This window comes from Bufo bufo, chromosome 1 (genome assembly GCF_905171765.1).
Source record: "Bufo bufo chromosome 1, aBufBuf1.1, whole genome shotgun sequence".
NCBI lineage: Eukaryota > Metazoa > Chordata > Amphibia > Anura > Bufonidae > Bufo > Bufo bufo.
In genome coordinates this window covers 114,420,482-114,564,660 of record NC_053389.1, presented here as the reverse complement: position 1 = coordinate 114,564,660, position 144,179 = coordinate 114,420,482, and the positions used below count along the sequence as shown (strand labels likewise).

Here is a 144,179-nt window from a genome sequence, read left to right as displayed (position 1 = left end):
ATTTATGTTGCCCTTAGTTAGGACACCATAAAACTGGTGACAGGTTCCCTAGACAATGTCATAGAGCAGCAGGAAATGCTAGCAGAATGCTTGGGTGTATAGGGAGAGGCATTACCAGTAGAAAGAGGGAGGTGCTCATGCCACTCTACAGAGCACTAGTGAGACCTCATTTGGAGTATTGTGCTCAGTACTGGAGACCATATCTCCAGAAGGATATTGATACTTTGGAGAGAGTTCAGAGAAGAGCTACTAAACTAGTACATGGATTGCAGGATAAAACTTAGCAGGAAAGATTAAAGGACCTTAACATGTATAGCTTGGAAGAAAGACGAGACAGAGGGGATATGATAGAAACTTTAAAATACATAAAGGGAATCAACACGGTAAAAGAGGAGAAAATATTTAAAAGAAGAAAAACTGCTACAAGAGGACATAGTTTTAAATTAGAGGGGCAAAGGTTTAAAAGTAATATCAGGAGAGGAAGAGACGTGTGGTGAGGGAGCTCTGTCCACTTGACCCTGCATCCACCACCATCCTGTCAGGAAACTGCCCTATACTGCCACAAATCCCTCATTTTGGAAGGCTTTAACCTGCCAGCTGCGATTTGACCCTACCTGGAGCTCTCTAGGTGCCGGTGAACCGGAGATGTGATCGGGGCCTAGTTAACAGGCGGCACCCGGATCTAACACACAGGCCGGGACATAGATTTTACATACCTCCCAGCGAATAACTATAGGGAGAGGTGAAGACCAGAGCTTCCCTGGATGGGATCCCGCTGCAAATAAGAAGCCTGCACAGTGTGGAGTGAGAGTCCCGTTGCGCCGAACGTTAGCAGCGCGTGGCAGAGCCGCCTGAAGTACGGCGCCATCTTAACAGGGAGCATCTCCGGTGGAGGATTAGAGACCTACTCTGCATTGATCGGAGCTGAGGCCCTCTGAGGTGAAAGGAGGCCTGCTGTTCATTGCCCCTCAGGCTTTGCATATTGAAGGTACTGTGTCTTTTCAATTCATACTAGAGGACCCAGCGCCATTAAAGGTGAAGTGCCACTAGCACATAAAGCATCTGGTCTCCCCAGTTATCTCTGGATCGATTTACTGTGAGGACTGAGTCCTAATGTTTTCAAATGTCCCTCCTTTTACCTGTTGAGAGGGGGTCTATCTATCCTACGTATTAGAGCCATAGGCTCAATGTTTTCAGATCATTAATTATGATCTATCCTGTCTGGACACCTTTATAGCTTATGTGAGGAAATGCAGCACGCAAAGGCATAGCATCTTTAAGTGATTTCTCCAGCTTCTAAAGGACTTAAACCACCTATCTTGCAATGGTTAAATACGGCCAACCTGTTTCTAGGGATCCTAACATGCCTCAGAAAACTCCGCATGGCAAAGGCAATATAGAGAAATTTATTACAAAAGCGTCTGCAAATGCTGAAACATCTGCTCATGTGAATCAACCTTTATCCTTAAGTGACACACTGCAGGATGAACCACAAGCTGCAGCACAGACGGATCTCCCTTTATCAAGGGACTTTTTTCAGCAAACCCTTACCAATGCTCTGTCGCCTCTAGCACAGAATTTACAAGAAATTAAACAAGACCTACGCCATATTGGTCACCGTGTGGATAGTTTAGAGGACACCACAGCAGAACTCTGCAATCATTCCAGAGAAGTTGCCACTCATTTTCAAACATGTCAAGATCATCTGAACCAGATATACATCCAAATGGAGGACCAAGATAACCGTAATAGGCGCAATAATTTAAGAATCCGTGGCCTTCCTGAAACGTATACTGCAGAATCTCTACTTTCAACGGTGAAACAGATTGCCATATCTTTATTAGGAGACCACTACCCCCTCTCCATTGTAATTGAGAGAGCACACAGAGCACTAAGACCAAGACCTAACCCTAATGATCCCCCCAGGGACATTATTTGTAGATTTCTGGACTTCAGAGTCAAGGAAGATATGCTGGGGAAGGCTAGGGTATCCCCCTCTTGGTCTTTTGAAGATCACCAACTTGTGCTATTCCAAGACCTTGCCCCTATAACTCTGCACAAAAGGAAACAACTGAAACCTCTCACAGATTTGCTGCGAAATAGGAAAATACTATACCGCTGGATGTTCCCGTTTGGACTCTCTACCACGGTGGCGGGGAAAAGATTCTCTATCCGTCGATATGAGGACCTTACGGAACTTTTATCAGCACTGGGAGACCCCATGATCTCCATTGAAGATTGGTGCAGTGTCCAAAATCTACAGGCTTTTCCAGTAATACCAGCCCCGATCCCGTGGTCCACTGCACAAGCTGGCAGGCATGGGAAAAGTAATAAAAGAAAGAATGATCGGTTGTCCCCTAAACAACCCGATGAGGAGATAACATGAATATTTTCTAATATAAAAATTTTCTTATGATGTGGGAACTCTCATGTATCCTAAACTGGGACATCTACGTCCTTCTATTCTATATTCGATCTTTCATTAACCCTTACATAAACTGCCTAATATTCCTTCTTTTCTGTCTATAAAGTGGGCTGGAATGGGTAACACTTCTACTGTTGTAGTTGCTATGCCAAATCTATTATCTTTTCTGAATACTCTAACCTCAAAATCACTTATGGTTCTTATAAACTAAGGTGATCCTGTCAGGATCTTTCTGTTTAATTTGGAAACCTTTGCGCTCCTGAAAACTCATGGGCGCTTACCTTTGGTTTTTGTACCAATATAGGCATGTTTGCCTAGTTTCACTTTGTGATCTCGTTAACTTCTGTTGTTTCTTCCAGAATCAATGTGATCCCGAATCTGCTGTGTCCGTCTCGCCGTCTGAAATCCGCCGTTCTCTCCAGTTTAACGCTAAGTACTCACTTGTCCCCACAAACCCACAATGGTACTACACCTAATGTCTATAAATGTAAAGGGGCTAAATTCCCCCTACAAGCGCTCTGCACTGTGGAATGATGCGAATAAGACTAAGTGTGATATAGTGCTAGCTCAAGAAACTCATTTGCTGACCAAAGATGTTGGTAAGTGTTCAAATAGGCACTACCCGCATCTTTATTTTGCATCAGCAGAAGCTAAAAAAAGCTGGGGTTCTTATAGGAGTTAGGCGTTCGGTCCAATTTAAAGCACATCAAACTATTATTGATCAGGCGGGACGATATATTATTCTCCTTTGCTCTATCAATCATGCTGAATACGCCATACCTAATTCTCACCAAATTTCTTTCCTTACGAGGTTCTTTAAGAAGTTGCTGAATTTTGCCAGGGGTTCCATCATTCTAGGAGGGGATTTTAACCTGCCCATTGATCCTTTGATGGATTGTTCCAAGAAAACGGGGGGTCATCGGCCTGCGTTGGGTAAGCTTCTCAAAACTACTCCCCTACATGATATATGGAGGTACCAACATGCGACAGAAAGGGATTATACCTTTATGTCCCAGGTTCATATCTCCCAATCTAGAATCGACTATTTCCTTATTTCCAAAGACCTTCTTCATAAAACCTCTCACACAGCAATAGGTAATATTACATGGTCTGATCATGCTCCAATCTACCTACACATCTCAGATAATTATCCTAATCCTAACCCACCGCTTTGGCGCCTTAACTCATTTTTGCTGAGGGATGAGAATCGGCACCAAATATTCTCTAAAGCTTTGGACGAATATTTTGTTCTTAATGACACGCCAGATATTAGTGTCTCCACATTATGGTGCGCCCATAAAAGTTTCATGAGAGGCCTTTTCATTCAGACTGCGTCCAAACTTAAAAAGCAAAGAGATAAACGGATGCAAGATATTTTAGCTCAAATAGTGGAGGCAGAAATGCGATTTAAGGAGACACCTACAGATACACTATCAGCCCAAATCACAGACTTGCGCTTTCAACTACGCTCTCTCTTGCTTTGCAAATTTGAAAAGGCCCTAACCAGGTCAAAGGCAAAATGGTATCACTTAGGAGATAGAGCCGGAGCTATGCTAGCCCGCAGGCTGAAAAAAAGGGAAGTAGCCTCCCGTATAGACTCAATGAAGCAAAATAATGGAAAGATGACTACACACCCGATTGATATTGCGGATGCGTTTGCGGATTACTATAGTTCCCTTTATAATTTGAAAAATGACGATGGCACCCCACAACCTACCTCACATACCATACAGAATTTCTTAAAATCAGTATCTCTCCCAAGTATTGCCTCCCAAGATTTGGAATTACTCAATGCCCCCTTTTCAGAACGAGAAGTAGATATAGCTATTAAATCACTAAAACTGCACAAAGCTCCAGGCCCAGATGGCTTTTCGGGGGACTATTATAAATCCTTTAAAGTAAACTTGTTACCATACATTACGCGGCTTTTTAATACATTTCTGCTTCCGGGTGCTATACCCAAAGAGATGTTATGTGCTATTATCACAACAATCCCTAAACCAGGGAAACCTCATGATACTCCAGCAAATTTCCGACCCATATCTTTATTAAATAATGACTTAAAATTATTCTCTAAACTACTGGCCCTAAGGTTACAGCCCCTTCTTCCTAAATTAGTGTCCACTGACCAAGTTGGTTTCATCCCTGGCCGCCAATGTAGGGATGGAACTCGTAGAGTAATTGATCTGCTCCAAATAGCGGATTCCTCCAGTGCACCCACAATATTTATATCGCTTGACGCTGAAAAAGCTTTCGATAGGGTGCACTGGGGGTTTCTGACGGAGGTGTTAAATCATTTTGGGTTCCGGGGACCTATTCTATCGGCTATCTTAAATCTATATTCTCTGCCATCAGCTCGAGTTTTAGCATCTGGCTTTTATTCCAAAAGCTTTGATATAACGAACGGTACCAGACAAGGCTGCCCGTTGTCACCGTTGGTTTTTGCGCTAGTGATGGAGCCCCTGGCAGAAAGAATCCGCTTGGACCCAGGTATTTTAGGTATACATGTGGGTAATGCATCACACAAAATAGGATTGTACGCAGATGATGTCCTGTTATCACTTACGAACCCAGAGATATCTCTCCCAAACGTTATGAAAGTCTTAAATGAATGTGCTCTAGCCTCCTTCTATAAACTTAATGTTACAAAATCGCATATTCTCCCATTTGCGATCCAAGAACCCCCTCAAAAGGGAAATTCTGGCGAGGGCTCCATTTCAGTGGGCAGAGGATGGCATAGTTTACCTGGGCATACTATTAACACCTCGTATACAAAATTTGGTGAGAAGCAATCTCGACTCCCTGAGAAAAGAATTACTAACAGACTATGCCGAGTATTCTAAACTGTTTATGTCATGGCTGGCCAGAATTAATGCGGTCAAAATGATGATTCTTCCTAAGATCCTCTATAAACTTAGATGTATTCCTCTTATCATTCCACAAAAAATATTAAAACTATTGCAGTCGGACCTTATAAAATTTATATGGGGTAACAAAGCACCTAGGGTGGACCGTCGAGCCCTATACCCAAAACTGAGAGAAGGGGGCCTTGGAGTCCCGGACCTCATTCGTTATTATAAGGCGAACCTAATTGAGCAGACTAAAGAGTGGTGGGCGCCTTCCTCGCTACAGAGATGGCATGAATTAGAATCCACCTACACAAAACTGGGTTCTCTCCCAGGCTTTCTTGCCGCCCTTTCCCTAGAAGCGCCTAAATCTACACCCCCTCTCTTGACTATGCAAGCGGCAGTTTGGACCTGGTCCAATTATATAGAGAAAGGGTTGCTTTTCACACCTAAGAGATCTGAGATCCCACTGGTTGCGCTTACATATGGGGTCCCTGATCTCTCCTTAGATAAATGGGAGAAGGCAGGTATCACACGTCTGGATCAGTTGTATGAAGGTGATACTATGAAAACATTTGAGACCTTACATCAGAATTATGGTATACCTAACACTTGTTTCTATCAGTACCTACAAGTTAGGCATATGCTGCACAGAACGAGACTTCCCATTATTTCATTGAATAAAACGAACCCTTTTGGTAAATACTTTACTGGTACGACAGGTCAGGGGAAAGGCCTTGCTACTGCATATCATGCACTGGACCCTACTTTAGAAACAAAGCTTAACTTTATGGTGAAATGGGAAGAAGAATTTGAAAGCTCTTGGTCGGTCGGGGAGTGGAGGGATGCTTTCCACTGGACGATAGCTACTGCCAAATGTATTAATCACATTGAACAAAATAGGAAAATACAACTTAGATGGTACTTGACGCCGGCCCGCATAGCACACATGGATCCTGAATATAGTTCGAACTGCTGGAGGAATTGTGGGGAAAAGGGAAGCTTATCACATATGTGGTGGTCATGCCCTATTATTCTCCCTTTTTGGAGGAAGATTTTTGACCTTATCTCGACAGTGGCGGGCTTCCAGATCCCCCTCGACCCTCCATTAGCTGTGCTATCCATCGGAATAGGAGACTTACCTCACTCCCATAGACCGGTTATGATGGGCATTCTCTCAGCTGCAAGGAAGCTTATTGCAACCTCATGGAAGCTGCCCATTACTCCTCAGGTGCCTGATGTGATCTCACTAGTTAACCAGTATATGCAACATGAATATATATCTGCAGATTCTTACTCTGAACGCTTAAGGGCTCACAAAAGATGGGAATTGTGGAGCTCATGCCCGTTTGCAGTTAAGATTCACTCTGTAGCTCTGTAGGGACTAATACTGTGGTATACATACATGGCGGGAGAGAGCGGTGGATGGAGGACGGTGGATGGATTACGGTATAGGGTAAGCATATATAGCGGTACACTAAAGTATAGAATAAAATATATCTTAGAAATGGATCACAAGTTCTGGATTCAATCTATTAGTCTTGTTCTTGAATTGACTATGTTACAATTTGTTGTATATGTCATCAATATGCTTAACATATATTAAGTGATAGTTGCTGGATTATACAAGTGACATTTATTAGCTGGTATTCTTTTGTTGGCTTAAATATGTAACATCACAATATAAATGTCAAAGTTGTACTTGCAAATTTTAACGTTGTTCTGGCTTATGCAAATGACATATTTACTGTCTGATTTTCTTATGTTGAAAAATCAATAAAAATTGAAAGTTTTTAAAAAAAAAGTAATATCAGGAAGTATTACTTTACTGAGAGAGTAGTGGATGCATGGAATAGCCTTCCTGCAGAAGTGGTAGCTGCAAATACAGTGAAGGAGTTTAAGCATGCATGGGATAGGCATAAGGCCATCCTTCATATAAGATAGGGCCAGGGGCTATCCATAGTATTTAATATATTGGGCAGACTAGATGGGCCAAATGGTTCTTATCTGCCGACACATTCTATGTTTCTATGACATGAGAGGTATAGAGGAGAAGAAAGAGTACAAGTTATGGGTTCAGTGTTTCCTCTCCTACAAAGTCAAGGGTTTTCTGGTAGTTATAGTTCTCTCCTTTTATAGCCTACAGTGACAGTCTGTACATGCTGGGAGTTGTTGTAAAGGGGGAATATTAATCACCAATATTTATGCAAATATCAATAATTAATATTCATAAATAGGAGGAGCTGTCTATTGATGACCCCGCCTATTTATACCTTTATATAACAATACAATACTTTCACTATACTTTACGCTAATCACTAAACTAGCTGCATGCGCCTTACTGACCTAACTATCGCCAATAACCACACGTTACACAGATAGTTACAAGTAAAACAGGATATTTATTAATATCTAGTACACGACGCACGCAATACACTAACAATACAGCACTAAATATACAGTACTAAACTACAGGGTGGGCCATTTATATGGTTACACCTTAATAAAATGGGAATGGTTGGTGATATTGACTTCCTGTTTGTGGCACATTAGTATATGTGAGGGGGGAAACTTTTCAAGATGGGTGGTGACCATGGCAGCCATTTTGAAGTCGGCTATTTTGAATCAAACTTTTGTTTTTCAATAGGAAGAGGGTCATGTGACACATCAAACTTATTGGGAATTTCACAAGAAAAACAATGGTGTTGACGTAACTTTATTCTTTCATGAGTTATTTACAAGTTTCTGACCACTTATAAAATGTGTTTAATGTGCTGCCCATTGTGTTGGATTGACAATGCAACCCTCTTCTCCCACTCTTCACACACTGATAGCAACACCGCAGGAGAAATGCTAGCACAGGCTTCCAGTATCCGTAGTTTCAGGTGCTGCACATCTCGTATCATCTGAAGGCAATCGTCTATGCTGTGAAGATACGAGATGTGCAGCACCTGAAACTACGGATACTGGAAGCCTGTGCTAGCATTCTTCCTATTGAAAAAACGAAAGTTGGATTCAAAATGTCCGACTTCAAAATGGCCGCCATGGTCACCACCCATCTTGAAAAGTTTCCCCCTCACATATACTAATGTGCCACAAACAGGAAGTTAATATCACCAACCATTCCCATTTTATTAAGGTGTATCCATATAAATGGCCCACCCTAACTATACAATACACTCACACAAATATTAGCAGCCCACCCACCTGGTTCTACTTACTGTCCCTATGGGGTACAACGAGGGTAAACGGTGACACTGCAGGGGTGAATGCAGGCCACAGACACAAATACAGTGAAGCAAGGGTTAATACTCTGCAAGTGATAGTATAGGGAACAGGGATGCTCCTGTTAGGATTCAGCAATGCAAGGGTTAATACCTTGCAAGTGATAGTATAGGGAACAGGGATGCTCCTGTTAGGAAGGTTAGGGATTCAGCAATGCAAGGGTTAATACCTTGCAAGTGAATGCTGGGGTACAGGGAATGGTAGGGGTGAATAACAGGGAGAGGGATAGTAGGGTGGTGAGGGTTATGGGCAAGGGGTTATAGGGGGTATGGGTATCGGTGGGACAGGGTAGGTAAGGGTTAAATCGTTGGTGGGGTAGCGGTAGATAAGGGTTAATAAGGGGGGATGCGGTAGGGGGAATCGTTGGTGGTGTAGCGGTAAGGGGGGATACTCAGAGTTGCTCGTTCGTCTAGGGGGATCCTCTTCGGGGGGGGGGGGGGCTACTCGGCTCGGCTCCCGTTCTTTGAGCGCCGGCTACGCTCTCCTTCAGGGGGAGGGGGCCGTAGGGGACTCCTTCCCAGTGCAGGGCTGCCGGAATTTATATCCCGCAGGCCGCACTCCCAGGCCGCGGCGCATGCTCTGTGCGCGCGCGCCACAGGCAAAGACACGTGGGCCGGCACGGTGATATGAAGTCACTGCGCCAGCCCGCGCATCCCTGCACGCGCACAGCAGGGCCGCGCCGCTTGCAGACAGGCGGGAGAAGCCTTTGATCTCCCGCCTGCAGCATCTTGCATTCCAGACAGCGCGATAGTAATCGCGCTGCCTGAATGTGCATAATAGAAGGAGGAGGGTTTCTCCCTCCCTTCTATCATTCATAATTATCTCCAGCAGCGCTGGAGATAATTAGAACAAAGGACTCAGAATCTGTTGAATCTGAGTTCTTTGTATCCCTCAGGATGACCGGACCCTTGTCCGGTCATTCTGATGCAATCAGCCAGATTGCATCAGTGTGAATGCTTGGGGCACATTCACACCGATGCACCTGGTTTCAGGTGTCTATGGAGGGGGATACATGTATAATATACATGTGTATGGATGCTTGGGGAACATCTATACACTGATACTGGGGTATATAGGGGACATATATATTTATATATACTATACATCTATCAGGGGGCATATATATATTATAAGGGGGCACAGCTTCCAGGGACCACATATTTCCCACAGGGGCCACCAAGGGCAGATGTGCGCAAATCCTATAAAGTGTCCATTAATGCATGCATATATATCATACATGCATGCACGTGTTTGCATGCATATATGTATATAAGCATGCGTCTCAACCCTTCCTCAACAGTTGTCTAGCTTCCTGTCCTGTTATTTTAGGATATCAGAGAATTACATCTGTCACAGTCACAGGTTCTAGGATGTGCCAGTACAAAAAATACTCCTTTATAAAGTGCACCTGTCACGACTGCTATCCCAGCAGCAGTCGTGTCGCACCAGACGGAGGGGAAGGGGGACCCTTATCTACGGATGGGAATAGTTTGGCCACCCCTGACTAACCCTAAGCTGGCACCTGTCTGCCCTGATACCCTAGACGGGGTGTGAACCCGTGCGGCGAGCAGGATGCCTAAACCCTCAGTCACCCTAACAAGCCTAGAGTGGGGAAAGGCCGATGGGAGCACTAGTCACCATCACTCATGTCTAGGAGAACAGCAGGGGAAGACAGCAACAAACAAACTATAGCAGAGATAGACTTATCCAGTCACGAGCAGAGAAGGCGATCCCAATCACGACAGTCCACGCCGGACAAGAGCTCCACAGCAACACCATCAAACGATCTCCTTCAAAGGTCAGAATAGAACTGGAAGTAAGGACTATATCTGGCAATGACTGCAAGTGAAACTGAAACTAATATAGTAGCTGGGAGTGGCAGACAGGACTCACCTGAGAAGGATGCCTACAAACTCCCAGTCAGGACAAAAAGGTTCACAAGGCAAAACCCGGATGACATACCCTGAACCATGGAGATAACTCACAAGCTATCGCGAGTAGCAAGTCGCTGCGACCTTCTCCTCCCAGACCTGTCTGGATCAGTCACAGTCGTGACAGTACCCCCCTTTCTACGAGGGGCCCCCGGACCCTCAAGACCAGTCCTCTCCGGATGGGAGCTATGAAAAGCCTGAATGAGTCTGTCCGCTTTTATCTCTGAAGCTGGAACCCACATTCTCTCTTCGGAACCATAACCTCTCCAGTGCACCAGGTACTGAAGAGAGCGGCGAACATATCGTGAGTCAACAATCTTTTCTACCTGAAACTCAAGACTGCCATCAACAACCACCGGTGGAGGCGGTAGTGGCAATGGTTCAGGAGGTTCTACATATCTCTTAAGCAGAGATCTGTGGAAGACATTATGGATCCTTAGAGTCTGAGGTAGCTCCAGACGAAAAGCCACCGGGTTAATGATCTTAATTACCCTATAAGGACCAATAAATCTCGGACCTAATTTCCACGAGGGAACCTTCAACTTGATATTTCTGGTAGACAACCACACCAAGTCATTCACCCCAAGGTCCGGACCTTCAGAGCGCCTCCTATCAGCCACACGTTTGTATCTACCACCAATTCTCTTCAAACTTTCTTGCACACTCTGCCACACTGAAGAAAGTGAAGACGCAAATCGTTCCTCCTCGGGAATCCCAGACGGCCCCCCCCCCCACTAAACGTACAAAACTGAGGAAGGAAACCATACGCACCAAAAAATGGTGACTTATCGGTGGATTCTTGACGACGATTATTAATGGCAAACTCGGCTAACGGTAAATAAGATGACCATTCCTCCTGATTTTCGGAAATAAAGCATCTCAAATATGTCTCTAGGTTTTGATTGGTACGTTCAGTCTGACCGTTGGACTGTGGATGGAAAGATGAAGAAAACGACAGATGAACCCCTAAACGAGAACAAAAAGCTTTCCAAAATTTAGAAACGAATTGGGTACCACGATCCGAAACAATATCGGAAGGGACCCCGTGAAGCTTCACGATGTGGTCAATAAAAACCTGAGCCAGTGTGTTAGCATTAGGCAATGCGGCAAGAGCAATAAAGTGCACCATTTTACTGAATCTGTCAGCCACTACAAGAATAACAGTTTTCCCCGCTGATACTGGTAGATCCGTAATGAAATCCATTGATAGGTGCGTCCAAGGCCTGTTGGGGATGGCTAGAGGTAAAAGACGCCCTGCCAGACGAGTATGATCTACCTTAGAACGAGCACAGGTAGCACATGCAGACACAAAATTCAACACCTCCTGGCGCCACTTAGGCCACCAGAACCGACGAGACACTAATTCAGAGGTTGCCCTACTACCTGGGTGTCCTGCCAGTGTGGAGTTATGGTGTTCTTTTAGTATCTCCAGGCGTAAATTTTCTGGCACAAACAGTTTACCCGAGGGGCAGGAGGCCGGGGCGTCCCCCTGAGCCTCCAACATCCTCCCCTCTAAACCTGAGTGTAATGCAGAGACCACCACCCCCTTTTGCAAAATGGGCTCTGGTACCTCAACATCACCCCCTCCAGGAAAACTTCGAGACAATGCATCCGCCTTAGTATTTTTTCCCCCCGGGCGATAGGTTATTACAAAATTAAACCTAGTAAAAAATAACGACCACCGAGCCTGTCTAGGGGTGAGACATTTAGCAGACTCCAGATATAATACGTTTTTGTGATCAGTAATCACCGTGACGGGATGAACCGCCCCCTCCAAAAAATGATGCCACTCCTCAAAAGCCAACTTAATAGCCAAAAGTTCCCTGTTGCCAATATCATAGTTCCTTTCTGCAGTAGACAATTTCTTCGAAAAGAAAGCACACGGACGCCATTCCCCAGGGGACGGGCCCTGAGATAGTACCGCTCCAACCCCCACCTCTGATGCGTCAACCTCTACAATAAAAGGAAGCGAGACATCTGGCTGTACGAGAATAGGGGCCGAGGTGAATCTCTCCTTCAGAGATGCAAAGGCAGTTTTGGCTGCATGTGACCATTTGGAAAAATCGGATCCCTTTCAGGTCATGTCCGTCAGTGGTTTGACCACCAAGGAATAGTTCTTTATAAACTTTCTATAAAAATTGGCAAACCCCAGGAAGCGTTGCAATGCCTTCAGGTTCTCAGGCAGATCCCAGTCTATAATCGCCCGGACTTTCTCTGGATCCATGCGGAAACCTGAATCTGACAACACATACCCCAGAAATGGCAGTTCTTTTACGGCGAACACACATTTTTCTAACTTAGCAAACAATTTGTTGGCCCTTAATATCTGCAGCACTTGTCTCACATGGATCTTATGTGTATCCAGTTCCGGGGAATAGACCAGGATGTCATCAAGATATATCACAACAAATCTCCCGATAAGGTGACTAAAAATATCGTTGACAAAATGTTGGAATACCACAGGCGCATTAGTAAGACCAAATGGCATGACCAGATTTTCATAATGCCCTTCCGGAGTATTAAAAGCCGTCTTCCACTCATCCCCCTCTTTGATGCGAACCAGGTTATAGGCTCCTCTGAGATCCATTTTGGAGAACCATTTAGCACCAGCAACCTGATTAAAGAGGTCGGGAATGAGAGGAAGAGGATAGGGATCTCGGATAGTTATCCGGTTTAATTCCTGGAAATCCAGGCAAGGACGTAGGCCCCCATCTTTCTTTTTAACGAAAAAGAACCCTGCAGCCACAGGTGAAGAAGAGGGTCTGATGTGTCCCTTAGCCAAACTCTCCGAAATATAATCTTTCATAGCCTTCCTCTCCGGGCCGGAAAGATTGTATAACCGGGTTTTAGGTAGTTTTGCCCCAGGTAATAGATTAATCGGGCAATCATATGGACGATGAGGTGGTAACCCCTGACAACCCTTCTCAGAGAACACATCCATAAAATCTGACAGAAAGGCAGGTAAAGATGTTACAGAGAGTGTAGAGCACCTACTACTCAAGCAGTTGTCCTTACAATGTTCACTCCACTCCACAATCTCCCCGGCCTGCCAATCCACCACTGGATTGTGAGTCACCAGCCAGGGAAGCCCCAATACCATAGGAGCCGGAAGACCGTCCAGGACATAACAAGAGATATGCTCTTTATGGAAGTCCCCTACCTGCAGATGGATATTATGGATGATCTGAGTTAACTCTCTCTGAGTAAGAGGGGAGGAGTCGATGGCAAAAACAGGAATGGTTCAGCGTATCGGTTCCGGAGTAAAACCCAGAGCCTGAGCAAACCGTGCATCCACCAAGTTGACCCCCGCCCCACTGTCCAAAAAGACGGAACAGATCTCAGTCTTATTGCCCGCCTCAACGGTAGCGGACAACAAAAACTGAGACATGCGTATGGAGGAAACGAATACGCCCAGACTGTTATCCTCCGCACAATCTGGGGAATCTAGTTTTCCGGCGGCTCCTTTGTTTGTGGTCTCTTGGGTTCTGAGGGACAAACCTTTACAAAATGACCCCTCCCCCCACAACGAAAACAAACCTCTGACCTACGGCGGAACTTAGGAGGATTCACCCGTCTAGTGGCGCCCCCTATTTGCATTGGTTCGACTGGATCATAACAAACCGATCCCTGCCCTATAGAGGCCTCCGTAAAATTTTATAGTCTCTCCCTGAGTCGTCTGTCGATTCTTATGGACAGAGACATAGCAGCCTCCAGAGACCCAGGGACCTCGTATACCGCCAGCGCGTCTTTTAATTTTTCAGACAACCCCTGGCAGAACTGACTCCTAAGGGCCGAGTCGTTCCATAACGTATCAGTAGCCCACCTACGGAATTCGGAACAATATAGTTCAGCAGACCGGTTCTCTTGCTGAAGTCTACGTAGCTTAGACTCAGCCAGTGAGACCCTGTCCGGGTCATCATATACGAGACCCAGGGCTTCAAAAAACTCCTCCACTGATCGTAAGGCCAGAGAGTCTGATGGTAGGGAGAAAGCCCAAAACTGCGGATCTCCTTGCATGAGAGAAATTACAATGCCCACCCGTTGTTCCTCACCGCCGGAGGATCTAGGGCGTAACCTGAAGAACAATTTGCAAGCTTCTCTGAAGGTTACAAATTGGTCTCTCCCTCCTGAGAACCTATCAGGTAAAGCCACTTTTGGCTCAGGAGTACCTTGGTTTCCCGTAGCAACGGTGGAACCCAAGGATTGCTGCTGCAGCACTGTTGCTTTTAATCCTGCCACTTCAAGGGATAATCCCTGTAATTGTTTCGCCAAAACCGTAACCGGATCCATAGTGGAACAGAAAAATACAAAGCAAAACAGCAAGCAAAAAAAAAAAAGAAATGTCACTTTTTTTTTTTTTTTTTTTTAAGGGCCAGATATACTGTCACGACTGCTATCCCAGCAGCAGTCGTGTCGCACCAGACGGAGGGGAAGGGGGACCCTTATCTACGGATGGGAATAGTTTGGCCACCCCTGACTAACCCTAAGCTGGCACCTGTCTGCCCTGATACCCTAGACACCCCGTGCGGCGAGCAGGATGCCTAAACCCTCAGTCACCCTAACAAGCCTAGAGTGGGGAAAGGCCGATGGGAGCACTAGTCACCATCACTCATGTCTAGGAGAACAGCAGGGGAAGACAGCAACAAACAAACTATATCAGAGATAGACTTATCCAGTCACAAGCAGAGAAGGCGATCCCAATCACGACAGTCCACGCCGGACAAGAGCTCCACAGCAACACCATCAAACGATCTCCTTCAAAGGTCAGAATAGAACTGGAAGTAAGGACTATATCTGGCAATGACTGCAAGTGAAACTGAAACTAATATAGTAGCTGGGAGTGGCAGACAGGACTCACCTGAGAAGGATGCCTACAAACTCCCAGTCAGGACAAAAAGGTTCACAAGGCAAAACCCAGATGACATACCCTGAACCACGGAGCAAACTCACAAGCTATCGCGAGTAGCAAGTCGCTGCGACCTTCTCCTCCCAGACCTGTCTGGATCAGTCACAGTCGTGACAGCACCAGTATAAAAAAATGCCCCCTTACAATGTGTGCCAGTAAAAAAAAAATACCCCCTTATAACGTGTCAGTACACAAAATGCCACCTTAAAATGTGTGCCATTACAAAAATAAATGGCACTTAGGGAGAATTCACATCACCGTTATTTTATTAAAATAAACAGATCCTCTAACGTATCCTCTGCATCAGTTATGCAAATTTGGTATCCTTTTTTTAGATGAAAAGAAAGTATGAATGCAGGACTTTTTTTCCATTAAAAAAAAAAACGGAAATAGCTCAAACGGATGCTGAATGTGCACAACTGATGCATATGACCCCCTTTTTACAGGATCAGTTTTTTTCTGCTCTTCGGATCAGAAGAACGGAAAAATATAGGCGATGTGAAGTTTCCCTTATGGGAGCCAGTACAAAAATACTCCGTTAGTGTGTCAATACAAAAAATACCCCTTATAACATCTTCTAGTACAAAAAACTGGATTACACTTACCAGTAATTTCCTTTCCATGAATCCTTCACGACAGCATACTATGAGAGATGACCCTAATCCAACCAGGTAGTGACAGGAAGCTTAAAAGTAGGCCCATACATCATATACCTATCCTTAATTTTATGTTTTGTTTTATTGTTTTTTGTTTTTTTTGGGGGGGAGGGGGGTAAATCCCCTGTGGCTGTGTACAGTACCGCACACACATATACAGTGGCAGTGTACAGAACCGCACACACATATACAGCGGCAGTGTACAGTACCGCACACACATATACAGTGGCAGTGTACAGTACCGCACACACATATACAGCGGCAGTGTACAGTACCGCACACACATATACAGCGGCAGTGTACAGAATCGCACACACATATACAGCGTCAGTGTACAGAATCGCACACACATATACAGTGGTAGTGTACAGAGTAGAGTTGTTGCGATACCAAATTTTTTATTAGATTTCGATACCATAAAAAAGTATTGTGATACTCGATACCAAACTGTTTCCCAGGGAGCTTTGCACTTTGGATTGCTGTGTCGAGACTCTTAAATGAGGCTCCACAGTGTTTTCTGTAGCTGGTCTCCCTAAGATCAGCTATTGTTTTGTTTGAGTAGTCTCCAAGGCATTGCTCCCGGTTAGCCAGAATCCTACTCCACACTGATGAGGGACAACACCCTGAAACAGCTGTCTGTGGATGGATAACTGGCTTAGGTCTTCCCCGACACATCCTTAAAGCTTGTAAAAGAGTGAGATCTTGACATAGGGGCCACTTAATATGGTGGATTTGGTGATCTCTGTAATGGGGACACCCCTTTGCTCGGTTTTCCTTCCTTTGAGGGATATCTGGCTTTCACTGTGTTGAAGACCCATAACTGGGGCTCCACAATTATTTTGCACATATGGAAGAAAGACTGGACCCTGGTTCAGAAGATCGTTCCTCCAAGGAAAAACCCAGGGGCTGCTCTCCGACATGATTTTCAGTAATGGAAGCCAGGCCTTTTTTGGCCACATGGGAGCAATCAAGATCACTCAAGCTTTTCCTCCTGAATTTTTCTCAACACTCTTGGATTTAGCAGAAGTAGAGGAAGCGCATAGTTTAGGGAGAAGTCCCACGTCTGCGAGAGGGCATCCACTCCCACATTCCCGTCTATTGGGTTTAGGGGGAAAAATCTCTGAAGTTTTGCGTTTAGATGGTTCGCAAACAGATCTATCTGAGGAAATCCCCATTTCATGCAGATCTGATGAAACACTTTCTGGTGTAAGCCCCATTCCCCCGATAGCAACTGAATGCTGAGAAATTCCGCTTTTGAGTTCAAATGCCCGTTTAGATGAACCGCTGACAAGGACCTCAGATGTGTTTCCGCCCAGGTAAAGATCTTTTCCGATATCTGACTTTGAACAGAGAATTGCAGCCAGTGAGCACCCCACTCCCTAAGACTTGCATCCGTAGTTACAACTACTAGGTCTTTGGAGATCCAAGGAACTCCCCTCCGCAGGTGGACAGGATTCAGCCACCAAAGTAGGGAATCCTTTACACAACTAGGAATGGAGATATTTGTCTCCAGGGAGTTCTGATCCCTGTCCCAACTTTTCAGCAACCAATCCTGGGTTATGCGGGAGTAGAATTGAGCTCACCTGATGACAGAAATGCATGCTGTCAGTTACCCCAGTAAGGACATGGCCTCTCTGACTTGACAGTGCGGGAGTTTCTGGAAACGTGACACCTTGGAAATTAAGGATTCTATTTTTTGGGGAGGCAAAAAAGTTTTCTGTTTGGTAGAATTAAGCAACACCCCCAGAAACTTTATCTGCTGAGAGGGAACTGGATTGGATTTTTCCCAGTTTATTAGGCATTCCAGCTGATAAAGTAGTTGACAGGACAGAAACAGGTTTTGTTCCAATAGTGCTGCAGAGCTTCCGATTATCAGCAAATCGTCCAAATACGGAATGATTATAATATTCCACCTTCTTAAATGGGCGACAACCTCTATCATTACTTTTGTGACCACTTGGGGTGCTGATGTTATTCCAAAGTGGAGGACTTGAAATTGAAAATGATGGAGCACCCCATCCTCCCCAGGAATACCACCATTCTTAGGAATTTCTGATCTGCATAACAGACTGGAATGTGGTAATAGGCATCTCTCAGGCCTAGAGATGCCATAAAGTCCCCTTTTTTTTCTTCTTTTTTTTTTTTAAGATTCAATGTGGAAGAAATAGTTTCCATCTTGAATTTCTGATATTTGATGAATTTGTTTACCCTTTTTAGATTTATTATGAGGTAGTATTTTCCACTGGGTTTTATTTTACAAGAAAGACTATGGAATAGTAGCCAGTTTCCCATAGATCTTGAGGGACCTGGGCAATTGGGCCTAAACTTAAAAGTTCCTTTATGCCTTTTTCTAACTCATTTTGGAGAAAAATGTAATTTTGGACTGGAGTTACTTAAAATACATTTAGTGGAGTGGGATGGCTGAAGGTAATCCTGTAACCTGATTTTGATGTCTAAGGCCCCTTTCACACGAGCGAGCGTGAACGCATAGCACCCGCACAGAATCCTGACCCATTCATTTCAATGGGTCTGTGTACATGAGCTTTTTTTTCACGCATCAGTTCTGTGTTGCGTGAAAAACGCAGCATGTTCTATATTCTGCGTTTTTCATGCAGCCCTGGCCTCAGAAGTGAATGGGACTTCAGTGAAAAACGCATTGCATCCGGAAGCAAGTGCGGGTGCAATGTGTTTTTCACTGATGGTTGCTAATAGATGTTGTTTGTAAACCTTCAGTTTTTTTATCATGTGTGTAAAAACCCATCAAAACGCATTGCACCCGCACAGAAAAAACTGAACGCAATCGCAGACAAAACTGACTGAACTTGCTTGCAAAATGGTGCGAGTTTCACTGAACGCATCCGGAGCCAATCCGTCATGCTTGTGTAAAGGACGCCTAAAACTCATGGGTTTGATGTTAGGCCCCCTTCACACGGGCGTCGCAGGTGAGGGCCGGATGCTATGCAGGTGCGTTCAGGGAAAATCGTGCGAGTAGGCACGCAATTTCAGTCAGTTTTGACTGCGATTGCGTTCCGTTGTTCAGTTTTTTCCGCGCGAGTGCAATGTATTTTGCACGCACGTGAGAAAAAATAAAATCTGGTACCCAGACCCGAACCCGCACTTCTTCACTGTAGATTTTATTATTTTCCATTATAACATGGTTATACTGGAAAATAATAGCATTCTTTAATACAGAATGCTAAGTATAATGTCACTTGAGGGTTAAAAAATAATAAAAACATAACTCACCTCATCCACCTCAGCTTGCCTTGCGTGATAAACGCAGAATATAGAACATGCTGCGATTTTCACGCAATGCACAAGTGATGGGTGAAAAACATTGCTCATATACACAGCCCCATTGAAATGAATGGGTCAGGATTCAGTGCGGGTGCAATGCGTTCACGTCACGCATTGCACCCGCGCGGAATACCCGCCTGCCCCTTTCACACGAGCGAGTTTTCCGTACGGGTGCAATGCGTGACTTGAACGCATTGAACCCGCACTGAATCCTGACCCATTCATTTCAATGGGTCTGTGTACATGAGCGTTGTTTTTCACATATCACTTTTGCATTGCGTGAAAATTGCAGCATGTTCTATATTCTGCATTTTTTACGCAGCCCTGGCCCCATAGAATTGAATGGGGCTGCGTTAAAAACACATTGCATCCGCAAGCAAGTGCGGGTGCGATGCGTTTTTCACTGATGGTTGCTAAGAGATGTTGTTTGTAAACCGTCAGTTTCTTATCACGCGCGTGAAAAACGCATCTAAACGCACTGCACCTGCACGGAAAAAAAATGAACTGAACGCAATCGCAGACAAAACTGACTGAACTTGCTTGCAAATTGGTGCGAGTTTCACTGAACTCATCCCGACCTAATCCGTCACGCTCGTGTGAAAGGGGCCTTAATCTTCTCCCCACTGAATATCTGGCGTCATTGTTTGGAAGACTGAGTGGTTTTGGTGTTAAACAAAAACCCTCTACTCTTTCCAGACTTCTGGTTCTTATTTTTGTCAGTTTGTTTTTTTGGTTGAAAGAAACTTCCTCTTCTATATTTGCGAAAAGGAAATTTCCTCTTGCCCAAGGGAAAAAAATGTTGGTATCTGAAGATTTTAAGATCCTGACCAAACAAAATCTTGCCATGGAAGAGAATACTACATAATTTATTTTTAGATGATAGATCTCCTGCCCATGATTTCAGCCAGAGGGCTCTCCTAGCTGAAACTGTAAGTGCTGTAGATCTAGTGGTCATCCTGACCGACTCAGCAATGGCGTCCGAAAGAAAATCAACAGCTTTAATAAGTAATGGAAAAGAGTCTTTGAGAGTGTCAAATGGGGTATTATCTTTCAAATGGGTTTCTAATTGGCACAACCATTTTTTAACGACCTAGCAGACAGATTTGGTTTAAACAAGGCCGTCGCAGCATCCCAGGATCTTTCAAGGCATGCGTCCACCTTCTTATCCATGGGATCCTTCAGTGAACCCATATTCTCAAAGGGAAGCACATTAGAGCTTTTGACTAATTTTGTTAAGGAAACATCCACTTTAGGGCATTGGGTTAATAACGTCTCGTCCTCATCACTAAAGGGGAGTCTACGTCTAATAGTTTTTGGAATAAAAAGTTTCCTATCTGGAACTTTCCATTCACGTTTTATCAAGGCATGCAGGTTTTTGTGAACAGGAAAAAACCTTCCTTTTCTTTTGTTCTAAACCACTTTTTTCATCTTAAAGATTCATAGTTGTTCTGACTGCTTTAATATACTCTCTGGTATCCTCAGAAGAAAACAGATAACGTTTAAACTCAGAGTCACATCCGGATTAATCTTCTGAATCTACAGACTCTACCTCTGAATCCTAGGATGAGGAGTCAGAAATCACTATTTTGGTCTCCTTCTTTTTAGTCGAACAAGAGGGAGAGGGCTCAGAAACTGAAAAACCTTCCAGAGCAGACCACATTTCTTGTTTAATAACTTCCATGAGTTCGGGAAGGAACCAAATCTTTAGCGATGTTACTAGTACACCTAGAACATAATCTGCTTAAAGAAGATTCTGATAATTTGGAAGAACATACTGCACATTTCCTTATTTTAGCAGTTGTCTTAGACTTATGAGCACTATATCTTTCTACACACACACACACACACACACACACACACACACACACGGAGAGAGAGAGAAAATGGTAGATATGCTGTAAACCACATCCTGCAAAAAATGGGTAGAGCATATCCACTTAATAAGACCCACAGGGGTCTGCATGGCTTTGGCTCTCAGATTAGTCATTCTAACGTTTGCAGGGAGCTGAAGTATTGCCAGAATATATACCTCTCTACTTACAGACCTCAGATCAGCTGGGCTTCCTTGTAACACTGGTGCGCTTATGCAAACTTTTAGCTCCACCCCCACGCTAGGCATGCACGGTGCGGCCGCACGCCGGGGACCGCTGCAGGCCGGATTCACATGGCTTGATCCCCTGTGCTTTTCCCGTGGATCCCTGCCAGAGCCAACGTAATGGATGGCAGAGAGAGCTTTGTATCGCTACCAGAGGGACCACCTTAGTGTCCGGCGCTGCATAGGCCTTCCTGCCGCGCCTGCAGAAAAGAGAGGACAGATGCTGTCCCAGATTTTCTTCTTGCTTCGCCTCCACCCAGTACTGCCTCCCCTAAGTGGTCCCATAGCAAATACCATGAGAGATGGTCTCTCCCCACCTGGAGAGACAGGAAGACACTGAAGGTGAGATGGAGTAGGGCCTACTTTTAAGCTTCCTGTCCCTACCTGGTTGGAGGAGAATCATCTCTCATGGTATGCCGTCGTGGGGGATGAAATGGAAAATACCCCCTTATAAAGTGTGCCATTACAAAAATACTAATACAAATATTTTAGTGCCCCAAGTAGAACCAATGTACCCCCCCCCCCCTTTAATGTGTACCAGTACAAAATGTCCCTTTTTAATACCTCCAGCAGAATCAATGTCCCCATAGTGCTCCCTCAAGTTTTAATAATGACATAGTGGCCCAACAGCATGTTGAAATACTTACCTCCACAGCACTGTCAAGATGCAGTGCAGGACACAGGCCTCTTCAGGTATGTGTCTGGAGCTATATGCAGCCTGGTTCAGGCAGTGCGATGATGAAGTCATCGCACCGCCCTCTAATAGGCACTAGACCCGAGGATGGCAATACAGTTGAATATAGAGAAATGAGCACATTGGAAGTGCTCATTGTCCAAGGCCTTTCTGCCACCCCCACTTATGCCTAGGTGGTGCCGCCTGAGGCAATGGTCTCACCTCATTGTTTCTTGGGCCCTGTAACCAGCACTATATGGGGTTCTTGTAGCCAGGACAGTATGGAGGTCCTATAACCAGTAATGTATGTAATTCTTGGCCAATAGCAATCTCTTGGAGGCAGCAAGGTTAAATATCACACGTAGGTGCTAAATTTGGTGAATAAAACAATCTTTCATCTTATAGATTTCTGTTATTTTTATGACATAGTAACATAGTTTATAAGGCTGAAAAAAGACATCTGTCCATCCAGTTCGGCCTGTTATCCTGCAAGTTGATCCAGAGGAAGGCAAAAAAAAACTGTGAGGTAGAAGCCAATTTTCCTCACTTTAGGGGGAAAAAAATTCCTTCCCGACTCCAATCCGGCAATCAGAATAACTCCCTGGATCAACGACCCCTCTCTAGTAGCTATAGCCTGTAATATTAGTACACTCCAGAAATACATCCAGGCCCCTCTTGGACTCTTTTAGTGAACTCACCATCACCACCTCCTCAGGCAGAGAGTTCCATAGTCTCACTGCTCTTACCATAAAGAATCCTCTTCTATGTTTGTGTACAAACCTTCTTTCCTCCAGACGCAGAGGATGTTCCCCCGTCACAGTCACAGTCCTGACGCTGTGAAATAGATTATGGTTTCCATACTGTGTGTTGTAGTGTCATGTCCCTCTGACCCAAAATTTCATAGCTCAAGCAATAAACTGCCAGAAGGTACGGTCAACACTAGTGGTATGGAGAACAATAATGTAACCGAGCGCTAGTGCGACATAGGCTTTCTCTGCCGGTATTCCATGGGTTACTTCTGGATCAAGTAGTTAGCACAGGAAGAACAGCATCAGTAGTAAATAAAACCCTCCACGAATATCCCATCACTCTTCCCAATAACTGGACGACACACAGTATCAGGAGGAGAACCCTGTTTAATGCCACATACCCTGCTTTTATGCAACTCTCCCATGCAAGGCAGACACTCACAGAAAATTAGAAGGAGTAAATGAGAAGATTGAGCAGCTCTCACCTGCTGCACCTGTGGTGAGCATGGTACCAGCCTGGACACGGCCGTAACAGCAAATCAACAAAAAGAGAAAATCCGGTTCTTGAACAACAGGAGATACTTTATTTAGCGGTAAAACAGGTAAAACCCACAGAAAATTATACACTCTTCAATCACAAACTGGTTACAGCCCACACATCCCCTCCCCTCAGCCTGAGAAGTAATCCAATCAACAGTACAGTGGAAACATCTATTGTAGCCATTGTGTTTCTACCGAACAACCAGACGAATGCTTAGCAGGTCACTGATTACTTTTTGTCTTACAAGTAACGAACCATAGGGAATTAAACATAATATTGCAACAATAAACGTTATGGACAGCCGAAATTAAGGACGGTGGATAGTAGCCAAACGCAATCCTCTACACTGCTCCCGCTTGCCCACAAGCCGGCAAACACAGTCTGATCCATCACGGTTCGGCTTGGGGATGTCCAGGGTTGCTCACGGATCATTTTTCTAAGTCAGTTTGTCTAAAAAACCCGGCAGCGTTTCCGTTTTGTTTTTCCGGGCGGTACTGGATGTTGAAGTCAAATGGCTGCAGCGCCAAACTCCAGCGCAGCAGCCGGGCATTGTCCCCATCCACCTGGTTTAGCCAGACCAGCGGTTTGTGATCCGTGAGCAAAGAAAAGGGCTGTCCCCTCATTAAATGTCGTCGATCCAGATAGGGGAAGCACACATCTGATACATCACAATAGGCAACAGCATCAAACTGTCCTTAATGGGGCTCACAATCTAAGTTCCCTATCAGTATGTCTTTGGAGTGTAGGAGGAAACCCACACAAGCACAGGGAGAACATACAAACTCCATGCAGATGTTGTTATTGGTCAGATTCGAACCTAGGACCCCAGCACTGCAAGGCACTAGTGCCAACCAGTGAGCCACCGTGCTGCCCACTCATGGCATAGCTTTAATAAAAATAAATGATGCCATCTATCTCTATGAACATATCTATGCTTCAAGAGGGACAACTGATTAATTCCTTAAGATATGGAAGCTCAAAAACTCTCAGAAGAATCTTGTTACCCACACTTTTAAAAATATGAGGTTCTTAGCACACAATCTGATGACATTGTGTGAGCCCATCTGCCACGTCAAGGCAACCTCATTCAGATAGGTCCCTACACTAAGACTCTTTTTTTTTTTAATAACATGATTTACACTGATTTGCACTATTAATTTGAAAAGCCAAACTGATAAGCAGTATATTGGTGTTTCTCTATAACAACTGGCTACTGTATATAAAATAATGTAAAAGCACACTGCAAGTGATAACACCAGTTACACTCAATATATCCTGTTATATGTATAACGTGTTAGTGTAGGGACCCACCTAAACAAGGAGGGATTAAGCACTGCAAAAGGGCTAACAAAACAGATGTGAATTTAATATATGAAATAGAATTCAACCCATGTAATGTTATAACAATATTGATTGCAACTGGTACACCATGCAATGTTTGTACAGTCAGTCACTGCAGAAGAAAAGCTTTTTTGTTTTTGGTGCATTATGTGGCGGAGGCCAAGCTTTGATTTTTCTAAAATGTAAAATTTAGAACAGACCTTTTCTCCTATTACTGTGTAACATTTTATGGATATCACGCAGAAAGTGATATCATACACTATATACACTACACTTAACCTATATACAGACACTATTTAAATTACACAATAAAAGTTTGAGAGACGCACAGGACCAAAGAAAAATAGGGAGGAGGTGCTGCCAGTAAAGAGGATCCGCCCTTCCTCAAAAGTGAATAAATAATAGTAAAAAGTATACTGGGCACACTCACTTATGCAGAAACATACACTTTATTAATAGACATATAATATATAATATAATAAAATACAATCAATTAATCTAAAAACGCAATCACACAATATATATAATAATACAATAAAACCCTTAATCGGTGTGTGGAATAAATAACTAATAAATTGCTGGTAATAAATACAATGGATTAAATAATTGTAGCCAGCCTTGGTAAGGCTGAAGATGGAAATATGTTCAGTCCATATAATGAAAAAACAGAAATAACCCAACTGATAGCTTGCGTTAGTTGTATGACTAGCCTCACCAAGTCATATAGTTCACAGTCCTGACTCTTTGGAGGAGAGTAATCTTGCTGTAATCAGAGCAATTCACTTAGGTGAGTATACTTGCGGCGTCCCGCTTATACTCACTGTGTAGTGTGGTTCTTTGTGCTGGTAAATTTGGAAATCGATATCGTTCTCGGCTACTCCTGCAGCCGCTGGATGATGCTGTACCTTTTTGCGTGTCCTTGCAGTCCTCTGACTGCCGCTCCGTAATGACAAGGAGCCGGTCAGTACTGGGACTTACACTTGCTCTTTCCCCACGTCGGCTAGTATACGACACACTCCTGTATAACCTCGTGTGTTTGCGTTTGTAGCCGCCGGCGTGTCAGGGTCTGGTAAGACACGGAAATTCTCAAGGAGTTTAAATTGCCGCACGATTTTGAATAGTTCCAGCATATACTTCTTAGGATTGTCCTGGGGGTCTCTTCACCAAACGCGTTTCGGGGTCCTTGCCCCTCCTTGTCATTACGGAGCGTCAGTCAGAGGACCGCAAGGACACGCAAAAAGGTACAGCATCATCCAGCGGCTGCAGGAGTAGCCGAGAACGATATCGATTTCCAAATTTACCAGCACAAAGAACCACACTACACAGTGAGTATAAGCGGGACGCCGCAAGTATACTCACCTAAGTGAATTGCTCTGATTACAGCAAGATTACTCTCCTCCAAAGAGTCAGGACTGTGAACTATATGACTTGGTGAGGCTAGTCATACAACTAACGCAAGCTATCAGTTGGGTTATTTCTGTTTTTTCATTATATGGACTGAACATATTTCCATCTTCAGCCTTACCAAGGCTGGCTACAAATATTTAATCCATTGTATTTATTACCAGCAATTTATTAGTTATTTATTCCACACACCGATTAAGGGTTTTATTGTATTATTATATATATTGTGTGATTGCGTTTTTAGATTAATTGATTGTATTTTATTATATTATATATTATATGTCTATTAATAAAGTGTATGTTTCTGCATAAGTGAGTGTGCCCAGTATACTTTTTACTACTATTTAAATTACACTGATCCTATATACACACTGCATACATTTACCCTATACATAGACTACAATTACCTTTCACATACACTATATACACCACATTTACCCTGTGTATGCACAGTATATATATACTACATTACACTTACCTGATATACATACTATATAGACTACACTTCCTGTAAATGTACACTAGACTATTCTTACTCTATATATACATTACATAGAGTACATGTACACTAAATATACACTATATACATTATACTTGCCTTATACATACACTATATACTGTACACATACCTTATACACTAAATATTGACGACACTCACCCTATACAAGCACTATATACACGATATATACACTATATACTCTACATATACTCAATATACAGACTAAGTATAAAGATTACACCTATATACACACTACAGAGACTACACTATACATATACTATATGCACTACATTAATCCTATATGCTGACACTATATAGATTACTTATCCTATATACACACTATATACACTACACTTCCCTTTTTTTACAGACATTAAATAGATTACACTTATCATATAAGCACACTATATAGATTACACCTATCCTATGTAAACACTATGTAGACTACACTTACCTTACACATAAACTGTATACACCACATTTACCCTGTGTATGCACAGTATATATATACTACATTACACTTACCTGATATACATACTATATAGACTACACTTACTGTAAATGTACACTAGACTATTCTTACTCTATATATACATTACATAGAGTACATGTACACTAAATATACACTATATACATTATACTTGCCTTATACATACACTATATACTGTACACATACCTTATACACTAAATATTGACGACACTCACCCTATACAAGCACTATATACACGATATATACACTATATACTCTACATATACTCAATATACAGACTAAGTATAAAGATTACACCTATATACACACTACAGAGACTACACTATACATATACTATATGCACTACATTAATCCTATATGCTGACACTATATAGATTACTTATCCTATAGGACTGACGTTTCTCGGTGCATGTGCAGTCGGAATCTGCTCAGGAAGCAGAAGATCAGGTCCACAAGAACGGAGTCACAGCACAGGCACGAAAATCCTGGGCTAGGCAAGATGTCAGGCCCTGTCAATCAGAGAGGAGATGGACATTTCAAAAGCGGAGCACCAAGGCTTCTGGCCATCCCCTTCTGCTCGAAAGAGCGAACTTGCATAATAATAAAAAAAACTGATATTTCAGGAATGCTGCTATATACAAAGATACTAAGGTATCATTTTAATGGCATGATCAACCCTACCAGGCAACATGCCTGGTTTAATAGGGTTGATCATGCTGACAGACGCTCTTTAAGAATATACTATACACTGAGAATATATGTAATGCCTGTTGATGTTTTCTCCTGTGGTCCGTGAGAAGGTTCTCTGTGAAGACTGCGGAGACTGAAGATTGTGTCTGAATTAAAAAGAAAACATGACATAAATATTCCAGCAGTTGTTGGACTCTTTAACATATACTGTCTATCAGGATGGACCCCGTGTCTCAATATTGTATCAAACAACGAGTGACCCCGATGTCCATTCTAACTTGTCACACCTCACCTTTCATTTGCTAAGTGAACTGGACAACTGCAACTTCTGATACTCAATAATTTCCAATATTCTGTCATTTTCTGTGATTTTGTTGATGTCGTCACATAAAAAATGTACATGTAGTCTCAGCCCAATGGAGATTCTTAAAGGGTTGCAAAAAGAAGTATAAAAAGTATTCCCAAATCGTGCACTGAGACCCTATTTAGCATAAAACAGCAATTTGGGTAATAAAAGAATCAAGCATATTTTTATTTTTTATTCACATAGCCGTATCAGGGCTTGTCTTTTGCAGTACAAGATGTACTTTCTAATGGTGCCATTTATAGTTGCTTACAATGTCAATGGGAAGCGGAAACAAATTTCAAATGGGGTGGAATTATAAAAAAATAAACAATTCTGCAACAGTTTTATATTAGTTTTTTTTTAACACCGTTTCCTATGCATTAAAACTAACCTATTATTTTTATTCTTGTCATTACGATTAATATTGTCCCAGGTGCCTGCAGTTTAAAACAGAAGGCACCTGGCGGATATCGCTCATGCGGTTTTTGTTACAGAAGCGCACAGAAATCCGTACAGAAATTTGTGCTGATTTTCTGCACCTTACCCTACACCTGTGTACAGGCACCCTAAGGCTTGGAGGGAAGTATGCAAATTAACTCATACCAGCCCACCCAACTATCTGAATAAAAAATTACCCTTTTTGGGAGGGTTTTTCCGATATTTATATTACTGTGCCTGTAGTAATAGAGCAAGATTTGCATTTATGGGTTCAATCCAAAAAAGCTGGTTTCACAAGCTAAGGCCTCATGCACACGACCGTGCCGTTTTTTTGCGGTCCGCAAACCGCGGATCCGCAAAAAACGGAAGCCGCCTGTGTTGCCTTCCGCAATTTGCGCCGGCAATATAAATGCCTATTCTTGTCCGCAAAGCGCGGACAAGAATAGGACATGTTATATTTTTTTTAGCGAGGCCGCGGAACGGAGCCACGGATGCGGACAGCCCACGGAGTGCTGTCTGCATCTTTTGCGGCCCCATTGAAGTGAATGCATGAGGCCTAAAGCCGCAATGCATATGAAGAACCTCACTTACAGGCAACTACATGAGATGAGTTTAATGACGCCAAGAATTTTCACATTTTAAGGCTTCATTCACACAGTCAGTGTTTGATCAGTGATTTCCATCAGTGATTGTGAGCCAAAACCAGGAGTGGATCCTACACAGACATAAGGTAGAAGGGAAAGATCTGCACCTGTTCTGGGTTTTGGACCCGCACTTGGTTTTGGCTCAAAATCACTGATGGAAATCACTGACCAAACACTGACTGTGCGAATAAGGCCCTAATGCAATCATCTGCAGTGTCTGCCATTCTTTATACTTCACCTTTCTTTAGGTAACTTAACCACAAGTGTTGTAGACCTGACCAAAAGTCCTATTTTCCCTAGACACATAATAAACCGTTCAAATTTAGGGAAAACGCTAAACATCTTTTGCTGTTTTATTGTATTTATTGTAGCTTACTAAAAACACACCAGTTTTATACGGAGATATCCCGCACCTGAATATAACAGTTAGATATATCTCAGTATCTTACCCCAGAAATCCCACCGTGAGCAGTGGACGTAAAAGCAGCTCCTCCGGGTGTCTCCAGAATTCATCACTAACCATAAAATCAGTTTCATCTCCCAAGGAGCCAACTGATGATTTTTAGATTCAAGCCGACCAATAGCTGTCTGTTTACTGCAGTTGCCATGCTGATGTCAACATCAGAGTTAAAGGGGACATTACCTTCCTGATCACTTTTTCTTTTCAAATACTAATCTTGATTAATTCCTGCACTTATGTCAAGTGTGAATGAAATCCAAATAATCTTTACATTTTATGCCATGGAGAGGTAGAAATTAAAGGGGGTTTGTCACCTATTTGTGCTGCCTTATCTGAGGGCAGTATATAAAGGTGACAGAAATCCAGATTTTTTTTTTAAGTAGTGGCAATCTCCAACAGGATCTTAGTGCTGGAGTGCCTGTTAGGCCAGGTTAACATCACCGTTTAGCTTTCCGTTCTTCTGAATTTTAATCATCCGTTATGCTCAGTTATGCACGTGTTGCATCCGTTTTAGCCATTTCCGTCTGGGATCCGTTATTTTAGAGGGAAAAAATTCCTAAATACATTTTTTTTTGCAGTCTAAAATAACGGATCGTAGACAGAAATGGCTAAAACGAAGGCAACATGTGCATAACAGATGCTTAAAATACATGTGAACTCAGCCTTAGGCCTCATGCACACGGCCGTTGTGTGGTCGTTCCGTGCATTGGGGACTGCAATTTGCGGTCCCTAATGCACGGGCAATGTCCGTGCGGCGGCCATGCCGAATCGAGACCTATTTAACTTGAATGAATCTGTGATTTGTCTGCACCGCAAAAAAACAGAACATGTATGAACCCGTAGCTCTGGATTGCGGGCCGCAATATGGCCACAGCCGGGCAACGGCTGTGTGCCTGAGGCCTTAAAGGGATTGTGTCACTTCAGTAAATAGTATTTATCATGTAGAGAAAGTTAATACAAGGCACTTACTAATGTATTGTGATTGTCCATATTGCCTCCTTTGCTGGCTGGATTCATTTTTCCATCACATTATACACTGCTCGTTTCCATGGCTACGACCACCCTGCAATCCATCAGCGTTGGCTGTGCTTGCACTCTATAGGAAAAAGCACCAGCCTTTCCCATTTCGTCCTACGGCAGCACAGCATGGGTTAAGCTTGTCTTTATACCCTTGGCTAGGACCGCCCACCTAGATTAAAATAATTAATTAAAGCATTAGTTAGACACCATAAAACTGGGTTCCCATAATGCTCCACTGTGTTTTTTTATTGTCCTCATACCTTGAGGATGAAGCCCACCTATATGGCCGCATACCGTGGTTTTTCCAGGTTCAATGGTCTGAAAGAGTCTGCGTTTGCCATGTGTGGTTCCCTGTCAGCCGTTCTTAGCCGCTATGGAGCTGAATCGGAGAGTGATTCCCTCTCCTGGAAGGAATTCAAATCGCAAGATCCGGAACTTCCGGTCGCTCTGTGAAACGCACTGTGGAACGCAGGAAGTGCGTCTGACAAGCGCACCAGGTGCCTCCCGTCCATGCGGCCTAATGAGGAATTAGTTAAGTATATAAAGCGGCTCAGTGCAGAGCTCGGTGCCCTTTTGTGCCTGGCAGCCGAGCTCTAGCGAAATCAAGGTAGATAAGCCTGTCTTGGTCAGGCAAAACCTCTCTATCCATGTTATATATGTGTTCTCATGCTCCCCTTTCTCTCACCACAGATGACCTTCTCTTCTGATTAGGGTCCATTCACACGTCCGTTGTTTCTTTCCTGATCTGTTCCGTTTTTTGCTGAACAGATCTGGACCAGATCTGGACCCATTCATTTTCAATGGGTCCTGAAAAAAAACGGACAGCTCAATGTCTGATTTTTTTTCAGGACCCATTGAAAATGGTCCAGATCTGTTCAGCAAAAAATGGAACAGATCAGGAAAGAAACAACGGACGTGTGAATAAGGCCTAAAGGGGGAAAAAGATCCCGCAAAGGCAGGCATAGGCTATGTCAGTCCTGCGAACAGCCATTGCCTGATGAATGTGTAGAGGATCTTTGTACAAGTTGTAATGTGGACTCTCTAAGGTCCTCACCACCCAAATCTAATAAGAGACAGAAGACTAAGCAGGCTCTATGTATTTCATGTATTCAGTCCTTACCACTGAATTGGTCATCTAATATATGTGAAAACTGTCCGCATCCAGAAGAAATATCGGACGTAGAAACCAAAAAATTTATGACAATGTTTAAAGCCTTTCTGTCGCAAGCCAAAAGGAAAAAACATTTAACAAAAAAGAAACATTATGTCTCCCTATCCTCATCCGAAGAGTCTTCTAGATCCGAGGGGAAAGTGTCTTCAGACTCAGAGTTTGATCTGCCTACCCTGAAAGACAATTTTTTGTTTAACAAGAGTAATGCTAATCACTTGATTAGGGAGGTAAAAAACATCATGGAATCAAAAAAAGAGGAGACGGCTGATAAAGAGGAAGATAACCTTTTCTATTTTCCCAAGAAAAAGGCATCTGTATTCCCTAGCCATCCAGTGCTCAACACGATTATGCGTAAAGAATGGCAGCAGCCAGTAGGGAAAATAAACTTAGGATCCAGATCTAAGTCTATATATAAAATAGACCCTGCTGAGTCTACAGGTTGGGAAAATCCTGCTCGGGTTGATCCTGCTGTCGCCAGATTAGCCAAAAGATCCATGTTTCCCAGTGATGATTCTTCACTACTCAAGGATCCAATGGAAAAGAATGCGGATGGTCTCCTAAAAAGGTTACATTCTTACCTGTCCCTTATGAATAAAGCTGCAATGGCTTCGGTTCCAGTAGCCCGCGCTCTGAGGGTCTGGCTTAGTCACCTGGGCAGAGACATAGATAAATGGTGTGCCTAGAGAAGAACTGCTCCAACAGTTACCTACATTGAAACTAGCAGCAGAGTTCCTCTGTGACTTCTCCGTAGATTCTTTTAGATTGGTAGCCAAGAATATGGCACTTTCCAACTCCGTCAGAAGATCTGTCTGGCTCAAATTATGGTCTGGAGACTCAGCATCAAAGAATAACTTACGCTCACTCACTTTTGAGCCCAGGAAGTTATTTGGATCCCATCTAGATAAACTTCTGGAATCCAGTAACGAAGAAAAATCGTTGAATTTTCCCCAATTCAAGAGAAGAGATAAGACGCAATTTTTTCATCCCTAAAGAGAACAAAATTACAGAAGATATGGATCTAGAGGACGCTTCAGCAGAAGTAGAGCTGACAGAAGATCCTGGATGGCTTCAGAAAGATCAAAAAAGAAATCAGAGGATGGAAAACCCATCTAAAAAAGAATTCTGACGCCAGAAGCCAAGAAGTAGGAGGTCGGCTGACACATCACTACTCGGAGTAGCAAAGGATTACTTCAGACGCTTGGGCCCTAAAGATCATAAAAGAAGGATACACTTTGGAATTAGATCAATATCCAAGGGACAGATTTCTCCTGAACAAAAGAGAAGATCCCAACATTTTTTGTCTTCTAGAAGAATTTATAGAGAAAGGAGCACTAGAACCAGTACCTATGCACCAAAGAAGTACCAGAGTATATTCCAGGATATTTCAGGTCCCCAAGCCAGGGAAAAAGTATCGACTTATCATAGATCTTCGATACCTGAACCAATTTTTGAAGAAAATCCATTTCAATATGGAAACATTAAGATCTATCACAGCTATGCTCACAGAAAACCAGTTCATGGTCTCTCTGGATCTAAGAGACGCCTACCTGCACACTTCCAGTTCAAAGCACTACCGTTTGGCCTATGTTCCGCTCCCAGAATCTTTACCAAGGTGGCAGTTCTGGTTGCAGTTCATCTCCGTCTCCAGAGAATACAAGTCTTCCCATATCTCGACGACTGGTTACTGGTAGCTCAATCAGAAGACCTGCTACAGTTACATCTCAGACAAGCTATCGAAACTCTTCAAAAACTGGGGTTTTTAATAAACTGGGAAAAATCCGATGTGATCCCTACTACCTCAAAGATTTTTCTGGGCCTGCAGATAAATACAGTATCTATGGCTCTGTTTCTTCCCCCACCAAAGATCAGAGCCCTGAAAAAAGAAATAAAGATTCTCATATCTTCGCGTTTTCCCACAGTCCGCAGAGTGATGAAGACCCTGGGTCACCTAACAGCAGTAACGGATGCAGTTCCATGGGGAAGAATCCATACCAGGGATCTACAGCAAAACATGCTTCAAGTCTGGCATCACACTTTTCACAATCTAGAAGCAAGAGTAAGACTAAGACCTTCAACAGTTCAGAGCCTCAGGTGGTGGTTACAGTCCAAAAATCTGTCCAAGGGGAAGACCTTCAAGTATCTACCCCCAGTAGTAATTACTACGGATGCGTCTGGTCGAGGCTGGGGAGCCCATCTTCAAGACAAGTGGATCCAGGGGCTGTGGTCCTCAGAAGAAAGGAAGAAGTCTTCAAACTTCAAGGAGCTGAAAGTAATACAACTTGCACTTCTCCAGTTCAAGAAACAGATAATAGGAAAACCGGTGCTGATTAGTTCGGACAATCTTGCAACTGTATTCTACCTCAACAAACAAGGTGGAAAGAGGAACAGTTCTCTCCTGAAATTGTGCAAAGAGATCTTCAGTTGGGCAGAAGCAAATATCTTAGAGCTGAAAGCCATGCATATAAGAGGCTGCTTGAATATTCAAGCGGATCATCTGAGCCGGAGAAAAATCGATCCAGCAAATTGGGAACTGAACCAGACTATATTTTAACAGATTGTGACCAGATGGGGATGTCCAGATTGGGACTTGATGGCATCAGCAAGGAACAAGAAAGTTCCCAAATTCTGCTCTCTGAACAGACTGGACAAACCCACAATAGTGGAAGCTTTTTACTTCAGCTGGAAACGCCTATTTGTCTACATTTTTCCTCCTGTACCTCTCATCCTAAGGCCTCATGCACACGACCGTATTTTTTCACGGTCCGCAAAACAGGGTTCTGTTGGTTCATGTATGAAAGTAGTGATGTGTCAGCCGACCTCCTACTTCTTGGCTTCTGGCGTCAGAATTCTTTTTTAGATGGGTTTTCCATCCTCTGATTTCTTTTTTGATCTTTCTGAAGCCATCCAGGATCTTCTGTCAGCTCTACTTCTGCTGAAGCGTCCTTTTTTCGTCCGTGGGTCTTCCTTGATTTTTGGAGGATCCACGGACATGAAAAAACGGATCCGTCCTGAATTACAATGCAAGTCAATGGGGACGGATTCTTTTGACGTTGACACAATATGGTGCAATTTTAAACGGATCCGTCCCGCATTGACTTTCAATGTAAAGTCAGGAGTTAATATACCATAGGATCTGAGTTTTCTCCAATCCGATGGTATATTTTAACTTGAAGCGTCCCCATCACCATGGGAACGCCTCTATGTTAGAATATACCATCGGATTTGAGTTACATCGTGAAACTCAAATCCGACAGTATATTCTAACACAGAGGCGTTCCCATAGTGATGTGGACACTTCTAGTTAGAATATACTACGAACTGTGTACATGACTGCCCCCTGCTGCCTGGCAGCACCCGATCTTTTACAGGGGGCTGTGATCAGCACAATTAACCCTTTAGGTGCCGCACCTGAAGGGGTTAATTGTGCATATCATAGCCCCCTGTAAGAGATCAGGGGCTACCAGGCAGCAGGGGGCAGACCCCCCTCCCTCCCCAGTTTGAATATCATTGGTGGCCAGTGTGTGCCCCCCCCGGCCCCCCCTCTATTGTAATATCATTGGTGGCCAGTGTGCGGCCTCCGTCGGCCCCCCTCCCTCCCTTTATTGTAATATCATTGGTGGCCAGTGTGCGGCCTCCGTCGGCCCCCCTTTATTGTAATATCATTGGTGGCCAGCGTGCGGCCCCCCCTCCCTCTATTGTAATATCATTGGTGGTCAGTGTGCGGCCCCCCAGCCCCCCCTCTATTGTATTAATATCATTGGTGGCCAGTGTGCGGCCTCCCCTTTCCCCCCCCCCCGATCATTGGTGGCAGCGGAGAGTTCCGATCGGAGTCCCAGTTTAATCGCTGGGGCTCCGATCGGTAACCATGGCAACCAGGACGCTACTGCAGGCCTGTTTGCCATGGTTACTTAGCAATATTACAATATTAGAAGCATCATACTTACCTGCTGCGCTGTCTGTGACCGTCCGGGAGCTCCTCCTACTGGTAAGTGACAGGTCTGTGCGGCGCATTGCTTAATGATCTGTCACTTACCAGTAGGAGGAGCTCCCGGCCGGTCACAGACAGCGCAGCAGGTAAGTATGATGCTTCTAATATTGTAATATTGCTAAGTAACCATGGCAACCAGGCCTGCAGTAGCGTCCTGGTTGCCATGGTTACCGATCGGAGCCCCAGCGATTAAACTGGGACTCCGATCGGAACTCTCCGCTGCCACCAATGATAGGGGAGAGGGGAGGCCGCACACTGGCCACCAATGATATTACAATAGAGGGAGGGGGGGCGCACGCTGGCCACCAATGATATTACAATAAAGGGAGGGAGGGGGGCCGACGGAGGCCGCACACTGGCCACCAATGATATTACAATAGAGTGAGGGAGGGGGGGGCGGGGGAGGCCGCACACTGGCCACCAATGATATTACAATAGAGGGAGGGAGGGGGGGGCCGCCCACTGGCCACCAATGATATTCAAACTGGGGAGGGAGGAGGGTCTGCCCCCTGCTGCCTGGCAGCCCCTGATCTCTTATAGGGGGCTATGATATGCACAATTAACCCCTCAGGTGCAGCACCTGAGGGGTTAATTGTGTGGATCACAGCCCCCTGTAGGAGATTGGGTGCTGCCAGGCAGCAGGGGGCAGTCATGTACACAGTTCGTAGTATATTCTAACTAGAAGCGTCCCCATCACTATGGGAACGCCTCTGTGTTAGAATATACTGTCGGATATGAGTTTTCACAAAGTGAAAACTCATCTCTGAAAAAGCTTTTATGCAGACGGATCTTCGGATCCGTCTGTATGAAAGTAACCTACGGCCACGGATCACGGACGCGGATGCCAATCTTGTGTGCATCCGTGTTCTTTCACGGACCCATTGACTTTAATGGGTCCGTGAACCGTTGTCCGTCAAAAAAATAGGACAGGTCATATTTTTTTGACGGACAGGAAACACGGGACACGGATGCGGCTGCAAAACAGTGCATTTTCCGATTTTTCCACGGAGTCATTGAAAGTCAATGGGTCCGCGAAAAAAAACGGAAAACGGCACAACGGCCACGGATGCACACAATGGTCGTGTGCATGAGGCCTAAGAGTCCTGAGGAAGATAGTAATGGAGAAACCTCAGACAATATTAATAGCCCCATTCTGGCCAAGATGGTCGTGGTTCCCTCTATTACTCCAGCTATCCAAGGGGGAATTCTGGAAGCTTCCCCTAGTTCCAGATCTACTGTTGCAAGACGGTCTCTATCACCAGAGCTTGAACCATTTACACCTGACAGCCTGGAGGTTGAGAGATCTAAGTTAGTGGAGATGGGCCTCTCCGAATCTGTAGTTAAGACCTTGTTGTGTTCTCGCAAGGTTTCAACTAATAAGAAATACGCTAGAATATGTAAGAAGTTTACAGCTTGGATGGCTGAAGCGAATCATGTGAAGATTGATGTTGGATCCATTCTTCAATTTCTTCAGGAAGGTTTCCAGAAGGGATTAAAACTTAACACAGGAGCGGGTCGGGAACAGGAGGAACATCGTCATTAGCCAACATATGTCAAGAAATGGCGCTAATAGATATTTGGCGACATCTGTATGGTGATGCAAGAGTATACTCCTGTTTCAGTCGTTCCTGCACTGCCCTATCCAGGATAGACCTGGCCTTTACAACGGCTAACTTTATTAAGAGGATTGTTCGTATGAAATATGAGCCACATATGATTTCAGACCACTCCCGAATTCTCATAGTAATAAAAAAAGTGGGAGGCTGTGGGGATGCCTCGCACTTTCAGACTTAACCCTCATTGGCTCAACATACTTCAGGAACAGGGAGAAATAGGGAGTGAGTTGGAAGAATTTTGGAATCTTAACGCTAGCACTGCTCATAAACATTATGTCTGGGACGCCCTAAAAGCCTTTACCCGAGGCATTTTTTATTCTAGAATTCAAAAAGCCAAAGCTTCCTATACTAAAAAGGAGATTGCTCTGGAACAGCGAGTATACGCTTTACAAGGGATAATAGCCATGGATCAAAGCGCAGATATACAGCAGTGTTTACTTAAGGCAAGGGAGGAATATAACCACCATCTTCAAGATAAATGTCAACAAAAGATCTTTTTCTCAGGGCAAAAACAGTTCTGTGAGGCAGGCAAGCCAGGGAGATTACTAGCCTCCCTGATTAAAAATCAGCAAACTACCACTGTAATCAAAAGTATCAGATCGTGCAAGGGAAAGATATGTACAGATAGGGCGGATATCGAACAAGAATTTGCCAGTTATTTTGCTACTTTATATAGATCGGAGTTAAAGGGACGACATGTGGACCACAAGATATTCCTGGATAGGATTAATCTCCCCTCCCTCTCCCAGGAGGACCGACTGATGCTGGAGACTCCCCTCCAACTCTTGGAGTTGGAAGAGGCATTGAAAGCAACTAGAGGTAATTCCTCTCCAGGGGCAGACGGCCTTCCTTTTGAATTATACCGGCGTTATAGTGATGTGTTGTTACCTCACTTGCTGCAGTTATTAAATGTGTCTTGGAATGAGGGCCGTCTACCCGCATCAATGTCTGAAGCTATTATCACACTGGTTTTAAAAAAAGGGAAAAACGAACTGGAGATGGGGTCATATAGACCCATCTCCTTACTTAATACTGATTATAAAATTGGCACCAAGACGGTAATAGCTAAGATAATTCATACTGATCAAACAGGTTTTATACCAAGGCGCTCAGCTCAGACTAATATCCGAAAAACTTTAATGAATATCCACCTGGGAGAGGGAGAGGACCGCTCCATCCTGTCCCTAGATGCCGCCAAGGCGTTTGACAGGGTGGAGTGGAATTTTTTGTGGGAAATAATGCACAGGATGAATTTTGGCCCTAATTTTTGTCCAGTGGGTTAAGTTGTATGACTCGCCCAGGGCAAGGATAAATGTGAACGGCTCTTTGTCGGACCCCTTTGAATTACAACGGGGTACTAGACAGGGCTGCCCCTTATCCCCTCTTTTATTTGCTATTTTTTTGGAGCCCCTGGCATGTCGAATCAGACAGGATACGCATATTTTTGGTTTTGGGAGCCAGGATCTGCAGGACAAAATTAGCTTGTATGCTGACGATGTCCTTATATATTTAAGGGATGGATATTTAGCCTTGCCCTATGTGATGAAGATAATAAACGAATTTGGCCTCTTTTCTGGATATGAAGTGAACTGGCAGAAATCCGCTTTGCTTCCGCTAAATAAAATGCCCCCAGTTAATGTTATGGATGTCAGATGTCTAATGTTAACAGACTCACTGGAATATCTGGGGGTTCGGATCAGCTCCATGGTGAAAGACTATACCAAATTGAATATTATCCCATTGATAGATAAAAAAATAATTAAAATACACGTGTGGCAAAAGTTGACGCTGGGACAGGCAGATAGGATTACTTTAATTAAAATGGTTCTTCTCCCACAGATATTATATCAACTGACGCCTTGTCCGATATGGATTGAAGACGCACATTTTAAAGCTCTGGAGAGATTGTTCAATGAACTAATCTGGGGCAGGAAAAGAGTGCGTATTAAACAGAATTATCTATGGCTAGCAGAGGAGAATGGTGGTTTGTCCCTCCCTTGCCTACCGGGCTATTATTTAGCCTCCCAAATACAGTGGTATATCTCTGCACCTTTTTATATATTTTCCAAACTCATCAGAAATTATAGAGGACCCCAGCATGATATATTTAGCATCTTAGAAACTGGTTTTTATGGAGAGGGGGGGGGGGGGGGGGGGGGGATGTATCATATCGCACTTTATGCAACTTGTCTGGAACTCACTTAAAGTTATTTTGGGAATTCACGCATATATTTAAATTCACCCCCTTATGGTATAATGTGCACCTTAATGAATTTAATAAGATGGAGGATATTGAATTTTGGGAAAGGAAGGGAATAATTAGGGTTGAGCAAATGATACATAATGGTAATATTAGGACCTTAGTGGATATATTTGGGCACAGAGACATCAAAACATTAGATAAGTATAAATACTTTCAGGCCAAACACGCGTTTATGTGCACCAAAGATAAAGAGGTGTTTACGGTTAAGTCACATGATTTTATGGATTGGTGTTTCAACTCATATCAGAATAGTATGTCCATCTCACTAATCTACAGTAAATGGAGAGTGGAAATAGGCAAAATGAATAAGTTTAGAAGTGAAGCAAAATGGGGTCAAGATATTGGAAATAATAAAACACTAAAATGGGAACTAACTTAAAGGAATATTCAGAAAATCTCTATATCTGGGAATCACAGGTTAATTCAGTTTAGGATACACGCCCACCTCTCTCTCTCTGTATTATAAGGATGTTTCAGATAGATGCCATAGGTGCCAGGCCCAACGCGCAGATTTTATACATCTGGTCTGGTTTTGCCCTGTGATTCAGGATTTTTGGATCAATGTTTCTTCTGAGCTCCGGAGATGCTCCTCATATAACTATGAGGTAGATATAATTACTGCGGTTCTAGGTGCCTCCTTATTTGATGAGCAGGGACGGGAAAATTTGTTCTGGATGAAGTCACTTATGTTGGCCAGGGTAATAATTGCTAGGAACTGGGGCTCAAATAACCCTTTGTCGGTATCTGAATGGCATCAACTTGTTGATAAAGTGAGGAAATATGAAAAACTTGCTATTTGTAAAGAGCCAGAAAATTAGATGGGATAGAACTTGGTCGACATGGTCATAAGGTCTTGTTCGTCGCGGATGTGCTCCCAGACAACGACAACGATGGGGCAACGGGACTAAATAGGTTCTTGTTTTTTCTTTCTTTCTTTTGGACATTAGTTTGGCATTCACGATAGAAAAGTTTACCAAATTTGTGTATATTTATTGTACCTGTGTAATATCATGTATGTTAAATTTTTATGCTTTGGATATCAAATAAAAATGTATTAATTAAAAAAAAAAAAAAAAAGATTTTAGTATAACCAGTTTCTTATACATTGTCTTTGATATGTGACCAATACCTCATCTAAAAAAAATTGCATGGAAGCTTCCACAAAGAGTACACATTCCAAACGAATAGGAATCAGGATTGGTACAGATAAGAATTAAGGGGGTCATTTATCAAACTGGTGTAAAGTAGAACTGGCTTAGTTGCCCATAGCAACCAATCGGATTCCTCATTTCATTTTCCAAAGGAGCTGTCCAAAATAAAAGATAGAATCTGATTGGTTTAATTTATGCTACAGATTTCCACTGTATATTTCACCGTTTGCAATGCGTAGGGTTAGATCTTTGGTAAATCTCCACCGAAATCCACTGTGGAATGTCAGCAAAATCTGCAGTAAAATTTCCAAAATTTCCAAGAAAGGGACCCTGTCACACACAGCCAGAAAAGGAGGAAGTGGCCGACGTTGTGCTGCTCTCTCCTTTCACTTTAGTGGGGCTTAGGTAGAATCGGACCTGCTATAGATAGACGGCCAATCTTGTAGCGTGTATTATATATCTTATTGTGTGAGTTGTATCCCATATTGTTCTGATCCTTTTGTATTTGATAAAGGATGACTTTCGGCTCCGCTGAATCTGGGAGGCTGTATGGTGATAGGAACATAAATGTTTTGATTCAATTCGATTATGCTAATACCAGATGTTGGGTCAACTGGGCCATTGTGGTATTGTTTAATAAGATGAGCACCAATCTTCACACAAGCAAATCACTTAATCCCATGGAAATGTATGAAGGTCTAGAGATAAAGTCTCTACTCACAGCATGAGGTGGACAGGCTGTAGGACTACATAGGAATATGAGTAAATATACATATTAGGGCTCATGTACACGGTCGTAAGTGTTTTATTGTCTGTAAATGGTGGATACGCTAAAAGTCGGATCCCAGCCGAGTGCATGCCACCATTTATTTTTTAACTTCTGTAGAAATTTCCAATCCTTGTCCACAAAACGGACAAGAATAGGACATGTTCTACCATGGCAATACATGGCACATGCTTCCAAACACACAATAATAAAAAAAAAATCATTTTGTATTTTATTTTATAGAACCTTAATGCAATAAAAACACGAGACTAGAGAGTGGAGATAAGCCGAGGCCTGTTTATTTAAACTCAAACCAACTTTAATATACTCAAAATATTAACCATATAAACACCATGAGCCTAGTCATAAACTCAGACTCTTTTAAACCATCAATACATCAGAGTCCATCCCATCCCGGGAGGACTATATCAACCACCCTGCACAGACCTCGACTTTACAAACAAAATTGGGGCGGTGGGGGGGGGGGGAGGCAAACAGGCAAACCAGCCCCTGGAGCCTGGACACTTATAGCCCCCCAACCCCACTAATCCACCAATGATTCACTGTCACCAGGGCTCGGGCAAACTTTTCCCGATCCCAGCGACATCATAGGTCATTAAGATGACCAATTAAGAACATTAATTAAAATTCTGCCCAGCGATCCTCAGAGGAGAGACGGAAATTTTTTTCCTACAAAACCTCTTGACTAAAAATAACCTCTAATCACTGGGCAGAGAACTGACCTCTCAGTGACCAGAGCCCATAGACAGGCAATGCAAGTATTGCCATGTGTACCCCTCCATAATGTCCGGGTACCTTCATTCTACAGTTATCGGAGTGACTGTAAACACATTTGTGTGATCCTCTGAGGTGGAAGCAGGTAGACACTGACCCTGTTTTATCCTTAAAGGGGTTATCCCATGACTAATGTAAAAAAATCAAATCACACATCATATAGTACATGACAACATCTTTCTAACAAAGCTAGAACCAGCCCTGTACCTCACATGGATCCAGAGATCTCCCCATTCATTGCTCTGCTAGATTTATATCAAGCTGACAGCTCAAGGGGAGGGTCTTTTCTGCTGTAGCTAAGGGGGCGTGTCCATGCTCTCCCTATCACAGCTCAGGAGTCAGGTGAAGGATGAAACTGAGCATGTGCGGCCATCTCAGTGAGCAGGTCAAAGAAATAAGAAAAAAAGCAAACAGCAGGGGACTCTACACACACACATTTTATTGAATAACTCTGGGGATATGCTAACTTTTTAATTACATATAAATACAAAAGTATTCAGACCCAGGTGCTGGTTTGAAAACTGTAGAATATTTTCTGTGGGACAACCCCTTTAAATGCTGTGGGGAGAAAAAATGTTTCCCTCTGTAATGGAGATCACAAATTCGAATAATACATCTGGTATGTCACTGTCCATGTTGTGGGACTATTTGTGAGGTATTCCAGTGTCACGGCTGAGGATGGGGAAAACCCTCAGCCGTGCGGTATCAGCAGATGGAGTCGCTGCAAGGCCAGGACAGAGAATTAGGGAGCTGGTCACCTCCTACACATCCCTAACTCTGACCCTGTCTCCTATCCGTATGAGCCAACCCTGAAGGTAGGAGGGCTCATACTCCGGAACCTGCTCGCCCTCAGGGTGGCCCTGGACTAGGAGCAGGGTAAGACGACCCGTTCCTCCTAGACACGGAGGAACAGGAGTCTCACTGGCCAAGATACATAGAAAGGGGGAACATAAACAGACATATGGCAATGACAGGTAAGTGAGACTAGTTCCACACTTACCTGCCACAGACACACAACCTGGAACCCATGTGCAAGTGCTGCTATCCACAACCAACATAAAGGACACAGCACACAACAGACATCACACGGGAAGCCAGTAAACCATATGCTGCAATAACAGATAAACCATAAACTAACACCAGTCATTACGTTTATGACAACCAGGGTGGCCCTCACTGGCAGATTGTAAATAAGCAGGAGGATGTCTCCAGCAAGCATGGCTGAAGCACCCTCTCTGACTACTGCCTTCCACTGAGGCTTTATAGGGCCAAGTAGCCACACCCACAGTCAGACACACCCAGTGCACACACACACACTAGGAAGGAAGTTAACCCTTCCAACACCAGGGAAGGGAAAACAACAACTTAAAGGGGAAGTGCACACAACACATATAACACCCCGTGCACACCGATAAAAGGCACACCTATAAAGAGAGGTTGCCAGGTGCAACCGCATGCCTACTGCAGCAAGCTGCCTAGCACCGCTGAGGCTGCTCTGCTGCCACATACACAATGTTGCCAGCGGCAACCACAGGTGAGGCAACATACTATAGCCCTCAACTGTGATTGACAACAACACCAAGACCACAGGCAACTGCGTGCGGTGACAGGAGTCACAACCATGACTATGGCCGTGACATCCAGCTTCGCCTACCTTTAAAGTGAATGGGGCCTGCCGCGAACTTGCGGTTCGCGAACATTTGATCGCCTTCGCGAACCGTCCCGGCCTATGTTCGTCCATCACTACACCCGGGACCCCCGCCAATCAGCTGTTTGAGAAGGCAGCTTTCTCTCAGCTTTCCCTAGGCCATGTGACATCACATTCATTGGTCACATGGCCTCGGCGCAGCTCTATACAATGTACAGCGCTCTGATTGGTAAACTGTGAGAAGGTCTGTTGTATTCTCAAACAGCTGATCAGCGAGGGTCCCGGATGTCAGACCACCACTGATCCAGAGGATAGGACATCAGTATAAAACTCTCAGAAAACCACTTTAATGTGTGAAGGCTGACTCAAGGCGGAAGATGTTGAGCCAGACTGGAATTATCAGATATACAACTACATTAGGCATATTAATCCTAACACAGTGATGTCACTAGTAGGAGAATATACACAAATAGGTCATTGCATAGGAATGACACACATAGAAAGGTCATCATGTATCCCTTCTCTATGTTGAGAAGGGGTAATACAGGGTGGCCCACGAAAAAGTAGACAGTCTCCAGCAATAGTAGGACAAAATGAATGAGCAAGTGGATTGTTGTTTTAATAACCCACATGCCACACGATGCAGAAAGTGGTCCCCATTCATATCTATGCATTTTTGGGCACGTCGGATTATGTCGGCTGATACTACTTGTAATGTTGCGGATAGTGTTTGTGATATTTTCCTTCAGTTCATCCAGGGATGTGGATTGTTAGCGGACATTTTCTGTTTTGAATTTCCCAACAGATAAAAATTGCATGAGGACAAGTCTGAGGAACGTGGTGGCCATGACCCCTTGCTCACAGTTTGCTCCTACATCAACAGTTCATGAATCTGTGCCAGTGAGGTGTGGCCAGTGCAGTTTCTAGGTAAAATTTCTCTCAGGGCGAGTGTCAAAAAACTCCCCCCCACCTAAAACTGCTCGATAAAATCATTTTAGAAGAGTACTTGCAACTGTCTAACCATATATATATATATATATTTTTTTTATGCAAATTGCGGATCCACAACACACCCGCCCGGCACCCCTATAGAAATGCCTATTCTTGTCCGCAGCTGCGGACAAGAATAGGACATGTTCTATCTTTTGCGGAGCTGCGGACCCGAAGATCGGGGCCGCGCTCCGCAATTGTGGATGCAGACAGCACACTGTGTGCTGTCCGCATCCATTTCGTCCCCATAGAGAATGAATGGGTCCGCACCCATTCCGCAAAATTGCGGAACGGATGCGGACCCATTTTGCGGACGTGTGAATGGAGGCTAACCCCTACAGAGTGTAGAGGTATACTGTATATTGTGTGGCACGGTGTATGCTATGTGTGTATAACATAAACATATTTCACATGAAAACTTACAGTTACTTGGCTTGGCCCTTGGGGATTTCGGACATCACTTCAACAATTGGCTGGGGGCTCGGCGGAGCTGATGTTGTGTTTTATCCTAATGAGAAAGATTTCATAATAAGGATTAAGGGGCAGAGGGATAGCAGAGCAGAGAGACGCTGGTGCTGCTACTAGGGGGTAATACCATGGGGGAGTAATAAAGCTTACCATAATGCCCCCCCAGTAGTAACAATTCTCCTTATAATGTGCAAAACATACCCCCTTGTAATGCCCCCAGTTGAGCTAATGTTCCCATAATGTGCCAATATAAAATACCCCTTCTCAGTGCCCCCGTAGATGACCCCATAGTGCTCCTCTCCCCCCCTTCCCCATAGTACCCACCATAATGTGTCCCAGTATAAAATGCCCCTATACAGAGCCCCCATATAAAATACCCCTTCTTTTTAGCCTCTGTAGATGTCCCTATAGTGCCACCCAATAATGTGCCAGTAATAAGTGCCCCAATAGATGCCCCCCAATCATGTACCAGTAAGATGTGCCCCCATATCATGTGCCAGTAAGATGTGCCCCCATAGATGCCCCTGTTGTGCATTTTCATACGTATACAATATTATCTAATGACATTATAATCAAAATGAATGCTCATCTCATTGCCTTTAAGAATAAGATCAGCCTGAACCAAAGTTATGTTATATGGCTGAGGAAGCCAAGATGAGTTCATGGCAAGTTCAGTTTATATTTTAAAAAAAATAATTGTGAACATAAACGGACATTGTATTTAAAAGTTATTGCTAAAGATATGAGACCATCTGTTAAGGAGTAAGTCAACTCCCCAAGACATGTATGTCTGGAGGGAACAAGGTTACTTGATAAGGACTCATGTCCTTATCACACACCTGCTGTATGAGGTTCAATTTATATATTCATAATTATATTATATATATATATATATCTGCATGGTATATTTAGTTTACAACATATGTTAATCAATAATTCATATAATGTGTTATCTATGTGTATCAATGTATCGATTTATATATATGTTATACCGTGTATTTACCATTTAGAAGGTATTGTAGAAGGTACAGAAACAAGTAAGTTTAAGTTAATTGGATTTCAAAATAATAGTTATTCATGGACATAGATAAGTGAAATGTACAAGTTCCGATGCCAAGCATCAAAGCCGCTATATAAAATTTTCATCAAGTCAACCTATATTTCAAAAAGATAGGAGAAGACAGTCAACTCCAACAAGTCCAGGATATAGGTAATTAAAAGTGTCAGGAAAAGACCTCCCTCAATGATTTATGGTAAGAAAGGTCAACGAAGTCATGAAAGCGTAGTATTAGATATTTAATTTTATGCTTAAAAGTTGGGATGTTCACCTACAGTACCGCAGTGCCATCTGGAGGCAGATGGACAACATTATATTATTTCATTATTTGTTCTATACCATATTAGGAGTTGAGATAACGTCATGGTGTTATTAGCATGCGAATACACCCACCCTACCTGATTGGGAATCCCTAATCTAAAGGGGATGATTCTTAGATAAGGGGGGGAATAATTACTCATGTGCGGAGTAGCATGAAAAAGCTAGCAAGAGAAAAAAAGCGAGAGCTGGAGATTAAGGGAGGAAGAGAGAGAAGTGGAGCTCTCTAGAGGGGTTTATCAAGATGAAAGCCATAATGAGATGCGCTATGATGGACCACCCAGCTTTCCTAGGAGCAGAAGTGAGATTCCTACTAGGACTTGGTAAGAGATACAGAAAATGATATTTCATTTCATTAAGACTAATTTGATAGTGTGGGTGAAATTATACCATCTAGATTGGCGAATAAATAAATGATTAAATAAATTGATCATCTCCATATTGAGATGTAGTCTTAGGATATCGTGAGGATTCATTCTACCTGCAGAAGAATCTAGACTCATATATATATATATATATATATATATATATATATATATATATATATTGATAGAACATTCTTCGCCCAGCTAAGTGATGGATTCCCACAGGAAAGATTTATTTCAAATCCTTTCCATTTAAGATCCTAGATCCCTGTTTTTTGTCTAAATAGTCTTACCAAAGTTATATATGTGAAAATAGTCCAGGATGGGGCGGAAGGATACAGTTGTCTCTTCTAAGTATGGATTTGCCCATGCCTGAAGTCATGTGGTGTGTAGTTGGTTAGAGGGGGGCAGAATGTATTTAGCATTCTATAATGATGTCTAGGATTAGACATGCCCATCTTGATATCATGAGGTTTTCTCTGATCAGAAGTAATGTATATAACTTATGTTCATATTTTGATATCCTAACCTAATAATAGCTTGTGTATAATGTGACAAGTTATTTCCACTCACATGTATTGTTAAGCTTGTAATGCTTTATATTAACGCTATATATATTCATTTGCATGTATCATTGTGTTTATTTACTTATATATGTTTAGAATCTTGTAACCAATAAATCTGCATATTTTTATAATACCTGTGTATTATTGTATAATGCAGAACTACATTTTATCATTAACGTCATCTCACGTCAAAAAGAACTTATTTATCTGAGGAAATAGTCGGCCTCAGATGTGAATTGTATCAGTTAGGTTGTCTACAATTCACCAGGTCATGATTTTAAGAATTTATGACAAATGTTATAAAAAAATTTTTTATGGTTAATTATTTTTATGAGCATAATTAATAATTCTTAATTCAATTATTACCACCCGACACCCCCCAATCATGTGCCAGTAATAAGAGCCCCCCACCATCATGTGCCAGTAGCCTGAGTGCCCCCCTATCATGTGCCAGTTGCCCCCCTTATGTGCCAGTAGCCCCCCTTATCCCTTATGTGCCAGTAGCCCCCCTTATGTGCCAGTAGCCAGTAGCCCCTCTTATGTGCCAGCAGCCCCCCTTATGTCTGTGCCAGCAGCCCCCCTGTCTGTGCCAGAAGCCCCCCTTATGTGCCAGCAGCCCCCCTTATGTCTGTTCCAGCCCAGCAGCCCCCCTTATGTCTGTGCCAGCAGCCCCCTTTATGTCTGTGCCAGCAGCCCCCCTTATGTGCCAGTAGCCCCCCTTATGTGCCAGCAGCCCCCTTATGTCTGTGCCAGCAGCCCACCTTATGTCTTTGCAGAAGCCCCCCTTATGTGCCAGCAGCCCCCCTTATGTGCCAGTAGCCAGTAGCCCCCCTTATGTGCCAGCAGCCCCCCTTATGTGCCAGTAGCCAGTATCCCCCCTTATGTGCCAGCAGCCCCCCTTATGTCTGTGCCAGCCCAGCAGCCCCCCTTATGTGCCAGGATTGTCTTTTTTACATATAAAAAAATAATAATAAACTTATACTTACCTCCTACAGGATGCAATGCAGGCCTCTTCCGGCCTGTGTCGCTCGCTGGCTCGGGCGGCGCGATGACGTCATCGCGCCGCCTGCACCGGCCTCTGATAGGCTGCCAGCACTAGGCCGCCCCAAGAAACGGCCCTGGGTGTGGCATGTTGTCCCATCTTGTTGGAAAGAGCAGGACATTTTTGTTTCTGCAGCATCACTGCTGTAGAGCTGCAAGCAGTATCAGCCAACATAATCCGATGTGCCCAAAGATGCATAGACCGGAACAGGGACCACTTTCAGCATCTTTTGTGACTTGTGGGTAATTAAAAAAATAACAATCCACTTGCTCATTCATCTTGTCATACTATCGCTGGAGGTGGGCTACTTTTTCGTGGGCCACTCTGTACATAAGATAGGGGTAAACGTGGAGCTGTCACGGCCACGGTTTTGGCCGTGACTCCTTGGGAGCCGCATACTGTTGCCCGCAGTTTTGGGTTGTAGTGTCACCCGCAGCTTGAGGCATAATGTAGTTGGCCTCAGGTGCGGTTGCCGCGGACAACAGCTATGTGTGCGGTTCCCTTGGAGTTATGTGCACGTTTGTAGCACTTTTGTATGTCTGTGTGCACTTTGTTTATGTTTGGTGTGCACTGACATTTTCCCTGCACTGTGGCTGTCCGTGGCAACGTTTGGTTGTATGATGTACATGTGGTGGCAGTGTCCCGGCCTTCGGGCTGACTCCCAGGACACGCTTGCCACCCATGTCGTTGCCTGCGGCAACAGCCACAGTGTGTTTATTGTTTGGACACTTCCCCTTTAAGTTATGTTTTCCCTTCTGTGGTTTTGGAAGGGTTAACTCCCTTTCAGTGTGTGTGAGTCACGGGGTGTGTCTGATTGTTGGGTGTGGCCTCTTGGCCCTATATAGCCTCAGTTGTAGGCAGTAGCCAGAGAGGGTGTTTCAGCCATGCTGGCTGTAGACATCCTCCTGGTTACTTACCAACTGCCAGTGGGGGCCAACCTTCTGGTCATAAGCAATTATATATGTCCTTTGGTGTCTGGAAGATGTTGTTTGCTTTTATGTTTCTTTATTGCACCTGTGGTCCTGGGTTCCTGTGTGTTGTGTGTTTGTGTGCTGAGTCCTGCTGTCTGTGGGCAGTACACCCACATGGGTTCCAGGCTTAGTTGTCTGTGGCAGGTCAGTGTGATGTTTGTGGCAAGTACCTGCCACTGCCATAGGTTGCACTTGTTCTCCCTTCCTTGCAGCTTGGCCAGTGAGACTCCTGTTCCTTCGTATCCAGAAGGAACAGGATGTCTTAGGGCTCTTTCACACCTGCGTTATTGTCTTCCGGCATAGAGTTCCGTCGTCGGGGCTCTATGCCGGAAGAATCCTGATCAGGATTATCCTAATGCATTCTGAATGGAGAGTAATCCGTTCAGGATGCATCAGGATGTCTTCAGTTCCGGTACGGAACGTTTGTTGGCCGGAGAAAATACCGCAGCATGCTGCGCTTTTTGCTCCGGCCAAAAATCCGGAACACTTGCCGCAAGGCCGGATCCGGAATTAATGCCCATTGGAAGGCATTGATCCGGATCCGGCCTTAAGCTAAACGTCGTTTCGGCGCATTGCCGGAGCCGACATTTAGCTTTTTCAGAGTGGTTACCATGGCTGCCGGGACGCTAAAGTCCTGACAGCCATGGTAAGTGTAGCGGGGAGCGGGGAAGCAGTGTACTTACCGTCCATGCGGCTCCCCGGGCGCTCCAGAGTGACGTCAGGGCGCCCCAAGCGCATGGATCACGTGATCGCATGGATCACGTCATCCATGCGCATGGGGCGCTCTGACGTCATTCTGGAGCGCCCCGGGAGCCGCACGGACTGTAAGTATACCGCTCCCCCGCTCCCCACTCCTACTATGGCAACCAGGACTTTAATAGCGTCCTGGGTGCCATAGTAACACTGAAAGCATTTGGAAGACGGTTCTGTCTTCAAATGCTTTCAGTACACTTGCGTTTTTCCGGATCCGGAGTGTAATTCCGGCAAGTGGAGTACACGCCGGATCCGGACAACGCAAGTGTGAAAGAGGCCTTACTCTGACTCCTAGCCTAGGGATCCGAGGTTCCTGCGCATGGGTCCTCCTACCTTCAAGGTCGGCCCATGCAGGTAGGAGTTAGGGTCAGGTTAGGGACGCTGTAGGAGGTGACCTGCTCCCTAATCCTGTTTGTCCTGGTCAAGCAGCGACCATCTTCCTTCCTGCACACGGCTGAGGGTTTCCCCCATCCTCAGCCGTGACAGGAGCCCAACAGTCATTATTTGCTGCACCTTATGTCTGAATGAAAATGCATTTCTGGTATTTTACAGTAGAAACCCATACTCTTCAAAAAGTCTCCCAAGGTGTCCAGACTAGGGTTGTCCCGATACCGATACTAGTATCGGTATCGGGACCGATTCCGAGTTTTCTCGGCGGTACTCAGCCGCCGATACCCCGCCCCGATACATAAATAGAATACTTTTTTTTTTTCCCGCAATGAATATTTTTGCGGCCCGGCAAAGATGCAGCATCGGGAGAGAGGAGGGGCTGGAGTCCGTAACTATGGGCGGGGCCCGGTGCAGTCACTGTACTCTTACACCGGGCCCCGCCGCTCACCAAAGTATTTATAAACGTGAATCCTTATCCTGTTATTAAGTTGAACTAACGCTGCCCTCTCCCATGTTCCCATGTTCCCCTGTATCCCCCTGTAAGCTTCAATAGCAGGCAGAGCAGACGGCAGCAGTAACGTCACTCACTGACGTAGAGCGCCTGCTCCGCCCACTTTATGAATGAAGCAGGCGGAGCAGACGCGCGACGTCAGTGAGTGACGTTACTGGTGCCGTCCGCTCTGCCTGCTATGGAAGCTTAAGTAAGTGCTGTGGGGATACAGGGGGATACAGGGGAACATGGGAGAGGGCAGCGTTAGTTCAACTTAATAACAGGATAAGGATTCACGTTTATAAATACTTCGGTGAGCGGCGGGGCCCGGTGTATTGGGGGACACTGTTATGAGGGGGATCTGTGGATGACATATAGCAGTGTCATCCACAGATCCTCCCCATAACAGTTCCATCCACAGATCCCCTATAACAGCACCATCCACAGATCCCCCACCAAATAACAATGCCATCCTCAGATCCCCCCACCCCATAACAATGCCATCCACAGATATCCCACCCCATAGCAGTACCATCCACAGATCCCCATAACAGTGCCATCCACAAATCCCCATAACAGTGCCATCCACAGATCCCCCATAACAGTGCCATCCACAGATCCCCCATAACAGTGCCATCCACAGATCCCCCATAACAGCGCCATCCACAGATCCCCCATAACAGTGCCATCCACAGATCCCCCATAACAGTGCCATCCACAGATCCCCCATAACAGTGCCATCCACAGATCCCCCATAACAGTGCCATCCACAGGTCCCCCATAACAGTGCCATCCACAGATCCCCCACATGACAGTGCGTCATCCACAGATCCACAGATCCCCCAAAACGGTCACATGACATTTAAAAAAAGTATCGGTATTCGGTATCGGTGACTACTTGAAAAAAAGTATCGGTACTTGTACTCGGTCCTAAAAAAGTGGTATCGGGACAACCCTAGTCCAGACCTAATTTATTTATTTATTTTATGCATTTATATAGCGCTGCTATATACCGCAGCTCTTTACAGACATTAGCATCCAACTGTCCTTTTTTATTTAATTTAAATATTTATTTTTATTTTAAAAAACCACGATATAGATACACAATACATTATAGTGATCAAGACGGTCTACAGAATATAGCTATTATCAACATCCATCACCTGCCCTATAAAAGAAGGCAGACCCTTGCCTAGATTATACAGATCACTATAAATTCAAAATTAATATACAAAAGAATAGAATTATACAGAGGGGTGAAGGCAAAAGGAGAAGCAACTTTCAGAATCTCCTTAAGCTTGTTCCAAACCCTCTGTAGTGACCAAGGGATCAGCAAAGCCTTTCTCATTCCCATATACCCAGTCTCCAAACATGAAACAATATTCTCTATTGGTTTATCCATAACTTTTGTCAAATATCGTAGAAGTAAACTCTCTTTCAAGTGACAACAACGCTGAATCTGTGCACATAAATAATATCCTTGAAAAAAAGGAAATGATAACCCGCCATCTGACTCCGACAACCATAGATATCTCTGCTTTATACGCACCCTCTTCCTTCCCCAAATTAGGTCATTAATAAGAGTCTCCAATCTATGAAAGAAAATGTCGTCGATCCAGATAGGGGAAGCACACATTGGATACATCACAATAGGCAAAATAATCATCTTAATCAGTGCTATTCGATCTGTCTGTGCCAATATCAATTTCTGCCAAGCACTTATCTTGGACTTGACTTTATTCAAAACCGGGACCAAATTGAGCTCATAAAACCTATTTATGGGAACCCCAATCTTAACCCCCAAATAACCCAAGGTATCGTTAGGGGCGAGAACACGGACTCCACTCCTTTCATCTACGGCTTTACGGTTCAGCGGGAGGAGCGATGACTTTGTCCAGTTGATCAGATAGTCAAAAAATTTACCATAATCCTCTATTGCTTCTATGACATAGGGAAGGATTTTCCATCCCTGATCCAGGAACAGAATCACATCATCGGCATATAGGCTTATTTTATCGCTCACTCCCGCCACCCCGAAGCCGTCTATACGATTATCTAAGAGGATCTTACAGGCCAGCGGTTCAATGAATAGGGCAAAGAGAAGGGGAGACAGGGGGCATCCCTGTCTCATCCCTCGCCGCATCATAACATGAGGAGAACTAATACCATTGACTTAGTGGTACCATTATTATTTTCCCAGACTCTTGAATTTTACGGTTTGATAAGAAATACAATGGGCCTTACACTTGCACCGTGGGTTTGTATATCTAACTGTCCAAGCTATTGAGTAACAACGCCTGGAATAACATTAGCTTTTCTGAGAAACTTCCATTAGCAGAAAACCTTAGTATTTTCTACACCTCCTAAGACTATATCCACTCACTGAGATATACACGGCATAAAGTATACATTAATATTTGGTTATACTATATATAAATATTGCATATTATACATGAATTATTGATATGTTCATACATAAAAAGCAAAATAAATGCACACATGAATATGTATAATACTTGTGAATATATGAATAGACACCACACACCAGATGTGTCTTAAGGATATAAATTCTTAACTTGTCATGGGGTAGCCATGAAACAAACATTGTTCCCTTCAGACAGACATGTCTGGAGAAGCCAGTATACTCCCTATAGATAAACCCATATCTTTTAGCAATAACTTTTAAAATACAATGTCCTTTATATTCACTATGACTCTTATATAAACTGAATTTGCCATGAACTCATCTTGGCCTCTTCAGCCACATAACAGGGTTCAAGCTGATGTCACTCTTAAAGGCAATGAGCATTCATTTTGGCTATAATATCATCAGATAATACTGTACAGTACACTTATGAAAATGCACTACACAGCGTAGCTTACTTCTCTGGGTAATAGCTTCCGACTTATGTAAGCCACAGGATGATCTCCGCCATGGGCCACGACTTGGCTTAGTACTGCCCCCAATCCAAACATAGAAGTGTCTGTGTGAACAAGAAATGTTTGGTTGGATCGGGAGCTGCCAAGATCGGGGCATTCATAAGTGCATTTTTCAATTGTTGCAATGCCTGCTCACACTCCGGGGTCCAGGTTACTTGGCGATGAAGGTTTTTCCGGGTAAGATCAGTAAGGGGTTTTGCCAGGGCGCTATAGTTGGGAACAAACTTCCTATAATACCCGGCTGTCCCTAGGAAAGCTAACACCTGTGTCTTGGTTCTGGGGTTTGGCCACTGGGCTACAGCCTCTACTTTAATGGGCTCAGGCTTCTGCTTCCCACAGCCTACTCGATGCCTGAGGTACTGGACCTCGGCCATTCCTATGTTGCATTTGGCAGGCTTCAGCATTAAGACTGCTTCCCTAATCCTGTCTAGATCCGCTCCTATATGGGCCAGGTGCTCCTGCAAGGTATTGCTAAATATGGCCATATCGTCTAAGTAGGCGCAGGTGTAGCCCTGGAACCCATCTAGGAGCCAGTCCACCATCCTTTGGAAGGTAGCCAGAGCGTTTTTCACTCCAAACAGCATTACCTTAAATTGGTATAAACCGAATGAGGTGACAAAGGTGGAATTAGGGATGGTGTCCGGGGCCAAGGGGATCTGCCAATACCCCTTACAGAGATCAATGGTAGTGAGGTATTGGGCCTGGCCATCCGGTCTAGCAGTTCATCTATCCTCGGCATAGGGTAGGCGTCAGATATTGTCTTTTCGTTTAAGCTCCGGTAGTCCATGCAGAAGCAGGTCATACCGTCCCGCTTGGGTACAAGGACTACTGGGGAGGCCCAGGGGCTGTCCGATGGCTCAATCACCCCCAGTTGGAGCATCTTGTGGATCACCTTGCGCATGTTCTCCTATACCATCTCAGGGACGCGGTATGGGGTCTGGCGCAGTGGGAGTTGACTGGTGTCTCTACTCGGTGAGTGGCCAGAGGCAGGGGCATAACTAGAAGTGACCGGGCCCTACAACAAATTTCTGTATGGGCCCCCTCCCAGCGCGCTTCGCAACTCTCCCCTCATGTGTAAACCCTACTCCTTTGGCTAGTCACGATCTAGACCAGACCAGGCTGCCACGCCATCCTTTTCCTATTATATATATATATATATATACACTCACCTAAAGAATTATTAGGAACACCATACTAATACGGTGTTGGACCCCCTTTTGCCTTCAGAACTGCCTTAATTCTACGTGGCATTGATTCAACAAGGTGCTGATAGCATTCTTTAGAAATGTTGGCCCATATTGATAGGATAGCATCTTGCAGTTGATGGAGATTTGAGGGATGCACATCCAGGGCACGAAGCTCCCGTTCCACAACATCCCAAAGATGCTCTATTGGGTTGAGATCTGGTGACTGTGGGGGCCATTTTAGTACAGTGAACTCATTGTCATGTTCAAGAAACCAATTTGAAATGATTCGAGCTTTGTGACATGGTGCATTATCCTGCTGGAAGTAGCCATCAGAGGATGGATACATGTTCTCATTCTGTTTACGCCAAATTCGGACTCTACCATATGAATGTCTCAACAGAAATCGAGACTCATCAGACCAGGCAACATTTTTCCAGTCTTCAACAGTCCAATTTTGGTGAGCTCGTGCAAATTGTAGCCTCTTTTTCCTATTTGTAGTGGAGATGAGTGGTACCCGGTGGGGTCTTCTGCTGTTGTAGCCCATCCGCCTCAAGGTTGTGCATGTTGTGGCTTCACAAATGCTTTGCTGCATACCTCGGTTGTAACGAGTGGTTATTTCAGTCAACGTTGCTCTTCTATCAGCTTGAATCAGTCGGCCCATTCTCCTCTGACCTCTAGCATCCACAAGGCATTTTTGCCCACAGGACTGCCGCATAATGGATGTTTTTCCCTTTTCACACCATTCTTTGTAAACCCTAGAAATGGTTGTGCGTGAAAATCCCAGTAACTGAGGAGATTGTGAAATACTCAGACCGGCCCGTCTGGCACCAACAACCATGCCACGTTCAAAATTGCTTAAATCACCTTTCTTTCCTATTCTGACATTCAGTTTGGAGTTCAGGAGATTGTCTTGACCAGGACCACCCCCCTAAATGCATTGAAGCTACTGCTATGTGATTGGTTGACTAGATAATTGCATTAATGAGAAATAGAACAGGTGTTCCTAATAATTCTTTAGGTGAGTGTATATATACACACACACACACACACACACACACTGTCATGTAGTGTCATTGAATAATACTGTTGTGGGGTCCCTGTCAAAGTCTTAGGGGGGCAGACAAGGGCCAGGGACGGGGCACAGATAAGGGCCAGGGACAAAGCACAGATAAGGGCCAGAGGGGCAGACAAGGTCCAGGGGGGAAGGGGGGGCACAGATCAGGGCCCAGGGGCGCAGGGGGAGGCACAGGCCAGGGCCAGGGGGGCGCAGATAAGGGCCAGGGGCACAGACAAGGGCCAGGGACGGGACACAGATAAGGGCCAGGGCCCAGACAGGGGCCAGGAAGGCGCAGCTAGTGGTCTGGGGCCCAGGCCACAGTGGGCACAGACAAAGGCCACAAGGGCACACATAATGGTCAGCCACTTCTCTCCTGAAAGAGCCAACCAGCGAGGCACAGTCACAGGGGCCAGGCAGGGCTGCGCAGCTGCGCTGACAAGGGCAACTTGGGCAAGGGGGGCATACAGGCAGCGGGCACAGGGGCCACAGGCCAGGGCGGGCACAGACAAAGGAAGCCCACAGGGCCCGGGGCACACATAATGGTCAGCCTCAGCCACTGCTCTACTAAAAGAGCCAACCAGGGAGCCTAGGGAGGTACAGTCACAGGGGCCAGGCAGGGCAACGGCGGCAGGCAGTGGGCACAGACAGGGCACACATGGTCAAGGGGGCACAGACAGGAAGCGGGCACACATACCTGACTGAAAAGTCCAGTGAGTCATCAGTCACTGATGTGCACTGCCGCTCTGTGCGTCGCCCCCCTGACCCTGCACATGGTCTGGGGATGGTAGGGGGAACTAACTATTGGCTTAATGCCACAGAATTTTCAGAGGTGCTGGGTCACTTCTGTGGTGAACTGAGTACCCCGATCCGAGATTATCTCCTTGGATAACCCCATCCTGGAGAAAATCCGCATGAGAGCCCCTGCTACCGTTTCAGCGTGGATATTAGTTAGAGCCACCGTGTCACTGCCTGCCCTGTGAAAGGTCTGAGAAGATCAGATAGACTTGCAGCACGTGAGTCTATCTGACAGGTCTTTCTGTTTTTCCTTGCTGTCTGTTGCTGTGGGCCGGATATCACCTCTCCACAGGTTCTGCTCATTTGCTGTTTAGTGGCTCTCTTTGAGCCCGCTTTTCACTGCAGACCTTGCGGTTGGTTTTTTACTTCTGGAGTTCTAAGCTGATTGTTAGCGGTTCTCCTGCTTCTTACTCATCTCAAGCTAAGTCCTCGTGTTTCTACTTTGTGTGTGTTGAGTCTAGGTCTCAGGGAGACGGTGGTCCCTTCACGGTGGAAGGTCCTGGCAGTCTCATGCCCGCTCCCTAATTTAGGGTTTGTGACAGTTTCAGCAGGTCTTAGGTTCCGGTGTATGAGTTCTTCCACCATTAGGATTTGCTCATACTGTCAGTAGTCAGGGAGAGGCTCAGGGATAACTAGGAGGTTACCATCCCCCTCCTCACTAGCCTTGGGGCCTAGTCTGTGTTACTGGTGTAGTTTGTTTATTTGGTGTTCTTCCTTTCCCTACTTACCGTGACACACCGCCTCTGGATATTTGGTAGCGTAGACCACCACTGTCAAGATAAATCTCTTGCCAGAGGGGCTAGGCTTGGCAAAAGGGACCCACTATATCCACCGCTATTCGGCTGACCGGTTCCTCGACTATGGGTAAGGGGTGTAACTTGGCTTTCCGGCGGGTTCCCCTCTTCCCCACTCTCTGGCACGTGTCACAGGTATTGCAGTACTTCCTGACCTCTTAACTGATTCCTGGCCAGAAGAAACTCTGGGTCAATTGATACCGGGTGCGACTGACCCCTAAATGTCCGGATGGCGAAATATCATGTGCTATCTGGAGCAACTCTGATCGGTACCACCAGCTGCCTAATGATAATCGGGTCTGACCCGCCTACTCTTTTCTCAGACTCCCTGTATAACAATTTCTTGTCTCATACAAATCTCTCCCCCTCCCCCCGGGCTGGTCAGAGGTAACCTTATCTCTCTATACTTGTAACGTAGGGTCAGTGATCACCTCTGCCTCAAATTCACTAGGGAGAGCCCAGGGGACACACTCTAAGGAAGGATCTCTTAACTGAACCTCCAGGTGTGAGTTGTGGTCCTAGGTGCGGGCGTGTTGATGGGTGACAACTAGGTGTGCTTCTCCAATGGCGGTGGTCTGGGGCTCAAAAGCTGAGTTGAGCTTCCCCAGATCGTTCCCCAACAAAACCTCTGCCGGTAGTTGAGGCATTAACCCCACCTCCACATTTCCAGACCCCGCTCCCCAATGTAAATGTACCATTGCTGTGGGTAGCCGGTATACTGCTCCAACGGCTACCTTTACGGCCATGGTTTTGTTGGTTCTGGCATTGTTGGGCACTAGGTGGCTCTTTACCAGTGTTATGGTGGCTCCTGAGTCGCAGCTCGCTTGTACTGCTTTTCCCTTGTTGTGCCTTTTCATAGGTAAATACATTCATATCCAATTCATTATTGTCAAAATGGATGTTCATTTCCTTTAAGAGCCATGCTCGACTATAGTTGCAATTTTGTATGTCTTGAGTAGGCCAAATTAAGGTCACACAGAGGTTTATACTCTTCAGTGTTATCCTTCCCATGAATGTACCAGTCTGAGAAGATGCCTCCTTGTCTACTTTTAAATTTATGACGGGCGATAAAGATAAGCTCTGTGCAGCTGGTGATAATTACCTATACAATTAGGCATTTATTAATGAAGCTAAATATATGATATGTATGTATTCATTTAATGAGCCTTAGTTAGTCCTTAGCATAAGACAATCAGTAGGACATATATATATATATATTTGTTTATATTATATTGTTATATGTTACGAAGACAACATGTATCCAGTATATTATATATATATTTCTCATTAGGGGAATATCTGTCTCAAGAAGAGTGTCTGTGAAGATGTGTGTTTTGTAACAATTAATCACATCTTTGGTATGACAGAGGAGGTACTGATATCTCTGTGAGAAAACAAGGCTATTTACGATCCATAAATTAGCAGTGTGAGAAACTGTCAGAGAGACGCCTAGAGGTCTGTGTCTAATTGCTACAAGTGTCAGAATTAATCCCTATGGCTTTGAATTAAAGCTTCTAAGGTCAAAATGTATATTCAGACTTACATAAGTTAACCCTTTATACTAGGATGCAGATAGCTTATACAGCAGTGCCACCTAGGTATCAGTAGGTGACATTACAACAGTAGCAAAAGTGCATTCTGGGTAAGGTTATGATGTCACATTTTTTATCAATGATCACGCCCATCCGACAATGATTGGAAAGATCCAAACTAGGAAGGTGTGTCTAACTGATAAGTTTGTGATCATAAGCCATACACAGTAGAGGAAAAGGAGAGAGAGAGAAGAGAAGTGGAGCTCTCTAGAGGGGTCTATCAAAATGAAAGCCATGGTGAGATGCGCTATGATGGACCACCCAGCTTTCCTAGGAGCAGAAGTGAGATTCCTACTAGGACTTGGTAAGAGACACAGAAAATGATATTTTATTTTATTAAGACTAATTTGATAGTGTGGGTGAAATTATACCATCTAGATTGGCGAATAAATAAATGATTAAATTAATTGATCATCTCCATATTGAGATGTAGTCTTAGGATATTGTGAGGCTTCATTCTACCTGCAGAAGAATCTAGACTCATAATCTAGCAAAGCATTAAATAATTGCTTTTATATATATATATATATATATATATATTTTATTAATAGAACATTCTTCGCCAAGCTAAGTGATGGATTCCCACAGGAAGGACTTATTTCAAGTCCTTCCCATTTAAGATATGGTCTAGTAAGATCCTAGATCCCTGTTATTTGCCTTAATAGTCTTACCAAAGTTATATATGTGAAAATAGTCCAGGATGGGGCGGAAGGATACACTTGTCTCTTCTAAGTTATATCCTTGAATGGATTTGCCCATCTTGAAGTCATGTGATGTGTAGTTGGTTAGAGGGGGGTGGAATGTATTTAGCATTCTATAATGATGTCTAGTATTAGACATGCCCATCCTGATATCATGAGGTTTTCTCTGAACAGAAGTAATGTATATAACTTATGTTCATATTTTGATATCCTAACCTTGGTTATAATAATAGCTTGGTTATAATGTGACAAGTTATTTCCACTCACATGTATTGTTAAGCTTGTAATGCTTTATATTAACGCTATATATATTCATTTGCATGTATCATTGTGTTTATTTACTTATATATGTTTATAACCTTGTAACCAATAAATCTGCTTATTTTTATAATACCTGTGTATCATTGTATAATGCAGACCTACATTTTATCATTAACGTCATCTCACGTCAAAAAGAACTTATTTATCTGAGGAAATAGTTGGACTCAGATGTGAATTGTATCAATTAGGTTGTCTACAATTCACCAGGTCATGATTTTAAGAATTTATGACAAATTTTATAAATTTTTTTTTTTATGGTTAATTATTTTTATGACCATAATTAATAATTCCTCATTGAATTATTACCACTCGACACCCTCCAGATAGACCGTCTGCCGATGTTGTTGGCAATTATCTGCCTTTGCCTGGAGTGGATCGGCTTCATGTAGCACTTCCCACTGTTCTACGGTTGGGGCTGGTGTCTCGGTCTGGTAATAGTGTGCTGCTGCTCGGGGTGGTAGTGAACCTGGCCGGATCCATGGTGTTCGGTCTCGGAGTTGTGGGCAGTCTCTCTTGTAGTGCCCCATTTCTGGCACTGGTGGCACTTTCCGGGGTTGGGTTGTGAGAACCGCTTTTGTGGGGTAGCTGGGGGTGGAAGCTGCTGAGGTGGTGCTGCTGAGCCGGTGGGGTAGGTAGTCCCCACGATGGGTCTTACGAATGTCCTGGCTGGTACAAGTTTCTGTTGCCTGCGGGCATTCATATATTCGTCTGCTTTCCTGGCCGGTTCGGGGAGGGACGTAGGGTTGCGGCCCCTTACCCACTATTGGATATCTGTTGCTAGCCCATCAAAGAATTGTTCCAGCAACAGCATCTGTAGTAGGTTCTCCATGGACTGCGCTTTGTGGGCTTGTACCCATCCCAGGGCCGCTCGGTGTAGTTGGGCGGCTCATTCAGCGTGAGAGTCCTTTTCTGTCTTTTTAAGCTCCCTGAACCACCTCCGGTACGCCTCTGGTGTTGAGGTATACCGGGCAAGTATTACTTCCTTTACCCGGCTGTAGTTCCGGATTTCCTCATCGGGGACTGGGCGGTACACCTCCGCTGCTCTCCCTGACAGCCGACCTGCTAGGATGGGGACCCATCCTGGGGGAATGCATCTATATCTTCCTCTGCCTCTACATATGTTTTAAAAGCCTGGTAAGGTATGTTAGGCTTACCCTCCTGTATCATTGCCACTGTTTGGCCTCTTTCTGGGGTTTGCTGGTTCCTCTGTCTCAGTACAAACTCCTGAACTTCTGTCATGGTTATATCCGTTGGTGGCCTTTCGCCATAAGCAGCCTGAATTGTAGCTCCCTTTGGAACTCAGACTGTTTCTGTTCGTTAATCGAACCGCTCCGTTTGGGGACCGAACCGCCCTCCATTCGGTATTCCGTCGTCACTTCTGTAACAAGAACAGCCTTTTTCTTGTTGCTGGCTGGAATGCTTCCAGGAGATCCTTTAACATGGAGCGCTTAAGTGTAAAATAATCGATCTCCATCCGCAATCCATTGGTAGTGCTGCCTTCCCTGTTACTTGTTCCCTTGTGAGTTCTGGATCCCTCTGCTGCCAACCAAATGTAGCGGAGCGCTAGTGCGACATAGGCTTTCTCTGCAGGTATTCCACGGGTTACTTCAGGATCAAGTTGTTAGCACAGGAAGAACAGCATCAGTAGTAAATAAAACCCTCCACAAATATCCCATCACTCTTCCCAATAACTGGACGACACACAGTATCAGGAGCAGAACCCTGTTTAATGACACATACCCTATTTTTATGCAACTCTCCCATGCAAGGCAGACACTCACAGAAAATTATACGCTCTTCAATCACAAACTGGTTACAGCCCACACATTCCCTCCCCTCAGCCTGAGAAGTAAATGTCACGGATGGTGTTGCAGAAAACTGGAAGTCACAAATAAACATAAGACTGACTTGATCCCAAACTAAGGAACATATGGGTAAGCCCTATAAAAGCCATACTTACTGCTCAGCCCATGCAAAGATCTCTATGATAGATAATTGCATGCCCTCGTGCCCCGACTATATGACACCTGAAAGCCCTACAATAGTGAGGGCACACGACCACCGGCGCCCTGCACCCAATACGGAGGGAGTCAGGGTCACCTTGAATCAAGCCAGCAGAAAAACACTGTTACGTTGAGCGCTCCGGGTCCCCTGCTGGCCTCGGAGCGCTCACAGCGTATGCCCCCAGGCAGCACTCCAGCGTCTCGGCGTGTGCGTCCTCGCTTTCTAGGGGGTGCGCGCGCCGGGACTCTTAGATTCAAAGGACCAGTGCACAGGTGATTGGTGCCTGGTCCAAAGGGGTTATTAAGGGTTAAGGTTGTGAGAGGCAGTGCTGACTTAATTAGGCTGCACCTGTGCACTGCCCATTTATACCTTCTCCTCCCACAGCTTTCTGCCGGATCTTTGTGCCTTGTGCCTCAGAGAAAGCGTTCCTTTCCATGTTAGTTTGCCTTACCTGTTGCCGTACCCGTTGCTACCATCCACTCGCCTTTGAACCTTTGCTGCCTGCCCTGACCGCTGCTACGTCCGACTTCGCTCTTGCCTTCTCCCTGTGTACCACGCCATATCACCAGCCAGAGAGGTCGAGTTGTTACTAGGGGACACGACCTGGTAGTTACCACCGCAGCAAATCCATCCCGCTTTGCGGCGGGCTCTGGTGAAGACCAGTAACTGCTTAGAACCGGTCCTCTAGTACAACCCGCGCCATCGCCTCTCTGGTCCAGAGGATCCACTACCTGTCCTGCCGGTACGTGACAGTAAGATCCGGCCATGGATCCCGGTGATGTTCCCCTGCCAAGCCTGGAGGACCTCACCACCATTGTGGCCCAGCAGGGTCAACAGCTGGCCCAGTTGACCGCTATGTTGCAGCAGCTCCTGCCTTCTCTGCGACAGCCAGCTCCTCCGTCTGCTCCTGCTGCATCACCTCCGCCTGCAGTTATCACCGGTTCCAGAATCCGTTTGTCCCTACCAGACAAATATGACGGAGATCCTAAGCAGTGCCGTGGGTTCTTGTCGCAGTGCTCTCTCCACCTCGAGCTCCTGTCCGACCAGTTTCCTTCTGAGCGAGCCAAGGTAGCCTTTATTCTCAGTTTACTGTCCGGGAAGGCCCTGGCCTGGGCTACACCACTATGGGACCGCGCAGATCCTGCCACCACTTCCGTCCAGAGCTTCTGCCTAGAGTTCTGGAATGTTTTTGAGGAGCCTGCCCGGGTTACCTCCGCAGAGACTGCCTTGCTAAATTTGACCCAAGGAGGTTCTTCCGTGGGTGACTATGCCATTCAGTTCCGCACCCTGGCCTCAGAGCTGAACTGGAACAATGAAGCCCTTTGCGCCACCTTCAAGAAAGGACTTAACAGTGAAGTAAAGGACGTTCTGGCTGCACGTGATCTTTCTTCCACTCTTAGTGACCTCATCTTGCTGGCCACTAGGATAGACAAACGTTTCGCCGAAAGACAAGAGGAACTCCTCCTTGAAAAGGAAAAAGCTCGTCCTAGACGCTTTCCTCGTCTGGCTCCCGTTTTTCCGCATCCACCTCAACCCGCTACTGGGTTTTCCGCCGCGGAAGCCATGCAGGTGGGTCGGTCACGCTTGACTCCGCAAGAACGAAGCCGCCGCAGAAACGAGAACCTGTGTCTGTACTGTGCCAGTACCGAGCACTTCCTTAGAGATTGTCCTCTCCGTCCACCGCGTTCGGGAAACGCTCGCACCTAGTAAGCGTGGGAGAGGCGTTGCTAGGTGTGGATTCTTCCTCTCCACGTCTCATCATACCCGTGCAGCTGATCATCTCTTCCAAATCCTCTTTCTCCGCAGCCGCCTTCTTGGATTCCGGTTCAGCTGGCAACTTCATTCACGCCTCCTTGGTTGACAAGTACCGTATTCCAGTAATCCATCTACCCAAGCCGTTTTTCATCTCTACTGTTAACGGTGAGAGACTCTCTGCCACCGTGCAGTTCCGTACCCAGCCTCTGCAGATGGACATCGGAATATTTCATACCGAGACTTTAGAGTTCTTTGTCCTTCCCTTCTGTTCCTCCGAACTCCTCCTGGGTCTGCCGTGGCTTCAACGTCATAGTCCTGTCCTGAATTGGTCCACCAGTGAGATCCTGCGTTGGGGCTCCTCCTGTTCGGACTGCTGTCTCAAGCCTGCTCTGGTCAAACAGAACCCGCAAGTTTCTCCGCCTTCTGGGCTGCCCAAGCCATACCATTCCTTCACGGATGTCTTCTGCAAGAAACAAGCTGAGGTTCTTCCTCCTCACCGATCCTATGATTGCCCGATCGACCTGATACCCGGTTCTACTCCACCCCGGGGCAGAATTTATCCTCTCTCTCCTCCTGAGACTCTTGCCATGTCCGACTATATACGTGAGAACCTACAGAGAGGATTCATAAGAAAATCTTCTTCTCCTGCTGGGGCCGGTTTTTTCTTCGTGACAAAAAAAGACGGCTCCCTCCGCCCCTGCATTGACTACAGAGGTCTTAATAAAATTACCATCAAGAACCGTTACCCTCTGCCTCTAATCTCTGAGCTATTTGATCGTCTCCGAGGGGCTAAGATCTTCACTAAATTGGACCTTCGAGGGGCCTATAATCTGATCCGTATCCGTGAGGGAGACGAATGGAAGACCGCCTTTAACACAAGGAACGGCCATTTTGAGTATTTGGTGATGCCCTTCGGCCTCTGCAACGCACCTGCTGTCTTCCAGGAATTCGTCAATGACATTTTCAGGGACTTACTTTACACCTGCGTGGTCGTATACCTGGATGACATCCTCATCTTTTCCTCCAATTTGGATCAACACCGGGTCCATGTGCAACAAGTTCTTACTCGTCTTAGGAGAAATCGCCTATACGCCAAACTTGAAAAATGTCTTTTTGAATGGACCTCCCTGCCTTTCCTGGGATACATTATCTCAGCCCAAGGACTTCAAATGGACCCAGCCAAACTCTCGGCGGTTCTGGATTGGCCACGTCCCTCTGGCCTCCGAGCCATACAAAGATTTCTGGGCTTTGCGAATTACTACAGGCAATTCATCCCTCACTATTCCACTCTGGTAGCTCCTATCGTGGCTCTCACTAGAAAAGGAGCTAACCCCAAATCCTGGCCTTCCCAAGCCGAGGAAGCCTTCCAGTCCCTGAAATCCGCCTTTGCCTCTGCACCCGTTCTCTCTAGACCAGATTCCACCAAGCCCTTCTCTCTTGAAGTGGATGCCTCCTCGGTGGGAGCCGGAGCTGTCCTCACCCAGAAGTCTTCCCGGGGCAAAACTTCAACTTGTGGCTTCTTTTCAAAAACATTCTCTCCCGCAGAGAGAAATTACTCCATTGGGGACAGGGAACTGCTGGCTATTAAATTGGCACTGGAGGAATGGAGACATTTACTCGAGGGGGCCACACATCCTGTGTACATCTTCACGGACCACAAGAACCTGGCTTATCTCCAGTCTGCTCAGAGATTAAATCCCCGTCAGGCTCGTTGGTCTCTGTTCTTCGCCCGCTTTAACTTTGAAATCCATTTCCGTCCGGCTTGTAAGAACATTAGGGCAGATGCTCTGTCTCGCTCCTCTGATGTGGTGGGCGACGAGTTAACACCTCGATATATTATCCCTCCAGAACGCCTTATTACAGTCGCTCCCGTGGACCTGCGCCTTCTTCCTCCTGGCAAATCCTATGTACCTCCACGTCAGCGAATCCTCAAGTGGGGCCACGCCTCCCCTTTTGCCGGTCATCCAGGGGTGCTAAAGTCTCTCCAACTAATCTCCCAAAGGTACTGGTGGCCTTCTCTGGAGAAAGATGTCTCGGACTTCGTCCAGGCCTGTATGATTTGCGCCCGGGATAAATCGCCTCGCCAGAAACCAGCGGGTCTCCTCTTGCCTCTACCTGTTCCTGAAGTTCCCTGGTCTCACATCGCCATGGACTTTATTACAGATCTTCCCTCCTCCCATGGCAAGTCCGTTATTTGGGTCGTGGTGGATCGCTTCTCCAAGATGGCTCACTTTGTACCCCTGCCCGGTCTACCCTCTGCACCCATGTTGGCCAAACAATTTTTCCAACACATCTTCCGTCTCCATGGCCTTCCCAAACATATTGTCTCGGATCGTGGGGTACAATTCGTCTCCAAATTCTGGAGGGCTCTATGTGCTCAGCTCGGGATCAAATTGGACTTTTCTTCTTCGTACCATCCTCAGTCTAACGGCCAAGTAGAACGGGTGAACCAGATTTTGGGTGACTATCTGCGTCACTTTGTATCCTCACGCCATGACGACTGGGCTGATCTACTTCCCTGGGCGGAGTTCTCCTACAACTACAAACAATCCTCTTCCTCTAACAAGTCTCCTTTCTTTGTAGTTTTCGGCCGTCATCCTCTTCCACTTCTGCCGAAGTCTCCCACTCCTTCTTCTGTACCTGCCGTTGACAGTCTTGTACAGGATTTTTCCTCCATCTGGCGAGAAACCCATGCTGCTCTCCTCAGGGCTTCCGCCCGTATGAAGGTTCAAGCTGACAAGAGACGCAGATCTCCACCGGAATTTCGCCCGGGTGACAAGGTGTGGCTCTCCTCTAGGTACATCCGATTTAGGGTCCCAAGTTACAAGTTGGGCCCTCGTTTCTTGGGACCCTATAAAATCAAGAGTCGTATCAATCAAGTTTCTTATCAGCTCCATCTTCCTCCCTCCCTCCCAATCCATAACTCCTTCCATGTCTCCCTTCTTAAACCTGCTGTCTTTAACCGTTTTTCTCCCAAGCTTGTTTCTCCCACCCCTGTCGCCGGTACCTACGATATATTCTCTGTCAAGGAGATCTTGGCGACCAAGATCTCCCGGGGGAAAAGATTTTTTTTGGTCGACTGGGAGGGCTGCGGTCCTGAGGAGAGGTCATGGGAGCCGGAGGAGAACATCCTGGACCGCAGTCTCATCCGCAAATTCTTCGGTACCAAAAAGGGAGGGAGACCAAAGGGGGGGGGGGGTACTGTTACGCTGAGCGCTCCGGGTCTCCTGCTGGCCTCGGAGCGCTCACAGCGTATGCCCCCAGGCAGCACTCCAGCGTCTCGGCGTGTGCGTCCTCGCTCTCTAGGGGGCGCGCGCCGGGACTCTTAGATTCAAAGGACCAGTGCACAGGTGATTGGTGCCTGGTGCAAAGGGGTTATTAAGGGTTAAGGTTGTGAGAGGCAGTGCTGACTTAATTAGGCTGCACCTGTGCACTGCCCATTTATACCTTCTCCTCCCACAGCTTTCTGCCGGATCTTTGTGCCTTGTGCCTCAGAGAAAGCATTCCTTTCCATGTTAGTTTGCCTTACCTGTTGCCGTACCCGTTGCTACCATCCACTCGCCTTTGAACCTTTGCCGCCTGCCCTGACCGCTGCTACGTCCGACTTCGCTCTTGCCTTCTCCCTGTGTACCACGCCATATCACCAGCCAGAGAGGTTGAGTTGTTACTAGGGGACACGACCTGGTAGTTACCGCCGCAGCAAATCCATCCCGCTTTGCGGCGGGCTCTGGTGAAGACCAGTAACTGCTTAGAACCGGTCCTCTAGTACAACCCGCGCCATCGCCTCTCTGGTCCAGAGGATCCACTACCTGTCCTGCCGGTACGTGACAAACACTAATAAAGGAAGAGACTTATCTGAGGAACCAGCAGTTGCAGCTGCTCTCTAGCAGAGAGCACAATCCAGAAAGTAGTATAAACCACAAAGTGAGGCAGTATGGGAGGGGATATAAAGGGAGGCAATCAGTGTGAATAGATGACAGCTGGGAGAAGGAAACGAGATGACAAAGTGAAACCAAAACAAAAAAACATCATGCAGGAGGTACAGAAGAACGTCTGTCAGAGCTTCTTAGAGATCTGGCGGTGACAGTAATTCAATCAACAGTACAGTTGAAACATCTATTGTGTTTCTATCGAACAACCAGACGAATGCTCAGCAGGTCACTAATAAATTTTTGTCTTACAAGTAATGAACCATAGGGAATTGAACATAATATTGCAACAATAAACATTATGGACAGCCAAAATTAAGGACGGTGGATAGTAGCCAAACACAATCCGCTACAAATAATATTTCACAGACTACCACCGTTAAAAGGTAGCCTTTATTATTATTACATCAAAATGAAATAACCCCACCAAATTCAAAAATCTAATAAAAAAGATGGCAAAATAATCTAAAAAAAAATCTCTATTGGTAAGTGGTATATTTTGTGGTGTAGACTGATTTTTTATTTTTATTTTGGACCAAATTAGTTTGGTCTACCTTAAATGGTACTCGTATACGTTTAGACTGATTGTAAAATTGGGCTCCGTCCCCGAGTCTCACCCTTTTCTCAATGGGCCCTGCCTACAAAACGGAATGGCCTCCCCGATAGGGGCGATCCCGTATCAGAAACCTGCTGTATAGCCCTAGGCTGGTCCTGATAGGGGAATGGAGGGCTTAGTGATAACGATGATAAACCAGCTACCATAAGTAGAAAAAATAATAAACTCACAGTGTATAGTACCGCCATGGATATAACATCCACCACTATATGATAACCAACTCCTCATGCAAAGCAACACGTAGAGGGACACTATAATGCCCCACAATAGCTCCAAGATATTGATAACCCCGAACCAACGCGTTTCGCCCCTTCAATCACCGGGCTCCTCAAAATCAGAATATTAAATAGGTAAATATATGTAATTGACCAAGTCTCCACTATCGACAATAATCTTTGGAGTTACGTTTTAATCTTGCAGAAAGTTGGTAATAGCAATAAAGGTAAATATAGTGGTTTCTAGTCAGCTGTGTTAGTTGTCAGCTTCCAATTTGATTCCATGAGTAGAACCCCCTTTTTATTCTATCCATGTAGAGATAGCATATGATAGTAAGGTATTGAAAGGCACTTGTATATTCACATGGACTCAGCATTCAGACATTAGTCAGTCATTCCATAATATACTTGCGGACCCCTATGTTAATTAACATGGAGCACGCAAGTATATTATGGAATGACTGACTTCTGTGTGAACAGTGTGTTACTCCCTGACCGAGCAATACGTTAGAAAAGACCATCAACGTGAAAAGCCGAGAAACTATTCCTAGCGGAGACAGACGGAAACACAGTTGGTTCGATTGTGCAGCACTCCGTCTCAGCCTTCTCTGCCAGCAGCGGGAAGTGACGTCATCAGAGTGCGCCGGAGGGCCTCGTATCTTTTTCGTTCTGGTGTGGGGCGCAGAACGGTGAGAGGCGAATCGAGAGGAAAACTCAAGGTAGATCGTTCTCTTGGTTACCTCCGTGTTTATAATCCTATTCCAGGATGTGTGGGATTAGGACAGTAACCGGGGGAGGACTTGCCGTGAGGATGCAGCGGTTGCTATCGGCATGTCTGAACCTAAGGCCTGCTAGTAGCTGACACCGGTCCACATCTTCGTGCCTGTGGGGTCGTGGGAAGGTTTCATTGATTGGGCCAAGCAATCTGTACCATGAAAGAAGAGGCCGGGGGGGCAATGGACTTTGCTACTTTTCCTACCCTGCCCCTCTTGAGAAGTTGGTGAAGTGGGCGCCATAGTCTGTGTTTTCAGGTTCAGTTGGCATTAGAGAAGTAGGACCCCCTCAATCCATGACCTCTAAATATGATCTGGAAGGGATTGTACAGCATTGGCCTTTCCTCAGGTTAGGCGATCACTATGTGATCATCAGGGGCCCGGCCCATCAGCGGTTTCGGGGTAGCTCAGGCGCCAGAACTACATAGCCCAGTCCAATGTCCACTGAAGTGAATGGAGCTGCTTTATTAACCAGCTGTATCCACCACACAATGCACTGAACCGTGCAGATCTGATGCTGGAGCAATCCCGAACCAGATGATCGCAGGGTGTCAGACCCCGCCCATCAGATATTGACAGCCAGCCTTAGTCGTAAAATGCTGGACAAGCACTTTAAAGGGGTGATCCACAAACAGCATATATTGGCTGTTGACAGGTGATAAATGACTGATTACGGGGAGTGGGGTCTGACCACTCGGGGCCCCAGGGGCCTGAGTCCCTTGTTTGAACGGAGCAATGGTCACACATGTGCACTGCCTCTCCATCCAATATCTATAAGACTGACCGAGACAGCGGAGTACAGTGCTTTGTACTAAACGGTTTCCTGTATGTTTTTCAAGGTTGACCCACACCAAATGGGGGATGAAAAAGACACCTGGAAAGTGAAAACACTGGATGAAATTTTGCAAGAAAAGAAAAGGAGGAAGGAGCAAGAAGAAAAATCTGAGTCGAAGCATCCAAAAAATGTAAGAAGCAGGTGAAGTAGTGTAAAGTAGACCGTGAGAAGCCCAGATTAAATCCTCCCTGCTTTTAACAGATCTGTTCTCACTCGACGTTATGGTTGGTAGTTTTTATTTTATTTACTTTTTAACACAGCCTGCGCTCTGGGATTTTTCCTCATGGGCCTCTGTAAAGGACTTGGAAAAACCCCGGAGCGCAGGCAACACCAAAAATCTCACCAGTGTTTAACTATTTGCTAAAACATATGCTGGAGCCAGCTGGATATCCAGTTCGGCTCAGATTTGGCTCTGTTTTAAATGGATAAACGTTTGACATGTTCATGCAGGTCTAATCTCTGTGATCCGCACCCATCTTGAGAACAGAGGTCCCATCCGTATGTGTTTTGCGAATCCGCAAAACACAGACACCGGCAATGTGCGTTCTGCATTTTGCTGACCGCATATCACCGGCACTATAATAGAAAATGCATAATCTTGTCCGCAATTGTGGACAAGAATAGGACATGTTCTATTTTTTTTCGGGAACGGAATTGCGGACCCGCATCTCCGGATCCGGACAGCACATAGTGTGGCCCCTTAGAAATGAATGGGTCCGCAATTCCGTTACGCAAAATGCGGAACAGAATTGCGGACGTGTGAATGGATCCTAAGCGGTGGCTGGCTACATCCAGGCTGTAATTAAATGCAGGGCCAGGATTATGGAAACAGCCGAATTCACTGCTACCATTTAAATGGTACAGAAATGGCATAGCAGATAGCACAGCAAGATCGCTGTTTCTACAATCCTGCCACTCCTGCGTTCCGTCACAGCCTCATATGACAGCCACATGTCACCTAGTTTGGTGACCTCTGTTATCAAGATAGTTGTGGATCTTCATGGGGCTTCCTCAGAAGTGATAATTATCTATAACACAATATGCAGATGTCTTTATTACTGTACCGGTTATATTCTCCCAGGCTGATGATCGTGATTCCAAAAGAGATTCCTTGGAAGAAGGGGAGTTGAGAGATCACAAAATGGAGATTACTATTAGGAATTCCCCTTACAGACGCGAAGATTCAATGGAGGACAGGTACAGACAAGTGACCCGTATTACCAATTTTACTTGTATAGATATATATGTAAAAAGCAGGAGTCGCTAATGTTTAAACTTCAGCTTTTGGAATGCTTATTAGATGACACTTTTTTTTTTTCTTCTTTTTTTTTTTTCTCTCTTCTCTTTATGACTATTTTTGCTTTAGCTAATCCTTCCGGAATAAAGTTATTTTCAGATGGCTTTAATACAGTAACATATCTGAGTCCACATCAAACCCACAATTCCTAGGGTCCAATGGAGATGTCAACCAGGTTCAGTAGACCCCCGGGAATACAAGTTTTGGGGTCCTTATAGGATGCTCAGTTACGGGTTCCTGGCAAAAATACAGTGCAAAACAGCAGCAGTATTTTGGCTGGCAGAATCGTGGACCCTGTTAGTCACTGAAATCCAGCATGTGCTGGACATGGCGCATCTATTTTAAATTTTTTTTTTCTGTTGCATCAATGAGACAGTAAAATTGAGACTTTGCCTCATATGTGAACCCAACTTAAAGGGGTTATCCAAGATCTATAATGCCCCATGCACCCATATGCCCAGGCCCCTCACAGAGGTTGTGCTTGCCTCACTCCCCGGCACCCGCGTCGCTTCTGATGTCGGGCTTAGCCAATAGCAGGCCGCAACAGGAATGAGCCTCCCTAGCATCACTGGTGACGCTAGGGAAGCTTATTCCTGTTGTGGCCTGCTATTGGCTGGTGACCGCCTAACCACCCCCGGCACCGAGTGTTTCGCCCGCGAGACAGGCAGATGCAGTGGCGGCCGTGCCGGCATCAGAAGTGACGCGGGTGTCGGGGAGCGAGGTAAGTACAAGCTTTGTGAGGGGACCGGGCATATGGGGGGGATAATAGATAGTGGATAACCCCTTTAAGTTCAATCTTTTCATTTCCTTCCTGTATTATTTCTTTATTTTCAGAGGTGAAGAAGATGACTCCTTGGCTATTAAACCTCCACAACAAGTTTCTCGAAAAGAAAAATCTCACCATAGAAAAGATGAGAAGAGGAAAGAGAAACGCAGACACCGCAGCCATTCTGCCGAAGGGACAGGTGGTAGTTCTGTGCTATAGTAATAATAGTTTGTGTGTGTGATCTCCAGAGCAGTAAACTTCTCTAAAAGAAAATGAAGCAGGCAGGCGCTAGAATAAATTGTCACCGTAAGCTTTTGCAACAAGCCCCTATGTGGAGCTCATTATTTTCTTTACAAATCAATTTATTTTTAAAGAAAACCTAAAGATTAAAGGGGTTGTCCGGGATTGAGGACTTTGTTCCATTAGTACAAGACATACATGAAGGTTTGGCAGCACTACTGTCCCACATTAGGAAAAGCCATTAAGAGATACCTTAAGGGTAATGATGGTGCACGCAGATGAGGACCCTGGCTGATGATCCCGACGTCGGAACAGAAATGCAAAGATCCGCAGCACTCGTCAGTGTAGTAAATCCAAAGTGGTTTATTTAACAAACAGCATGGTGGTGCGACGTTTCGACCTTCCTAGGTCTTTCTCAGGTTGCTTGAGAAAGACCTAGGAAGGTCGAAACGTCGCACCACCATGCTGTTTGTTAAATAAACCATTTTGGATTTACTACACTGACGAGTGCTGCGGATCTTTGCATTTCTATTAGTACAAGACAGACATACATATAACATACATACATACATACATACATACATGTCCTACCTTTTCCACGTGTTTCTGAAGCCCCGTTTTCTTATAGAAAATTCTTTGCCGGAAGTGAAGTTTTGTTAGACTCAGTGACGTACCGGGTCCCTTGCAGGAGCGCTGTAGCCTCTTCTTCCGGCTGCTCAGGGAGCCCGGTGACGTCACCGGCACTGTTGGACGGGCTTTAGCGCTGCTCTAGCCGGTAAAACGGCTAGGGCAGCGCTAAAGCCCGCCCATCAGAGCCGGTGACGCCACCGAACACACTGCCAGGCCGACGCCTCTGCCCGGCAGTGTGTTATTGTAAACAAACGAGCCTTTGCTCTGTGCGATTTAGCGCAGCGCAAAGGAGAGTATCGGAGCATGAACTTCTCTGATGCTCAAGTCAGGGGGGCTGCCTGGATTAAAATGGAGGTTTGTCCCGTTTCAGCTCTGTACCCGGACAACCCCTTTAACAATGATGATCAAGCTGTAAATGTGCCTAGGTAAACACAATATGTTCAAGGTGTTAGAAATGATGATTATGAACTTAGTATAGAGGTGTTCTTTCATGACTGGGCCACTAATTTTAGGAGACCTGTTTACGTAGAAGTACTCCCTGCAGTTTAGAAGGTTCGCAGATTGTTGATAGCTGTGTAAAGCGGTTGCATGTACGGATACAGACTGATAGCTTGCATTGACCAGACTGTTATGTTTGTTATGGAATAGGTAAATACATCCGGGTGAAGGAGAAGGACCGAGACCATGAAAGGCGAAAAAGACACAGAGAAGAACAAGATAAAGTCCGTCGTGATCGGGAGAGACAAAAGCGGAGGGAGCTGGCCAGGGAGCATTCTAGAAGGGAACGGTAAGGGAGACTTGAGTACTGTTTGATCCGTTAAGAATGTCCTAGTTGTTTCCATTCTCAGTCTGTAAGCTGCATTCAAATGGGTTGTCCAGCAAGCTCCATCCATATTCCAAAAGCAGCATCCATCATGATAAATACAGTACTGTTGTAATATGTGGGAGCTGTAATACATGATTGTGTTGAGTACGACTGAACGAGTGCTGCTAACCATTGTGTGTTTTTTAATTGGTACATGTATGGTTGAAGTGACTTTTCAGTGTGAGGACCCTGTACAAGAAAGCCCCCCGATCTGCACTTCCCAGACAACTGTGACTATGATTGGATGTGTTAGTCTTATATGTGGCCTGTCGCACTGAACTGCACAAATCTGTCATTTGAGGTTTATAAATGACCTTAGACTCCATTATGTACATGTTATTTTACTGAAAGTGCCAGACGTATGTTTTACAGTGGTTTCAAACACAGTTGATTTTGACATCGTTTTTTTTTGTTTTTTTTTTTAAGCCAAATCCAGAAGCGGACCCAGCAGGAAGGAGAATTGTAAGTCCTTCCCTTATAGTACCCATTCCTTTTGAATCCATTACTGGCTTTGGCTAAAAAAAAGATGAAAAGCCACCACAAAAACTACAGCTTAAAAAAAAAAGAAAGTTAAACTGCCTATAGTAAATGCTTGAATTCCCCATAGAATAACAATCCTGGATCAACTTTTCTTTTAACTCTGCATTCGACTGTTCTCCTCTTTTTCGTACTAGAAATAAATGAATAAATTGACCACTGGATCAAAGAGGTGTGTCTCTGCGCAGTCTGATGCTGTCACCACTGCTTGGACAGTGTCAGGATTTACAGGGACACCCCCCCCCAGTGGTTAACACCCAGTTTTCCATTTTTTTTTTCATACATTTTTAGTAGGGTAACAGAGGGGACAGTACATCACAGCATTTCATTTTATTTACTAAAGCAATCATGATTGCTGAACGGTCCACTTTAAGCGGGTTTTCCGAGACTTTTATACTGATTATTGCAGGTCTGACACTTGGGACCACCGCCGATCAGCTTTGTGAGAAAGCAACGGCACTCAGTAGCACTGCGGCCTTCTCGCGGCTCACCAAGCACAGCACCATACATTGTACAGCGGCTGTGCTTAGTATCGCAGCTCAGCCCCTATCACTTAAATGGAGCTGAGCTGTGTCTACGTTTTTTTAACGATTAACGCCACTAGGCAAAGCTCCGTAAATGTTGCGAGCATCCAGAGGTCATCAGAATAAAAGTCTCAGAAAACCCCTTCAAACTGATGTATTTTAAAAGGGTTTTCTAAGGCCCCTTTCACACGAGCGAGTATTCAGCGCAGATGGGATGCGGGAGGTGAACGCATTGCACCCGCACTGAATACCGACCCATTCATTTCTATGGGGCTGTTCAGATGAGCGGTGATTTTCACGCATCACTTATGCGTTGCGTGAAAATCGCAGCATGCTCTATATTCTGCGTTTTTCATGCAACGCAGGCCCCATAGAAGTGAATAGGGGTGCGTGAAAATCGCAAGCATCCGCAAGCAAGTGCGGATGCAGTGCGATTTTCACGCACGGTTGCTAGGAGACGATCGGGATGGAGACCCGATCATTATTATTTTCCCTTATAACATGGTTATAAGGGAAAATAATAGCATTCTGAATACAGAATACAAAGTAAAATAGCGCTGGAGGGGTTAAAAAAAAATAATAATAATTTAACTCACCTTAATCCACTTGCTCGCGTAGCCCGGCATCTCCTTCTGTCTCCTTTGTTGAAGGACCTATGGTGAGCATTAAATACAGTTACAGGACCTTTGATGACGTCACTCCGGTCATCACGTGGTACGTCACATGATCTTTTACCTTGGTGATGGATCATGTGATGACCGGAGTGACATCATCAAAGGTCCTTTACCCAGGTCCTAAAGAAAGGAGACAGAAGGAGATGCCGGCTGCGCTATCAAGTGGACTAAGGTGAGTTAAACATTTTTTTTATTTTTTTTTAACCCCTCCAACGCTATTTTACTTTGCATTCTGTATTCAGAATGCTATTATTTTCCCTTATAACCATGTTATAAGGGAAAATAATACTATTTACAGAACCCCGATCCCAAGCCCGAACTTCTGTGAAGAAGTTCGGGTTTGGGTACCAAACATGCATGATTTTTCTCACGCGAGTGCAAAACGCATTACAATGTTTTGCACTCGCGCGGAAAAATCGCGGGTGTTCCTGCAACGCACCCGCACATTTTCCTGCAACGCCCGTGTGAAAGGGGCCTAAGACTTTAATACTGATGATCTATCCTCTGGATATGTCTTCAATATCTGATCGTGGGGTCCGATACCCGGGACCCTTGTTGATTAGTTGATAAGGCACCAGCACTCCTATGAGCGCCACTGCCTTCTTTCCAAGCACAGCGCCGCATATTGTATAGTGTCTGTGCTTGGTATCGCACTCAGCGCCAGTCACTTGAATGTGCTGAGCTGTGCCTAGGCCGTGTGACCAATGAATGTGTCACCACTGGCCTAGGCACCACTGTGAGAAGCAGCGCTACTCCAAGTGTCGCTGCTTCTCATTCAGCTGATCGACGGGGGTCCCGGGTGTCGGACCTTTCGCCAATCAGCTGTTTGAAGAGAAAGCAGTGCTCGTTCGAGCACTGCTTTCTCTTCAAACAGCTGATTGTGGGGGTTCTCGAAATCGGGCCCGCGCCGAACTGATATTGATGACCTTTCCTAAAGATAGGTCATCAATAGGAAAAAGTGAACAACCCCTTTAAAGTCTCAGAAAACCGCTAAAGGTGAATTCACACACAGCAGATCTGTTTGGCAGAATTTCTCCGGCCGTCCCATTTATGTGAATGTAGTTTGCAGAAGTCAGTGTTTGCTGCCAAAACAACCCAACTAAGATGTATGGAAATTTCTGCGACATGTAAAATATGCCTTAAAGGGGTTGTCCGAGTTCAGAGCTGAACCCGGACATATCCCTATTTTCACCCAGAAAGCCCCACTGACATGAGCATCGGAGTGCAGGGCTCTCAATGGGTAAAGCTAAGCGCAGGCTTCCGTCTAGCAGTGAGCCCGGTGATGTCACCATCACTAATGGGATGGCTTTAGGGCTGCCCTAGCCTGTAAAATGGCTAGGGCATTGTTAAAGCCCGCCCATTAGTGCAGGTGACGTCACCGGGAACACTGCTAGACGGAAGCCTGCGCTTAGCTTTCACGATACAGAGCAGGGAAGGGAGAGCATGGGATGCTCATATCAGCCGGGCTGCCCTGGTGAAAATAGGGATAGGTCCTTGTTTATCTGCTGTGGAAAACCTACGTTCAGATATTGGCTCCAGTAAAGAGGAGCTGCCAAGAAATTCTCTCACTAAGGAGGACTCATACGCCCCTTGATTTTTAGGTGGGAATTGTATAGTGATTTGCTTCTCCTGCGATTGCATACTCCCCCACAGTTTACAGTTAATTGCTGGAGACCCCAGCAGTGTGACACTATGACCCTTCTAACCAAAATGTATTTTCTGTTCCTTGCAGTGACCGTCTGGAACAACTGGAACGTAATCGTGAGCGGGAAAGGAAAGTCAGGGAACAGCAGAAAGAGCAGAGGGAACTGAAAGAACGTCAGAGGAGAGCAGAGGAGAGACGTAAAGGGCGGGAGTCCAGGAGAGAAGGTACTGATACCTGTACCTTAATGGTCCGCTCACTTTGATGTTGGGTTGTATGAATATGCTATGTATTTTTAGGCCAAGTACCAGCAACATGGTAGTGATTTTGTGTAACATATTAGATTATTACATTACAGAGAAGATGATGGTAGTAGAAACTTTTCGAAGGGGCAGAAGTGATCTGCTTTGCTCGGAAAGGCATGGTTTTTGGTGTACAAGCCATAGACTTTTTGTGGGGCCCATACACCGCTCCGTGAGGAGAGCCAAGTCAAGCTGAGTGCTTCTGACCCTTTGTTTTAGCAATTAGTGGGGATTTCCACAGCCGAACCGCCAATCAAAACTTTTGACAGAAAAATAAAAAAATGGTAGTCAGTTTGGGAATCACGTGTTGCTTGCCAACCCCATCAAGTAAATGATATGTAAGAGAGAGGAATTCCAAAGTGTTTACCTGCTGGAGGTGAAGACAGTTGTAGGTCAGTCCTTCCTCCACCCTGCCCCTGTGAGTACACCATCAAAAGTTTACTTTGTAAAGAAACCGAGTGGGTTTGGTGCCCTTCACTGCAGGACTTCTTAGAATAAGTCCTGCTTTTATAGTATATAAACATTTGGGGGAAGTTATCAAGACCGGCTTTTTTATGCCCGTTTGCCTTTGCGCCACCACAAAGTTATTTAGAGGTGCACGACTCTTAGTTTTGTAATATCCATCTGCTTGCCATGCGACAGTCTGAAATCTACAGCAGCATCCTAGCTGACGTCGATTTCTCTCTTTATTCGCACCAAAAAACTGACATTAATGAAGACAGATGTGTGGGGCCTGCTGCGCTCCCTGTTCCCCACACCTCAAAAAAAAATTTGCTGCAGAAATGGCATGTATGGCAAAATCAGCGACTTTTGTGACGTAAATCACTTAATAACTGTAACCCTTTGTGCTTTCCCGTACACTGTGCTATATGGATAGGATGTATAGATTACATGGATCCTGATCTAGGAAGGTTTTATGATACTTCTTTTGCTGTAGGTGAACATAGCTCCTAGATGGGACCAACCCAGACACTCAGCATATACACAGATATAATACAAAAGTGTATATCCAAAAATGTATCTTTATTGAAATCGATAAAACAAATAAATAGCATAAATTGGCAAAGACAGACACATCCACACAATACGTCGGGACATCAAGTTATGGCATTGCAAGTAATGGAAAAGGTGGGATGGAAAAACAAGTATAAATAAATACAAAATCAAACCACGTGGCTCCCCCACCTAGGTAAAAAAAACATGATCCACAACATATACACAATACAGACCCCGCTAGTGACCCCTAGGTAGGTGAACATGGGTAGAAGTAAAAAGGTTGCCTGTTCAGAAAAGTCCTTCTATTAGAGTTAATAGAGGGTGGTTGGGGGGCCCCCCGCGATCAGTCAGAGAGGAGAGAGGCTACAAAGAGCATGTATTTCTCTAAAGGACCCAGTATGTCAGTGCTGCTCATTGATTTTAGTAGGCACTGTATAATGCTTGATTTCTCCTATAGTGGCACTCTACAAGAACCTAACATTTACCACCAATAATTAGTTCTGACCCAGGTTGAGATTTTGTTGTAAAGAACTCAAGCCTATTTACAGGGCATCTGTCAGATCTGTACTTGTGAAACCGGCTGACTTGTTAGGCTACTTTCACACTTGCGTTCGGAGCGGATCCGTCTGGTGTCTGCACAGACGGATCCGCTCCTATAATGCAAACAATGGGATCCATTCAGAACTGATCCGTCTGCATTATCTTTCAGAAAAAATTCTAAGTCTGAAAGTTAGTCAGACGGATCCGTCCAGACTTTGCATTAAAAGTCAATGGGGGGCGGATCCGTTTGAAATTGCACCATATTGTGTCAACTTCAAACGGATCCGTCCCCATTGACTTGCATTGTAAGTCTGGACGGATCCGTTTGGCTCCACACGGCCAGGCGGACACCCGAACGGAGGTCAAACGGTGCCAGACTGATGCATTCTGAGCGGATCCGCATCCACTCAGAATGCATTGGGGCCGTACGGATCCGTTCGGGGCCGCTTGTGAGAGCCTTCAAACGGAGCTCACAAGCGGAACCCCGAACGCTAGTGGGAAAGTAGCCTTACATGTGCACTCGGCAGCTGAAGACATCTGTGTTGGTCCCATGTTCATATGTGCCTGCATTGCTGAGAAAAATGTTTTATTATATGCAAATGAGCCTCTAGGAGCAAGGGGGCATTGCAGTTGCACCGAGTGGCTCCACTTTTTCTGCAACTGCCACGCGGCCTCCACTTTGACAGGACCATGCATTGATGATGTTTACAGTTGCAGAGAGCGGAGCCTCTAGGTGTCACTGCAACGCCCCTGTTGCTCCTAGAGACCCATTTACATATTATTATAATAATAATAATCTTTATATAGCGCCGCTATATTCCGCAGGGGGTTCATGTGCAAAGCAAGACATCGCAACGTAACTGGCTAATATACAACTGAAACATAGGGAGTGAGGGCCCTGCTTGCAAGAGCTTACAGTCTATGAGGAAATGGGAGTGATACAAAAGGTAGTTGATTGTGATAAGTAGTACTTGAGCCATTTTTGTACTGAAAGCAGTGGTGTAGGCTGATCTGCTTTAGGTGTAGGACTGTTAGAAGATTGAGTTCAGGCCGGAGGGGTTACTCGGGGAACAGTCTGTTTAGGAAGCCTGATAAGCCTGCCTGAACAGATGCGTTTTTAAAGAGGACCTTTCATGGGTCCAGACATTATGAAATAAGTAGCACGTTATGTAAGGCATAAAGCAGGGATCTAATAGCACTTACTATTTTTCCTGGGCGCCGCTCCGTTCGCCCGCTATGCCCCTGTTGAATTCTCCCGCCTGGTATGCTAATTAATAGCATCGGAACAGGGAGGAGGAGACTGCCCTGTTTCTCAATGGGCGTCTCCTTCTCCTGAGAACCACAAAGGAGAGCGTCACAGCCAGGGAGAAAAAAAAATCACCTTCTCCCTGGCTGTGACGCTCTCCTTTGTGATTGGACCGAGCTACAGCTAGGGAGAAGGAGACCCCCATTGAGAATCCCTGGCAGTCTCCTCCTCCCTGTACCGATGCCATTAATTAGCATACCAGGCGGGAGAATTCAACAGGGGCACAGCGGGATAACAGAGCAGCGCCCAGGAAAAATAGTAAGTGCTATTAGATCCCTGCTTTATGCTTTACATAACATGCTATTTATTTCATAATGTCTGCACCCATGAAAGGTCCTCTTTAAGGCACGGTTGAAGTTAGGGAAGGTGGGAATTAACCTGATCTATCCGGGCAGAGCATTCCAGAGAGTAGGTGCAGCTCGAGAAAAGTATTGAAGCCGGGAGTGAGAGGTAGGAATTATGGAGGATGTTAATCTTGGATTACTAACAGAACTGAGAGCACGAGTAGGGTGGTAGACTGAAATGAGGGAGGTGCAGCACTGTGGAGAGTTTTCTGGGTGAGAAGTTTGAACTGTATTCTGTGATGGAGGGGCAACCAGTGAAGTGACTGGCACATCAGTATAGCGGGTGGACAGATAGAGGAGCCTGGCTGCAGCATTAAGGACAGACTGAAGGGGCAGAGTTTAGTGAGAGGGGGACCAGTTAGTAATGAATTACAGTAGTCAAGACCAGAATGAACCAAGGCAATGCGGGCACATATGAACATGGGACCAGCACAGATGCCTTCAGCTGCCCAAGTGCACACGGAACAGGTCAGCCAGTGTCATAGGGACAAATCTGCTGACAGATGGCCTTTAATAAAGTATAGAACACAATTATTTATTCTCTCCACAAAATGAACTTGTAGCAGTTAATTGGTAGTAATGACACATGTAATTTCTAGTCATGCACTTTGCCGATTTAGTGTACCAACCTGTACAACATGCCTTCCAGGGCTCGCAGGATCTGCGCTTCCTGAGCGCAGGAAGCCAGGGCTCTTGCAAGACACTGAGAAAATGCACTACAGTGCAGATTCAAGAATACTTGTAGAATTTAGCACTCAAAGTAAGTTTTGGCTTTTTAAACAATTTCTGTGGAATTAACTTTGTAGCAGCTCTGTACTGCATTATATCTTCTTAACCCTTTCTCAGCCAGACGAGCTGACACCAAGGAATGTTTGATGAATTAATTCACATGTCAGCAAGAAATATCGTAATACTCGATCTGTGTGTATAGCCGTCTGGTCAGGTGAGCAGAGGCCAGTTTTCCAACTTTTGATAATTTAATTACTACCGATGCCCATCTGTGACGCTTGGATCATTCGTGGTTCCAACGCAGTGGTATTCTTGCCTTCAAATGTGACAGACCTGCAGCCAGAGACTTCCGACAGAGCCTCAGATGGCATTGTGAACTCAGCCCAATATGGCATTCATTTTCAAGGGGTTGAGCCATGTTTATTAACTCATTCCATATTCACAGGATAGGGCTCAAGTATGTGATCGATACTCCGATCATGAGTCGTCGTATGAATTGAATGGCAGATTGCTCATGTCTGCTGCCACTAGAAATAGCTGAGCACTGTACTGTACCACTGAATGGAGCGGTAGCGATCATTGGCAGAATAATTGAGGCCATTATTAGTGTTGTGTAGAATGTCACTTACTATAGCCCTCAGTTTTTCATTGCTTGTATCAGTTTTACTTACCTATATAGGAACTGGTTGTAAGAAAGCCCCCAAGAAAGAAGGGTCCGTAGCACTCGGGCAAGCGGCTGAATTACTTTGTAGATTCCTGTAATTGTTTAGGAGCATTGATTTCTTTGGTGTTTCCTTATACATGAGCGGTACAGCTATGTGCAATTGTCTTTCTGATTGTAATATCATTGTAAATGACGTACCTGCAGCTGCCCACTTACATATACCCCACCAGCAAGTAGACAGAGTACACTAATGCTAATAGTAGATCCAGGAACCGTGCCTACATTTATTCAAGTGTTCGTGCGTCTAAATAAATTAGAATATCATGAAAAAGTTAATTTATTTTAGTTTTGCCCCATAAGACGCATACCCCCCCCCCCCCCCCAAGTGCGTCTTATGGGGGCGAATGCTGCCATTTTTACATCGCTAACACTGATACATCGCCGGCTGCGATGCTGCACAGCGCGGCAATGTATCAGGGGGAGGGAGGAGGGGCTGGAGGCCGGCAACTGCTGGAATCGCAGCAGGGCCCGGTCCAGTCACTGTACTCTTACACCAGGCCCCGCTGCTCACAGCAGTATTCATTTGTAAACTGTAATCCTTAACCTCTTTAGTTACAGTAGCGCTATCCCGTGTACTACTACTTGCAATCAAGCTCCGGTAGCAGGCAGAGCGACCGGCAGCTGTAACGTGACTCACTCACGTCCTGTGCCTGCTTCATTAATGAAGCGGGCGGAGCAGGCGCGTGACGTAAGTGATGTTACGCTGCCGGCCGCTCTGCCTGCTACGGTACGGGAACTTGATAGCAAGTAGTAGTACACGGGATAGTGCTACTTTAACTAAAGTTAAGAAGAGGTTAAGGATTACAGTTTACATATGAATACTGCTGTGAGAGGAGGGGCCCGGTGTATTGGGGGACACTGTTATTGGGGGGGGGAATCTGTGGATGACACATATATAGCATCAGATGCTATATATGTGTCATCCACAGATCCCCCTCCCATAAGTGTGTCATCCACAGATCCCCCTCCCCATAACAGTGTGTCATCCACAGATCCCCCTCCCCATAACAGTGTGTCATCCACAGATCCTCCTCCCCATAACAGTGTGTCATCCACAGATCCTCCTCCCCATAACAGTGTGTCATCCACAGATCCTCCTCCCCATAACAGTGTGTCATCCACAGATCCTCCTCCCCATAACAGTGTGTCATCCACAGATCCTCCTCCCCATAACAGTGTGTCATCCACAGATCCCCCTCCCCATAACAGTGTGTCATCCACAGATCCCCCTCCCCATAACAGTGTGTCATCCACAGATCCCCCTCCCCATAACAGTGTGTCATCCACAGATCCTCCTCCCCATAACAGTGTGTCATCCACAGATCCCCCTCCCATAACAGTGTGTCATCCAAAGACCATCATTAGTTCAAAAGCACACCTTTTGGTTCAAAATATTTTTTCTTATTTTCCTCCTCAGAAACCTAGGTGCAAACCTAGGGCGAAATATACGGTAATTCAAAAAGTGAAACTCGTATATTCTATAGATTCATTACTTAGTGATCTATTTCAAGCGTTTTTTTCTTTTAATGTTGATGATTATGGCTTACAGCTAATAAAAACCCAAAAGTCGGTCTCTCAGAAAATTAGAACATTGTGACGTGTCGCACTCTAATCAGCCAATCAACACAAAACACCTGCAAAGGTTTCCTAAGCCTTTATGTTTAATCGTTTTTATTGAGTTTGCATAGCGTTTGTATACATACAGCGTATTTTATGCAAAGTAAAGTTGTATAAAGAACAATTGGTATTACACCAATAACATTGAGAAACAAAACAGTTGACGGTGAGGCACAAACCCTCTATTTGCCTCATAGTAATGACAGAAATTCAGAAACATTACAGGTAATAAAATTGTCATACTGGATGTACATTTTGGGAAGAAAATAAACTAAATTATATAAGAAGTAACTTAAAATTGATAATAATTGTAGCATTTAAGGTCTCCTGAGCAGTGCGGCAGTCGAACCAGCGAATAATATATGAATCAAGGTGAGTAGTGGGAGCTCAACCTCCAGGGGTACCATGTTTTCTCCTTTACCTTCTGGTTTAACATTGAATCTGGGAGAAGACTCTCAAGTCTACATGTAGTATTTATAGTTTGGATTACTTCAGAGATATCTGGTGGATTTACTGCTTTCCAATGTCTGGTGATGACTAATTTGGCACTAAGCAGGATATGCCCTATTATACGTCTGTTATCGAACGGTAAATCTTCTATGTTGAGAAATAGAAGAGCTAACGTCGGTGAGGGAGGCAGTCGTATACCTGTGATATTGTCTATCAAGTCAAATGTCGCGTTCCAAAAGGGAGTCAGTTTTGGACACGCCCAAAGAATATGTATGAGGGAACCTATACTGCCACATTCACGCCAACAACACGCAGAAGTGCCAGGGTAAATGATACTTAGGCGATGAGGCGTATAGTACCATCTTAAGAGGGTTTTTATCCCGGCTTCATAATGTGTAACACATTTAAATGTGGATCCAATAAAATGGATAGCCGCAACCCATTTCTCCTCTGGAAAAGATAGCTTAAGTTCTCTTTCCCATTTCAGTAAGGGAGAAGATTTGCTAAAGCTAGCTTTATCATTTAATATATTGTATAAGTGATGGGTGGTATGATACCTAAATAGAGAAGGTGCCTTAAAAATCCTCAACATTTCTATATGAGATTTAGGTGGAGTGAGCTTGCTAAGGCAGTGTGCTAATCTCATATATGAGAGAAATTGGGAAGAAGGTAGGCCATAAATTTGGCATAATTTGTCAAAGGAGATCATGGATGAGTTTTCCATCAATTGGGCAGCGGTTAGGATTCCAGCTGTGGTCCATGCTGAAAGATCAATATTATTTATGTATAAACTTAGGGCATTCATCGATATTTGTGTTAAAATATCAAGATTAGCTGAACTTTGTGAAAAATGGAACTTTGACCATATTGTTATAGCTTGTTTCACAATAATCAGAGGATGATCTATCTTTTTAGGTTTTAGTAGAGATAGATAGAGTAGGTCTTTCAGAGATCCAGTTGGGGTGAGAGATGATTCAATCTCAGCCCATGGTTTTGTTGAAAGAGGATTCCACCACTCTCTAGTAAAAGAAAGATTGATCGATTAAAAGTAATCCTTTTTCCTAAGCCTTTAAATGGTCCCTCGGTCTGGTTCCGTAGGCTACACAATCATGGGGAAGACTGCTGACTTGACAGTTGTCCAAAAGTCATTGGCACCCTCCACAAGGACGATTAACCACAAAATGTCATTACTAAAGAAGCTGGCTGTTCACAGAGCGCTCTATCCAAGCATATTAGTGGAAAGTTGAGTGGAAGAAAAAAGTCTGGTAGAAAAAGGTGCACAAGCAACCACAGCCTTGAAAGGATTGTCAAGAAAAGACCATTCAGTGCTTCAAGAGTCACCACACATAGACGTATGCAGGACATGGGCTAGAATTGTCGTATTCCTTGTGTCAAGCCATTCATGACCCCAAGTCAACATCACAAGCGTCTTACCTGGGCTAAGGAGAAAAAGGACTGGACTGTTGCTCAGTGGTCCTGAAACCTGTTTTCAGATGAAAGTAACTTTTGCATTTCATTTGGAAATCAAGGTCCCAGATTCTGGAGGAAGAGTGGAGAGGCACACAATCTAAGCTGCTTGAGGTGCAGTGTGAAGTTTCCACAGTCAGTGATGGTTTGAGGACCCATGTCATCTGCTGGTGTTGGTCCACTGTGTTATATCAAGTCCAAAGTGAGCTCAGCCATGTACCAGGACATTTTAGAGCACTTTATACTTCCCTCTGCTGGTGAGCTTTTTGGAGATGCTGATTTCATTTTCCAGTAGGATCTGGCACCTGCCCACACTGCCAAAAGTACCAGTACCTGGTTTAATAATCACGGTATCACTTTGCTTGATAGGCCAGCAAACTGGTCTGACCTAAACCCCATAGAGAATCTATGGGGTACTGTCAAGAGGAACATGAGAGACACCAGACCCAACAAAACAGACGAGCTGAAGGCCGTTATCAAAGTAACCTGGGCTTCCATGACACCTCAGCAGTGCCACAGGCTGATCACCTCCATGCCACGCGGCATTGATGCAGTAATTCATGGAAAATGAGCCCCGACCAAGTATTAAGTGCAGATACTGTACATACTTTCAGTAGGCCAACATTTGTGTTAAAAATTATTTGTGTAATTGGTCTTATATGCTATTCTAATTTTTTGAGATTTCATTAGCTGTAAGTGATAATCTTCAATATTAAAAGAAATAAGGGGTCATTTATGACCAGATATGCGCAACTTTTGGTGCAGGTTTTGTTGCAAAGGTGATTTGCAGCAAAATCTATACTTCTTCCCCTTCTACACCACGTACGCCAGTTCCAAAAAAGGGGGCGTGGCGAGGGTTGGCCGACAGGCCAGTCTGATTTTATAATTTTCTAAACCAATTTTTGATATACAAAATTATCTACATTTACACCAGCAAGGGAGCTGGCATAGATTTAAAGGGATTCTGTCATCAAGATTTCCGATATGGAGCTGTTCATATCATCCTCTCAGCCTCCATTATCTAATTAAAAATATACTCGTTTTACCCCCACCTGTCCTTTCATTTTGGATAAAAATCGGTTTTATTAATATGCTAATTACCTTACTTGCGTGCCCAAGGGGCTGTCCCTCCGGCCGTTTGTGCCCAGCCGCGCCCCTTATCTCGTAGCCCAGCGCCGCCCCACTGCTAATTATGCACTCCTCTCATCGCCGATGGTGTGCCCGTAATCTCGCGCATGCGCCCTAAATCCATTGGTCAGCGCCCGCGCCGTGTCCTGGCAGCAGCCTCAGCGAACGAAGCGTGCATGCACCAGCTGTCTGCGCACTTCTCTCGCCGGTGCTGACCATTGGATTTAGGGCGCATGCGCGAGATTACGGCGCACCATCGGCGATGAGAGGAGTGCATAATTAGCAGTGGGGCGGCGCTGGGCTACGAGATAAGGGGCGCGGCTGGGCACAAACGGCCAGAGGAACAGCCCCTTGGGCATGTTAGTAAGGTAATTAGCATATTAATAAAACCGATTTTTATCCAAAATGAAAGGACAGGTGGGGGAAAACTAGTATATTTTTAATTAGATAATGGAGGCTGAGAGGTTGATATGAACAGCTCCATATCGAAAATCTTGATGACAGAATCCCTTTAAGGCTGTTGTATGTCGGCAGTGGATGCGCTTAAAGGGAACCTGTCACCGGGATTTTGGGTATAGAGCTGAGGACATGGGTTGCTAGATGGCCGCTAGCACATCTGCAATATTCAGTCCCCATAGCTCTGTGTGCTTTTATTGTGTGAAAAAGACTATTTGATACATATGCAAATTAACCTGAGATGAGTCCTGTATGTGAGATGAGTCAGGGACAGGACTCATCTCAGGGTAATTTGCATATGTATTAAATAGTTTTTTTTTACACAATAAAAGCACACAGAGCTATGGGGACTGGGTATTGCGGATGTGCTAGTGGCCATCTAGCCACCCATGTCCTCAGCTAGCTCAGTTATGCCGGTCTAAATACATTATCCCACAACTGCTTGAAATAGATCAGATCTGTATGTAATGAATCTGTTTCACTTTTTGAATTTAATTACAAAACGTAACTTTTTCATGGAAATTATAACAAGGCAAGCCCAATCATATGAAAATTGCTTCCAATAAAGAACTGGGTCAAAACACCAAAGGATAATGGAATGAAATTAATTGACGTCATTAGTGTATGTACCACAAGATTAAAGTTAGATCACAAGTTGGAATAACCGTATCACAGAGGGAGAGGATGTGGCCATAATGTATGCATAAGTAGAAAATATGTGTACTAAAGTTCACTTGCAAATTACATAGAATATTATATGGTTATTAAAATAATGGTAACATGTTCTAAGCATTAAAGGGAACCTGTCACCGGGATTTTGGGTATAGAGCTGAGGACATGGGTTGCTAGATGGCCACTAGCACATCCACAATACCCAGTCCCCATAGCTCTGTGTGCTTTTATTGTGTATAAAAACTGATTTGATACTTATGCAAATGAACCTGAGATGAGTCAGAGCTTGAAAATATGACTCTTCTCTGGTTACACAAGTAAGATATGACTCTTTTATGTTAATTTGCATATGTATCAAATCGTTTTTTTTACACAATAAAAACACACAGAGCTATGGGGACTGGATATTGTGGATGTGCTAGGTGCCATCTAGCAGCCCATGTCCTCAGCTCTATACCGAAAATCCCGGTGACAGGTTCCCTTTACCTACCTGCTGTGATGTCACCTATCAACTTGTGCAAAATGTCTTGCAATCTATAAATTATGGTTGCTCAATTCATATAGAAATTGCATGTTGCAAATAACGTAGAGCTCTGCAGTCATAAGTGCATGGTATACCGATAAATGGACATGACCATTATGTGTCCTCTCCCCGTGATGCCGCCTACTTCCACTGTGTGATTCATATTTATCCCTGTTGTACATTAACTTGACTAACTTTAAAGGGGTTCTGCAGTTTTTTTAAACTGATGATCTATCCTCTGGATAGATCATCAGCATGTGACCGGTGGGGGTCCGACACCCGGGACCCCCACCGATCAGCTGTTTGAAAAGGCAGCAGAGCTGGCAGTAGTGCCGCGGCCTTCTCGCTGTTTACCGCAGGCCCAGTGACGTCACGACTAGTATCCAATGGCCTTGGCGGAGCTAAGCGCCATTCAAGTGAAGAGAGCTTAGCCCCGCCAAGGCCATTGATACTAGTCGTGACGTCACTGGGCCTGCGGTAAACAGCGAGAAGGCTGCGGCGCTACTGCCTTTTTAAACAGCTGATCGGCAGGGGTCCCGGGTGTTGGACCCCCGCCGATCAGATGCTGATGATCTATCCAGAGACTAGATCTTCAGTTTAAACAAACTGCAGAACCCCTTTAATTTCCATTAGTCTTTGCTGTTATCGTCCTGTTCTTTGTAGTAAGTTGGATACACTGTACACTTTCCTCCTTATTTCACTCAAGAGATGCACATTGTGTCAGGATCTGTTCAGGGCAAAAAACTGACGTTTGAATCAGTTTTGTCTGTGATTGCATTCAGTGTTTTCCGCACGGATTAAATCCGTTTTTGATGCATTTTTTTATGCGTGTGAAGAAAAACTGAAGAATAACACTCAACCCTCCTACCAACCATCTGTGAAAAACACATTGCATCCGGATGCCTTCTGTTTTTTTCATACAAGCCCCATTTACTTCTATGGAGCCTGAGCTTTGTAAAACAATGCACAATAGAACAGGCTGCGTTTTTTTCCCTGAATGCAGAGATGTTCAGTGATAAACAAAGCTCGTGTGCACATAACTCAGTCCTGATGTTATCTGTTCAGGATAGATCATCAATGTCTGATTGGGGTCAGATTCTCGCCGATCAGCTGTTTGAAGGGTCCGCTGCGTTCCAGTGAGTGCTGCAACCTCTTCCAAGACCAGTGATGTCATGTTCATCAGTCACAGTGTGCAGCTTGGTCAGATCCAAGTGGACAGACCTGGCCTGCAATACCATGCACTGCCACTATACAATATATGGCGCTGTGCTTGGTATGCTGTGAGGAGGTCGCAATGCTCACAAGAGCACCATGACTTCTTCAAGCAGCTGATCGGCGGGGGTGCTGGCAGTCAGAACCCCACCGATCAGATATTCATGACCTGGATAATTCATCAATATTCTACGCCTGTAAAACCCGTTTAAATGATCAGTTATATTCCGAAAAACATAAAATATAGATCAATCTGCTCAGCTCCTTCTGCTCTATCACATGCTGCCTGCAGGTCACGCTGCTTTTTCTTGGTGACAGATTTCCTTTAATATATGTTGTGTTTTCACATGGCTGTTGTGGACTTCATATCCCTCTAGATAAAAAAAAATATATATATATATATATATATATATATATATATATATATCTCACAGCATGTCTGATCTAAAAAGTACATTTAGGGCATTTAAGCATTTGGCGTAGACATTTGTCATGTATGTGTTGTAGGGTTTTCTTAGTATGTTCTTATGTTGCTCCTTTGTAGAACGTCTCTAGGACAGCAGGCCTATGGTATCTACTTCCAAAAATGATGGATCCAATCTGTATGGAACAGTTACGGCATATTGCAGTCATAGAGGACGATCCTCTGCTCATGTTACCCCTGTTTTACCCAGAAAGAGGAACTGCTCCCATTCTTGCAGACTCGAGGTGTCCTCTGATTACATGGCTTTCCAGTCATCTGAGTGGTCACCATGTAATACTATATAGATCCAGCTGCGATCACAGCTTTCACTGGCGAGATAAGGGACCTGAGGCAATCAACGAATCGCCCTGGGGAGCGCATTCTGTGAGGGGCTCACTGATGAGATGGCCTTGTCGAGCGTGTATACTTGGCAATGGCATTATATGCAGTTACGTTACCCAGTATACAGTGATTAGCTGAATCTCGTCCGACGGTGAAACCTGCATTAAGCAGTATTACATTTTCTTGGTATATAAAGTTTAATTGAAAAAATTCTTCACAGTTTTTAGGTCTCTGCTTGTTGTCAGTGAATGTAAACATTCTTGTTTACAAGAACCGGACAGATTATTTGGCGTTGAATGTTTCCATTCCCTGACAGTAAGCGGAGAACGGGAGAATTAAAGATAATGGTCTGAAATCACTACATTTACCCTTTTCTGCCCCGCTGCTTTCTTTACTGCGCTCTGGTCCGCACCACTGCTGTTTGTTCTCCTGTCTGCAGCAGTCATGTTCTGTGCACACAGGTCAATGCTGCAGCCAGTAACTGGCCTCAGCAGTGACATTCTGTATACTGCTGAGGCCAGTGATTTGTGTGCACAGGACATGGTCACTGCCGCCAGGAAAGCAAACAGCAGTGGGAAGGTCCAGAGACCTACACAGGAAGCAGCAGAGGAGAAAGGGGGTAAATATGGCTTCTTTTGTTCTTTTAGCACATTTGCAGGGGCTGTCCACATTTTTTGAGATTGGGCAACCATTTAAAACCTACAGTATGTTAGATAGGTATTATGCAACGGTTAAGTTTTGTGTACAAAAAAGTTGTTGAAAACACCATTAGATTTCAGTTTAAAACTCTAATTTCGATTTTCTCCTGACAATGGTTCCTTCTGCAGTAGCTGCTCATCATAGAACCGCAAGAGAGGAGCATGGCGATAAAAATAAACCGAATTACCGAAGTCGCAGTCCCATCCGTCAGCAACGGGAAAGGGCTGAAGCAGGAGACACGAGGAAACAAGGTAAGCTTTGTCAAAGTTATACAGAAGGCTGCTGCTATGATGATGGCAGGAGAAATGTCATCAAGGCAATATGCACATGACCACATGTGTCCGAATCCGCAAAATATGGATACTGGCCATGTGCATCCCGCACTTTCCTGTGTCCCTATTATAGAAGTGGCTATTCTCATCTGCAAAACGGACAAGAATCGGACATGTTTTATAATTTGCAGAATGGCCGCACGGATGCAGACAACACACGGATGACATCAATGTGCTCTCCTCACTTTTTGAGATCCTATAGAAATGAATGGGCATGAAAAAAAAAAAGCGAATTGGACAAGGATTAATAATACGGTTGTGTGCATGATTCCTAAAGCAGGCAGCTCCTTTCCATGTGTCATATTAGGATGCATCTGAACAAGAAGCCTCGATTTATCATTTAGCAAGAGTGGAGAGCCCCTCCTGTGGATGAACCAGCGCATCCGTGTAGTAGATAGATGACTTATTGGCGTCAATGGATAGCATGTATTACTCCATTTCTAGAAGAAGACTTGGCTGCTTTCCCATGTGATAACAGCTTATGTTGGTGATTCCCAGCACAACTGTCTGCAGTTAACATCATTGCGGTAGAAAGGGTTGATCAAAGTCGATAGCCCCTTTTAAAATAGTACAATGAGGGTTTATGTTTTTACTGTAGAAACCTTTTTTTCTCGCTCGTATCATTGGGGGACACAGAAGACCATGGGTATAGCTGCTGCCACTAGGAGGCTACACTAGGCCAAAAAAGTGTTAGCTCCTCCCCTCAACTACACCCCTCCTGCAGACACTGAGCTAATCAGTCTTAGCTTAGTGTCCGTAGGAGGCAGACCTCCCTGCTTTGCAGGTCTACTGATTTTCTTTTTCCTTCCTTTTCATTTTTCTCTTTTTCTTTCCTTTTAGCTGGGTTGAGGGCAGTCTCCAAGCTGCCTGCATTCCCACCCAAGAGACAGGGGGTCCCCAAGCCCCAGTTCCCGGTCTCCAGGAGGCAAGGTGGACCACAGGTTCTTAAAGCCTCTGTATCCCGCCAGCTTTCAGGTCACCAGGTCCGGCCTCCGCTAAGTCCCCTCTGTCAGGGCTCGACAAATCCCAGGCGCCAGGTCGCCATGGCGAACAGGAATTTAGTCCTGGCGCTTGGGTATTTGTCAGCCCGTTTTCAAAGGTGCCCGGGCGATGGGTGCGGAGCTGCCGTTCTGTCCGGAGGCAGCACCGTTTGAAGCAGCTCCTCCGGACAGGGGGGGGGGGGGGGGGGGACTTCATGTCAGGCCACCTTCTACTTATTCCCAGCGTTCCGGTCCATGTCTGCGGCCTACCCCCAATCCGGCTCCTCGCTGCAGTTCTCTAGCTCCCGGCCAGCTTATTGTCCGGCCAGGGTATGTCTCAGGTTTGATCTCCCGCTCCCTTCCCTGCATTGCCGCTCCATCCGGAAGTTCTTCCGATCGGCCCCGTCTGTACTCGAGGCCCCGGCTCTGCAGTCTACATAGGCCGCATTTTTTAAGACTGTATTGGGGGCGGGAACTGTTCTATCAGAGCGCAAGATTTTTCATGCCATTTCTTCCGCCCACCAGCGGCCAATAAGCTCCGCCCCTTTCTTTGTCTTCAGTACTACTGCGCTGGGCAAAAATGCTTCCTGGACCTGAGACAGCTGGGGGTTTAGATTTGAGTTCTTACCACTACAGCTGGATGCTCGCACTACCGCTGGATACATACGTCTGGTAGCGCAACTTTCCTTCCGTATGCGGCAGTTTTGCACCACCACTGAATACTGCATTCCCTGTAGTTCCATAGGGGAAGTCGTTTCACGAGTACTGGATTCTGTAGGTCGTCACATTCCCCTCCTTCCTTAGGCGGAATATGTGCACTTACTACTAGACCCTGTACAGCCTGTAGCATTACCCTCCTTCCATAATATTTATGCCATCTCTGGTTCCTTTCGGCCCGTTTGGGCATTCCTCAGATAACGCCATTCTTTTGGTCTGTAGGTGGGGTTGTTCCACAGTGGCGGTCGACAGTGTCTGATGAGTTTACACAACCTTCATATTTTCATCCCTTTGGCCTAGGTTTTTTTTTCTTCAGCTTCCGGTTAGGTCTGCCAGTTCAGGCAGCATTCCATGGCGTATCTGACGGCTTCTCTTCTCTCTTGTTCTAGAATTTAAGGTCCTTCTCTACCTACCTCTACTTATCATATTGGCGTTCCCCTTGGGAACACTTTTATGCAGCAAACCCCTTGGCCGTAGGTCTGAAGCGGGTGGTTTTGCTTCCGGACCACACATTTTTTCCTACCAGGTTACTCCCCTTCTTTTTTGTGGTTTGGGTCGGTTTCACTGCCTTGTTCCCATTTACTTTCTTCACTACCTCAAGAACTTTTTCATGCCTGTCATCCAGGTTCTCTAGCCCTTCCTTGTTCGTTATGGTCCCGCTGGAGTGGTTTTTTCTTCTGGCAGCCTGTTATGGTTTTGGGGCCTTGCCTTCTGGCACCCCTACTTTGTCCCCCGTGGGGGGCAAGATTTTTGTCACGTCTGCACTTCTCTTTCCCTTGATATCCAGACGCCATTTTTAGTTCGTCTTCTTCCAATCCCGTTTCCACTGAGTGGTTCCCTTTTTTCTTCTCACACCAAGTTGTGTCTGTTGATGGCTCTAGCGTGTTTTTTTTTTCTGGGGTTCTGACCCATGGATATCACTTTCTCAGAAGTCTTCTGAATCCAGGCTAGGTCGCTCTCTCCTGTATCTTTTGCAGTCTCCTAAGCCGTGGCAATGCAGGGAAGGGAGCGGGAGATCAAACCTGAGACATACCCTGGCCGGACAATAAGCTGTCCGGGAGCTAGAGAACTGCAGCGAGGAGCCGGATGGGGGGTAGGCCGCAGACATGGACCGGAACGCTGGGAATAAGCAGAAGGTGGCCTGACATGAAGTCCCCCCCCCCCCCCCCCGTGGGGATATTCACATTAGAAAACCTGAGTAGGGGGAGGGAGGAGGAATGGGGCCTTGGGGACTGAAAGAATACTCACCTGTTTGGCATTTTATGCCCCCCCCCTGGCTCCAGTCGGTTCACCAGCTTTGGTGTGTTACCCCTTGGTGAGGGTAACAGAGGGGACTTAGCGGAGGCCGGACCTGGTGACCTGAAAGCTGGTGGGATACAGAGGCTTTAAGAACCTCTGGTCCGCCTTGCCTCCTGGAGACCGGGAACGAGCAGCGGGCTTGGGGACCTCCTGGGCTCCGGTCTCTTGGGTGGGAACGCAGGCAGCTTGGAGACTGCCCTCAGCCCAGCTAAAAGGAAAGAAAAAGAGAAAAATGAAAAGGAAGGAAAAAGAAAATCAGTAGACCTGCAAAGCAGGGAGGTCTGCCTCCTAAGGACACTAAGCTAAGACTGATTAGCTCAGTGTCTGCAGGAGGGGTGTAGCTGAGGTGAGGAGCTAACACATTTTTTGCTTAGTGTAGCGTCCAAGTGGCAGCAGCTATACCCATGGTCTTCTGTGTCCCCCAATGAACTCGGCGAGAAAAAGATTTTCTAGGTAAGCACAAAAAAGCCATTTTTTTCTTTTTACTGTGCCCATCCAACCAAAGGGTCAGTCCCTCCATAGAATAACATGCAAAACCTGCTAGTTATTGAAGGAGCTGGAGCTATTGAAGGTATTGTCCAGCTGGTGAAATCTTTTGAAAAAGGGTCACTGTCAGAGCCAGTGATTGATAGATTGATTTATTTTTTTTGATACCTCTTTTTTTCCCACCTCTTTTTTCCCCCATTCTGATTGAGGCATATGGACATTATAGAAGGGGTCCATACAAACAGCACAAGTACTAGGGATGTCCCGATACCAGTATCGGTATCGGTATCGGGACCGATACCGGGCATTTGCACGAGTACATGTACTCGTGCAAATGTCCCCGATACCACTGCCGATACCTGTGCGCCGCTTCTATGTGTCCGTGTCCGTCCGCAGCCCCTGCACCTCGCACAGCTAACAGCTTCAGAGGCAGCAGCAGGCAGTGTAATAGGAGCCGACAGTGGAAGCTAGCCCCGCCCCTCCCGCCCTCCAACCAATCAGAGGCAACCAGCACTGACTCACAGCACAGGGAGCGTAGTGCAGGGACTCAGAGAATCGTCTGACAGTTTATTAGTTAAAAGAATCCAATGAGTCACAGACCGTGTCATCGAGTCCCTGCCAGGCTTCCTGCTCTGCGGCTCCCTGTAAGTCCGGGGTGAAGGGGGGGCATTATTAGTATAGCATGTAGTGGAGCTGTGTGTGTACAGGGTGCATGTAGCAGAGCAGGAAGTCTGGGGTGACAGTCTCTGATTAATTCGATTTGTTTTAACTAAAAAACTCTCAGACGATTCTCTGAGTCCCTGCAATAACTATAATTACATCACAGTCTGCTCCACTGCATTCACTGCAGCAGAGCTGTGTTTGCCAGGAGCGAGTCCCTCTAAAGGTGATAGTGTCTGTCTTCTATGGCCCTGGTCCTTCCCTTCCTGCAAGCTGCACATTGATCTCTAAAAGCAGGCATTAGGGCAAGAAGAAATATACATTACTGTATGATGGCCACAAGACTATTATACTGAGGAGGGGGGGGCTTCAAAAATTGTTGTCCTGACTCCTTACAGTAGCGTCTCCTTGTGGCCGTCCCATACAGTGTAACATCTCCTTGTGGCTGCCCCCATACAGTATAACGTCTCCTTGTGGCTGCCCCCATACAGTGTAATGTCTCCTTGTGGCTGCCCCCATACAGTGTAACGTCTCCTTGTGGCTGCCCCCATACAGTGTAACGTCTCCTTGTGGCTGCCCCCATACAGTGTAACGTCTCCTTGTGGCTGCCCCCATACAGTGTAATGTCTCCTTGTGGCTGCCCCCATACAGTATAACGTCTCCTTGTGGCTGACCCCATACAGTATAATGTCTCCTTGTAGCTGCCCCCATACAGGTATAATGTCTCCTTGTGGCCCCCATACAGTATAATGTCTCCGTGTGGCTTCCCCCATACAGTATAACTTCTCCTTGTGGCTGCCCCCATACAGTATAACATCTCCTTGTGGCTGCCACCATACAGTATAACGTCTCCTTGTGGCTGCCCCCATACAGTATAACGTCTCCTTGTGGCTGCCCCCATACAGTGTAACGTCTCCTTGTGGCTGCCCCCATACAGTATAACGTCTCCTTGTGGCTGCCCCCATACAGTATAACGTCTCCTTGTGGCTGCCCCCATACAGTATAACGTCTCCTTGGAATGTTATAGTTCTGTTTTTGGGCCTTTTGGTTGGTCAGTGGTCAGAAAATACATGTGTGTATATTTTATTGTTAAAATTAGTATCGGTAATTGGTATCGGTGAGTACTTAAATAAAAGTATCGGTACTCGTACTCAGTCTTAAAAAAATGGTATCGGGACATCCCTAACAAGTACTGGTGGAATTAAGCTGCCTTGTATGATAAGAACAGCAGTTTGAATGTAATTCAAATACACTTTTTCCCTTTGGTGGCCGATGGTGGGAAAGTGCCTGGCTGGCCACGGCTCTCCACGGCAAAATTGAGTGTGTCGGGCTCAGCTGATCTCCCTGGGGGCCACATTCTGAATAGGGTTGTTTCTGATGATAGCCCGTTTTACTGAGCCATACACTTCCATCTTGACTGAAATTTACGAAGCTCTGATAACAAGCAGACTGCAGGCAAGTGATGCCCTGGCTTCATGACTTATCATTGCTCTTGCTCCCTTCAGGGAAAGAGGAAAGATCAGATGTGAGGGATCTTCTGTCTGACCTGCAAGATATCAGCGACAGCGAGCGGAAAACAAGTTCTGCAGATTCCTCCACAGGTACTGGAGTTTGTATCATTGACAGCGAGTAATTCTTCACATTATTGGAAGTAAAGGACTGTAAAGTCTTCCCCAGTTACATGTGAAGATATTATGTTACATCGGAAAATAATGTGTCGCTATATACTGACACTCGCACTATGTAGGGACAAAGCCTATTGACAGAAGTGAATGTAACACCCAGTTGTCAAGTTTTTCATCCAGGAAGAATAACGGAGGAATGACATTGTAGAATTCCAAGAAAATATGCTCCAGAAGTATTTTATGTCAATGCATGTTTTTACCGAAATAAACATGTTAGTAGAGCTCTTTAACCCTTATTGGCTACTAATACTTGTTTTTATGGCAGTTGTTAGGGGGCCCGTGCAGCAGAGAGCAGGAGCTCTGTTCTCTTATGACAGCCAAGCTCTTGCTGTAATGGCCAGCATAGGCAGAGGCGCAGATTCCGGACGTTTAACTCCTTAGATGCTGCAGTCAATAACTACTGCAGCCTCTAAATGGTTTCCGAGGGAGGGGCTTCTTCTGTCAGGCATTGACACCGCCGAGAACGAGATGCAGAGTGCCCCGATATCTGTACACCGCAGCTGGGGGACTAATAAAGGATCCCAGGACTGCCTGGTGTATATGTCCTATAAGGCTGTGCCGCAGGGCAGCCTAATGGAGTGCCTATCAGTTTCATACTGATGGCACAATACACTGCACTACATGGGTAACAATCAAAGTATCGCATGTCAAAGTCCCTTTATGGGACTAATAATTGGTAAAAAAAAAAAAAAAAGTTTTATTTAAAATAAAAAAAGTCTCCAAATTAAAACATACTTTTTCCCCATTAAAATGCTTTTCCATGGAAGAAATTGGAAAAATAAAACTAAATGACTCAAACTGCAATTTCTGTGTAATTTATCCCACATGTTAAACATTTTCGTTAAAAAATAAAAAAAGTCAGGATTACAGTTTTTTTGCATATCTGCCACAAAAAAATGACTTAAAAGCGATCAAACCGTCTTATGTACCTCAAAATAATAGCAATGAGAACTTCAAGTTGCCCCCTAAAAATCAAGTCCTCACACAGCTCCATAGAAAGAAAAACAAAAAAGCTATGGGTCTTGGGATGTGGCGAAGCAAGCACATATTAATATTTTTTTATTTTATTTTTAAGGAGTTTTATTGTGCAAAAGTGGTAAAAAACGAACTAACTAAAAAAAATTTGATGTATTTGGTATCGCTGTAATCTTACTGACCCAGAGAGTAAAGTTCTCATGTTATTTATGCCGCAACAATTTAAAAAGTCAAAATCGATATTGCTGTTTTTTTTTGCCTTCCTCCCCAGAAAGAGTTAATAAAAGCTATTTGCACCCAAGAAACGACACCTTATCCTGCAAAAAACAAACCCTCATATGGCTACATCAACTGAAAAATAAAAAGTTGTAGCTCTTTGAATGCGCCAATCAAAAATGGGGCAAACATTTTTCTTAGTCACTAACTAAGGTGAAAAATGTATACAGGCGAGAAGGGGTTAAGGCAGTATAGCAGTGTGATAGATCTAAGTGCGAACAGTAAATTATGGAGAAATGGCAGCTTATTTTTCGGCCATGCTTATTGCGTTCTTCGTCTTCCTACACAAACCTGAGTAGCTGAAAGTCTCAGTTGCTAAGTGTTGGTCGCTTTATGGGCTATGTCCTACTATGGCAATTGTTATGTCGCTGCACGACTCTGTACACGGTTCACATCATCAAATGTTTTAGATCTTTTTAACAGGTACGATTCTATTGTCAGTGCCGTTTGTAAGCCGTACCCGGCTTCTACCAATCTGTGACAACGCTTCTGTTTTACCTTTTGCCTGTATTAAGTCTTGACCATTCTTTTGTAATCTAATTCCAGCAGGCTCTGCGTCTGGGTCAGAGGAGGAAGAGGAGACCAGCTCTGAGGTATCGGAGGAAGCTGAGGAAGAGGAGGAGGAGGAAGAAGAGGAGGAAGATGAGGACGAGACTGGAAGCAATTCAGAGGCTGCATCAGAACAGACTGCAGGTAATAATGTGTGTGTGTAGCTACTACAGGGACCTCACTTCTACAAAACGCAGCTTGGAAACATTGGGAAGGGTCATTTTATTGAACATGTGTGGGAACAAACTGTCCGTATTGACATGACCTACACAATCTTGACTAAGAACTGTCTTTTGCTCATTTTCTGGCAGCCTGTTTTAATAAAGAAATGTTGGTAGGTTCACAATTCATGTAAGTAACCTTGTTATTTTGCAGAGGAGGTCAGTGATGAAGAGATGAGTGAGGAAGAGGAAAGGGAGAACGGGAATCACGTTCCTATTGGTAAGTCTTGGTTGATTTTCAAAATTTCAATTTCTCTGCTTTTAAAATAGAAAGTGATACCTCATAAAATATTTATTACTTAACATTCCCCATATGTCTACTTTATGTTGGCATCATTTTGTAAATGTCATTTTTTTTTATTTTTATTTTTTAGGACGTTAGAAGGCTTAGAATTTTAGAAACCATTCTTAAAATTTTTAAGAAAATTGCCAAAACCCACTTTTTAAGGACCAGTTCAGGTCTGAAGTCACTTTGTGGGGCTTACATAGTGGATACCCCCCATAAATGACCCCACTGTAGAATCTACACCCCTCAAGTTACTTAAAACTGATTTTACAAACTTTTGTTAACCCTTTAGGGTTAACAGTTAAAGGAAAATGGAGATCAGATTTTAAAATTTCACTCTTTTGGCAGATTTTCCATTTTAATCCATCCAACAGCCAAAAAAAAACTCCTTCTTTTTTTTTTTTTTTTTTTTTTTTTTTTTTTTAAAAACGCTGATTCTGCGCTTTACAGAAACACCCCACATGTGGTCATAAACCGATATAAGGGCACATGGCAGGGCGCAGAAGGAAAGAAACACCATATGGTTTTTGGAAGGCAGATTTTGCTGGACCGGTTTTTAGGCCTCATGCACACGGACATTGTTTTGGTCCGCATCCGAGTCGCAGTTTTGGCAGCTCGGGTGCGGACACATTCACTTCAATGGGGCCGCTAAAGATGCGGACAGCACTCCATGTGCTGTCCGGATCCGTTGCTCCATTCCGTGGTCCGCAAAAAAAATATAACCTGTCCTATTCTTGTCCGCGCTTTGCAGACAAGAATAGGCAGTTATATTAAAGGCTGTCCGTGCCGTTCCGCAAATTGCGGAACACACACAGACGCCATCCGTGTTTTGCGGATCAGCAATTTGCAGACCGCAAAACACACAACGGTCGTGTGCAATATAGCCTTAGACACCATGTCCCATTTGAAGCCCCTCTGATGCACCCTTACAATAGAAACTCCCCAAAATTGACCCCATTTTGGAAACTAGGGGATAAGATGCCAGTATTATTGGTACAATTTTGGTGTACATATGATTTTTAATTGCTCTATATTAAGTTTTTTGTGAGGCAAGGTAACCAAAAAAATGTCTGTTTTGGCACAGTTTTTATTTTTTACAACATTCATCTGACAGGGTCGATCATTTGTTATTTTTATAGAGTAGGTTGTTACGGACGCAATGATATTAAATATATCTACTTTCTTTGTTTCAGTTTTACATAATATTTTTTTCAAAAAAGCTTTATTATGTTTTTGTCTCCCCATAATCTGAACGCCATATTATATATATTTTTTTATGCTGATTTTATTTTTTTTATGCCGATTCCTGCAACAAACGAGCCCTTGCACAAGACGTGCAAGGGCTCGTTTTTTGCAGGAAGAGTTGACTTTATCGGTACCATTTTTGGGTACATATGATATTTTGATCATTCATTATAACACTTTATGGGGCAAGGTGACCAAAAAATTGGTGGTTGTAGCACAGTTTTTATTAATTTTTTTGCAGCGTTCCTAACCCTGAGGTGTTAGGTCATGTGACATTTTTATAGAGCAGATCGGTACAATCGTGGCGATACCTTTATATGTATACTTTTTCTTATTTATTTAAGTTTTATACAATAATAGCATTTTTGAAACCAAAAAAATTATGTTTTAGTGTCTCCATAGTCTGAGAGCCATAGTTTTTTGGGGGTTTTTTGACCGATTTGTCTTAGTTAGGGTATAATTTTTGCGGGATGAGGTGACAGTTTGATTGGTGCTATTTTTATTTTTTATTTTACACTTTGCGTCCCCCATAAGGTCATACAAGACCTCTGGGGGACATTTAACTTCACTTTTTTCCCCACTATTGATCTCTCCTGTAACTGGGGCAGTTATAGGGTAAATACACCCCCCAGAGAGACTGTACAGCAGAATACAGCGCTGTACAGCCTCAGTGCAGGGCTGATCGGGGTCTGTATAAGACCTGACAGCTACTGCACTCTCCGGCCCCGGCGGTCACTTGACCTCCGGGACAGAGAGCGCTTCCTGATGAGCTTCCTCGGTGAGCGCTGTGTATACAGTGATCTAGAAGGCAGGGACACCTGGGAACTGTCCCTGCCTTCTCTAAGGGTTGCCCTGCTGTCACTGACAGCGGGCAACCCGCTCTGCAGCTGCACGATTAGTGTGCAGCCTCCATCTCTGAATGGACGTTCAGCGATAGAGATCCACCTCCCAGACGTTTATAGTCATACATTGTCAAACTGCCGCTTAAAGGGGTTGTGCAAGAATGGGGAAGTATTGGCAAGCTTTACACCCCCACCTTCCCCCACTTTACTGGACCTGTAAATGGAAGCTTACCTGCTTCCCAGTGCTGGCTCCCTGTTTCTTCTCCAGGCCTGGGCTCCTTCGATGTCAACATCTGGTTTGACATTGCCACAGCCAATTACTGTCCGCGGTGGTGACCAGCTCCCCTTAAGTCATGACAAATGGTCACATGACGCAAGGGGATCTGGTCCCTGTCAAGGTCAGTGATTTGCTGTGGTGATGTCAAACAGGATTTTGACAGGGAGGGAGCCCAGCGAAGCATTACAGACCAGGAGAAGAACGAGTGGTAAGTAAGCTTCCCTTTACAGGTCCGGTGAAGTGGGGAGGATTTGCCCACTCATTCTTGCACAACCCCTTTAAGGTGCCTTGGCTGACAAGGGGCGTGGCTTCACAGGAAAGGGGCGTGACCTAAATGCTTCTCAGTGCACCAAAATTTTGCCTCATTTTTGGAATGAAACTACCCCAACTTATAGGTGGCGTAAACTTAGACTAAACAGTTTGGTGCATGAACAAATTTTTGGCGCTCGATCGGAATTCTAGCGTAAATCTGCTGCATGATTTACGACACTTCAAATTTACAAAGGTCTATGCGCCAGTATAGTAAATTTGTCTTATATTAAGACTGCGATTTGTATTGTTTGACAGTGTAAAGAGTGACCGTATTAGTAAATCTTCCCCTAAAGAGTTCTAAGCATCAGAACATACAAAAGAGGACCTGATGGGTAAATACACAGAGGCAGGGTAAATTAGTATTGATTACAGAGAGGCGGTTGTGCAAGTAAAATTGGGATGGAAATAACGCCACCAAACGCCAACTCGTACAGAGCTGGAGCTGTTCAATAGTAGGATTTTTGTCTTACCTGTAAAATCCTTTTCTCGCTGAGTTCATTGGGGGACACAGAAGACCATGGGTATAGCTGCTGCCACTAGGAGGCGACACTAAGCAGAAATGTTTTAGCTTCTCATCTCAGCGATATCCCTCCTGCAGACACTGAGCTAATCAGTTTGTACAAAAGCAGTAGGAGAAGCCAACAGCAAATAATAAAAAGTAAGAAAGGCGAAGATGGGTCAGAATCAAGAATCGGAGGGACCCATCAAGGAGAGCTAACAATGTACTTATGGGGTGGAAGCTGTGTCCCCCAATCAACTCAACAAAGGATTTTACAGGTAAGACAAAAATCTTAATTTCGGTCGTATCATTGGGGGACACAGAAGACCATGGGATGTTAATGAGCAGTACCATGGGAAGGGAACAAGACCAGAGCGATTTCAAGGCCTGTCATAAGGCCCCACACAGAATTGTGGGGGGAGGACACACTTGGACCCCTGAAAAAGGACAGGAAGAGCCATTCCCAGAAAGGCCAGCCAGAGAGCGTGTGAATACCCAGATGCCCCGGATTGGCAGAAGAACAGCATCCCCGGGGACATAAGCCACCGCTTAGGAGACTTCGGAAGAAGTGGAGAGCACACTGAATATTCACAAGATGGACAAGAATGAAAACAAGTCAGGCGCCAGAACAAACAGGGCGACTATGGAATATACCGGAGAGAGAAAACATAGCCTGGGCCCAAAGTACTAGCACCCCAGGAAAAGACCCCCCTAGAGTGCTCAACAGTCATGGCATGAGAAGAAAACGAACTGAAAATGTTGTCTAGATACCAAGGGCCAGAAAACTGCGGACGTGACAAATCTTGGCCCCCTCCCCCATGGGGGAAGAAGTAGAGGTGTCAGAAAGCGACAACCCCCAACTCCATACCAGGCTGTCAAAAAACTAAAGAAAAAGTATCAAGGCGAAGGGAACAGGTAGAAGCAACGTACATGTCTTAAAACATAAAAGTTGCATAAACCCATTAGACACTATCGACAGCCACTGCGGACCAACTCCGCCTAAAGAAGAGAAGGATGCAATGAGGGGAATGTACAAAACGGCCAGACCGGAACCAGATATGGGATAAATACTGCACCAGGAAGAGAGTGCGGACGTCGAACGCCACAAAGTCCCAGAAAAAAAATGGTAACTGAACCATACTACCTGCGCAGATACTCCAAGCAGAAAGGAGGCCTACAAGAACCAAACGGCTATGGAAACTGGCCAAGCAAGCAGAAATAGTATCTGGGGAAGTGCAATTACTCGCCTTGTGGAAGGGGAGAAGTAGAAGAGGCTGATAGAAAACTAGTGTAAGGGGTGACAACAAGGACAGTACGACCGCTGTACCCGGTGAGGGAAGCAGGGCAGACAACTCACAGAGGCAAACTGGATAAGTGCATACCCAAACTTCCACAAGGAGGGAACTCTGATGCTGTCACCGTTGCAGAATGTAGAGGCAATACACGACATGTGAAGGGAACAAGGCGCTAACCAGCACCACAGAAATCGGTAGGTTATGCCAGGTACAGAAAAACGCACTAGCGCCCACCAGAAGTGAGCAAACCCATCATATGTAGCATGGCTTGGTATGGGCATTTGACCAGCACCATAAGAAATAAGTGAACCTATCAGCCAACACCTCAGGTACACCATACATACCATGCCTGGTAAATGTGTTGCAGAAAACCACACGAAATGCCATGGTCGATAGCCCACATGGAGGAAGGGGATGCGGCAAGAACCTCCAGTGCCACGCCCACTGACAATGTGTCCTGTAAGCCAGAACCAGTGACTGTCGGCATTTAAAGGAAGAAAGCAAAAACTCCCCTTGGGAAGGGGTCACATAGTAGTAGCCACGGAACAGGAGTAGCCTAAACATCTACGGCCAGCGCAAAGACTACCCATGGCCTCTCCAGAGGGGAGACTCCACCTGAAAACTAGGTCAAACAGCAGTAGCCAACATGAACTGTTGGTAGCGCAATACTCCACCGGGGAAAGAAGAAAACTGGCAACCCATGCAGACGTTCCACGTACTGAAGGAGTGTGGATGCAGAGCGTGCCAAGGAAAAGCAACAAAATTAGAATGCATGGGAACTCGAGGCATGAGGAGAGACATGTCATGGGTCAACACCATGGAAAGACAGAGGCTGCCACGTAGGCGCCCGACCCCAATCCGTACAATGACTACCTGAGGAAAAGGATAGTGTGAAAGAAGTCACAGTATCCCGTGGTAGTGCCAAAATACCGCCTATGATGGGGGGTAAGGCGATTGTCTGTGTCTAGCAAGTAGACCACCCTTGGAAAGGGATAGAATGCGACAAGGGGATAATGCGATTGGGCGGAAGATTCCAGAGGTTGTGGGAATACCCTGCCTATGGAAAGAGGGGAGCCCGACAAGATGTACGGTATCCACTGGTAGAACAAGTACCACTGGTTGTGGAACTACCCTGCCGATGGAAGGAAGGTAATGCTACAGGATCTTACAGTAGGCAGGTGTGGTACCCATCTCCACCTAAGAAAGACTGATAATGGAACAGGATAAACCGTTTCCAGTGGTAGTGAAGTTACTCCGCTGACTGAAAGAGGGAAACCCGACAGATGGCACTACTGGTTGTGCAACTATTGTCAATAGAAGGAGGGTAATGCCACAGGATCTACAGTGTGCAATTGTGGTGCAACTAGTCCACCTATAGAAGGTGGAAATCCAACTGGACAGAAGATAACCAGGATTAGTGCAAGTACTCCGCCTGCAGAAGCGGTAATGCGACATAACATATGGTCTCCGGTGGAAGTGCAATTACTCTGCCTAAGGAAGGAGAGTAATGCTACAGTCTGTAGTGGATCCAGTGGTAGCGCAATTACTCCATGGAATGAGGATAATGTCACAGAATGTACAGTACCCAGTGTAAGTGTAAATACACCCACTATGGAAGGAGGGCAATGCTACCGGGAATATATCATCCAGTGATAGTGCCAATACTCCGCCTATGGAAGGAGGGTAATGCTACCGGGAATAAATCATCCAGTGATAGTGCCAATACTCCACCTATGGAAGGAGGGTAATGGTACAAGATGTACAGTATCTAGAGATGAGCGAATTTCCGCTTATGAAATTTGTTCACACTTCGTTTGGTGGTAAAAGGTGAATTGCATTATGAATTCCGTTACCACGGACCATAACTCAGTTCTATGACTAAATGCATAACGGAATGCCTTTAGAGGCATTCCGTTATTCATTCCGTCGTAATAGAAGTCTATGGGCTGCAAAACTGATCCGTCCCGTTTAACGTTATGCAGGGGACTATCCAGTGCACTCCACCTATGGCAGGGGGTAATGCTACAGGATGTACAGTATCCTAGTCGTAAGTAGCTAGTGGTAGGGCAAGCACGCCACCTATCCATTGTGCACTGGGTCTGCTGTAGCTGTAGAGCGGACACAGTGTGAACATGGGGCACTGCTATAGGGCGATGGGAACTAAGCCCAAAACAGGAGCGGAGCTCCAAGGTTAATAATAATAATAGCTCTGGGAATTACATGCAGCCCCAATCCTAACAACCCTTTTAAGAGTGATAGGTTATTATTTTTCCCCCAGCCACAGAAGCACTGAGGCAAGGAAGGGGTTAAGTAGGTGTGGGGCGGAGCTCAGTAGACCAAAGATATGGACGTGATAGTTTTGCGCTCTGAGAGTACAGTCCCCACCCCCAAACACTATTGGGGAACGCGGCATAGTACGCCGCAGAGTCGGGGACTCGTGTACAGGTGGGGCCGACCAGAAGAACTTCCGGCTGGCAGAGCAGCACATGGAGGGAGCAGGGGTGTCAGAGGGATCTTGCCCCCGAACAGAGGAGACCAGGAACGGGCGTACCGACGCCCAAGGAGTCCTGCGAGCGCTGGAGTATCTCCGGGCCTGGAGGAAGTTGAGGGGGCTGGGGACCGGATCGGGACCAAGTGACGGTGAGAGGCCAAGGTTTTGAGGGAAAAAAATCATTTTACTGTGTTCACTTTAGAGAACACAAAAGAAGGGGACCCAGCAGAAGGTTTACCAATAGAACCCAGTACAGGGAGGAAAGTTAGACCTCAGCACCATAAGGGCTCATGCACCCAAACTTATTTTTCTCTATTTCCGTTTGTTTTTTTAAACGTCCGTATACGGAACAATTCATTTCAATGGGACTTGGAAAAGAAAAAGAAATGACTCCGTGTGCATTTTGTGTTCATATGTCCATGTGTCCGTTCCACAAAAAAATGTCCGTTATTCTTGTCCGTTTTGCAGACAAAGACAGGCATTGTTACAAAAAAACTGATGCAACATGGACGTCACACGGAAGTCATCAGTTTTTTTGCAGACCGTAAAATACATATAGTTGTGTGCATGAGCCCCAACACTACTGACAGATTCTCCTTACTACATTAACACATTTAGCATTGTAGCTTTGTCAGAAACTCTGTTTATTTTGCAGTTACAGAGTCCAGATTTGATCACGATTCTGCTGAAAGTGAGGAGGAAGAAGAAGAGGAAGAAGAAATTAGAAACGCTAGCCCACATTCAAATGCTCAGACGGATGGTGACTATGTCCCTGATTCTCCGGTCATATCACCTGTTGAGTTGAAACAGGAATTGCCTAAATATCTTCCGGCACTCCAGGTAAAATGAGGGACACACATGTAAAACCAGCTTTTTTGGGGGCTAATGTATTGCTTTTATCAATCAATGGTTTTCCTTTTTTTATTTATTTTTTTCCTCCAGGGCTGCCGCAGTGTGGAGGAGTTTCAGTGCCTGAATCGGATCGAGGAAGGAACCTATGGAGTTGTGTACAGAGCAAAGGACAAAAAGACAGGTCGGTAAACCTTTGTGATGTGCATATGTATTTGTTAGCAAATGCAACTCTATCTCTTTAAACTAAATCAATTGCCGTATATAGACAAACTGTGTGTGTGCATATGTGGTACCATCTTAGAAAACTGTGGGGCTCTTTTATTAAGATAGGCCGCTACATAACTTCGACACATCCAGTGCCGGTCTAAATATAAGACGGCTTCCTTGCCGACTTACATTTAGAGCATTTTCTACCCCTAAAACAGGCGTAGAAAATTTATGAATGAGACTGGCCTGCCTACCTGTTCCCGTCCCCGCCCACGCCACAAACTACTTTTCTCGCCCATATTCCTTGGGGGACACAGGAAACCATGGGTATAGCTCTGCTCCCTAGGAGGCGTGACACTAAGCGAAAGCTGTAAGCCCCTCCTCCATCAGCTATACCCTTCAGCCTGGAGAAGAGACTGCCAGTTTTTGCTTAGTGTCCAAGGAGGCAAGACACCCCCTGCTTATGCAGGGTTGTTATCCTATGATTTTTATTTTTACGTATTTGTTGTTTTAACTCGGTTTTTTTCTACCTACAGGGACAACAGAGGCGCATTAGACCCCTCTGTTTCTCCCGGGGTTGAGTTGCGCCAGTGCCGGTAATTCCGCACTGCCGCCTCCCCCACAGAAGACAAGGTGGACCAGGGCAGCCTCGCTCCCCTGCGTCCCGCCAGCTCAGGGTCGCCCGCACGCCAAGTCCCTCCCCCGGCTTCCTGCCACCGCGGTGCCAGGAGCTGAAGGGGCGACCCCCGCTGGATGGACTGAGGGCGAAGACAGCGTATGGTGAGAGTGGCTGCTCCAGCCTCCCCTTCCTCCCTCCCACCGCTGCTACCAACATGGCCACTGTTACATGGCCACTGCTACAATCCCGGACAACCCCCCCCCCCCGCATATCGGGACGTTACCGGGCTTAGTTGGAGGGCAGTTTATCTGGGCAAGTCCTAGAACGCTGCCTTACAGGGGACGGCTGCAGACATGCAAGCCGTCTGCTACATCTAGGCGCGGTGGGAGCCGTTTTCCTGGCAGTGAACGGCGCCATGTCATGGCCGGCACTTCAACATCCTTGGGGGTTAAAATCATTTTGCCGCGCGCGCGCGGCTCTGCTTCGGCTTCAGCGCGGCAGAGGGGGGGCGGAGCTTCCTTACACATTCAGCTCCGTGCTGCTGCGCTCCGCTACTTCCGGGTTCATCTCTCTGCCGTGCGATCCTGAAGCCATTCAGCTCCGTGCTGCTGCCTCTCCTCCACAGCCTCCTCAGTCTGTTCCCCTTACAGCTGCCGCTTGTATCTCCGGGTCTGGTAGGACTGTTTAACCCCCTCCGTGCCACAGTACTGTTGCTTGGTTCTCACTTTTAAGTGCAACATCTTTCCACCATGTCAGACCCTTCTGCAGCCGCCAAGCCATGGTACCATGCCTGTACTGCTTGTAGGGAACCCTTTCCCCGGGGGCAGTCTGATCCGCACTGTACTGCATGCCGAGCTCCACCGCAGCCTCAGTCGCCCGCTGTGTCGCTCCCTGCTTCCTCTGACCCGCCTGACTGGGCTAGATCCCTGTCCCAGGCCGTGGAAAGCCTCACTCATGTCGTGGGCCGCCTAATAGACAGGCCACCTACCCCGCAGGACGCCACTCTGACTGTCGCGCCCTCCGGGTCCACTGCTTCTGCCGCTGCAGCGGGTTCACCCTCTCCTAGTGACCCCTCCCGAGCTAGGCACTCTCAGAAGCGTATTAGAGTAGAGCGAGCCTCCTCCTCGGATGCCTCCCTCTCCCCGCCACGCGTGCGCACCCAGACGAGCCTCTCCTCTCCAAAGGATTCGCTCTCTGAAGGTGAATTGGCGGCTTCAGATTTGGAAATGGACTCGGCCCTGCCGTCCAAGCTAGCCTCAGCGATGGGTCAACTCATCTCTGATATACGTGACACCTTTAAGGTGCAGGATGACCCCCCTAGCTCGGACGCAGCTAGCGTCTCCTTTATCAGACCCAGGCAGGCCTCAAAAGTCTTTCCAATCCACTCTGATTTCTCCTCCGTGGTGTCTAAGGCTTGGGCTCGCCCGGACGCCCGTTTTGTCAACCCAAAGAAGCTGGACATTTGCTATCCTTTTCCAGCCGATGTCGTGGCCACCTGGTCTTCCCCACCCAAGGTGGACCCCCCTGTGGCCCGGCTGTCAAAGAACACGGCCATCCCTGTTCCCGACGGGTCCTCTCTTCAGTCAGCGGAGGACCGTCGCATGGAGACCCTGTCCAAGGGCATTTTTGCTGCCTCCGGTTCTGCCCTCAGACCGGTTTTTGCCTCTGCTTGGGCAGGGAAAGCAATCTCTGCTTGGGGTACGCAGCTGGAACAGGAGTTGGACTCGGACATCCCCATCCAGGACCTACGTTCCTTGGCCCAGCTTATTATTCGGGCCGGGAATTTTGTCTGTGAGGCCTCCCTTGATGCGGGAGCCCTTATTGCACGCTCCTCCGCCCTGGCAGTTGCCGTCAGGAGGGAGCTCTGGCTGAAGGTCTGGAAAGCGGACGCTGCCTCCAAACGTTCCTTGGCGGGGCTACCGTTTGCGGGTTCCCGCCTTTTCGGGGTCCGCTTAGACGAACTTATTTCAGAGGCCACGGGTGGTAAAAGCACCCATCTTCCTCAACCCCAAGCCAGGGGCGCCCCCCGCGGACGCCCTGGTGCGTCTCGTTTTCGGTCCTCCCGCAGGGCCTCTGGGGCTCCCACCACAGCTGCCGCTTCGGCTCCTCCCCAGGACAAGCGTAGGAAGCCGTTTTTTCGGGCGCAGCCCTCCTGGCGCAAGCCGCAGGCTGCCCGCACACCCGCAGCAAAACAGTCCTCTGCCTGAAGGCGCGCCCCCACCCACCCGGGTGGGGGGCCGGCTCCTCCTTTTCAAGGACGTCTGGATGGCTCACGTCTCCGACGCCTGGGCCCTCGAAATTGTGTCCTCCGGATACAAAATCGAATTTGCATCCTTCCCTCCGGATCGGTTCTTTCACTCCCGCCCCACGCGAGACCCGAAAGACGCGGCTGCGTTCTCCGCGGCCGTTCAAGCCTTACTGGACAGGGGGGTGATTACCCCCGTTCCTCTAGAGGAAAGATTCCAAGGGTTCTACTCGAACCTCTTTGTAGTTCCCAAGAAGGGAGGTTCGGTGCGGCCCATTTTGGACCTCAAAAAGCTCAACCGTTTTCTCCTCCTTCGACGGTTTCGGATGGAGTCCCTCCGCTCCGCGGTGGCTTCCCTGGAGCAGGGAGATTTCATGTCTTCCATCGATATACAGGATGCCTACCTCCATGTTCCGGTAGCCCAGTGTCACCATCGCTTCCTTCGATTCGCCGTGGGGGACCTCCACTTCCAATTTGTCGCCCTTCCCTTTGGACTGGCAACAGCCCCCCGGGTGTTCACCAAGGTCCTGGCCCCGGTTTTAGCCTTACTCCGTTCCAGGGGTGTTTTTCTGCTACCGTACTTGGACGATATCCTCATCAAGGCTCCGTCCCTTTCTCAAGCGGTTGCCAGCGTGGATCTCACTCTAGAGACTCTGGCGAGGTTCGGTTGGGTCATCAACTTCCCCAAGTCCTCCCTTCCCCCCTCCAGACAACTCGTCTTCCTGGGAATGCTTTTAGACACGGGAGCGGCGGAGGTACGTCTTCCCTCGGAAAAACGTCTGATCCTCCGTGGGGCCGTTCGGGGTCTCCTTCTCCACCGTCGACCGTCCTTCCGCTTCTGCATGCGGGTATTGGGGCAGATGGTTGCCTGCTTCGAGGCGATCCCATTTGCGCAGTTTCACTCCCGCCCTCTCCAACGGGCGATCCTCTCCTCCTGGGACAAATCGCCGCAGTCTCTGGATCATCCCTTCCATCTTTCGCCTCCGGTGCGGTCATCTCTCCGCTGGTGGTTACAGTCCCCTCTTCTGGGCAGGTCCTTTCTGCCACTCAACTGGTTGGTGGTTACAACCGATGCCAGTCTCTCGGGCTGGGGAGGCGTGTTTCCTCCCCGATCCGTCCAGGGCATTTGGTCTCCATCGGAGTCCAAACTCTCGATCAATGTCCTGGAACTGAGAGCGGCCCTTCTGTCTCTACGACACTGGACTCATCTGCTGAAGGGTCATCCAGTTCGTGTACAATCAGACAACGCCACGGCCGTGGCGTACATAAACCACCAGGGGGGCACTCGCAGCGCTGCAGCGATGCGGGAGGTCACCAGCATTCTCCGTTGGGCGGAAGCCCACGTCCCGGCCCTATCTGCAATTTTTATTCCAGGGGTGGACAATTGGGCGGCGGACTTCCTCAGTCGCACCACCGTCGACCCCGGCGAGTGGTCTCTTCACCCGGAGGTATTCGAGGCCATTTGCCTTCGTTGGGGCATTCCGGACGTGGACCTCATGGCCTCAAAATTCAATCACAAGGTCCCCTCCTATCTGTCCAGGGCCAGGGATCCGGGAGCTTGCGGAGCCGACGCCCTCGTTCTTCCTTGGCGAGGCTTCGCGCGCCCATACATATTCCCTCCCATCCCTCTCCTGCCCAAGGTCCTTCGGAAGATCGCGGCGGAAGGCGTCTCGGTGATTCTGGTCGCTCCGGACTGGCCCCGCCGGTCTTGGTATGCCGACCTCATGCTGCTCCTGGCAGACGCGCCCTGGCCACTGCCCGCCAGGGAAGATCTTCTCTCTCAGGGACCGATCTTCCACCCGCGTTTAGGGTCCCTACGTTTGACGGCGTGGTTGTTGAGACCACCGTCCTGACACGTAGGGGCTTTTCTGCGGACGTCGTCCGCACCATGATCCGCGCCCGTAAGCCGTCCTCTTCTAGGATCTATTATAGGACCTGGAGGACTTTTTTGGGGTTCTGTGCCGATCTGGGGATTCCTCCGCTCCGCTTTTCTCTCCCCACCGTTTTGTCCTTCCTGCAGAGCGGACTGGCCCAAGGTCTAGGCCTTAGTTCTTTGAAGGGTCAGGTATCTGCGCTGTCCATTTTGTTTCAGCGCCCACTGGCCCCCCTTGGTCCTGTCAAGACCTTCCTTCAGGGCGTGGCTCACGCGGTTCCCCCGTATCGCCCTCCGGTACCGCCCTGGGACCTGAACCTGGTTCTCTCAGCGCTCCAGGCTTCTCTTTTCGAGCCTCTGCGGACGGTTTCCTTGCGACTTCTGTCCTGCAAGGTTATTTTCCTTGTAGCCATCACCTCTCTTCGGAGGGTGTCCGAATTGGCTGCACTCTCCTGTCTGGAACCTTTCCTAGTGTTCCACCAGGACATGGTGGTTCTTCGTCCGGTCCCTTCCTTCCTTCCTAAGGTGGTCTCCGCCTTTCATCTGAACGAGGACATCGTTCTCCCCTCTTTGTGTCCTTCCCCTTCCCATCCGCGGGAGAGGAAGCTTCATCGCCTGGACGTTGTCAGGGCGCTCAAGATTTACCTGGAAGTAACCAGCTCTTTCAGGCATACTGACTCGCTCTTTGTGGTCCCGGAAGGGTCGCGCAGAGGGATGGCGGCATCCAAAGTTGCTATCGCTCGTTTTGTCAAGATGGCTGTTACTGAGGCTTATCTCGCCAAGGGCAGGGTTCCTCCCCTTGGTGTTACCGCTCACTCCACTAGAGCGGTCGGGGCTTCCTGGGCTCAGAGAAATCGGGCTTCTTCGGAGCAGATTTGCAAGGCGGCCACTTGGTCCTCCTTGCACACCTTCACCAAGTTCTACAGGGTGCATACTCATGCGTCGGCTGACGCTGCTTTAGGCCGTCTGGTGTTGCAGGCGGCAGTTGATTGATGCCTCTGGTGTTGGTTGAGTTTGTTCTGGTCCCTCCCTTCTGGGACTGCTCTGGAACGTCCCATGGTTTCCTGTGTCCCCCAAGGAATATGGGCGAGAAAAGGAGACTTTTGTATTACTTACCAGTAAAGTCTCTTTCTCGCTCTTCCTTGGGGGACACAGCACCCGCCCTTCATTGGGTTACAGTTGTGGTTCCGGCTTGGTTGCCCCCGTTGGGGCTCGACAGTTCTTTTTCCGGTTGGTGGTTATCTTTCACTACTTGGACACGCAACTGGCAGTCTCTTCTCCAGGCTGAAGGGTATAGCTGATGGAGGAGGGGCTTACAGCTTTCGCTTAGTGTCACGCCTCCTAGGGAGCAGAGCTATACCCATGGTTTCCTGTGTCCCCCAAGGAAGAGCGAGAAAGAGACTTTACTGGTAAGTAATACAAAAGTCTCCTTTTTTAGACCTGGCATAAGCAGGGGAAAAGTCGCAGATTTGCGCCGCAATCTGCCTCAGAAATATGCTGAATATCGGCGTATTTCTGGATAATAAATGACCCCCTGTGTCTTTAAACCTTGCCCACTTGTGGACACGGTTCTGTTCTAGGCAAAACCATTCAGACTGTTTCAGTCAGAGTCACTGTGTAGCAGTATCATTTTAGGACATTGCACTTATTTTTATTTTTTTATATTGTTTTCTAGATGAAATTGTTGCTCTTAAGAGGTTAAAAATGGAAAAAGAGAAGGAAGGATTCCCTATAACATCCCTTCGAGAGATCAACACCATATTGAAAGCCCAGCATGACAATATTGTCAGGGTCCGGGTAAGCATCAGAAAGGGTACTGATCAACTCGTGTTAGTAATTGTGTTTTTTTTGTGCTATTTTTTTCTTTTCTTTTTTCTTTCCCCACATTTTAATAATAGCCATTGGTTCCTAGTCTTAACCACTTCCAGATTGCTGGTATTACAGACCATTACTTATGGTGGCAGCTGGAATTATATGTACAGAATATTGAGTGTGTTTGAGTTCAAATGTCTTGTGGTAGCAATATTACATATACTCAGATTCTTCATAGGTTATTTATTGCCTTGGCTAAATTTTACTTCAGGGGTTTTTCCCATGATACGGTTATGGTCCAACCGTTGGCACCTCCTCATTTCCTGCATAGAAGTGTTTGCACAAAGTCCCTGCACTGTCCATAGAAATCAATGGAAGATGAGGCAGACAATGAAGCATGGTTCAGTCCTTTCTTTATCTTCTATTGACCATATTGGAGAGTGACGGCCCAGGCAATAGGGGAGAGGCCTCCCTGTTTATGGGATCGATGAGGGTACCATCTATAAGACTTTACATTATATCTGGTCAGCATGGAGTAAACATTTGTCATGGGGGAACCCTTTTTAATATCTTTCCATACATGTAAGGATTAACATACTATTGAGAGGTATGGCTGGAAGATGGCTCTGTTCATTCTGCTGCTACAGCTTCTTTTCTTTCCACCCAGGAAATTGTTGTTGGGAGTAATATGGACAAAATTTACATTGTAATGAACTATGTGGAGCACGATTTGAAGAGCCTAATGGAGACCATGAAACAACCTTTCCTACCTGGTGAGTTAATTGAAGAACTTTTTTTTTTCTATTCTGTGTGTCTTCAGCCTCTGAACATCCATTCCTGAGACCTGATTTCCAAGATTTTATAGATTTTTTATTTTTTTTAATGTCTGTTTATTGAAAACAGAATCTTGAAACTACAAAATATACCAAATCTTACATAAAAATCCTAAAGGATAGATTCACAGAGCCCAAAGATATCAAGTAACTTTTCAAAAGTCCAGACATTAATGGCATGCTGTGAGGTCAACATCTGTATATCACAAAAGCAGTCCTACAGTTCTTCACAGGTATCTACCTATTCCACAAAATAAGATACGAGAAACCTAAAGAATAGCAAATACAGTATTGAGTGGAAACCATCGCTGTTGAAACTTTTTTTTTTTATTCTCTGACCTGATAAAAAGTTACGTGATGTAAACTGTAGTGAAGGTAATCTTCTTACCAGTGACTGTATTTGTGAGTTATAACCTCGCATCTGATCCTCAGCTGTGTCATGTGACCAGCACTCTGATCTCCAACTGACACAGGACAGGAAGTCAGTTACTTCTCTAGTCATTCATATGAGACTGGCATTCAGGCCAGTAATCCAAAAATAAATCAGGCAAGGCAGCCCCCCGCCAGCTCTCTAGGACTTTGGAGCATGGTAAGTCTCAGCTTAAGTCTACCTGATCCCATATGAATGATGAAAACACAGGCTGAGTTCACACTTCAGTTATTTCCATCAGTATTTTGACCCAAAGCCAGTAGGGATCGACCGATATTGATAGTTGGACATATACCCATGGTGCTGTGTCCCCCAATGCCTACTACGAGAAAAGGATTTTACGGTGAGTACAAAAAATCCAATTTTTAGGGCCGATATCGATAATTTGTCAACTTTCAGGCCGATAGCCGATAATTTATACCGATATTCTGGGTATTTTTATTTTTGAGAAAAAAAAAAATTTCCTACACAAATCTGCTGAAAATTAATGTTTATTGTTAACGTGTATTATTATTTTATTTTTTTTGTAAATCTTTTTCATTTATACTTAATATTTTGGTGTTTTTTTTTTTTTTTTTATAAAACTTTTAGCCCCCTTAGGGACTAGAACCCTTGTCCCATTCACCCTGATAGATCTCTATCAGGGTGAATAGGATCTCACACTGTCCCTGCTGCCCTGTGCTTTGTGCACACGGCAGCAGGGAGCTTAGCATGGCAGCCAGGGCTTCAATAGTGTCCTGGCTGCCATGGTAACCGATCGGAGCCCCAGGCTTACACTGCTGGGGCTCCGATCGGAGGAGCAGGGGAGAGGGGATCCTGTGGCCACAGCCCCTCCCCTCCTCTTGTCTCCTCTCCTGCCATTGGCGGCAGCGGCAGCAGCAGCACAGGGGGAGGAGACACTGCTTCCTTCTCCCCTGTGCTGCGGAGGGAACACAGAACGCGCTGTCAGCAGCGCGTTCTGTGTTCCCAATACGTTATCGGAATATCGGCAAAATAGATGCCGATACCGATAACGTTCAAAATCCTCAATATCGGCCAAACCGATAATCGGTCGATCCCTAAAAGCCAGTAGTGAAGCCTACTCAGAGATAAGGTGTAATGGAAAGATCTGCACCTGTTCTGTGTTTTTGACCCGCACCTGGTTTTATCTCACAATAACTGATGGAAATAACTGACCAAAGAGTGTGAGCCCTTAACTAGGGAAAAAATGTTTATGTACCAAAGTTTCAGCATGCACTTGGCTATATAACGTTTTGCGAAGTGCTCTAATTTTCAGTAGGTTGATCGTTCGGGCCACAGAAAGAGGCAGTAACCTCCAAATGGTAAAAAAAACCAAAAAAACTCTGAGATACTCTAATAAAGGGTGACCATTCAAGTCACAAGATAAGGAACTATCACATGTTATATTAACCCCTAGATACATAGAATGGTTAGTCACCTGTAAGCCACAAAACTCCACATCGCAGCCACAATTATTTCTATGTGAGGGCATGAAGTATGACTTGTGCCAATTGATCAGGAGTGGAGAAATCACCAAACTGGTTTATGATGGCCCTAAATAAAGCTATGCCGTCAGTGTACAGTCCTATACAATTCTCCCGAGAGCCTATCCCGATTCCCAGATATGCTGAATCCGTCAAGCAACGGGAAGATGGGACATCCCTGTTTAGAGCCTCTATGTAACGTGAAGGAAGAGGATAATAGGACATTCACCATCACCTGTGCACAGGGGAATGTACACCTCAACACTGGAATTGCAACACCAGGAAAGTCAAGCCGCAAGATCATGCAAACCGATGCAGTAGAAGGTTTCGCTTAGATCTGCAGATGATTAAAATTTCAAGCACCTAGCTCCAATCTGTGGCATGAGGGAGCAGCATAAAAGCCAGATTGAAAGCAAAATCTTTTAGCCACATGAAACCTCAAAAATCAGATCAAGTCGTGTGGGATGATTGTGCGTTGCCTCCTGTTCCTTGACGTGCCAGTTATCTCCACTTGTCACAGACTGAGATGGACCGAATAAACTCAGACGTTGGTTTATCACTTCGTCAAGATGTCAGCACTCTTCAGTGTTGTGTGTCTCGGTGGTTGGGAGAACAAGATGAACTGGAATGATAGTTAGAGGTGCACAGAGACAAACCTCTACATGGATGGATCTTCTGATTAGGAGAATGGCATGTAGAGATCCAGTCGGTACTGCAAGTGAAATTGGATGTCACATCCCAAACCTAGGGCGGCAACCAGCATATACACAAACCATAACTGCAGATCAGATAGCTGCCCTCATAATCACACGATATATTATCTTTAAAGGGGTTGCCCAGAATTAGAAGAACAGGAATGATTTCTCCTAGACGCAGCGCCACACATGTCACCAGGTTGGTATTGCAGCTCAGCTCTAATCACAACAGTGGAGCTGCAGTCCTACACAAAACCCATAGACCGATGTGATGCGGTTTCTGATAGAAAGCCATGTTTTTCTAATCATGGATGACCCTGTTAAATTGACATTTCTATTTCATTGTCAATTTAAATAGTGAACAGTAAGTAAGTTATTTGGTGAATTATTTCCATCAGTTATTTTGAGCCCAAACCAGTAGTGAAGCCTACTCGGAGATAAGGTATAATGGAAAGATCTGCACCTGTTCTGTGTTTTTGACCTGCACCTAGTTTTGGCTAACACAATAACTGATCAAATCACTAAAGTGTGAACTCTGCCTAAGGGGGAATACATCCAATTTTTCTACTGGTAAAGCAGATCTTGCCTAGTTCATTGAGCCCTCTAGGATGCCTGGTGATTTATGATCATCTGTCACCCCCTCTTTCACTGCTAGAGGTCCACTCAATGTTATTTGTCACAATCCTCCTCCATCTACACAAATTTGAACGTCCCACAGTTTTTGAAAAGTCTTCGGGTTCTCGGAAATTTTAAATTCAATTCCTTAAACTCTTGGACATGTTTTAATCATTCCATGAAGTTTTCTCCTCTTGTGTTTTTCCAGCTGACATCTGTTACTACTTAGTAGTCACCCATTTATTTCAACCAGATTTCATTTTAGCAAAGTGAATAGCAAATAACCGTCATTTTACCATTTCCTCCCTCCTCAGGTGAAGTGAAGACACTAATGATTCAGCTTTTAAGGGGTGTCCGTCACCTGCATGACAACTGGATTCTGCACAGGGACCTGAAGACCTCCAATTTACTGCTCAGTCATGCTGGTATATTAAAGGTAGGGCATCCATCCACGTTAAATAAATTGTCTCATCTCCGTGCAGCCTCCTGGAAAAAAGTTAGGCAGAGCTGAAAGGAGGCAAAGTGGCGTGACCCTTTTCTAGTTGCTGGCATTTTTTGCTATTTGCAGGATTCCGTGATGTGTAGATGAAGAATATAAACTTTGATAGCAAAGAACATCAGTGTTGCGTATCAAAGACCAAAGGGGGTCTACTATTAATTCTAGTCACCGCTCTAGAATTTTAAATACTTACTTGGGTATGCTTTATTAATGGGATAGGTTTATTGATATTTCACTGGCATGTGGAACCTACCCGTCTTTTTTTCGCCATCTCACTGTTCTAGATAAGTTAATTTAATTGGATGTCTTCTTTTCAGGTTGGAGATTTTGGCTTAGCCCGTGAATATGGCTCTCCTTTAAAGCCTTATACTCCCATTGTGGTCACCTTGTGGTATCGAGCTCCAGAACTTCTGCTTGGCGCTAAGGTAACATGCACTCAAAGACTGATGGCACATGTCCACCATTGCAACTAGTTGTTGTTTTATTGCTTTAAAATATGAAGCAACCTTGCAAATTTCTCACCCATATTTATTGGGGGACACCGGAACCGTGGGTATAGCTATGTCCTCTAGGAGGCAATGACACTAGATAAAGCTGTTAGCTCCTCCCCTGGCAGCTATACCCCCTCCAGCCTGGAGAGAGAGCTTCAGTTTTTCTAGTGTCAATAGGAGGCAAGACCTCCCTGCTCTGCAGGGAATCTCCTGAAGATTTTTTATTTTAGTTTATTTTTTTTCCCCTTTTTTTCAGATGGGAAAACATGGACGCCTCACCTCCCTGTTCTCCCGGGGTCGAGTTGCGCCAGTGCCGGTCACCCGCACTGCTGCCTCCCCCACAGAAGACAAGGTGGACCAGGGCAGCCTCGCTCCCCTGCATCTCGCCAGCCAAGGGGTCACCCATCCAAGCCCCCCTTTTCCAGCGTTCCTGCCAGTACGGTGCCAGTAGCTGAAGGGGTGACCCTGCTGGACCAGAGGAGGGGTGAAGATGGCGGCAGGAGAAGAGGATGAGGATGAAGATGAGGTGAGTAAACTAGGTAAGTATGTTTAACCCTCTTCTCCCTCCCTCGTTCATTACCAAGCAGGCCCTATGCCTTAGGGGTTCAGGTCCCTCTCTATGCCTTCCTGGATTTCTGTAAAGACTGCAGTTTTCTTACAGGGACGAGATTTCTGAAGTGCTCCTGTCATGGTCTACATAGTCTCCCCCTTACTGGGCACATAGGGGGTTAATGGCACTGCTCCAGGGAGGCCGAGCGCACCGCTGTGCAGTCTCCCGCTCCCCACACCTAGCCGCCATGATCCAACCCCTTCCGAGAGCAGACACACTGCAGTGAGAGCGCGCCGCTCCGGAGGGGTTAACCGCCATACGATTCGGCCGGCACCGCAACGGTGCCGGCCACGATGTTGTTTGTTTGCCCGCCAGCCGCGGGATGGAGCCCCCGTCCGTTGCCGGGTGGGCGCATTCATGCGTCGCTTCCACCTCCACAGGAATCTTCCTGAGCGGCACCTACCACATTACCATCCCTTTCGGGAGCGGACGCCGGGCGCGCCGCTCCGGAGGGGGTTAACTGCCATGCGTTCGGCCGGCACCGCATTGGTGTTCCGGCCGCGATGTTTGCCCAGCCCGCACTGGTGTCTGCACGGCCCCCGGGGTGCAGCCCACGTCCGTTGCCAGGCGGGCGCATTTCGCCCGCTGCTCTGGTCTCTGTGGCCGGCCAATGCAGGGGCTAAGCGCCGTTTGGTCAATGCCCTAATCGACTGTGCGCAAGGGCCTGCTAGGCCGCAAACTTCGTCCCCTGGTCCTCAAAATGGCCTTAACCATTTCATGCCCAGCCACCTCTTTAGGCCGGCATATCTGGGGATCTACTCCTGGTGCACGCTGGTAATGCAGAGGATTTTTTTTTTTACCCTTTCCCACCTCTTGTGCGCTTGAGGCTGACATCGTCGTTTAAAAAATGCGCGCCATACGGGTCCCCCTCCTCAGCCCTCACTACCGCGGGACCAACTTGTCTGTGTGGTACCACACTGGGCCATGTCCCATCTCGGATAGGGAGAACCTCTCATATTCCCAATCCGTCCTCTGGGCCGTTTGGTTGATAATTCTCCACCTGCGCAATCCAGTGAAGGACCACTGCAGGATCCCAATCCGTCCTCCGGGGCGTTTGGTTGATAATTCTCCACCTGCGCAATCCAGTGAAGGACCACTGCAGGATCCCAATCCGTCCTCCGGGGCCGTTTGGTTGATAATTCTGAGTTCTCCACCTGTTCAATACAACGGAGAACCTCTGGAATTCCCAATCCATCCTCTGGGTCGTTTGGTTGATAATTCTCCACCTGCGCAATTCAGTGAAGGATCTCTGCAGGATTCCCAATCCGTCCTCCGGGGTCTTTTGGTTGATATCTCTCCACCAGCTTATTCAATAAGGGACCTCTGATATTCCCAGTCCACCCTCCTCTTACCAATCTACCTCTGGGTCGTTTGGTTGATAATTCTCCGCCGGCGCAATTTTTATGTAGGACCTCTCTTCCCAATCCGCCCTCCCGGGTCGTTTGGTTGATAATTCTCAGTTATACAGGACAATTTTATACAGGACATCTGTTCCCATTCCACCCCCTGGGTAGTTTGGTTGATAAGCCCCCACCTGCGTAGTCCGCAACTGCTATCTGTAAGATTCTGAGGGGAGACCTGCGCGCTAGCGGACCACAGCAGGTCATCTTCTCCTCGGATATCTCCACAATCCCTCCCTTCCTCACCGGGTCAAGCTCAGGCGCACCCTCTCACAGGAGTGGGTCCGTCCGAGGGAGGGGGGGGAGGGGGGGGGGGGGAATGACTGAGTCAGATCCTGACATGAATCCGGCACAATCTCCTAAGATTGCGTCTACGGTGGCCCAACAGCATTTGTCGTAGGCTTTTACCCCCTTCCTTAGGCGGAGTAATTGCACTACTTCAGGATACGGTACTTACCTTATACATTGTCCCCTGCATAGGTGGACTAAGTACAATAGCACTGTTTCAGTGCTGGACGTATACATTCCTCCTTCTGTAGGTGGCGGAATTGCATCTCCATTAGCTCCTTCCATAGGTGGCGCGATGACATTATCACTGGTTACAAGGTGTGCTGTATGCATTACCCCCTTACTCAGGTGCTATTTGCACTCCCACAGGGTACAGGACTCGCCATATGCACCAGTTCTCGCCGTGGGCATTAACCCTCCTTCTTAGGTGGGGTATTTCCCTTCCACTGGCTTAAGTACTCTTCCATAGGTAGGGTAATTGCACCACCATTGGATATGGTCCGACTGTCGCGTTATCCTTCCATGGGCGGAGTGTGGCACATCACTGTGCTTCCTGCCTGCCTTACTCCCTTCGCAAGTGATCCACTAGCGGGGGAATAACTGAACATCTTCAGATACGGCAATTCAACTGCGCCACGGCTCTAGGTGCCTTCGCTTAATTCACAAGGGGGCGTGGCAACAGTTGGTACTCGACTGTGCCCAGCACTCTTACTCTAGTGCTATATGAGTGCCGCCAGTGGATAGGGTGGCTATTCCTCATTGTGTTCTTTTGGTGCGGTTTTTGGGCATGATTATAACTCCTCTGTCTTCTCAGGGGGTTTACTAGCATCACTTGTGTCCTAGAGACTCCCATCTCCATGGGCCTCCATTGTTCCAGTCTGTCATGATATTGTCCGCATCAGTAGTAGTGCGTACAGCATTGCACATATATGTTGAGTACGTCCCAGCGAGTCAAGTGCTTCACTGACTGTATTCTCTATCCACCACTCCTCCTTCTCTGGGAAAGTGGTTATGCTGGCGCTCTGGTAGCAGCTACAGCAAGTTCTCCTCCACAGGTGCAGCCTTTCGCTAATGCTCGAGTTCGTGGTTGCTGCAGTGGAACATCCCCTCGGGTAGGGGCCCTACCCTGACGCTAGCTTGGCAGTTGCTCCTGTTCAGCGCTGTTCCAGGTAGGGTTTTTTAAGGTTGCTCTACTTAAACTGGAGCAGTATGGTACATGGCTTCTATGGATAGTCGCAGGCCTCCCCCTCAGTTTCGCGCTGACGGGGCAAGCGCTGGCTACTACTGTGGGAGCGATATTGCGTTACCACGACATACTTGGGTTCTGTCTGTTCAGCTCTTTCGTCAGGTGATGGACTCTTCTAGCACTGTGTTCGGTGGCCTTTGCGGGTGGCCTTCTCTGCTGGGGATGGGGCTAGCAATACAGTGTGACTCCTCTTGCCTGGCTTCCTGTTCAGGCAGAGTTTTTTTTATTTTTTGGGCGCAGCCACTTTAAATCAGATAATTTTTTATTGAACATTTTACAATGTAAATACACATTTTACCATATCACGTACAAAGATGACATAGAGACATATTATCCATAAGGCTGATAACAAAAAGGATACCAAACCATGTGTAATAATCAAATTTCAACCCAACCCATCCCATCCCACCCCACCCTAACCTGCAAAATACAAAGGCACACTGTTAGACATTTCTATTCAGACGTCGAAACGACAGCCATGGTTCCCATAATTTTTCGAATTTTGCTAGGCATCCACGCTTCTGGTACACCATCCATTCATAACTCAACATCGTGTCAACCGCACTTAAGAATTCGCCTAGGGTTGGCGGCGCTGTCTGTATCCAATGTAGGGCGATTAACTTTCTAGCAACATATAACACTCTACCTATCGCTATTTTATGCACCTGACCGGTGGCCAATTCAGAGACATATCCCAACACACACACTTTAGGGTCAGAGGGTATCCGTACCTTGTAAACGTCCTGTATTGTCTGAGATACCAACTCCCAGTATCTCCCTAACCTCTCGCACGTCCACATCATATGCAACAAATCTGCAGAAACCACAGAGCACCTTGGACATTCATCCGTGGGTCTAAACCCTATACGAAACAAAAAAAAACGGTGTCTTGTAGACCCTATGGACAATAAACAGCTGCGAGAGTTTACGTCCTTCACTCAAGGAAGAGAGAGGTATCGCCTCCAGTATGTCAGACCATTGGTCATCAGTTAGCTCGCCAACATCTTTCTCCCATTTACCTTTAGCCGCAAGCGGATGTGACATTAGAAACTTATCAAGCAACAGCTTGTATATACAGGAGATCATACCTCTCCTCGCCCCCCTGGACAGAATCTGGTGCAATGCAGCATCTCTCCCTGCCACCACAGTCGTACCTTTAAATGTGGGCGCAGCCACTTAATCCTTGGCTACTTCTGTATAGCGCCAGTCTCAGACAGGAAATGGGCTTGGACCTAGCCGATTCTTTCCCTGTCCTTTTCCTCCTCTGGATCATGGTTCATAGACACCCCGCATGCCTTGGTAGTTCCTATGTTGCTACCTTCCCTCATCTGCATTTGCACAGGGTATTCTTTTGGTGGCCTTCCATTCCAGACACGCTCTGGTCCCGACTGGTGGGCTGTGGCGCCCTCCAGGGACTCCTTCCATTGGTCTGGGTGTGCTAACGGTATCTACACGAAAGCCCCCCACCTTCTCTCCCGAGCAGGAGTTCTGGAAACATACGACATGGACGCCCTGACATCTTGTTGGCGGGAGTTCTCCCTCCCTTGGTCACTGCCACTCAGAGACTACCTTCTTTCAGGGTCCGGTCTTGCATCAACATTTAGGGTCTTGGTTGACGGCGTGGCTATTAAAACAGTCATCCTGACGTGGGGAAGGTTTTTCGGCGGACGTCATCCGCACTATGATTCAGGCCGGGAAGCCTGGCGGTCCTCCTGGGATTCTGTGAAAGCCGGGACATTCCCTCGCTCTGTTTTTTCTCTCTCCACGATCCTATCCTTTCTGCAATCAGGGTTGGACCTTGGTTTAGCCCTTAGTTTCTTGATGGGTCAGGCGTTGGCGCTTCTATCCTGGGGCAGCTTCCAGCGTCCTCTGGTTCCCCTGGTGCCTATGGGAAACTTTCCTTCAGGGAGTGGCGCATTCGGTTCCTCCGTACCGTCCCTTACCGCCTTGGGATCTGAATATAGTTCTCTCAGCGTTTCAGCGTTCCAGTCTTCTCCCTTTGAGCCCTTGGGGAGAGTTCTCTCCGGCTCCTGTCCTAGAAGGTAGTTTTTTTTCTTGTGGCTATCACATCCATCAGACGGGTATTTGAGTTGGGGGTGCTCTCTTGCAGAGAACCCTTCCTGGGTCTTCACAAGGATAAGGCAGTTCTCCAGCCCATTTTCTTTTCTCCCGAAGGTGGTCTCTGTCTTCCACATCAATGAAGAAGTTGTCCTTCCTTCACTGTCCGTCTCCTCCACTCCCTAGGGAAGGGAGTTACGTCGTGACGTCAGGGCTCTGATCATTTTTGGCGGCCTCCAGTCCCTTCTGGCGTACGGAACCCCTTTTTTGTCATCCGGAGGTTCCACGCAAGAGATGGGCGGCCTCCAAGGGGGCAATTGCACGATGGATTCGGTCTGCAAATGCTGTACCATTCCGCACCCAGTGCGGGGTTCCACCCTTAGGTGTCACGGCTCACCCCACTGAGCGGTGGGCGCGTCTTTGGATATGAGGCATCGCGCTTCGGCTGCGCGGTTGTGTGACGCGGCTAACTGTCCTCCTTACACACATTCACAAACTTTTACCAGGTGCATACTTATGCATCGGCGGACGCTGCTTAGGCTGCATGGTCTTGCAGGCGGCAGTTACTTAGATACCAGCGGGGACGCTTGCTTCCATGGGTCTGTGGTTTTTCCCTCCCCGTGGACTGCTCTTGAACGTCCCACGGTTCCTGTGTCCCCCAGTGAATATGGGCGAGAAAAGGAGATTTTTGTATAACTTACCAGTAAAATCTCTTTCTCGCTCTTCATTGGGGTACACAGCACCCACCCAATATTGTTGTTTGGCCACAGTTGTGGCAGTTGCTGGTTAGAACCCTGTTGGGTCTTTTGGCATGGTTGGTGTTCCATGTTTTTTCTTGGTTGGCTTGCTTTTCCTACTGCATGTACACAAACTGAAGCTCTCTCTCCAGGCTGGAGGGGGTATAGCTGCCAGGAGAGGAGCTAACAGATTTTGCTAGTGTCAACGCCTCCTAGAGGACATAGCTATACCCACGGTCTCTGTGTCCCCCAATGAAGAGCGAGAAAGAGATTTTACTGGTAAGTTATACAAAAATCTCCTTTTTTATTTTGCCAATTTAGTCTCTTCCTTTTCTCCCCTACTTTTTGCTACCCCACCGAATGTGTGTTAGCAAGAGGCAGGATCGGACTACACAGGGCTTTGTCTGTGGTTTGAGCATGAAGCTGTTGCAATGGGGAGCATATTATTTTCATCAATTTAACAATTTTTTTAATCTTCTACACAGGAATACTCCACAGCCATAGACATGTGGTCCGTGGGCTGTATATTTGGAGAACTTCTGACACAAAAGCCTCTCTTTCCAGGAAAATCTGAGATTGATCAAATCAACAAGATATTTAAGGTAAAGTTGGCTTTTATTGTGTTGAAAGGGGTTTTCGCACCACCAACATTGTGACATTTATCGGCAGGAATCTAACCACTGTAACCGACTCTGACCACTAGTAAAAAGTGGTAGCAGGGCTACGAAAGCGCTGTACCACTTCATCTTCTGTTGGCTCTGCTTTGGACATGGACTGTAATGGCAACTCATGAAGCCATCTGGTAAAAGACGAGGTGAGTCAACAAACGATGACATTGCACCTCACTTTCCTAGTCCTGCCATTTTGGCCAAGTGGAGGAGGGTCCCAGTGGTCAGACACCACTGATATGTTGGTGAGAAAACGTCTCCAATAATTTGCATTCTGTACTTAAGTTGTGCAATGTGTGTAGGAGGCTGAATTTATAGCAGAGTCTTGTTACATGCACCTTTTCACGATGTTACTGTAAACGGTAATTCTTGTGACTTGCAAATCGCCCTCTTGTATCTAATGGTGCACAGTTGCTTTTTTGGTGGGAAGCATGAGGGATACGTTATCCATGTACCCACATTGGCTTTGCAATTCCTATCGGTCAGTTGTAACAAATTTATTTTGTAGGATCTTGGAACCCCAAGTGAGAAGATATGGCCCGGTTACAATGAGCTTCCAGCAGTGAAGAAAATGACCTTTTCTGAATATCCTTACAACAACCTCCGGAAGAGATTTGGAGCTCTGCTCTCAGACCAAGGATTTGACCTCATGAACAAGTGAGTATTTCATTTTTCATTAAATAAAAAGTTGCATGTGACATTGAACGCCATTTATAATGGAGGAGGTCTGGAGAGGTGTAGTGGCTCTTTCCTTTTACCACCACAAAAATTATGTGTTCTGTCTCCTTCAGGTTCCTGACCTACTGCCCCGCAAAAAGAATTACTGCAGAAGACGGCTTAAAACATGAATATTTCTGTGAGACTCCTCTGCCAATTGACCCATCCATGTTCCCTACCTGGCCAGCAAAAAGTGAACAGCAGAGAGTGAAACGTGGCACAAGCCCTCGCCCCCCAGAAGGGGGACTCGGTTACGCTCAGCTGGTGAGCTTGTTAATGTAGTTCTTTAAGTATAGATCACATGGGCAAACTGAGCTTTCACGTGGGGAGAATGATGATGTGCTAATGTTTGTAAAGGACCTTTCTCATCCGTCTCATTGGGTGACATGGGCATTGACCAATTGACCATGGTTATAGCTGTTGCCGCTAGGAGGCGGACACTAAGCACACAGTGTAAGCTCCTCCCTCTTCAGCTATATCCCTTCCTGCAGGGACAAAGCTAATCAGTTTTAGCTTAGGGTCTGTAGGAGGCAGACCTTCCTGCGTTGCAGGTCTGCTGATTTACTAATTTTGTCTCTTTTTTTATATTTAGCAGAAGTTTCAGGCAGTCCGGGTAAAAACTGCCTGCACTCCCACCCAGGAGACTGAAGACCAGGGGGTCACCAAAACCCCCTGCTCGTTCCCGCTATCTAGAAGAAAAGGAGGGCCAGAGGTCCCTGTAAAAACCTCTGTCTCCCGCCAGCAAGCGCATCACCACGGCCACCCCAGCGAAAGTCCCCTCTGTTCCGGTGTAGCGTCTCTCACCAAGGGGCCACACACCAAAGGTGGTGATCCGACTGGAGTCAGGGGGTCAGAAGACGTTGGACAGGTGAGTAGGCGCAGTGCTCCCCTCCACCCTCCCTCCAGTAAACCCCTCAGTACCGCCTCCAGTGCCCCCCTCCAGGACCCCGGCCAGTATTCCCTCCTCCCCACGTGTGGGCTTGGGCAGCAATCTCCTTTAAGGGTTAACATGCCTGGGACGCTGCTGCAGCAAGGGGGTGGTTGCTTTCTTTGTGTACACCGCGCGTCTGCTGCGGCTTCCTGTGCTGACTGCGTCCTCTGGAGCGCACCGCGAGAGGAGGAGGCGGGGTTGTCCTGATGAAGCACCGTTTCCTATGTCGGCGCGTCGGCTTAATTCTGGGGCAGCCGTATCCATTATTATTCGAGGCCCCCATTTTCTGTTCGGCCTGCGACTGTTGGCTTCCCTGCGGTGGCCGGGGACGCCGGTGTAGGGGGCTTGGCCTGGAAAGATGGACGGGGATTTTTTTTAAAGCTCCTGGTGGGAAATGAGGGTGTGACTGGCGTTTGAAGGGACTCAGGCTGGGTAAGTGTTTTTACCTTCTTGCAGGGCCTAACCTTCCTATTTGCCTCATTGGGGTGACGGGGTGTCATTATGCCTGAACCTAGGCCCCAGGTCCCGAAGCAGGCGGTCCCGTTGGTGCGTCATTTTGCCTGTGCATCATATCGCACAAAATTTCCATCCCCTCAGTCAGACTCCCTCTGTTTTGCGCGTGCTGTGCCACCATCAAGCGGTTCGACTCCGGACCCATTGCTTCCCGCTGCCCAACCTACGGAAGAACTGGAATGGGTGCATTTCCTGTCTAGGGTGGTATTGGATGTCTCCAATACCAAAAAAGCTATTGTGGATATATTGTCGGCAAGGCAGTCCTCTGACCGGTCCGACTCTGGGTATCATGGGGCTCGTGCCCATCGCGGCCTCCCCACAAAACGGACCAGAACTTTCTCCCCCAAAAGGGGTTCTGTGTCTCCTGTGTCCTCGGCCTCTCCTCCTCCTGCTAGAGAGTCTCACTCGGACTTGTCCTCAGCTGAAGAGGCATGTTCCGAGGAGAGAGGGTCAGATGAGGATGTTGTCTCACCAGAGGGTCAGTCGCCCAAACTATCCTCTATGGTGGACAATTTATTTACGGTAGTCCTTTATCATCTGCCAGCTCAGGTTTTTCCTTTAGAAGGTCCCATCGCTTGCACAAGTGTTTCCCCAACCACCAGGAGTTTGATTCCTCTCTCTCCAAGGAGTGGAATTTTCCAGATAGACGTTATATGTTGCCAAAACGCTTTAACGTCCTTTATCCTTTTCTGGAAGATTTGACTAAGGCCTCCTGCACACGAACGTGTGCTGCCCGTTGCCGTATTGCGGACCGCATTTCCGGATGCGCAATACACGGACGCCGTTCCATGGGCAATCCGCATCACTGATGCGGACCCATTCACTTCAATGGGTCCGCAAATCCGGAGAGGCGGAACGGAAGCACAGGAACGGAACCCTACGGAAGCACTACAGAGTGCTTCCGTGGGGTTTCGTCCCGTACTTCCGTTCCGCAAAAATATGGAACTTGTCCTATCTTTTTGCGGAATGGGCGGATCACGGACCCATTAAAGTGAATGGGTCCGCGATCTGTTGCGGCTGCCCCACGGTCGGTGTTCGTGGATTGCGGCCCGCAGCAGAACGCTACGGGGCGCACACGTTCGTATGCAGGAGGCCTAAAAAATGGTCGGCTCCCCCTATAGTGGACCTGCCAGTTTCCCGCTTGGCTAAACATACTACCTTGCCAATGGCAGATGGGGCTTCTTTTTCTGATATCAAAGAATAAGAAGCTGAAAGCGTTTGCAAAATCTGCCTTTGAAGCAGTGGGCACAGCGCTGCAGTCGGTGTTTGCCTTTACATGGTTGAGCAAGGCTATGGGGGAGTGGGCAAATAACTTGCGTCGGGGTCTTGATTCGGGAGTCCCCTCGGAGGAACTTGCAGATGTGGCCCTGCAGCTCTCGCATGCCAGTGCATATATTCGTGAAGTATCTTCGGACGCGGCCAAGTTTATGGCTCGCTCGTCAGCCTTGTTGGTGGCTATTCGCCATACCCTTTGGCTCTCATGCTTTGCGGCAGATAATGCTTCAAAGCGGACCCTGACAGCCCTCCCATTTACCGGCAGCAGACTTTTTGGTAAGCACCTGGATGAGATCATTTCGGACGCTACAGGTGGTAAGAGCACTCATTTACTTCAGAACAGGGGCGGTCTAATAAGGCAAAAAAGCGGAAGCCTGTTTGTTCGTCCCTTTCAGAGTTTTTACGGCCCCGAGGGAGCGTCCAATAAGGCTCCATTCACACGTCCGTAACGGGTTGTCCGATAAGGCTCCATTCACACGTCCGTAACGGATAGCGGCAATGTGCATTCCGCTTTTTGCGGACACTAATAGAATATGCCTATTCTTGTCCGCAATTGCGGACAAGAATAGGACATGTTCTTTTTTTTTTTCGGGAACGGAAATGCGGACCCGGAAGTGCGGGTCCGCATTTCTAGAAAAATGAATGGGTCCGCAATTCCGTTCCGCAAAATGCGGAACGAAATTGCGGGCGTGTGAATGGGTTCTAAGTCGGCCGCAGGCCAGAAGCACAAGCTTTCCTTCAAGCCACAGCCTTCCTGGCATTCCCGTCATCAGGGCTCCAAGTCCTTTAACCCTAAGAGCTCAGCTTCAAATACTTCCCTCCGTCCCATTTTTTTCGGCCGTCTCCTCCGGCCTCTCCTGCAGCCGCAGATTTTTTTTTTTCATGGCAATTCACACGCTGCTGCAGCAAGGTGTGATTGTTCCGGTTCCTGCGCAAGACCGTTTTTAGGGGTTTTACGCCATTCTCTTTGTGGTTCCCAGAAAAGAAGGGACATCCCGTTCTAGACCTCAAGGCGCTCAACAGTTTCCTTCGCGTCCTCAGATTCCGGATGGAGTCACTGAGGTCAGTCATTGCGTCCATGGAACCGGGGGAGTACTTGTCCTCGATAGACATCAATTACGCTTATCTTCACGTGCCCATATGCGTCAGTCATCAGAGGTTTCTCCGGTTCGCAGTGGGTCCATTTCACTACCAATTTGTAGCCATCCCGTTCGTCCTGGCCACCGCTCCCAGGGTCTTTTATGAAAGTTTTGGCGGCAGTCATGGCCCTGCTCCATGCCTGGGGGATCGTGGCGATCCCTTACTTAGACAACATCCTGGTGAAGGGTCCGTTGTTCCAAGGGATAGCAGACAGCCTGAGCATAGTCCTGGACACCCTGGAGCGCTTCGGATGGATCATGAACAGACAGAAGTCTTGTCTTTATCCATCGCAGCAATTGACTTATCTGGGAATGGTACTGGACACTTGTCAGGCCAAGGTGTTCTTGCCTCCAGAAAAACTATCCGCTCTCCATCTTCAGATTCAGCTCCGGTTCCCATTCGTCGCTGCATGCAGGCTCTGGGGCGCATGGTTTCTGCCTTTGAAGCAGTTCCCTATGCTCAGTTCCATACCAGAGCGCTTCAGCGAGCCATTCTGTCCAGCTTGGATCGCTCCCCAGACTCCTTGGATCGGCCAATGCGTCTCCTTGCCCCAGTGCGCCGGCCCTCCTATGGCGGATGACCTCTCCGATGTTGACATCGGGGCGTTCATTTCTCCTTCTCCATTGGAGGGTATTAACAACGGACGCAAGCCTCAGGGGTTGGGGAGAGTGTTAGAAAATCTCTCGGTCCAGGGGATATGGTCAGGCGAGAAGCGCTCCCTTCCAATCAATGTTCTGGAGTTGAGGGCAATTCAGCTCTCTCTGCAACACTGGGTCGACCATCTCAGGGGTTGTCCGGTGCGGGTGCAGTCCGACAACTCCACGGCGGTGGCATACATCAATCACCAGAGCGGCACCCGGAGCCCGACAGTCATGGAGGAGACGGCGCTGATTTTCAGCTGGGTGGGAAATAGGTTCCGGCGCTATCGGCAGTTCACATTCCAGGCGTAGACAACTGGAACGTGGACTTTCTCAGCCAGGAGCGTCTTGATCCCGGCGAGTGGGCCCTTCACCCGCAGGTCTTTCGGGACATCTGCGAGAGGTGGGGTCAGCCAGATGTGGATCTTATGGCCTCACGGTTCAACAACAAGGTCGAGGACTTTGTTGCACAGTCCAAGGACACCAGGGCCCTGGCATGCAATGCACTGGTGATCCCGTGGAGTCGGTTCACATTTCCTTACGTGTTCCCGCCTCTTCCGCTCATTCCGCGGCTTCTCAGGAAGATCAGGTCCGAGGGACTGCCCGTCATTCTCGTGGCCGCGCAGGTTGTGGCACGCATCCCTAGTCGCACTTCTCGTCGACGAACCTTGGCGTCTTCCTCTTCGGGTGAACTGGCTGTCGCAGGGGCCGATCTTTCTCTCGAATTTAGGGTCTCTACATTTAACGGCATGGCTGTTGAAGCCGCCGTACTGAAGGCTCAGGGTTTTTCGGATGCAGTGGTCCAGACTATGATTTGTGCCAGGAAGCCGTCGTCTTCCAGAATCTACCACCGGACTTGGAAGTCCTACTTTAGTTGGTGCGAGCGGAGACAGCTGTCTCCAGTTTGTTTTTCTTTGCCGCGACTTTTGGCTTTCCAGCAATTGGGCATGGACTTGGGGCTGGCTATCTTGAAAGGCGAGTCTTGGCTCTCTCCATTCTTTTTCTGCAAAATTTACTTCGCTTTCGGAGGTTTGGACTTTTCTGCAGGGGGTGGCGCATGCTGCGCCCCTCTTCTGTCCTTCATTGGATCCTTGGGATCTTAATCTAGAGCCCAACGCTCTCTAATCTTCTTCGTTTGAGCCTTGGCAGCAGGTGCCGCTGCGCTTCCTGTCTTATAAGGTGGCTTTTTTGGCTCCAATTACTTCTATCCATAGTGTCGGAACTCGCAGGTCTGTCGTGTCGGTCGCCCTTCCTGATCTTCCATCAGGATAAGGTAGTCTTTCGCCCTGTGCAGTCCTTCTTGCCGAAGGTGGTGTCGGCATTCCATCTAAATGAGGAGATTATTCTTCCTTCATTTTGTCCTGGCCCGTCTCATCCTCGAGAACAGTTGCTCCATACTCTGGATCTGGTGCGTGCAGTGCGTATCTATCTGTCCCAGACGGCATCTTTCAGGCGGACAGATTCCCTGTTCGTGATTCCAGAGGGGCCGAGACGAGGGCTGGCGGCGTCAAAGACTTCCATTTCCAGATGGATTAGTTTGGCTATTGTGGAAGCGTACTGCGTTACGGACCGGGCCCCGCCCTTCCGGGTGAATGCTTATTCGGCTCAGGCAGTGGGAGCCTCTGGGGCGATACATCACGGAGCTTCGGCCCTTCAGGTGTGCAAGGCGCCAACCTGGTCGTCTTTGCATACTTTTACAGGGTGCACATCTTTGCATCTTCTGACGCTTTTTTGGGGTGTAGAGTTTTGCAAACAGCGGTTCTCTGATTGGCAGGGGGATTGTAGTTAAGCCCACCCCCAGGGACTGCTCTGGAACGTCCCATGGTCAATGCCTGTTTTCCCCCAATGAGACGGATGAGAAAACTAGGTTTTTGTACTCACCGTAAAATCAGTTTCTCTTCCGTTCATTGGGGGACACAGCTCCCACCCAGTTTTTTGTTTAAGGGCCTTTTTGGGCCTGTGTGGTTCTGGGTTTGCACATAATGTGATTTTCTTATGTCTGGCTTCTCCTACTGCTTTTGCACTAAACTGATTAGCTTGGTCCCTGCAGGAAGGGATATAGCTGAAGGAGGAGCTTACACTGTGTGCTTAGTGTCCGCCAATGAAACGCAAGAGAAACAGATTTTACGATGAGTGCAAAAATCTAGTTTTACCTGCCTGTTGTAATGGGAACGTTAATGTGGACTTTAGGAATCCATGACAGCTGAGTTCTTACCAGATGTATTAGGGTAGTGTCCCACGTAATATGGAATATTACAACAAACACGTGTCAGAAGCGTGACAAAGTCTGACAGGTGACTTAGAATTCGTGTACTAAAGGTTGTGTCCCATGTTGTGACTGCCATGGCCATAAGCATGTGCATTAGAAAAGCTGCTATTGCGCACAATGAGCCTATCCATATCTGCCTTGCACCCAGCAGATGCCAAGAGTGTCCTTTTGACATACGTTGGACTTGTATGCATTAGTATACATTTTGGATTTGTGTATTGGAAAGTGTACCCTACTATGCATTCATTTGCAGAGGGACACAACAAATCCAGCTAATTGCCTCAGCTGGTAATTATTGGGAATCAACCATTTGTTCCAAATAATTGCCTGCTGATCGGAATTATTTGCAGCAATGACCTCCCCTGTGTGTGGAGGAGTTTTGTCATACAGATTCACTGTTTCTACTGTGATCGCTCATCCCCATACAGATTAATTCTTTCTGGGCAGCAGATTCCTGTTTACACAGTTAATAGCAACTGAGGCATCTGAGCGGTTAAACAGGGAAGGGGCTCCCTCTGTTCACCAGTCGCCCCAACAGTGCAAGTGGTTCTCATGGCATTGCAAAGTTAGAAAATGTCCAAAATGTTACAATGTCACATTATCTCGGATGGTGAACACTGTCCAAAAAAAAAAAAAAAAAAGGCAAATGCCAGAAATGGCTTCTTCGCCTTCTAAATAATTTGAGTATAAAAATGATCAAATACCAATAAAATTACTGTTTTCCGCACTAAAAAAAATAGTTTCAGGATATGGAGACAGAAACAATTAAAGTTTTTTGATTTTGTGAAAGTGGTAAAACATATAAATGTCATGGGTCTTGGAAGGCGGGGAAGAAAATGTGGAGATGTTGTAGCCATAAGCAGCTTAGCCCTACAGTTTTGTTTTACAAAAGAAGCATTGGCAGTGTATGTGATGGAGCACTTGTACATCATGCACTTGTTTGCATTGGCCTCCATTGTAATATCCTGTTCTTTTTATTTCAGGGGGATGATGACCTCAAGGAAACTGGGTTTCACCTAACCACCACTAATCAGGGGGCCTCTGCCGCAGGGCCTGGCTTCAGCCTCAAGTTCTAAGTGTGCTGGATAAGAAAGTGACTTTATTTTCTGATTTGAGAACATAATATTGAGGACTTAGGATTCAAGCCCCAGCAAACACCCCTGTACGATATCAGATGTGTCTACTACCACATCACACCATGAATGTTTGCTTCATTCCAGAGGAGGACCTTGAGACCTGACCAGGGACTGACGTCTTTGACGTATTTATTTTTCACTCTTGTACATTTGTAGAATTAAAATGCAATTTTTAATTGTTTACATTTCTTTTGTTGGTCAATTCTGTCAATCATTGAGATTTTAACTCCTGTCTTGAATAGGGGGGATTGTTTCAGATTCTATATGAAAGCTGAATTCACACACCGCAGCCTTTTTAATGGCAATAGGTGGATTATTTTTGTCAGATACTGTGACCAGATGTTAGTGTCTATAGTAAAGTGCTGAAAAGTCTATATATTTACTTTATTATTATATATATATTTTTTTTGTGGCAATTTTTTCCCCAAACAGCATTTTCTGGATGTAGAATTTCTTGCCCATGTCATGAAGACCATGGGTGTATCTGCTGCTATTTGGAGGTGAAACCGATATGAGAAGCTAACATTTTTTCTTATCAGCTATACCCATCAGGAGGACACTGAGCTAATCTAAATTTTAGCTATTATTTTTTTTTCTGGGAATACTGGCAGCAGACCCCACGAGCAAGCAGGGAGACCAGCAGGTCATTAAACCCACTGTTCGTTCCCTACCTCAGAAGACACGGTGGTATGAAAATGCAAGGAGCACTCCCCACCTTCCCTTAACTGCCTTACTGATCCTGCTTCTGACCCGGTCTATTAGACTAATAGAGGCCGCAGCTGTTTGCGACCAACCAGGCCACGTGTCCAGCATCCTTTCCCACCTCAGGCCACATCCTGGCTGGTGGGGGGTTCCTTCTCTATTGCCTGGGTCCAGTGCGGTGTTCTGCACTACAACCAAACTATATGTTGGGGTTGCTTTGACAGCCTGGGACTTTGTGAGAGTTCCCAGGGCTGTCATGGCTAATTGCCTGAAAAGCCAGAGGTACTGCTCCTGAAGCAGGCTTACAGCATCCCTTAGACTACAATAGTATTTGATTGCGTTGTATGGAACAAGTGATCAGAAGACCACATGTCTAATGAGTAATGTGATCAAAAAGTCAAAATGTACCCCAAAATGGTGCCATTAAAAACTACAGTTTGCCCCACACAAAAACAAGTACTCACACAGCAATCTAAAAAAAAGTTATGGCTGCCACTCTGACAATGCAAAGAAGTAGTAAAACATAATAGAAACAATATAAATTGGTATTGCCGTAATCTTACTAAGCCACACAATAAGGTCACTTTTCGCGTTCAGTGAATGTCATAAAAGTAAAAATCCTGGCGGAATTGCCATTTATTTATTTTTTGCCAATTTCACCCCGCGAAAAGTTTTTTTCCCGTTTTCCAATAGTGCCATTAAGAAATACAACTTGTCCTGCAAAAAACAAGCCCTTATACGGCTTTGTGAACAGAAAATGAATAAAAATAGCCTGTATTTGGAAGGGGTTAAACTAATCGAGGCTGTGGCTTCTGCGGTCTGCAAGGCCCCATGTCTGGCAACCTCTTCCTTCTCTTGCTGGGTCTAAAGCTGCTGTGACGGAAACTGGTCGCACCAGCTCCTTTCCAGACCCAAGCCTCTCCTACTAAGGCTACTTTCACACTGGCGTTTTGGCTTTCCGTTTGTGAGATCCGTTCAGGGCTCTCACAAGCGGTCCAAAACTGATCAGTTTTGCCCTAATGCATTCTGAGCGGATCCTTTTTCCATTCAGAATACATCAGTTTGCCTCCGTTCTGTCTCCATTCCGCTTTGGAGGTGGACACCAAAACGCTGCTTGCATAGAAAACAAATCCATCATCCATTGACTTTCAATGGTGTTCAAGACGGATTTGTCTTGGCTATGTTAAAGATAATACAAACGGATCCGTTCTGAACGGATGCAGACGGTTGTATTATCTGAACGGATCCGTCTGTGCAGATCCATGATGGATCCGTCTGTGCAGATCCATGATGGATCCGCACCAAACGAGAGTGTGAAGTAGCCTAAGCAAGGCCGTGGCTCTTGCTGTCTACTAAGCCACATGTCTAGTGCCCCCCCCCCCCCCCCCCCCCACAGTGCACTCCGCAGTTCTTACCTGAATCTGTCATGGCTGCCTCAGAGGATACAGAGCAGTACAGCGAGTTGAGACTCTGCCCCCTCTGTCTCTGCAAAGCCAGACATGATAGGAAATGTAGGATTCATTACGAAAACCATATCTTAGGGAAGAATCAATCAAGATGGCTGCCAACCCATTAATTACACATCAAATAAAATAGGAAAAAAGAAAATAAGTGAATATATAGGAATATGGAAAATAATTAATATAAACTAATGGTATAAAATATAATTTACACTTTTCCTGATCCCTAAAGAGTTTTGGGCAATACGACATCTATAATAGCAATTAGAGAGACCAAATTTGACATGATACAGCATGTATGGGCAGGAAGACATCTATACCTAAAAAAAAAAACGCTGTTATATATTTTAAAAAAACGCAAGGAAGTCGCAGATGCGTTTTTTATACATTTTTTTTTACTTTCCTCTCCATTTGTATGAGCTAGATATATAAAAAATTGTGGGTCAAATATATCTAGTTGGTTGATTAGAATAAGAACAATAATAATGGATAAGATATGTACTTTTGTTCTGATAAATCCCAATGTTCGATATAGGATCCATTATAGGGTTTTGGATATGACTAAGATATGGATCCTATCATGTTCAATACACCCTCAATTTGAAGGGTTTAAAATAAATTAAGGCGCCATTAGCCCTCTATCTAAGCCACTGATGGAGGGAGGACAATTCGGGCTGTGATATACCTGATACATCTGAAGCAGGGAGCAAGAGACCACCTGGAGTTAGTGAGCGAGCAGTAAGAGACGAAAACAACCACGTGGGACGCTGAGGCATGCTCCGTTAAGCGGGGGCAATCTAGTCCGGGCGGCTTGCATTAAATACACACCTACATTAAATCACAGAATCTCCCCCAGTGTGTTTGCGCTGCGGGGAGGGGGTGAGCGAGCGCTCAGTTGCCATGGACAGGTAAGTTGGTGACAGCCATCTTTCAAAACACAGATTGATCAAATATCAGGCTTTGTTTTCAGGCTTCTAGTCATAATTTTTCATCCTTTAAACTCAGGTTTATCTTTTTCATGATGGTCAGGCCTCAGCCAGGATGCGTGGAGAAAGCAGATTCAGTCCATTTTCTGCAACCTTGCATCTGTTTTTACTTGCATGCATACCAGTATATCTCCAATGGGTGCCCTAGGGTGCCTCCTACTAGTCCGGCTGCCGGTGAAAATCCTCTGTTGTCGCCAGTGGGGAAGTCTGTGTTTGTCACAGCCATAGCATTTCTCTGTTCCGTGACATTCCAGAGATCCCATACCTAAATATAATTCCAGTAAGGTCTCTTCTTGCCTATATTCCTTATTGCTCATGCATGTATTTTGCAGTCCGCAAAAAAAAACAAAAAACAGTTCCACAAAAAATACGGAAAGAAAATACATTTGTGTGCATGAGCCCTTAGAAGGGTTGCCTAACTTATAGGTCAGACTTCTTCCCTTCATGCTTTTTTGCTTCTGCTGGCTTTTTTTTTCCTCTATATTCCGTGGACCATACTCCTTTTCTGCTTGCTCATTTTATGGTCCTTGTGACACGGATAAAGGCGGTGTTGGCAGCACTCCTATCAGTGGTGGTCCACTAGATATCTGTCTCCTCAGGGAGCACTCTGGTCCCATATAAGGCTACTTTCACATTAGCGTTTTTGCGGATCAGTCATGGATCTGCAAAAACGCTTCCGTTACAATAATACAACCGCATGCATCCGGCATGAACTGATCCGGTTGTATTATGTCTTCTATAGCCATGACTGATCCGTCTTGAACACCATTGAAAGTCAACTGGGGACAGATCTGTTTTCTATTGTGTCAGAGAGAAACGTCTTGCTCCACACCACAGCGTTTTTCTGTCCGCGATGGGGACGCAACCAAGCGGAATGAAATGCATTTCTCGCTGGTATCATTGGGGGACACAGGACCGTGGGTATAGCTTGCTGCTGCCACTAGGAGGCGACACTAGGCTGAAAAGTGATAACTCCTCCAGCCTGGAGAGAGCATATCAGTTTTTAGCTTAGTGTCGTAGGAGGCAGACCTCCCTGCTTAGCAGGGTGGCCTTTTTTGATTTTGTTAATTTTGTTATTTTTCACAGATTTCATGGATGGGGCACAGGCACGCTTGCGTCCCTGTCTCCCTGGGAGGCTGGCCGGTGTTGCTTGTTCCACCGCCTTGCCTCCCCAAGAAGACAAAGTGGACCAGGGCAGCCTCGCTCCCCTGCTTCCCGCCAGCAAGAGAGCCACCTCCTCTACAGCCCTTCTCTGCCCGGACGCCTGGTGCCAGCGGACGTGGGGTGGCCCTGCTGGTACAAGACTAAGGGTGAAGACCACAGGTGAAGACAGGTGAGTATTACTGTCCCTCCCTGTCCCCCTCACACCATGGCACTTTATTAAGGAGGCTGCGAATCCTCCACCAGTCGCAGCATATAACCCGATTGAGGTAATGAAGGGGTTAATCCAAAACCCGGCGGCAGCTTTTTAGATTCTCCCTCTATACCCTCCGTTCTAACGTGGCTCATATCGGGCAGGGGGCACTCAGTAACTGGCGCCGCTGCGCTCCATTCGTGCCCCTTGTTTTCAGACCGACCGGGCGGGCTCCCCGGCCGGTCAAACGCCATACCTTTTTGGCAGGTAGAATCTTGGCGCCTGTTAGTGCCGTTCGGATCCGGCGGACCCGGTTTGCGGCGGGCGGAGATCCCAGTCGGCCGGGCACCACAAATCTAGGCCCCGGCTTCATTCGGGCCTTCCGGTTTTTTCCGGCCACGCTGTTTTCTTCTCCCGGCCCGCGGGGTGGGCTTCCGCGGCCAGTGGGCATAGGCGGCCTCATTCTTGCACCGATCCAGGTACCGTTGTGTTCGGCTGGCGGTGCGTTTCGGTCGGCCTGCATAAAACTTTAGTTCCCGGCTTTGTGGCCTTCTAGGCCGCAACTTCCACCCTCAAGTATGGAGGGGCGGGCCTTTTTTTTCTGGCGCGAATTCTTCTCGAGCCAGCTGGCTCCGCCCCGGTCCTTGGACAGTTAGCCCTTCCTAACCCAGTGACCAGATTACCCTTACCCTGGGTCTCTATCTGCAGGCACGATGTGCCTTAATATTGCAGTATGCAGCCTTTCCTGCCCCTTGTCCATTTGAGGTTAGGTCCTCACCCGGTTAAATAGTAATATAAAAAAAAAAAGTATATCTCACAGTTCCCAATCCGCCCTCCGGGGCCGTTTGGTTGATAATGCTCCAACTGTGCAAAATCCAGTGGAGTACATCTGCAGGATTCCCAATCCGCCCTCCGGGCCGTTTGGTTGATACTGCTCCAACTGCGCAAAATCCAGTGGAGTACATCTGAAGGTTCCCAATCCTTCTTACGGGCAGTTTGATTGATGGTGCTCCACCTGGGCAATACCAGTGAAGTACATCTGAGGATTCCCATTCCGCCCTCTGGGCCGTTTGGTTGATAATGCTCCAACTGCGAAAATCCAGTGGAGTACATCTGCAGGATTCCCAATCCGCCCTCCGGGCCGTTTGGTTGATACTGCTCCAACTGCGCAAAATCCAGTGGAGTACATCTGAAGGTTCCCAATCCTTCTTACGGGCAGTTTGATTGATGGTGCTCCACCTGGGCAAAGCCAGTGAAGTACATCTGAGGATTCCCATTCCGCCCTCTGGGCCGTTTGGTTGATAATGCTCCAACTGCGAAAATCCAGTGGAGTACATCTGCAGGATTCCCAATCCGCCCTCCGGGCCGTTTGGTTGATACTGCTCCAACTGCGCAAAATCCAGTGGAGTACATCTGAAGGTTCCCAATCCTCCTTACGGGCAGTTTGATTGATGGTGCTCCACCTGGACAAAGCCAGTGGAGTACATCTGCAGGATTCCCAATCCGCCCTCCGGGCTGTTTGGTTGATAATACTCCAACTGCGTAATTCCAGGGGAGTACATCCGAAGGATCCCCATTCCACCCACTGAAACAGTGTGGTTGATGATGCTCCATTTGCATAAATCCAGTGGGGTTCATCTGAAGGATCCCAATCTGCCCTCTGAGGCCGGTTGGTTGATAATACTGCAACTGCACAAATATCCAACTGCGCAAATCCAGTTGAGGACAACCGAAACTTCCCATCCACCCTTCGGGGGCGTCTGTTTGGTGTTTCTCCTCCTGCGCAACACAGCGGTGGACCTCTGGAAGTTCCAAATCCACCCTCCTGGGTAGTTTGATTAATAGAGCACCGTCTGTCCAATCTGGTCTGCAGACCTTTAGTTCCATTCCACTTATGAGTAGTTTGGTCCTTATGTCAACACCGCCACAGCCTGCAACAGCCATGGGCTAGAGGCTGAGAGGTGGAACTGCGCACGAGCGGGCCGAAGCAGGACAGTTATTCGGACTCTGACATGAATCCGGATCTTTTTTCCAAGATTACGTCCGTGCTAGCCGGTTTTTGGTGTATGCATTAAGGGCTTAATTGGGTATTACCTCCTTCCTGAGGTGGACCGACTGCACTAGCATTGGTCTCAATGCCAGCCATAGGTGCCCCTCGTTCTGTGAGTGGCGGAATTGAAGTTCCACTGGGCTCAGTATCGTCAGCATTAGAGTTGTTGCGATACCAAATTTTTGATTCGGTTTCGATACCATGAAAAAGTATTGCGATACTCGATACCATTCGATACCACGCGAAAAAAATAAACAAAAAAAGCCACGTGCATTCCTCATTTTTAAAAATGGCGAATCGCGCAGTTTTTATTTTATTTTTTCTGTTCCGGCATTCACCACCTAGATTTTTTTTTTATATTTTAATAGTTTGGACTTTTCTGACGTGGCGATGTAATATGTTTATTTATATATTTTATATGTGAAATTGGGAAAAGGGGGGTGATTTATACTTCATATTTTTGTGTTTTTTTTTTTTCACTTTTTATTTAATAACTATTTCCCCCCTTAGGGGCTAGAACCTGGGATCTTTCATCCCTTTTCATCCCTTTTCCTATTCACCCTGACAGCATCAGGGATGTTACCATGGCAACCAGGGCTTCTGTAGCGTCCTGGCTGCCATGGTAACCGATCGGAGCCCCAGGCTTACACAGCTGGGGCTCCGATCAGAAGCTGCCACTGCACCACCAATGAGGGGGAGTGGAGAGGTCCCTGTGGCCACTGCCACCAATGATTTTAATACTGGAGGGTTGAGAGGGGCCGGCGCACTGTGCCACCAATGATTTTAATGGGATGGGGGGATTGAGGGGGAGGGGGTGCACTGCACCACCAATGATTTTACCCCTTTATACAGGAGGCGGGTACTAGCAGATCAGCGGCAGTTAACTGCCGCTGATCGCAGCTCCCTGTCAGGGGCAGGGTGCCGGCAATGCGATTCTGCTGCCGGCACCCGCCTCCTGTATGTGTTAAAGACTGACTACTGTATATGAGTCCAGACTTTCACTATTAGGCCACACAGAGCGGCGCCCAGCGATGTCTCAGCACTCACCATTTAGTCCTGGGCGCCGCTCCGTTCGCCCGCAGACTAGTGCCCCATTACTGTCTCCTCTCCTGCTCCACATGCTGCTGATTACTATCGGAGCGATGGGAGGAGACATCAGCTTCACTAGTGGGCGTTCCTTCTCCCTGGCTGTAGCGCTGTCCAATCGCAGCGCAGGGAAAAGGAACGCCCACTAGTGAAGCTGATGTCTCCTCCCATCGCTCCGATAGTAATCCTATCATTGGTGGCGCAGTGCGCCCGCCCCTCCTCCGCCCCTCTCTTCTCATTGCCGCCCCTCCTCCACCCCCTCTCTTCTCATTGCCGCCCCTCCTCCGCCCCTCTCTTCTCATTGCCGCCCCTCCTCCGCCCCTCTCTTCTCATTGCCGCCCCTCCTCCGCCCCTCTCTTCTCATTGGTGGCAGCGGCAGCAGCACAGGGGGAGGGAGGACAGCTTCCTTCTCCCCGTGCTGCTGAGAGAGAACATGAGCGCGCCGATAGCAGCGCGCTCATGTTCAGAGATACTAGACAGCCCAGTATCGAAAAAACGGAAATCCCGGTATCGTATCGATACCGGGACAAAAGTATCGATTGGGTATCGAAATTTCGATACCCGCAACAACCCTAGTCAGCATACATTAACCTTTTGTATAGGTGGCATTATGGCATTCTCACTGCTGTC

General features: G+C 46.3%; 1 protein-coding gene across 7 annotated transcripts; it reads left to right on the top strand.

The window, feature by feature from the left end:
- The first annotated feature begins 70,075 nt into the window (after positions 1–70,075).
- On the top strand, positions 70,076–136,087 carry LOC120997860 (cyclin-dependent kinase 11B). Of its 7 annotated transcripts, XM_040428183.1 has the most exons (22): positions 70,076–70,169; positions 71,063–71,188; positions 72,140–72,255; positions 73,190–73,320; positions 74,640–74,778; positions 75,283–75,318; positions 78,324–78,460; positions 82,371–82,481; positions 92,332–92,454; positions 98,183–98,278; positions 100,160–100,306; positions 100,538–100,603; positions 108,286–108,470; positions 108,573–108,663; positions 115,102–115,223; positions 115,906–116,011; positions 119,610–119,731; positions 120,112–120,219; positions 127,110–127,226; positions 127,801–127,949; positions 128,084–128,273; positions 135,759–136,087. In XM_040428183.1, the coding sequence occupies exons 2-22, from the start codon at positions 71,078–71,080 to the stop codon at positions 135,849–135,851; spliced, it is 2,496 nt and encodes an 831-aa protein (XP_040284117.1). In that variant the 5' UTR covers positions 70,076–70,169; positions 71,063–71,077; the 3' UTR covers positions 135,852–136,087. The 7 variants fall into 7 exon arrangements, with proteins under 7 accessions (XP_040284117.1, XP_040284149.1, XP_040284134.1 ...); XM_040428215.1 differs by lacking the exon at positions 82,371–82,481; XM_040428200.1 differs by lacking the exon at positions 98,183–98,278.
- The last annotated feature ends 8,092 nt before the right edge of the window (positions 136,088–144,179 follow it).

What these genes read in the sequence shown, in the direction of transcription:
- LOC120997860 (XM_040428183.1), top strand. Translation starts at nt 71,078, where the DNA reads ATGGGGGATGAAAAAGACACCTGGAAAGTGAAAACACTGGATGAAATT. An exon ending in TTCTGCAGATTCCTCCACAG is followed by an intron (nt 98,279 to 100,159) that starts GTACTGGAGTTT and finishes ATCTAATTCCAG; the next exon opens with CAGGCTCTGCGTCTGGGTCA. An exon ending in ACAATATTGTCAGGGTCCGG is followed by an intron (nt 115,224 to 115,905) that starts GTAAGCATCAGA and finishes CTTTCCACCCAG; the next exon opens with GAAATTGTTGTTGGGAGTAA.